The sequence below is a fragment of the Stegostoma tigrinum genome, chromosome 1 (assembly GCF_030684315.1).
Source record: "Stegostoma tigrinum isolate sSteTig4 chromosome 1, sSteTig4.hap1, whole genome shotgun sequence".
Taxonomy (NCBI): Eukaryota; Metazoa; Chordata; class Chondrichthyes; order Orectolobiformes; family Stegostomatidae; genus Stegostoma; species Stegostoma tigrinum.
This window is the reverse complement of record NC_081354.1, coordinates 117076887-117221065: the sequence shown is the minus strand read 5'-3', so window position 1 is coordinate 117221065 and position 144179 is coordinate 117076887. Positions and strand designations below refer to the sequence as shown.

General features: G+C 43.7%; 1 protein-coding gene across 1 annotated transcript; it reads right to left on the bottom strand.

Annotated features, from left to right (window-relative positions):
• Positions 1-81865: 81865 nt before the first annotated feature.
• Positions 81866-139231, bottom strand: LOC125455331 (melatonin receptor type 1A-like). The gene is made up of 2 exons (XM_048537108.2): positions 138831-139231; positions 81866-83235 (listed from the first exon to the last, which is right to left on the bottom strand). Exons 1-2 carry the CDS (start codon positions 139012-139014, stop codon positions 82367-82369), a joined length of 1053 nt encoding a protein of 350 aa, XP_048393065.1. The 5' UTR covers positions 139015-139231; the 3' UTR covers positions 81866-82366.
• Between the last annotated feature and the right edge of the window lie 4948 nt (positions 139232-144179).

Here is a 144179-nt window from a genome sequence, read left to right as displayed (position 1 = left end):
TTGGAACATTGATTGAAACTCATCGAATCCCTAAAGTGTGGAAGCAGGCTATTTGGGCCATTGAATCCACATTGACCCTCCGACAAACATCCTGTCCAGACCCATTCTACTGAACCTAGGTCCCAGGAATTGAACCCAGGTCCCTGGTGCTGTGAGGCAGTGGTGCTAACTTCTCACAGAGCATTGGAGATTGTTAATCTCCATCCTGGACTGAATCTAGGTCCTTTTTTGATTGGGCCACTGGTGCTGACCTGTGCTGCGACCTCATTCCTGGTTGCCTGGGTCTTGACAGCAGGACTTCCTGGAGCAAGTTGTCGCTGAACCATGAGACCAATTTTCACTTGGTGAGAGGCAAGGGAGGGTCAAGATGACCAAGAAAGTCTGCAGGAAAATGCAGACTTGCACTGAGTGAACTGCAGCTTGGATAGCCTTTAAATATCACACTTGAATCTTTGACTCTTTTGGAGTGGGAGGGGGCGAGATCAGTTTTACCCGGGTTAAGCATTGATTGGACTGAGACATACATGAAGATCAGGGCACAAGAATCGCCTATATGTTATTGGAACTATTGTACTTCCTTTGTGTTCATTTTAACATGAAAAGACCATACAGTTCTGCTGTCAGTGCGCAATCAATTTTAATTTCTGTAGTCTACCTGGCACCTTGCAAGAGTTAATATTTCAATGCTAATCTATGTTTTTTCTTTTGATTTTTCATGAAATGCAGCCATTGCTTTGCTCGCTTATTTGTGAAATAACTCCACAATAGCTGGTTTCATGTCATTAAATCACCATTTATTTACATGTGTATAGTATATGACACAGACCCAGCTGGATCAGAGCCAGCTCCTAGAGTGAGCAGAGCCCCTGACATTCTTGGTATTATCTGTCAGCCTGGGCATCCCATTTGGACAAGGTTAACATCCCCAATTAGGGAACTCATATTATATGAGATCCATTCTGACTGACCTCATAAGGTTTTATTGACCATCCTTATTGAGCAACTGGTGCACATTTATAAATTGGCAGTCATTTATTAGCAATATAACTAGTTCAGGCACACATTTACAAGGTTAAAACAAAAATATTTGCAGTGTATAAATCTTTGGGTCTATGCACACCAAAAGTGCTTTTAATTCCTCTGCACTTCAAATAAAGAGGAAAATACAATTTTTGATTGTTACAGCATTTTGCCAGTTTTCTGATATTCATTATTTATTCTTTAACATAGCAAGTCTTTTCCATTAAATCAGCCAGCAGTCAGGCCTGAGGTAAAGTGCTAGGGGGAGTTGTAACTTACCAAGAAGAGTTAGTTTGTGAGTGGACAGCAGGCAATGCATCCTAAACTGTTGGCATGTCAGGAAGCCAGAAATAACTCATTAAAGCCTGCCTTTAACCTGAGCATGACCTGCAGTGGATTGGAAATTCCCATGGGAAAGGTGCATCTAATATTGGAATATGTAAACTAACTGTTTTTGTAAACTAAGCTGCTTCTGTAACTTTGCATTTTGTAGTTAACCCTGGGTGCACAGATTTCATGGGCTTTCTTGAAAACAAGAGGAGAAGACGATTGGATTTGACAAGGCTGAAAAATGGACAGGCAAGCAATGTTGTAAGAACAGAGATCTAGCACTTTTCTTCCTTACCTGCGGGTCAGGCTTCACTCACAGGACTTATAGTAAGAGTAGGCATTCTGATCTTTGTGATTGATTTCTCTGGAGATCATTTCTAGCACCTTGGAGAGTTTTGCCTTTGATTTGTACTTTCTAGCAGTCAGCTTTTAGAACGGCCCTCTCTTCTGTTCCACAGGCCCTGGGCAGCAGGAACAGCAATCTCTGCAGTGCCCTATTACTCTACAGGATTGAGGGAACCAACACAGAAATCTAACTCACAGGAGGTGAAATAGCTCCACGTTAGCTGGTATCTTGTCATTAAATCATCCTTTATTTACATGTGCACAGTATATGGCACAGACCCAGCTGGACCAGAGCCAGCTCCTAGAGTAAGCAGGACCCCTGACACCCCTGATTTTATCTGTCAGCCAGGGCACCCCGTTTGGACTAGGTTAACAGCCCCAATTAGGGAACTCATATTATGTGAGATCCTCCCTGACTGACCTCATTCCAATCACTATAATAACCACCAGCACAGTGTTTACAGATAGGGGGCAAGCTTCTGAAGTGTGAATGCACTGTGAGAGTTTTGCTCAATTTTCCATTGCACTGTTAATTTAAGAATGTTTCATGTCTGTTTTGTAATCATTGTGCCATATTTCTCTCATCCAGCATGAGCCTGGAGATAAAAAATGATTTTCCCAACCTTGGCTAACAATTTGTCCAAGTGTCAGAGTTTACAGTTGTGGTATGCTTGCACTTGAGTTCAGAAAGTTGAAGGTTAATGTCTAACTTCAAAGACTTGAGCATAAAGGCCGTGAATCTCCACTTGACAGTGTAAGTGTGGGCTGGAGAGGTTCAGTTGTGACTCACAAGCTAACCAGTTTGTTAAGATCAACAAACCTCTTAGCCTTTTGAAGACATCAAGAGTGGCGTCCCACCTCATCAGAAGCTATTGACCAATGAAACTTCATTTCTTAAAGGCAACATAATGGGTTCTTGTGGTGCAGTGATAGTGCCCTTCCTCTAACCTAGGAGGAGTGGTTTCATGTCCTACTTCATGTCCAGAGGTATATAATGAGATCTCTGAACAAGTTTATTCGAAAATATCCAAAGGGAAAATACTGGCAGATGCTGGAAACCTAAAACAACCACCGAGAATGCTGAAGAAATTCAGCAGATCCGGCAACATCTATGGGTAGAGAAACAGAGGTCACATTTTGAGCCTGATATGATTCTTCTTCAGAATCTTAATTGGTTGAAAATTAACAAAGTCCCAATGGATCTTCTGACCTGATCCTCAATCGATGACATGTCAAGAAGGGGGCAACTCACTCAATTGTTTTCCTTTCTTGTTACGTCTTTCCCCACCAGCAGGGAGGAAGGTATTCTAATCAGTAGTGTTGAATCAGTGAGATTCTTGGCTGTCGGGGAAAGTGAAAGTGTGGATGTTGTAAAATATGGCATATGTAAATCTTTGTATCAACAAGGCTAATTGGATAATTGAGTTGCTGTTCTGAGAGCACATTTTACCTTATGAAACAAATTATTCAGTTGTCCAAACATATGACCAACTACCAAATTACTTTTTCTGCACATTACGGTTCAGTAACAAGTTGGTGGAAAAGGAAATTATTAATTCAACAGCCAGTGGCAAAGAAAAGATGTGAAGACTCATAGGGATAGAATGTTTTGCAAAGTAACACTTGTTATGTTGGCATTCTTCACACAGAGTGGCATAACTGCCAACTTGCCATTAGTTTTGAAGACCAGAGATGATATTCTTATGCTTGCAAGTGGCCATAACTCTACACATATTGCTGCATGGTTCAACAAATATTCCACTTCTCTAAAGCAGCCTGTGGATCTTTACCACACATAAAACTATAGAAAATTAGATGACCCAGCCAGAAGCAATCTTTCATGCGATTAGAATGCAAAACATTCTGTAGCTGTTGTGGCAATTTCTTACTGAAGCACTATGAAATTCCACGAGACTGAATCAATTACCCCAAAGAGCTTTAATGTAACCTGACCAAAAATAACCACAAGAATTCACATTAGGTCCTCATTTTATGCTCTGCTTGATTTTAGCCTCAATGGAAATCAATGGAACATAAAATTTAGCAGATGTGAAAGTGCATGTCTGAACTGAACCAAACCTTTTCCAATGGGGCAGGTTAAATTCTAACTGGAGTTATTACGTTTTTTCAGTGTTCAAATCATTAATTGTATCAAAAACATTGAATATTATTCAGAGATGAGTATACTTCTACAGCAATTAAAAAGTAAAGTTACAATAGCCCCATCTCTCATTAGAGGTGGTGGTTTAACCTGATCATCACCAAGCATCAAGCAAGGGCAAAGGTTTTGAAACAGGCTCTTTCATGATAATTACAGGCAAAGAGAGAATCAAAATCAGCTGTTAGCAGCACTCAAACTCTGAGGTTATGCATTTTGGTACGAAAGATAGAGATGTAAACTATTTCCAAATGGGGAAAGGCTTCAGAAATTGGAAGCACATAGGGACTTCTGAGTCCTAGTTTGGGATTCGCTTAGGATTAACATGCAGGTTCACTTGGCAGTTCGGAAGGTAAATGCAATGCTGGCACTCATTTCCAGAGAGCTAGGAAATAAGGGCGGGCATGTAATACTGAGGTTGAATAAGGCTTTTGTCAGACCGCATTTGGAGTACTGCGAGCAGTTTTGGGTTCCATATCTCAGGAGGAGAGGGTGGTTTATGAGAATGATCACAAGGATGAAGTTCTTGTCATATGTGGAAACATTGAGGACTGGTATTTGATGGAGTTTATGTGGATAAGGGGGAATTCAACTGAAACTTACAAAATACTGAGAGGCTTGGATACAGTGGATGTGAAGAAATTGTTTCCACTAGTAGGAGAGTTTCAGATATGAGGACACAGCCTCAGAGTGAAGGATTGACCCAATCGAGTTCAGATGTGGAGGAATTTCTTCAGCCACAGGCTGGTGAATCTGTGGAATTCATTGTCACAGAGGGCTGTGGAGGCCAAGTCATTGAGTGTAATTAAGACAGAGGTAGATAGGTTCTTGGTGAATAATGGGATCAAGAGTTATGAGTAGAAGACAGGAGACTATGTTTGAGAAACATATGAGCCATGGTCAAATGGCAGAGCAGAGCCAACGCACCGAATGGCCTAGTTCCCCTCCCATACCTTATTGCTCTGTGGTCTTTTTCAATGCACCATGAAAATGTACCTTGGAAAAGCTCATAACCACAAGACATTAAGCTACAGAGTTTAATGTAAGATCAACTATAAATTACGCTAATTATAAATTAAACTAATTTATATTAGCAAAACTTAAAAATGTTGACACTTTCTTACCTAACAAATGCATGCACTCAGTCTAAGCCTGAACCACTCTATGCCATTCGCTCTCAAGTTAACAGTGACTATGAACTTTCTAGCGTTTGGCTTGTTTCAAGTGTTTGCAGCACACCTCTGACATTTGAACTTTCATTTCTCATTTAGAAGCCCATAGCAGCATTCCTCGTGTGACAGATGCATTTTTCCAAGCCCAGCCAATCTCATTGTCTTCAGTCAGACACATAAAGTCTTCAAGCTTACAGCAGCTTGAGGCTGTCCAAGGTGTACAGTGTGATGAACTGCACTCATGATGTGAAACAGATTAATTTACCTCCTCCTGCTGGAAATGCAGTGACAGCTAAACAGTGGGAGTGTGGCATTTCGGAACTTTGACACCATTCCAAACCACAACCTAAGAGCTGAGTTCCAAGGATGAGGACATAGTGACAACCTTTGACATGAAGGCTACATTTAATCAAGTGTGGCATCAAGCCGTGCTCGCAAAATTGGAGGCAATGGGGATCGGGAGAAATGTCTCTAGTAGTTGGAGTTATACCTGGCACAACAGTAGTGGTTGTTGGAGGCCAATCATCTCAGCTCTAGGACATCTCTGCAGGAGTTTCTCAGGGTAGTTTCATGGGCGCGACCATCTTCAGCTGCTTCGTCAATGACCTTTCCTCCAACATTGGTGGGAAATGGGGATATTCGCCAATGATTGCACAATATATAGGACCATTTATGACTCCTCAGATACTGAAAATGTCTATGCTTAACTGTAGTGAGACCTGGGCAATATTCAAGCTTGGATTGATAAGTGCAAAAAACATTTATGACATACTAATGCCAGGCAATGATCACCTCCAATAAGAGACATTCTCAACATCGTTCCTGGACATTCAATGATGTTGCCATCACTGAATCAACAGCCTGGGGATATCATTGACCAGAAACTAAACTGGACTATCCATAGAAATTCAGTGGCTACAAGAGCAGGCCAGAGTCTAGGAATACTGCAGTAAGCATCTCACCTCCTGATTCCCCAGAAACTATCCATCATTTACAAGGCACAAATATGATGTGTGGAGTGGAATAATATTCTGATCTTGTCTGGATGCCAACTTCAACTACATTCAGGAAGCTTGACACCATTCAAAACAACCTTCATGATTGGTATCACATCACAAACATCCATTCCATCTACTACTCATCTTCAGTAGCAGCATTACAAGCCATCTACAAGATATACTTTAAAAATTCATCGAGAATCCATTCACAATCACTTCCATCTGGAAGGATAATGACAGCCAATAAGGGGAATGCCACCAACTATGAGATCCCCCCAAGCTACTCACCATTCTGACATGGAAATATGTCATCATACCTTCATTGTTCCTGGGTCAAAATCTTAGAATTCCCTCCCAAACTGGATTGTGGGTTTACCTACAGCACAAGGACTATACCAATTCAAGAAGGCAACTCACCACAACCTTTAGCAGAGGAACTAGGGGATAGGCTATATATACCAGCCCAGGCAGCAATGTTCAAGTCTCAGAGATAGTAAGAACTGTTGATGCTGGTGCCAGAGATAACACAAAGTTGTGCTGGACGAACACAGCAGGTCAGGCAGCTTCAGAGGAGTAGGAAAGTTGATGTTTTAGGTCGGGACCCTTCTGAAGATCCATTTCTGAAGAAGGATCCTAACCCGAAACATCAACTTTCCTGCTTATCTGATGCTGCCTCACCTACTGTGTTCCTCCAGCTCCACACTGTGTTATATCTAATGCTCAAGTCTCGTAAGTGAATTGTTTAAAAAAAGGAGCTTACGTTAAAAAGGTTCAAGGACAGCCTTCCAAATTCACTGTCAACTGAAGTTCTGAATGTTCTCATTCTGAGAAGACCGACACCCCTCTCTCGCTATCAGCTGGATCACTTGCCCATCTCATGTGCTTCATGTGGGGTAATATATCTTAGGAGATGGCAGCTGGTCCTGCAGCTGTTGATCCTCCTCCTGTTCTTGCTGCAGTTGATATTGGTGTTGTTTTTCTTTTCGGTTCTCATGCCATATTGAAGGTCAGCAGGAAGCACAGGCAAAGGTGAGTGAAGTGCTAGACAGGTAAACTGACGGCAAAAAATTAGCCAAGTAGAGAAAACATGCTGTGAGATAAGAAGCGCTTCAAAAAGCAGTATTTCAATAGTAAAAACAAAATACCATGGATTCTGGAAATCCCCCAAGCACAGAGAATGCTGGAAACTCTTAGCAGTCTGGCAGCAACTGTAGGAGAGAAAAGTTCTGAAGGAGAGTCATACTGGACTCAAAACATTAACTCTGTTTCTTTCTTCATAGATGCCACCTGACCTGCTGAGTTTCTTCAGCATTCTCTGTATTAGTTTCAGTCTCTCAATGGCCTTGGCCAGAGTTCAACTTCTTCCCAGCTTCTAAATTTCACTGAAGAATTTCTTTCTACAGCATAGTCACCTCAGTGAACCCGGTGAGTTGCTGGCACCTCTGTGAGAAATCGAAAATTGAGAGTTCAAACAGCTGTTATTTGCCTTCTCAACTACCTCAAATACTCTTTTTAACTGATAGGTTGAAGGGATACCTTGTTCACTTTCAATGTCACACTGCAGAAGTCCCTAGGTGCTTTGGATGTGTGATCCAAGATGCTGACAATTTCAGAGGATTATTCTTTGCAAACACACAAACCCACCTCCCCTTAATAACAAAGTGTGGAGCTGGATGAACACAAGCAGGCCAAGCAGCGTCTTAGGAGCACGAAAGCTGATGTTTCAGGCCTAGACTCTAGGCCCGAAATGTCAGCTTTTGTGCTCCTGAGATGCTGCTTGGCCTGCTGTGTTCATCCAGCTCCACACTTTTTTATCTCGGATTCTCCAGCATCTGCAGTTCCCATTATCTCTAACCCACCTCCGCTTGTCTGGGAAAGTCTTCTGTCCCTATTAACTCGATGTCTCTTTTCACAAATGTTACCAGGCTTGCTGAGTATTCCCAGCAGTTTCTCTTTTTATTTCAAACTTCCAATATCAACAGAATGTTGTTTTCCCTTATGTCACTGAAGACAATTTAAGTATGCGTTCAGATCACATTTGATGTTAGAATGCTTTTGATTTGTGGCAAATTAATTGGTTTAAGCCACAAAAATAATATTTTTCAGTTTAGTGAGTGGTAGCAAGTATTTCCCGAAGGCTAATGACTTCACTGCCAGTTGTGTAGTTACAGTCCCACTGTTGATTAGCCATCCAAGACTCCAGTCTCAGAGACATTAACTGGAGTTGAATAGAACCTTAAAGAGATGTATCCTGTTACTTTCATTAACAAAAATTACATGTGGATCAAATTATTTTATATTCCCACAAATGCTAAACTAAAATGAGGTAATTTTTATAACTAAAATTATCTTGTAATGTATAACAAGTAGAAAATATATGCTGTTTATACATATGTTTTAACTGTTATTTTTCTCCAGTGACATTTTTTTTGTTGTCCTTCTTTGGTTTGAAATATTTCAGATACACAGATCTATAATGGCTTTATTCAAAGAAAGAGGGGTCAGGTAACTTTCTTTTTTCATCAGATACTGAGAGCATACTGAAAGAAATTTTATTTGCATTTTTCATTAATGCTAATAGATTACATGGAAGGAACAGGACTGTATGTCTGCTGCCTTATGTAGATTTTTAGTAAACTTAATTCCAGGGTCTCATTACGCCATGCACTGTTTGATTTTCTAAACGAAGTTTTGCCTCAACATCAGCTGAATGGAGGCTGTTATATACAAACTGCTTAAAGCAATGTCAAGATCACTAACAGTTTGGTGCCAACAGGTGGTCTGACAGCTGAAGCATGAACTGAATCTGTCACATAAAATTAGCTTAATGTGGGCAAATTACAGTTGTTTTAACCATTTGTGCACAAAGACCAAAACGAGATAATTTACGATCCAACTCGATCTGTTTTTCAATGTGATAGTTCTGAAATGTTTGGCCAAACTACTTGTATCAAACACATTAGCAGTATGAGCATAAATATTTCATTTTGGTGTTCAACAACATTATCAGAATGCTACCATGTGCATTTTTGATGACTATTCTCTAAAATGTGGATTTGCACAAAAAAGTCTTTCATGAAACGAGAGTAGGAATGAAAGGAAACTGCATTTTAAAATTGTTCCATAATTCTTTATTATCTGTTGTAAGTTGTAAATAAGGCTTACATTACAATAAATATGTGAAATCAACAATGTATAATTCTCTGTCACGCATATCAATTTGGATCCAGATAAACTGGACGTATATAGGTTTGAGGCATTATTGACTGTTTAAGCGTCAGTTTTGACTGAAGTATGGATTTTCTTTGAAGATGGAATCTGCCAGTACATTGGCTAAGAATTCTGGTAGACAAAGTTAAGATATAGCTGCATTGTGATGTAACTTAATGGTGGAAACAACTCAGGGGGATGAATGGCTTGCTCTTGTTCCTAGGGGCTGGAATGTGAATTTCCTGACAAGTGCATCAGAGCTGATAAACTCCAGTCCAAATGCCCCAGACCATGATCTTTCTGATGTTTTAGGGGACATAGGGAGGCTTTGGGCTGCCCATCTGCCCACCTGGCCTATTGAGGATCTTAAATGACTCATTAAAGGCTATGTAACAGTCCCATTCTCCCCACCACTGACATTATTTCACCCACATTGGGATATGGGGGTGATGGTAGAAAGAACCACATCACAATCGGGGTAAACCTCGTTTTGATGCCCCAAAATCATGGAAGAGCATGGGGTGGCGTGGTGGCTCAGTGGTTGGCACTGCTGCCTCACAGTGCCAAGGAACGGATTCAATTCCACCCTTGGGTGACTGACTGTGTGGAGTTTGCACATTTCCCCCGTGTCTGCATAGGTTTTCTCTGTGTGCTCCAGTTTCCTCTTACAGCCCACAGTGGGCTGGCCGTGCTAAATTTTCCCATAGTGTCCATGGATGTGCCGGTTAGGTGGATTAACCATGGTAAACAGCGAATTACAGGGCCCGTGTGAGATGATTTTCGGAGAGTCAATACAGGCTTTTTTAAAATTTAATCCTTTTGTGGGACATGTGCATCATTGCCTGGCCAGCATTTATTGCCCATCCCTAGATGCCCTTGAGAAGGTGGTGGTGAGCTGCCTTCTTGAAACTGCTGCAGTCCACCAGCTGTGGGTTGACCCACGATGCCGTTGGGAAGGGAATACCAGGATTTTGATCCAGCAAAGTGAAGGAATGGTAACATATTTCCAGGTCAGTTGGAGGGAAACTTGGAGGTGGTGGTGTTCCCATATGTCTGCTGCCCTTGTCCTTCTAGATGGATGTGGTTGTGGGTTTCAAAGGTGCTGTCTAAGGACCTTTGGCATATTTCTGCAGTGCATCTTGTAGATAGTACACACTGCTGCTACTGAGCGTTGGTGGTGGAGGGAGTGAATACTCGTGTATATAATGCCAATCAAGCGGGTTGCTTAGTCCTGGATGGTGTCAAGCTGCTTGAGTGTTGTTGGGGTTGCAATCATCCAGGCAAGTGGGGAGTATTCCATTACTTGTGCCTTGTAGATAGCGGACAGGCTTTGAGGAGTCAGGAGATGAGTTACTCACTGCGGTATTCCTAGATTCTGACCTGCTCTTGTAGCCACTGTGTCTATGTGGTGAGCCCAGCTGAGGTTCTAGTCAATGATAGCCCCCAGGATAGTGATAGTGGGGGATTCAGTGATGGTAACACCATTGAATGTCATGAGGTGGTGGGTAGATCGGCCCTTGTTGGTGATGGTCATAGCCTGGCATTTGTGTGGCACGTTTGTTAGCTGCCAGTTGTCAACCCAAGCCTGGATAATATCTAGATTTTGTTGAATTTGAACATGCACTGCTTTAGTGTCTGAGGAATCACAAATGGTGCTGAACGTTGTGCGATCATCAGAAAACATCCCCAGTCTTCACCTTATGATGGAGGGAAGGCCATTGACGTAGCAGCTGAATTTGGTTGAATCTAGGACATTACCCTGAGGAACTCCTACAAAGATGTCCTGGAGCTGAGATGACTGACCTCTGATGACCATGATCATCTTTCCATGTGTCAGGCATGACTGCAACAACCGGGCAGTTTGTCCCCCGATTCCTGTGGATTCCAGTTTTTCTCAGGCCCCTGTTGTTACACTGAGTCGAATGTAGCCTTGATGTCAGGGACTGTCACTCTCACTTCACCTTATAGAATAGTCATAGAACATTACAGCACAGTACAGGCCCTTCGGCCCTCGATGTTGTGCCGACCTGTCATACCAATCTCAAGCTCATCTAACCTACACTATTCCATGTACGTCCATATGCTTGTCCAATGACGACTTAAATGTACCTAAAGTTGGCGAATCTACTACTACCTCTGGAATTCAGCTGTGTTGCCACGTTTGAAACACAGATGTAATGAGATCAGGATTAGCCCTGGCTGAACCCAAACTGGGCATCACTGCTGGTAATTGCTGAGCATGTCTCATTGGAGAGAAGAAGGCTAAGAGGGGATTTAATAAAAACATAAAAGATGATCAGAGGATTAGATAGGGTGGACAGTGAAAGTCTTTTTCCTAGGTTGATGATGTCGGCTTGTACAAGGGGGCATAGCTACAAATTGAGGGGTGATAGATTTAAGACAGATGTCAGAGGCAGGTTCTTTACTCAGAGAGTGGTAAGGGCATGGAACGCCCTGCCTGCCAATGTAGTTAACTCAGCCACATTAGGGGCATTTAAACAGCCCTTGGATAAGCATATGGATAATGATGGGATAGTGTAGGGGGATGGGCTTAGCTTAGTTCACAGGTCGGTGCAACATTGAGGGCCGAAGGGCCTGTTCTGCGCTGTATTGTTCTATGTTCTGTGTTCTATGTGCTGCTTGATAGCACAGTTGATGACACCTTCCATCACTTTACTGATGATCGAGAGTGGGCTGATGGGGCAGTAATTGTCCAGGTTGGATTTGTCCTGCTTTTTATGTACAGGACATACTTGGACAATTTTCCACATTGTCAGGTAGATACCTGTGTTATAAATGTACTGGAACAGCTTAGCCAGGGGAGCAGCAAGTTCTGGATCACAAGTCTTCAGTACTATCGCCGGAATGTTGTCAGGCTCTGTAGCCTTTGCGGTATCCAGTGTCTCCAACCGTTTTGTGATATCACGTGGAGTGAATTGAATTGGCTGAAGACTGGTGTCTGTAATGCTGTGGATCACTGGAGGAGGCCAAGATGGATCATCCACTCGGCACTTCTGACTGAAGATTGCTGTGAATGCTTCAGCCTTATCTGTTGCACTGATGTGCTGGGCTCTTCCATGATTGAGGATGGGAATGTTTGTGGAGTCTCCCCCTCTGAGGAGTTATTTAATTATCTGCCACCATTCACGACTGAATATGGCAGGACTGTAAAGCTTAGATCTGACCCATTGGTTGTGGGATTGCTTAGCTCTGTCTATTACTTGCTGCTTTTGCTGTTTGATGTACAAGTAGTCCTGTTTGATGGCTTCACCAGGTTGATACCTCTTCTTCTGATATGCCTGTTGCTGCTCCTGGCATGCCCTCCTGTAATCGCCATTGATGGTAATGGTGGAGTGGGGGATATGCCGGGCCATGAGGCTACAGATAATGCTGGGTTACCATTCTGCCTCTATTGATGCCCCACAGTGCCTAATGCATGCCCAGTCTTGAGTCGCTAGATCTGTGTGAAGTCTGTCCCATTTAGCACAGTGACTATGCCACATGACATGATGGACGTTATTTTCAATGTGAAGTCTCCACAAGGACTGTGAGGTGGTTGCTGTTAACAATACAGTCATGGAGAGATGCATCTGCAGCTAGAAAATTGTAAGGAAGAGGTCAAGTACACTTTTTCCTCTTGTTGGTTCCCTCACCACGTGCCACAGACCCAGTCTAGCAGCTATGTCCTTTAGCACCTGACCAGCTCGATCAGTAGTACTGCTGCTGAGCCACTCTTGGTGGTGGACATTGAAATCCCCCACCCAGGTACATTTTCTGCCCTAGCCACCCTCAGTGCTTCCCCTAAGTGTTGTTTAACATGGGGAGTACTGATTCATCAGCTGAGGGAGGACGCTACGAGGTAATCAGCGCGAGATTTAACCTGAAACCGTGAGACTTCATGGGGTCCGGAGTCAACATTGATGACTCCTCGAGCACCTCCCTCCTGACTGTATACCACTGTGCCACCACCTCTGCTGGGTCTGTCCTGCCGGTCGGACAGGGCATACCCAGGGATGGTGATCGTCGTGTCTGGGACATTGTCTGTAAGTAATGATTCTGTGAGTATGGCTAGGTCAGGCTGTTGCTTAACTAGTCTGTGAGGCAGTTCTCCCAATTTTGGCACTAACCCCTAGATATATCAGGGCAGGGATGGCCTAGTGGTATTATCAGTGGACTGTTAATCAAGAGACACAGGTCATATTCCGGGGACCTGGGTTCAAATCCCATCATGGCAGATGGTGGAATTTGAATTCAATAAATATCTGGAATTAAGGGTCTAATGATGACGGTGAACACATTGTCAATTGTTGGGGAAAAACCTGTCTAGTTCACTAATGTCCTTTAGTGAAAGAAGCTGCCCTCCTAACCTGGTCTGTCCTACATGTGACTCCGGATCCACAGCAATGTGGTTGACTCTTAACAGCCCTCTGGGCAATTAGGGATGGACAATAAATGCTGCCTAGCCGGTGACACCGTCATGCCATGAATGAATTTTAAAAAAAATTAGTGAGAAACACTTTGCAGAGTTGACAGGGCGGTTTCTGCCGTTGTCTTTCCCGGTGCCTAGGTCAATGTTTTGTGATCTGTCTGGGGTTTCATTTCTTTGAGACTTTGTACTGATTGGTACAACTGAATGGCTTGCTAGGTCATTTCAGAGGGCAGTTGAAAGTCAATCACATTGCTGTGGGTCTGGAGACACATGTAGGCCAGACCAGGTGAAGATGGCAGATTTCCTTCTCTGAAGGACATAGCGAACCCGATGGATGTTTCCTGACAATTGACAATGATTTCACGGTTATTTCACTCCAATTTTTTTCTTTATTGACTTCAAATTCCACCACCTGCCTTGGCAGGATTCAAACCTGGGTCTTCAGAACATTATCTGTGTATCTGGACTAATAGTCTAATGATAATACCACTAGGCCTTATTCCTTGATGGGCTGAGTGGCTGCTCTCTGCATTGTAGCTGCTCCTACCTCCCCAAGATCATCACCTCCTTAGCCTCTTAAACCCAGTGCCCCACCTCTCTGAAACCCCTCACTGAGGTCCTGACCCAGAGTTAGCTGCACTCCCCTCTTTTCTGATGGAGGGCCTAGGCCCAGAACGTCAGCTTTTGTGCTCCTAAGATGCTGCTTGGCCTGCTGCGTTCATCCAGCCCCACACCTTTTTTTATCTTGGATTCTCCAGCATCTGCATTTCCCATTATCTTTCTCAGCCCTACACCAATTGCTCACCTGAACCAAAGACCCACTACCCACTATGGACAGGACCAGTGTCATATACAAGATTCCCTGCAAAGACTGTGACAAACACGACATCGGGCAAACAGGAAGGAAATTAACCACAAAGGTACATAAGCATCAATTGGCAACAAAAAGACACCACCAATACTCACTCATCTCCATCCACATGGATAAGGAAAACCGCCAGTTCAATTGGGACAACACCAGGATCCTGGGACAGGCAAAACTGAGGCAAGCAGTGGAATTCCTAGAGGCCTGGCTCTCCACTAAGAAAGCCATCAATAAACACATAGAGTTAGACCCCATATACACTCCATTGCGAAGGAAAACTGAAAAAGAAATGTGAGGTAATCCAGCTCAACGGACAGTAAAGTTTAAGTAACAGACGGGAAAACACAATGGTGCTTCATTGGAGGCTGCCCTGATGATGCTACCCAGCAGGGTAATGAAACATCAGCGGAGCAACGAACCAGCTCGGCGAGACACCCAAACACAACGCCCACAACCCCAGCTACAAATCTACTCTAAAGACATTTGCTGTTCTTGGAAATAAAGCTAAGAAAATATAAAAGCAAAGCACTGCAACTGAAACAGATAGATTAAGAGAGAATCAGAGTAATTCGAGTACATGAAGTAATTGGAGATTGGAAAAAATGTTACAAATGATCAGGAAGATAGAGAACATTAATGTGTGTGTTGAGGGAGTACAGAGGGATGTGTATGGAACACAAAGCTGGAAAAACATTACAAGTCTGGCAGCATCTGTGAAGTGAAAGCAGAGTTAACATTTCAGGTCCAGTGACCCTTTTTCAGAATTGATTGTAGCTAGGAAAAGGTTAGTGTAGATGCTAAAGATATGGTGGGAGTGGAGATGGAGCCCAGCGAGAGAGAAAATCAGTTGGACAGACAAAGGAATGAGTAAAAGTTAGTGTAGGAGATTCAATAGCTGCTAATTGTGGCCATAGTGGCTGACAATGAGTTGTTTGTGGTAGCAGCTCATGTGATGAGAAGGCTCGGCGTGTGGGGTTGGGGTATGGACATGGGAGAAGGTGCTTAGACCCTAAAATTATTGAACTCAATTTTGAGTCCACAAGGTTGCACTGTTTCCAAGTGGAAATCTAGAAACGTAGAAGATAAGACCCCTTTGAGCCTGCTCCACTATTCACCACAGCCGTGGTTGATCATCCAACTCAATAGCCTAATCCTGTTTTCTCCCCATAACTTTTCATCCTGTTTACCCTAAGTGCAATATCTAGTTGCCTCTTGAATACATTCATTGTTTTGGGATCAACTACTTCCTGTGGTAATGAATTTCACAGGCTCACCACTCTTTGGGTGAAGAAGTGTCTCCTCATCTCCGTCCTAAATGGTCTATCCCTATTCCTCATACTGTGATCCCTGGTTCTGGACACACCCACCATTGGGAACACCCTCCCTGCATCTACCCTGAGTAGTCCTGTAGAATTTTATGAGTCTCGATGAGATCCCACCTCATTCATCCAAACTCCAGCAAAAACAATCCTAACCTAGTCAATCTCTCCTCATATATCACACCTGCCATCCCCGGAATCAGCCTGGTAAACCTCCGCTGCACTTCCTCACGAGTAAGAGCATCCCTCCTCAGATACCAAAACTGCACACAATATTCTAGGCAGGGCCTCACCAAAGCCCTATACAGCTGCAATAACACATCCCTGCTCATGCACTCGAAACCTCTCACAATGAAGGCCAATATACCATTTGCTTTAATAATAATCAAAAGAACTTTGGATGCTGTAAATCAGCAACAAAGACAGAAGTTGCTGGAAAAGCTCAGCAGGTCTGGCAGCATCTGTGAAAAAAAATTCAGATTTCACGTTTCAGGTCCGGTGACCCTTCCTCAGAACTGTTGATGCCAGACCTGCTGGGCTTTTCAGCAACTTCTGTTTTTATACCATTTGCCTTCTTTACCACCTGCTGTATCCGCATGCTTACCTTCAGTGACTCGTGCACAAGGACACCCAGGTTACGCTGCACACTTCGCTCTCCTAAATTACATCCATTCAGGTAGTAATCTGCCTTGATGTTTTTGCTTTCAAAGTGAATAAGCTCACATTTATCCCAATTGTACTGCATATGCCATTGATTTGCCCACTCACCCAACCTGCCCAGATCATGCTGAAGGATCTCTGCATCCTCGTCACAGTTCGCTATTCTACCCTTCATGGTATCATCTGAAAATTTTAAAATAATATATTTTGTTCCCTCATCCAAATAATTAAAATAGATTGTGAATAGCTGGGGTCCCAGCACTGATCCCTGTGGCACCCCACTAATTACTGCCTGTCAATTTGAAAAGGCCCCATAATTCCTACTCCTTGTTTCCTCTCTGCCAAACAGTTTTCTATCCATCTCAATATATTTCTAACAATCCCATGTACTTTAAACTTGCACAATAATCTCTTATACAAGATTTTGTCAAATTCTTTCTGAAAGTCCAAATATACCACATCGACTGGCTCCCCTTTGTCAACTCTACCAATTACATCTTCATAGAATTCCAACAGCTTTGTCAAGCATGATTTCCCCTTCTTAAATCCATGCTGACTGTATCTGATCCTCCACTATAAAGTCTTGATAATGGATTTGAGGATTTTCCCCACTACTGATGTTGGACTGACTGGTAGAAGAGACCCCATTGTCCGGAGTGAACGCAGCAGACCAGATTAAGTGAAGTACACATAATTTGCTGCTTCACTTGAAACATGTGTCGAGAGCTAATGTCTAGTGTCTAAATAGTGTGGAGGGAGGAAGTGAATGGGTAAATGTTACACCTTCTGCAATTGCATGGAACAGTGCCATCAGTTTGTGGGGTCATTTTGGCAATGAACTGGAGAAGTGGACCAGGGTGCCCCAGAGGCAACGGTTCCTGTGGAAGGTGGACAAGGGAGGAGAGGGGAATTTACGTCTGGTGGTGGCATCTTGCTGGAGGTGTCAGAAATGGAAACTAATGATTCTTTGAATGAGCATGCTGATGGACTGGTAATTATGGACAAGGAGGACTCTCATAGTTTTCAGAGGGAAGAGGGGGATGAGGACTGAAGTGTGGGAAATAGGTCAGACACAACTGAGACTCATGTCAGCTATGGTGCTAGAGAGGGTGGGGGTCTATATGAGATGGTTGGGATGAGCAGGCATGAGAAAATTTGAAGGAGTTGAAGAAGGTGGAATTTGCCAATTTCTTTTCTATTCATTTTGTGATGTGGGCGTTGCTGGCTGGCCAGCATTTCTTGCCCGTCCCTGGTTGCCCTTGAGAAGCTGGTGGTGAGCTGCCTTTTTGAATCACTGCAGTCCACTTGGTGATGATAATTTGAGAGTCTTGCGTTGATATGTTCAGGGCTGAGCCCACGTAAGTTACAAATCATCACAGAAGCTTATTCGGTTCTCACAAATTCTGAAAGAACACAAAATGAGATTTTGGGAATTGTGTTGCATATGCATGTGGCACCCAAATAGCATGTACCACCAAGCATAACTCAGTAGCACCATTATTGATTGAGCTGGTCGGGTCTTAAAGGTCATTACTGCTGGACTGGGTCTGTAGAAAGTGGTGAGGGAACCTACGAGAGGGAAAATCATACTTGACCTCAATCCTTAGCAACCTGCTGCCTGGGAATGCATCTATTCATCACAATGTCAGTAACAGTGACCACCACACAGTCTGTGTGGAGACAAAATCCCACTTTCACGTCACAAATACATTACATTATGCTGTGATGCACCTTGCTAAATAGGTTCAACTTCAAACAAATCTAACAACTCAAAACTGGGCATCCATGTGGCACTGTGGGCCATCAACAGAGAAGAATCATACCCCAACATAATCTGCAACCTCATGGCCTGATATAACCCCAACTCAACAATTGGCATCAAGCCAGGGGATCGACCCTTGTTCAATGAAGAATGCCAGAGGCCATGCCAGGAGCAGCACCAGGCATAACTGAAGATGAGGTGTCAACCTGGTGAAGCTACAAAACAGGGGTATTTGCGTGCCAAACAGCATAAGTAGCAAGTGAAGGACAGAGCTAAGTATTGAAGACTTGGGCTTCGGAACTAGCCAAACTCCTAGCCAAGCATATTCCAGTACAGCTACAACACTGACATCTATCCAACAATGTGGGAAATTGCCTGTATATGTACTGTGCATAAGAACAGGACAAATCCAACCTGGCCAGCTACTGTCCCATTGGTCTACTCTTGATCATCAATGAAGTTATGGGACATGTCATTAACAGCGCTAGCAAGCATCACCTGCTCTGCCATAACCTGCTCAGTGATGCCCCAGTTAGGGTTCCGCCAGGCTCACTCAGCTCCTAACCTCATTACAATCTTGGTTCCAACATGGACAAAACAGCCAAATTGCATAGGTGAGGTGAGAGTGACAGCCCTTGACTGTGTTTTTTCAAGTGTGACCTCGAAGTCCCTAGCAAAACTGGAATCAATGGGTACCGGGGGGCAAACTCTCAGGTGGTTGAAGTTGTGTCTGATACATAGCAAAGATAACAAAGTGTGGAGCTGGATGAACACAGCAGGCCAAGCAGCATCTTAGGAGCACAAAAGCTGATGTTTCGGGCCTAGACCGTTTTTCTGATGAAGGGCCTAGGCCCGAAACGTCAGCTTTTGTGCTCCTGAGATGCTGCTTGGCCTGCTGTGTTCATCCAGCTCCACACTTTGTTATCTCGGATTCTCCAGCATCTGCAGTTCCCATTATCTCTGATACATAGCAAGATGGTTGTGGTTGCATTGTCGACCTATTGTGTAAAAATATTTCTCGTCATGTCTTTGTCAGTTACCTTGTATAAGTACAAATGCAGACTGAAGTATACCAAACTAGGTTAGGCTTCACCAAACCTCAACAGTATGGGCTTTAAAACACCGCACAAAAATCAAGATAATATTTTGTTTCCAACATTTTACAAAGCCTTCAAATGAAATAATGGCTTGATTCTGTTGTTTCGAGCGAAGGAACTTTGATGCAGTACTTGGCAACGATTTTGCTGTCAGTGCCTAAGGGGATGTTTCTGAAGGGCTTTGACGCTGACCTTGCACACTTCAGTCAATCTATTAGTCAGTCAGGCTGATATCCTCTGCTTATCTTTGTGATGTGCTGGGAGAGTGAGTGTTTGCCAGTCAGGGAGATCTCCAGAGTAAGTGAATCTCATTGGTCAATGGGTTTTAATCCAGGAACTGCATTAATATATCGTTTTGGGTGGTTCTGACTAGTTAGGTCAAGCAGGTGTGATGATGGCTTGTGTGAGATGATTCTCTAGTATAAGGGGATTTTGTGAATATAAGTGTGGAAAGATTTTGGAGTTGGGAGCAGAACACATAGAAGTCAAAAAATATTATGCTCATGCTCAAAGGTTGTGCTTAGCTTCAGACATGTCTCTATTAATATGATTCTGAGGGCTGTAAGGTCCTGCAGGAAAGTACTGTTTCCTACTGATGGGAGGAAGAAAATTACTGGTAAAGCCAAAAAGCCTAACCAGAGGTAGCTGAGAAGGTCAGTGGCAGGAGTACAGAGATGCTCTTTGACTCAATGCTGAAAGCAATTTAATTAACTATGTTGAAGAATGGCACATTTAACTACATCCTAATACGTGCATCATGACAATCCTTACTTTGCCTTCTCAATTTTCTCCAGCATATCACATGAACTGGTCATACCACTGTTCCTGGCATGTGCAGTCATCCCTCTCTATCCATGCCCTTTATCTCTATTTCTCACTGGTACTAAACCTCAAGACTACACGATGTAAGAAGAGAAGCAGAATTAGGCCACATGGTCTTTTAGGTCTGCTGTGCTCTTTGATAACATTGTGGGTGATTTTCTCTGGATACTGATGATAAGTCAACATCAGTGAGTGTTGTAAACTATGTGGTTGTCTAATACTTAATTTTATTATCAGATAACTGGAAGAGCTCCTGCCCTGAATCCACCATCTCACCATTGTCTCCATCCAAGAATATTGAGACTCTGCTGATGCCAACTACTTCCTCCTCTGCAGTTGTCCATATGGAGGTGATTGAAGGGCCTTCCTTTCTCTGCCTGACCTGATGTTTGATCGTCCTCTTCTACAAAGAGATAAACAGGAGATCTCTGGGTGTGAGTCATGGGATGTGTTGAATAAACGGATGGCGAACATTTGTTGAGGGTGACACATTATCCATGCCTAGTTTCTTAAGCTATCAAGGGTAATATAAGCATTGTTGAAATAGGTAACATATCCTACTGGAGGTGAAACCCACATCAGTGATTGGTGTACCTGACTCAGTTGGCAGTGGAGTGGCAAGGACAACCATGGGTCTTTCTGCATACAACTTCATTCTGGCGTAGGTGAGGAAGCGGGGGTATTGGTTACACCATGACACCAGGTAATTTTGAGTGCTACTCATCTCCATGCTTGCCATCTCTGGAACAGAAAATTCCACTCTATCAGTCTCATATCATGCATTCAAGCATCCTGAAGGAAGTGATCCAGGAGGACTAGGATTCCTCAGGGAAAACCAATCCTCTAGCGCTGACACGGAGTGCTAGGTTCTGAGGTGGTAAGGCCATGGGTGAGAGAAGCAGAGTACAGAGTCTGACTGGACCTTGGGAACCAGGTGTTTGCACAATTTGGATAGTCCTAGACATTATGGCTGATGCACTTTTAGAGATCAAGCAGAAAAAACATAACGAAAAAAAAATTAATTTGTGTGCGCTAGCACCAGAAGCTACTCAATGTTCACAAAACTAAGAGGCAGATAGATCATTTGTTTCTGTGGGGAGAATCATGTGGCATCTAAATGAAAAGATTAATAAAAGGAACAATCAAGGATTCATGGCATTCAAGGAGCTTACAAAATTGTTGGGTGTTTCAATGCAAAGAAGCATTTGTCTTCTGAAGTGAGGAAAAATCATTCATTTATTCCTCTCCAGCCGACTCTCATTCAGACATCCTTAGTCTACATCTCTTGTCATAATCATACCTGGCACGTTCCTCAGAGTTGTGTGTGAATGCTGAATTTGTATAGTATATTTGTAGCTGTCTTGTAGTTTTTTGATCACTTCAATTTTTTAAAAAAGAACCAGCAGCGAATTTTCAATTTTTACAAAACATCTATTTACTACACAATAATGCACAATAAATTATAGAGATGATAGTAGGACCAGTCTCCAAGATTGTGATTATTTAAAAATTCCTCTTTGAAAGTGTAAAGGTTGAAAACTTGGAGTCAGATTCAGCAGCTGCAGCAGTTCTGTAGTTGAATAGTTAGAGGTCCTGGAAAAGGATGAAAGCTACTTTATTTTATGGCAGTACAGGTCGTGGCCCTTGGTAGAATACAACAGTCTTCCAGCTATTTTCCTTCTTCCCCCTCCTTGTTGAGTAGATGCCTATCTCTACACAAAATGGTTGTTCATAGCCCGAATCTTAGGCATGTCTAAACTTAAAATGGTGTCACTCTTAACACTGGTACATCATTCTTCTATGTTAAGTATGGAAAGAGACTAAGCCTCAAGTACACATGTATGCATTATTTTTCAGTTAATGTAATTAAGTTGCAACTGCTTCAGACATTAGCTTAGTTTACTATAACTTATTTTCAGGCTGTGGTGAGCTATGAAGAGTTATTTGTTTTTCCAGGAGGGCCATTGCCAAGGAGTTTCTATTTATACTTAGAAGCATGCACCGAATTTTGCTAAGTATATTGAGAATTTTTTTCGGAGATAGGACTGCCTAATCCAAAGATCCTGAAGGGTCTTGGCTAAGTAGAGGAGCTTCCACTCACAGGACTCCAGGACAATGGACTGCTTTTTAAAAATCAGGGATGAGGTTGAGATTTCTTTTCTCAGTATGTGGTGAGTCTTTGAAACCCTCTTCCTGTAAAGGTGGTGGAAGCAGAGTCCTTGAATATTTTTTGGGGAGAGAAAGTTAGATTCTTGTTAAGCAAGGGATGAAAGGTTACCACAGGAAGACAGGAATGCAAATTTGAAATTATAATCAGATCAGTCGTGATCGTATTTAATGGTTTAGTGGGCTCAAGGCTCGAGTGACCTTTGCTGACTTCTAATTTGTAAATTCATGTGTGCATAGGTTAATTTGCAATATTAGCTAATATCTCGACTAGCTGACTTCTAGGAACAATTTTGTAAGATTCATTATCCATTTTACACACTATTTGACTTTCCTTTCAAACTAATTAATTTTAAAATGACATATTTGTGACAGTCTTAACATGACTTCAAGATAGGAATCATAAAAACATTGGAATAGGAATCATGAGAACTTTGGAACAGGAATAGGCCATTCAGCCCCTCAAGCCAAATGTGCCAGTCAATGTGACCATGGCCTAACAACATATGCCTTCCTTGGGCCCATATCCATTGATACAAGATCTCAGGTCAGGGAGAAGAACGTGGAAAGAGAGACATGCTGAGGTTCTCTTGCCTTATACAACAGATTGAAAGTAGCAAAGGTCGCTCTGGCAAAAAATAATCACTGAAACAATAACATATTTTACAGTCAGAGGCCCTATTCTCAGATACTACCTTGAAAACTGAGATGGATGAACGGTCTAGGCCCGAAACGTCAGCTTTTGTGCTCCTGAGATGCTGCTGGGCCTGCTGTGTTCATCCAGCCTCACACTTTATTGTCATGGATTGACCCTACCCAGTTTTTGTTATTGTGTATAACGCAGTTTGTACATGAAAGGGTTAACGTGTGCGCGCGTGAGTGTGTGTGTTTGTGTGTGTGCTTTCATATCTATTTCCATTTCTGCCCTCCACTTCTCTTGTACAATTTCCCCTGTTAATGGCGATAGTCTTGTTTCCCTCACATCCTGCTCTGTTCTTCTTTAAGGTCTCCCTCTGAATATTGGCTTTTTTGCTATCTCCTTCACATTTGTGCTGTCTTTCTTGATCCCGCTCTCGTAGAGATCCCCATGCTCGCACTCATGCTTACATAATTCCATTCCCCTCACCAATCTATTCAGTACCACCTTTTGTGCTCCTGAGATGCTGCTTGGCCTGCTGTGTTCATCCAGCCTCACATTTTATTATCTTGGAATTCTCCAGCATCTGCAGTTCCCATTATCTCTGATACTATTCAGTACCACCGCTTGTTTTCCCTCCACAGACACTAAACAACTATCAATGTGGTACACTGTATCCATTGTACCCGGTGTGGCTTTCTCTACATTGGCGAAACCAAGTGGAGGCTTGGGGACCACTTTGCAGAACACCTCTGCTCGGTTCGCAATAAACAACTGCACCTCCCAGTCGCAAATCATTTCAACTCCCCCTCCCATTCTTTAGATGACATGTCCATCATGGGCCTCCTGCAGTGCCACAATGATGCCACCCGAAGGTTGTAGGAACAGCAACTCATATTCCGCCTGGGAACCCTGCAGTCCAATGGTATCAATGTGGATTTCACCAGCTTCAAAATCTCCCCTTCCCCCACCGCATCCCTAAACCAGCCCAGCCTGTCTCTGCCTCCCTAACCTGTTCTTCCTCTCACCCATCCCTTCCTCCCACCCCAAGCCGCACCTCCATTTCCTACCTACTAACCTCATCCCACCTCCTTGACGTGTCCGTCTTCCCTGGACTGTCGTATCCCCTCCCTACCTCCCCACCTATACTATCCTCGCCACCTATCTTCTTTTCTCTTCATCTTCGGTCCGCCTCCCCCTCTCTCCCTATTTATTCCAGAACCCTCACCCCATCCCCCTCTCTGATGAAGGGTCTAGGCCCGAAACATCAGCTTTTGTGCTCCTGAGATGCTGCTTGGCCTGCTGTGTTCATCCAGCTCCACACTTTATTATCTTACATCCTATATACCAGCTCTTGACCTTTATTGTCTCTGCTGTCCCAACGACTTTGACTGTCAAACCCCTTTTGCAGCTTCCTTTGTCAGAATTATTAGTTCATCATTCCCCTTAGTTTCCCCTTAGTTGAAGGGTCGGTCACGAGGGGACACAGGTTCAGGTGAAGGTGTTGGGGTGTGGAGGTTTAGGGGGATGAGAGGAAAAATATTCTTACCCAGAGAATGACAGCCATCTGGAATGGGCTGCCTGGAAGTATGGCAGAGGCAAATTGCCTCACATCCTTTAGAAAGAACCTAGATGTGCACTTGGCAGATCATCAGATTCAAGGCAGTAGATCAAGTGCCAGTAAATGGGATTAGGTTGAAGATCTGGTGCTTCTCACTTGTTAGTGTAGACTCAATGGGCCGAAGGGAGTCTTCTGCACCGTATTCTTCTGTGATACTTTCAAAGCCCCTGACCAACAATACCCTTTAAGTTGCTTTCCCTTCCTTAACCTTGCACCTGGTCCCACCTTTCTGTAAACCTTTTTTTTAATGCCCTTTTTAGGTTACAACCCACTTATAGGATAATTAATGTTCATCCCCTTTTGCAAGTTAAGGCATGCTTGCTTCCCCAGCTAGTGATTACCAGTAACTTATTACAATAAACTGTTGGCCTATGTGTGTGCCTACTCATAAGATGCTGAACTTTTTATCTTATTCACTAACAGGATTAGGATATCACTTTTAGGCAGCATTTATTGCTCATCCCTAATTACCCAGAGGACAGTTAAGAGTCAACCAAATTGCTGTGGGCCTGGAGTCACATGTAGGCCAGACCAGATAAGGATGGCAGTTTCCTTCCCTAAAGGACATTAGTGAACCAGGGAGGATTTTTCAATAATCGACATTAGAATCATGGTCATCATTAGAATCTTAATTCCAGTTGTTTTTATTGAATTCAAATTTCACCATCTACCATGGGGGGATTCAAATGTTATCTGGGTCTCTGGATTAACAGTCCAGCGATTATACGGCTAGGCCATCGTCTCCCCAAGTGCAAGGAGAGACTTTACCACAAACACTGTAGACATTTAAATGCGAGAAGTCTGACCATTTTAGAAAGTGCCTTCTCATGTCCAGCTGAACATTGAGAGTTTACAGCCCTACGATTGGAAGCATTTATGCAATGAAACAGTTTGTTTCTGAAGGATCCATCTAATAGATTAATAGTTTGCTCAACAATTCTGAGAGGAACAGGGTGCTTGGTTTGTATGCATAATTAGATATGTGAACGTGCATCATGCCCATTTTTGGCTAACAAACTCACACTTACAAACATAACTCCAGTGGCCTGAGGTATCGATGAGTATTTGTGATAAGCCATTGAGTTCAACACATGTTCCTGACCACGAAGGTCAAGAATCCCTGTTGCATTTATTATAACATCGGATTTTGCACATGTTATTATTTTAAAAGTGTGACTAGGATTAGTTTCATAGTATTAACATTGATGAAACCTATAATTACTGAAATTTTACTAACATTCTGCAATGAAACCGAATTACTCTATTTTGGTGTTCCCCATTTATAAGTCAGTTCATTTTGGTTGTACTTCAAACAGAGTTTAATGCATTTGTCATCTTATTGTGTTCAATGTCTGCCTTTACTAATAACGTTAATGAGCAATTTAAAAATTATATGCTAAGCACATTTTATAAATCAACCAGTTCTTCAATACAATCAATGATGATATTTCCACATGAATTCTATTATTTTTTTCTAATTTAATGCTTTATTGCTTTTCCAGTATGTGCTCCTAGCCATTTGGGAGGGCTTGAAAGTACAATGAGACAAAAGCAAAAATATGTAGAGACAAATACATTAGTGACACAAAACCCAAGCGTTACTGTGATAGATTTTTATCATTTGTCCTCAGAAGTAAATAATTCTTGGAAAAGATTGCCAGATGCAGGAACAGCAACGTGTAAAAGCATTGGGTGGTATATTGGGCTCTTGTTTCCTGAGCACCACCCTGCTCCACTGACAAGCTCATTCGCACTGACAACTTTGGTCATGGTAGCCAGGGAAGGAATAGCGAATAAAATTTCCATTGAGGCATCTGAGCTTTCATGCTGATTGTCTCCCAGTTATCTCAACTACTCTTCCTTGCACCTTGCTTCTGATGATGCTGCTTTCCACTGGACTGCCTCCAACATGACTATTTTTTTCCACATTAGAAGATTTCACTTGCCCCACCACAAATGTGGTTGACAGGGCTTTCAGCCGTGTCCAAATCATCTCCTGCACTTTTGTCTTCATCCTTTCCCTTTTTCCCCAAACCAATGTTAGAGTTCCCCTTGACCTCACTTTCCACTCTATGCGTTCCACATTCAAAGGATCATCTTTCACCATTTCTGCCACCTCCAGGAGGATGCTGCTGCCAAACACATCTTCCCTTCCCCTCCACTCTCAGGATTTCACAGGGATCATTCCCTCTAGAACACACTTGTCCATTCCCCCATCATTCCTAACATTCCTCACTACCCCATAACTCCTTCTCATGTACTTGCAAAAGTTGTAACAATTTCCCATTCACCTCTTCCCTCTTCATTGTCCAAAGCCCCAAGCTTACCTTCCAGGTGAAACAATTTTTAACTTGTATTTCTTTCACTCTTGTCTACTGCATTTGCCTCCTCACACTCTGGTGTTTTTTACATTCGTGAGACCAAACACATACCGGATGTCCACTTTGCAAAATCCTTCACTCTGTCCATAGTAATGACCCTGGCCTTCCAGTACCTTGCTCCCATAATAACATGTCTGCCCTGAACCTGCTGCAGTGTTCCAAAGAATAACAATGCAAGCTCAATGAGTAACACCAGATTTTCCATTTAGGTACTTCACAGCCTTGAAATTGTAATATTGAATCCTGTAACTTCAGAAGCTGACAACATTACGTCTGTTATCCTTTTCTTCACATTTGCTCTCCTTCTCCCCATCAGCGTTCTCTTATGTATTGTTTACCTTGCTCTCAAGAGAGAGGATCCATTCTCTCTCTCACTTCCGCATCTTAATTTATGCCCAGATTTACATCTCTTTTTCTTCCCGCAACATTAAAAACCCCTTTTGTCTTGTGCATTGGGCCTCTATACCTTCAATCTTTTGAGAGTTATCTGGTAAGTGGTAAATTGTTTCAGGAATGGCATGTGGTAAGATGGGGCTGGAATCTGACTGACGGATATCATAAAGGCAGGGTAAGTAGTTCACAAGACATGTTTAGTTTGGGAAGAGATCTCACTCAGCCTCGCAGTGAAAAACCCTCTAGAAACGTTGATCTACCTCACACTCAGTCAAAGAAACATAGATTCTGCCCATAGTTTCTTTTCAATGCTACTTGTTGACTAGGTCACCAGGAGAAATTCAACCTGCTCTTTTTTTTAACTGAGCTTTGAAATCTTTATTCAATCATGAGACATCAACATTTACACAAGCTTACACATCAAAACTGACTAGTGCTGATATCGGAATCTAAGTACAAACTTTGCTATGTTTTGAAGGGTTTAGACACCAGAACTTTAATGCTTTGCTGAGCCAACGGAAGAAGTAGAGTAACTGATATTATCTTACATGCAGCTGTTCTGTTGTTTTTTAGCTCCAAAAATTCATTTGGCAAGATTGAATGAAAATATGAAGATCAAGAAGAACACTATACATTTATATGGTGCCTGTCATTTTCATGATATCAAAGTTTCAAAACATAACCGATGTTGAAATTTGTGCAAAGAAGGTAGTCAGCTTGCAAAGATTATAATTCCACAAGTAGCAATTGAACAAATGACTGTAAAGATTTTTCATGAACTTGGTTGATCTGTTGGGTAGGACACCGGAGAGCTCACCTCCTCTTTTTCAGAAATGGCCGTAAGATCATCCACTTGCATCTGAGAAGGAAGAAAGGCGTCATGTCTTGGTGAGCTCTCCCTGCATATTTATCACAGCATCAGTCCTCATTGTGAGCCCCTAAAGGCAAAAATGCTCACACTGAACCAAGGCTGGCACCTATAAGTTAATTGATAAGTTTAAAACTCTGGGGATTCTAGATAAACCATCAGTGTGGATTAGAAAAGGTTGAAGGTTACAGAATAATCTGAGATGGAATGTTGGGTGGCTTCGAAGGCTCAGTATTGGGTACATTCCTGCTTCAGATTGACACTGTCAACAATGGCTGATGACATGCCAGAAACGTCTTCAAAGGTTTTTATTTTCCAGCCAGATGCTACAAATTTGCAGAAAGCTCAAAGTAGAATATGCTGACACATTGTGATGGAACAGGCAGTCATTACACTGATGGGAAGCAGTTAATCATTTGACTGTTTGTTGGTGTTGCCAAATGCTGTTTAACTTTTCACTGATTTCAAATGCTTGTGTCAGACTAATCACGATTATGAATAGAAAGGAATTTGTATTTGCAACAAAAATAGAGCTAATTAATTTAAAATCAATGTGAAATAAAGGCCAGCTTTGGATAACTGTATCAGTATAAAGTTTCTCTTTGTCAGAGAGTAAACAACACAAACTGTTCATGATTCATCCACAATTTCAATGAAAGAAAAGGCATCTTTACCTAGAAAGCTTTAAGGTAGTGACAAAAGCCGAGCAGTTTTGCAAGAAGTTGCAGGAAGCTTTGTTTTTAGATGGTTGTAGATAAGACATTTTGGCTTAACAGGTAACCAAGTTATTATGACATGGCTGGGAAATTGGTTGAGTGGCAGGTGACAGAAAGAAGGCATACTAAGTAAGTACCCAAATTGCCAGGATATAACCAGTGGTGTCCCAAAATGATCTGTGTTATGCCCTCAATTATTCACATTATTTATTACCAACTTGGATAATGGCATGGAAGTTCATATATCCACATTTGCTGATGACACAAAGTTAGGCAACATTGTAGACTGTGCAGATGATAACATAAATTACAAAGGGATAGTGATCGACTAAGTGAATGAGTAAAACTGTGGCAGATGGATTTCAATGTCAGCAAGTGTGAAATTAGCTATTTTGAACTGGAAAAAGAATGATCAGGATACTTTCTAGATCAGTTAAAATTAAATCCAGTGGTTAAGCAAAGAGGCCTGTGAATCAGTTGCATGGATCTTTAAAATGCCATGACCAGATGCAGAACATAATCAAGAACTAGATCTCTCCGCACATCCACACTACCAAGAATCTCACCACTTGCCCAGTACTCTGTATTCCTGTTACTCCTTCCAAAGTGAATCACCTCACACATTTCCACATTAAACTCCATTTGCCACCTCTCAGCCCAGCTCTGCAGCTTATCTATGTCCCTCTGTAACCTGCAACATCCTTCCGCACTATCCACAACTCCACTGACTTTAATGTCATCTGCAAATTTACTGAACCATCCTTCTACGCCCTCATACAAGTAATTTATAAAAATGACAAACAACAGTGGCCGCAGAATAGATAGAACATCGAATAATACAGTGCAGAACAGGCCCTTTAGCCCTCAATGTTGCGCTGACCTGTAAACTAATCTAAGCCCATCTCTCTACATTATCCCATCATCATCCATATGCTTATCCAAGGACTGTTTAAATGCCCCTAACGTGGCTGCGAGATCTTTGCATTTTATGTACAGAACATATCTGTGCAATTTTCCATATTGTCAGGTAGATGCCTTTGTTGTAACTGTACTGGAAGAGCTTGGGAGTGACAAGTTCTGGAGCACAAGTCTTGAGTACTATTTCGAAAATGTTGTCAGGACCCATAGCCTTTGCAGTATCCAGTGTCTCCATCAATGGATAAATGTGAGGTATTGAATTTGCTAAAAATGAACAAAGCAGGACTTATACAGTTAATGGTTGGGCCCTGGGTAGTGTTGTCAAGCAGAAAGTGCAAGGGGTTCAGGTACTTAGTTCTTTGACGGTTGTGTCCCTGGTAGACAAAGCAGATAAGAAGGTACTTACTACACTTGCCTTTATTGCTCAGATCATTGAGTATAGGTGTTGGAATGTTATGTTGCTGTCGTACAGGATGTTGCAAGGCCCCTTTTGGAGTACTGTGTACAGTTCTGGTTGCCCTGGTCAGTGTGTTTACTCAATATTTGGGTCCAGCATGATGGATCAGTGATTAGCTTGCTGCCTCACAGCACTCGGCACCCGGTTCAATTCTGCCCTTGGGCAACTATCTGTGTGGAATTTGCATTATCCCTGTGTCTGTGTGGGTTTCCTCTGGGTCCTCTGGTTTCCTTCCACAGTCCAAAGATGTGCAGGTTAAGTGGACTGGTTATGGTAAATTGCCCATAGCATCCAGGGATGTACAGACTAGGTGGGTTAGTCATGAGAAATAAAAACTGAAAGAACTGCGGATGCTGTAAATCCCAAACATAAATTGGAATTGCTGGAAAAGCTCGGCAGGTCTGGCATCAACTGTGAAGAGAAATCAGCGTTAATGTTTTGAATCTGGTGACCCTTCCCCAGGATGAATGGTAGCCAGGAAAATGTTGGTTTATAGGCATATAAACTCTGATTTCCCTTCACAGATGATAACAGACTTGCTAGCCATGGGAAATACAGGGTTATCGGGTTAGGGTGTGTATTTGGGAGGCATGCTCTTTATAGGGTCACTATGGACTCAATGGGCCAAATTGCCTGTTTCCACACTCTAAGGATTCGACGATTTGAGGCCCAAATGTATCTCTGCTAAGGAAATATTGCTTCTCCTGTGGCTGCAACTAAAGACCGGTAAAGGAGAGCGGTGTTACTGGTGCCAACTGATTCTTCCTTTTAGCTGGTTAATTACATTTTTCTCTATCCACAAGTGCTGTCCGACCTTCTGAAAATGTCCAACAGATCATTCTTTTATTTTAAAGATGCCATTCAGTCCTAAGTGATCAGAACCTGAGGTTAATCTATTCTTCTAAATTTTTTGATCTCTTCAATGCTGTCTCAGCCTCTGTCTACCTGCTTCTCTGTCAGCATCAGGAACAATAAGTGCCAAACAGCAACAAGAAGTGAGCAAGCCGTTAGTATTCTATAACAACGCTTCCACTGTCTGGACAGCTCAAGAGGAATCTTTCAGAAAAGCTCAGAGCAAGTGTCAAGATTCATTACCATTTTCTCTGTGTTCCATAATCTTCCTACACAAAGAGCTGCCTTGAAGCTGCACGAGTCGAGGGCATAGAGCAGGAAGATGGTGAATGTGTTGAGGAGCTGGATACAGAAGAAAAGTACAAATAAGCAGTACAGTGAACTGTCAAAGCTGAATGACAGCAAATTTGTGTGAGAAGATACTTCTGTTCACTCTCTTCCCTTCTCAGAATATCACTATTTCCTCTATCCATTTCTGACATCCACCATTTCAGCACTGTCAAAGAACATAATTTCTGTATCCCTGTCACATCACTAAGATCCTGAACATCAAAAGCCAAACTAAAATACATATTTCAACTTTGACAGATTCCTTTCTTGATTTCACAAATGGAAGCTACATGGCTGCTATATTTCTGCTACTCGCCTTTAGGCTGGGGCATGAAAACAGCCTTCTGTGTTCTTTTTAGATATAACATAGAACATATAGAGCATAGAACATTACAACACAGTACAGGCCCTTCGGCCCTCGATGTTGTGCCTACCTGTCATACCAATAATGTGAACTGCAGATGCTGGAGAATCCAAGATAACAAAGTGTGAAGCTGGATGAACACAGCAGGCCAAGCAGCATCTTCGGAGCACAACAGCTAACATCTCGGGTTCTTTTGTCTGTTCTAGCTTTTACAACACTTTCCCTAGATGCAGGTGGAGGTGGCTACTTTTTATTGAGGCTGTAATCAAATCATCATATTTTTCTTACTTGTTTATTTTTCATCAGTGACTTTACACAATGGTAAGGGAAATTGTGTTAGTGGTAGGAGCAAAAGTAAGCATGTTATCTGTCTCTCACCACTTTTAGTTCTCTCATCTTTGTTTAGTAATTTAACACGCAGCATTAAATATATTTGTTGATGGTTTACACTTTGTTCACTTCCTTGAACTTGACAAACACAAGTAAAATCTGCGTTAGTCATGCAAATTCAGAAGCACCAGCGGTGATATCCTTTGAGGTGCACAATATGTACAAGGCAAGATGTAATGAACCACTAATGAATGTTCAGTCACAAAAGATCAGAGCTGTCACATCACATACAATGTAAGTCCAGTGAAGGCATCCAGAGACTATTAAATTGGCTGACATGTACATTTCCTACTGGGCCCTAGAAACTCTCAAATGGCGAATAATATGGGCAATGGGATACAAGTTAATAACCTTTGGGAGACAGATGAAATGTAAGGAAAAAGTATGATTTACCACAGTTTTAACTTAAGGTTAACACCTTTATAAGAAGGTTACTATTTTCAAAATGAAGTATACATTTTCTCAGATAATAAAATGTGAGGCTGGATGAACACAGCAGGCCAAGCAGCATCTCAGGAGCGCAAAAGCTGACGTTTCGAGCCTAGACCCTTCATCAGAAAGGGGGATGGGGTGAGGGTTCTGGAATAAATAGGGAGAGAGGGGGAGGCGGACCGAAAATGGAGAGTAAAGAAGATAGGTGGAGAGAGTATAGGTGGGGAGGGAGGGAGGGGATAGGTCAGTCCAGGGAAGACGGACAGGTCAAGGAGGTGGGATGAGGTTAGTACGTAGATGGGGATGCGGTTTGGGGTGGGAGGAAGGGATGGGTGAGAGGAAGAACAGGTTAGGCAGGCAGAGACAGGTTGGACTGGTTTTGGGATGCAGTGGGTGGAGGGGAAGAACTGGGCTGGTTGTGTGGTGCAGTGGGGGGAGGGGACGAACTGGGCTGGTTTTGGGATGCAGTAGGGGAAGGGGAGATTTTGAAGCTTGTGAAGTCCGCATTGATACCATTGGGCTGCAGGGTTCCCAAGCGGAATATGAGTTGCTGTTCCTGCAACCTTCAGGTGGCATCATTGTGGCACTGCAGGAGGCCCATGATGGACATGTCATCTAAAGAATGGGAGGGGGAGTTGAAATGGTTTGCGACTGGGAGGAGCAGTTGTTTGTTGCGAACTGAGCGGAGGTGTTCTGCAAAGCGGTCCCCAAGCCTCCGCTTGGTTTCCCCAATGTAGAGGAAGCCACACTGGGTACAGTGGATGCAGTATACCACATTGGCAGATGTGCAGGTGAACCTCTGCTTAATGTGGAACGTCATCTTGGGGCCTGGGATAGGGGTGAGGGAGGAGGTGTGGGGGCAAGTGTAGCATTTCCTGCGGATGCAGGGGAAGGTGCCGGGTATGGTGGGGTTGGAGGGCAGCGTGGAGCGACCAAGGGAGTCACGGAGAGAGTAGTCTCTCCGGAAAGCAGACAGGGGTGGGGATGGAAAAATGTCTTGGGTGGTGGGGTCAGATTGTAGATGGCGGAAGTGTTGGAGGATGATGCATTGTATCCGGAGGTTGGTGGGGTGGTGTGTGAGAACGAGGGGGATCCTCTGAGGGCGGTTGTGGTGGGGGCGGGGTGTGAGGGATGTGTTGTGGGAAATACGGGAGACGCAGTCAAGGGCGTTCTCGATCACTGTGGGGGGAAAGTTGCGGTCCTTGAAGAACTTGGACATCTGGGATGTGCGGGAGTGGAATGTCTTATCGTGTGAGCAGATGCGGCGGATGCGGACGAATTGGGAATAGTGGATGGAATTTTTGCAGGAGGGTGGGTGGGAGGAGGTGTATTCTAGGTAGCTGTGGGAGTCGGTGGGCTTGAAATGGACATCAGTTACAAGCTGGTTGCCTGAGATGGCGACTGAGAGGTCCAGGAAGGTGAGGGATGTGCTGGAGATGGCCCAGGTGAACTGAAGGTTGGGGTGGAAGGTGTTGGTGAAGTGGATGAACTATTCAAGCTCCTCGAATGAACAAGAGGCGGCGCCGATACATTCATCAATGTCACGGAGGAAGAGGTGGGGTTTGGGGTCTGTGTAGGTGTGGAAGAGGGACTGTTCCATGTAGCCTACAAAGAGGCAGGCGTAGCTTGGGCCCATGCGGGTGCCCATGGCCACCCCCTTAGTCTGTAGGAAGTGGGAGGAGTCAAAAGAGAAGTTGTTGAGGGTGAGGACGCGTTCGGCTAGGCGGATGAGGGTGTTGGTGGAGGGGGACTGGTCGGGCCTGTGGGACAGGAAGAAGCGGAGGGCCTTGAGGCCATCTGCATGCGGAATGCTGGTGTATAGGGACTGGACGTCCATGGTGAAGATGAGGTGTTGGGGGCCAGGGAATTGGAAGTCCTGGAGGAGGTGGAGGGCGTGGGTGGTGTCACGGACGTAGGTAGGGAGTTCCTGGACCAAAGGGGAGAAAATGGAGTCCAGATATGTGGAGATGAGTTCGGTGGGGAAGGAGCAGGCTGAGACGATGTGTCGACCAGGGCAGGCAGGTTTGTGGATTTTGTGAAGGAGATAGAAACGGGCCGTGCGGGGTTGGGGAAGAATGAGGTTGGAGGCTGTGGGTGGGAGGTCCCCTAAGGTGATGAGGTCAACCGCAGGAAATGCTACTCTTGCCCCCACACCTCCTCCCTCACCCCTATCCCAGGCCCCAAGATAACATTCTACATTAAGCAGAGGTTCACCTGCACATCTGCCAATGTGGTATACTGCATCCACTGTACCCAGTGTGGCTTCCTCTACATTGGGGAAACCAAGCGGAGGCTTGGGGGCCGCTTTGCAGAACACCTCCGCTCAGTTCGCAACAAACAACTGCTCCTCCCAGTCGCAAACCATTTCCACTCCCCCTCCCATTCTTTAGATGACATGTCCATCATGGGCCTCCTGCAATGCCACAATGATGCCACCCGAAGGTTGCAGGAACAGCAACTCATATTCCGCCTGGGAACCCTGCAGCCTAATGGTATCAATGTGGGCTTCACCAGTTTCAAAATCTCCCTTTCCCCCACCGCATCCCTAAACCAGTCCAACCTGTCTCTGCCTCCCTAACCTATTCTTCCTCTCACCCATCCCTTCCTCCCACCCCAAGCCGCACCCCCATCTACGTACTAACCTCATCCCACCTCCTTGACCTGTCCGTCTTCCCTGGACTGACCTATCCCCTCCCTACCTCCCCACCTATACTCTCTCCACCTATCTTCTTTTCCCTCCATCTTCGGTCCACCTCCCCCTCTCTCCCTATTTATTCCCGAACCCTCATCCCATCCCCCTCTCTGATGAAGGTCCTAGGCCCGAAACGTCAACTTTTGCGCTCCTGAGATGCTGCTTGGCCTGCTGTGTTCATCCAGCCTCACATTTTATTATCTCGGATTCTCCAGCATCTGCAGTTCCCATTATCTCTTATACAATTTCTCATGTGTTTGTAAATGCCCTGACAGCAGTAAATGTGTCCTCAGAGTGGTCCTTGAACTAAGGTTTTGTATAAGCTTATATGTTGCTTCCCTTTTAGTTTTTGAGTGATTTAATGTTTAACAGGATAAATCGGAGTTTATTGCAAAACTACGATTGTTAATTGCTCAAGTAAAAGTGAAATGAATAATTACTAAAAGTTTATATAAATGTTCAAAAGTAGGTGTGTGTACAAGACACTTATAAAGATGAAAATAAGATAAAGTTCTAAAATGATTGCAGGACTGTTACTTCTTGAAGTTTTTCTTTCTGAAAAAAAATTACTGAAAATTACTGAATTACTGAAATTTGCCATCAGATATAGCAGTTGTGATGGCTTCTGTGGTTGAATCGTTCATGAGTGTACGCGTAGACTCAGGAGATCAGCCGGTTTCTTTTCACTTATTAGTCCTGCAGCTTTAACCCTTACAAATTGCCTCAAACCTTTCAGCAGAGCATTGGACACCTCTGTCTTTGCATTTGCTTCAGCCGAGAACCTTATCTCCTGATGTCTTTCAAGAGTTCTTCCTTGGGAATCTGCATACAATTGTACCAACTGTCTTTGTAAATCTGAAGCAAAACAGTTGCTAAATTAATTGCAAATGAACCATAGTTTCATCGAGAAAAGAATTTAATTAGGTTGATGTCCTTTGAGCTTTTTGCCCTTCTAGAATCTTTGAATTCTCATATCTTGAAAGAAACAAATTTTGTATTGTTGACGGGTTAATTGAATTCAAGTATCTGCATCTGTAACTGCAGCTGAGATAGCAGATTTTAATAGGTTTTGAACCAGCCCTTTGAAGCAGGCAACTTTCACTTCTCATAAACATTTATAACTTGGATGTTTTATTTTTAAAGTAATTGATTTTGAAGCAAAACTATTTAGTGTGTGTCTGGAACAAGCTGCCAGAGGAAGTGGTGCAGGCAGGTACAATTACAACATTTAAAATGCACCTTGAAGGGTATATTAATATGAAGGGTTTGGAGGGATATGGGGCAAATGCTGGCAAATGGGACTAGATCAGTTTAGGAGATCTGGTCAGTGCAGGTGAGTTGAACCAAAGGGTTTGTTTCCACACTGTACGACTCTGTGACTGTTCTTTTGGCAGCTTTTTCTTAAAAATTTGCAATATTGGGACTGCACGATCATATAGCAGTAAACATGATATTGTATTTCAATGGAGGAGTGAATCATAGAGTCACAGATTATTACAGCATTGAAACACGCCCTTCGGCCCAAACTGGCCCAAACTAATCATGGTGCAAACTCAGCTGGTTCCAATTGCCTGCATTTGGTCCATATGCCTTTAAACCTTTCCCATCAATGTATCCATCCAAATGTTTTTTTAAAAGTTACTACAGTACCTGCCTTAACCACTTTCCCTGTCAGCCCATTCCATATATGCACCACTCTCTGTGTGAAGTAGTTGCACCTCAGGTCCTTCTTAAATCTATTCCCTCTCACCTTAAACCTATGCGCTCTAGTTTTCAATTCCCCATCCCTGGGAAAAAGACCATATGCATTCATCCTATCTATGCCTTTTGTGATTATATATACCTCAGTAAGGTCACCTGTCACTCTCCAATATTCCAAGGAATAAAGTCCTTCCTGGCCAACCTCCCAGTATAAGTCAGGCCAATCAGTCCTGGCAACATCCTCATAAATCTTCTTTGCACACTTCCCAGTTTAACTATGTCTTTTACATAACAGGATGGCCAAAACTGTAACAATACTCCAAGTGTGGCCTCACAAATGACTTATACAACAGTAACATAACATCCCAACACCTACACTCAATACCTCAACTGACGAAGACCAGCATGCTAAATGCTTTCTTCACCACCTTGTCCACCTGTGATGCCGCTTTCAATGAACTGTGTACTTGTACTCTAAGGTTCCTCTGCTCCGCAGGGGAAGAGACAGGAGATTTTGTGGTCATAGACGGGAATCCAGGATTGTTCGCTCTTTCCCGGGTGCCAGGGTCCAGGATGTCTCGGAGCGGCTGCAGAACATTTTCATGGGGATAGGATGATCAGCCAGAAGTCATTGTGCACGTGGGCACAAATGACATTGTTAGAAATAGGGATGAGGTCCTGCGGAGTGATTATAGTGAGCTAGGAAAAAAGTTAAAAACCAGGACCTTGATGATGATAAACTCCAGCTTACTTCCAGTGCCACATGCTGGCAAGCGTCAGAGCAGGAGGATATGGCAGATGAATGTGTGGCTAAAGAATCGGTGCAGATTGTACGGATTCAGATTCCTGGATCCTTGGGATCTTTTCTGGGGCAAAGGTGACCTGTTCAGGAGAGACAGGTTGCACCTAAACTAGGGGGGCCTAATATCCTTGCAGGCAAATTTGCAGAACAGGCTGGGCTGGTTTTGGGATGCAGTGGGGGGAGGGGAGATTTTGAAGCTGGTGAAGTCCACATTGATACCATTGGCTGCAGGGTTCTCAAGCGGAATCTGAGTTGCTGTTCCTGCAACCTTTGGGTGGCATCATTGTGGCACTGCAGGAGGCCCATGATGGACATGTCATCTAAAGAATGGGTGGGGGAGTTGAAATTCTTTAGACGACATGTCCATCATGGGTCTCCTGCAGTGCCACAATGATGCCACCCGAAGGTTGCAGGAACAGCAAATCAGATTCCGCTTGGGAATCCTGCAGCCCAATGGTATCAATGTGGACTTCACCAGCTTCAAAATCTCCACTTCCCCCTCCGCATCACAAAACCAGCCCAGTTCATCCCCTCCCCCCACTGCATCCCAAAACCAGCCCAGCCTGTCTGTGCCTCCCTAACCTGTTCTTCCTCTCACCCATCCCTTCCTCCCACCCCAAGCCGCACCTCCATTTCCTACCTACTAACCTCATCCTACCTCCTTGACCTGTCCGTCTTCCCTGGACTGACCTATCCCCTCCCTACCTCCCCACCTATACTCTCCTCTCCACCTATCTTGTTTTCTCTCTATCTTCGGTCCGCCTCCCCCTCGCTCCCTATTTATTCCAGAACCCTCACCCCATACCCCTCTCTGATGAAGGGTCTAGGCCCAAAACGTCAGCTTTTGTGCTTCTGAGATGCTGCTTGGCCTGCTGTGTTCATCCAGCTTCACATTTATTCCCATTATCTCTAACGAGGTATTAGATGTTTTCATAATGTAAAGATGCATAAGTCCTCAAGTCCTGGTGAGATATATCCCAGGATATTGTGGGAGACAAGCGACGACATTGCTGGGGCCCTGGTGAAGATCTTTAATACTTCACTGGCCACAGGAAAAGTGTCAGATGACTGGAGGAGAGCGAAGGGCTTGGTTTGTTTGTCTTGGAGCAGAGGAGGTTGGGGGGGCATGAGACTGAAGTATACAAAATATAAGAGATATAAACAGCATAGAATGCAAGAATCTTTTCTCTATGGCAGACATATCTAAGACCGGAGGACTCAAGTTTAAAGTGAGGAGTATTTTGTTTAGGGGAGATCTGAAGGATTTTCTTTTTTACCCAGAAGATAGCAGCTATATAGAACATGCTGCCTGAGAGAGTGGTGGAGGCTGGTACACTCTCAGAAGCATTTTAGAAGCATCTGGATGAAAACTTAAAAGGCCAGGGCATTGTAAGCAATGGATCAAGTGCAGGCAGATTGGAATAGTGTAGTTTGGTGTTTGTTGGTCAGCATAGACATGGTGAGCTGAAGGGCTTGTTTCTATGCTATATGACTAACATTTAACAACAAGCAGAATTTCAATACATAATATTTACAATAATCACCATTGACTTGTGGGTGAAATGCTGATTTATTTCTAATGACTCTGTTTTAAAGTTTGTGGAGGTGTTGGATTGTTTGAAGACTGTTTAAAGTTGGTGAGATTGACAGAGAGTGACACTGCTTAATGAGAAGGCCCTAGAGGGACCTGCAAGTTTTCTGAGCAAACCACATATTCCAAGTCATGGGTCCAGTTGTATTTCCTGTTTGGGCTGCAACATGTCACGGAAATGGAACAGAGGCAGCAACAAAGGGGGCATACTGCTCACAGATCAGGACAGAACAGCATTCAATGCTTCTGCTGATTTGTGTCTGCTTATGTTAGTCTGTTCTCTGATCTATGTAGCTGTACTTGATTTCTTAAGTCTGTGTGTACAGCTGAAGAACTAATTATAAAGAGAAGCTTCCAGAGAAAGAAGCGTTGGTTCCAGCTGAGATCTTGTGTGTGAAAATTCGGCGTTCTGAGAAGATTCAAATATTGTAAGTAAACCTATAGTAGATTTGAAACTAGAATCACTGCTGAGAGAAAAGTGATATATTCTGTTTTGTGATATGCTCTCTTGCACCCTCTTCCATCAGGTAGAAGACACAGAAGTTTGAAAACACGTACCAACAAATTTAAGAACAGCTTCTTCCTCACTGTTATCAGACTTATGAATGGATCTCTCATTTATTAGAGGTGATCTTTCTGTGCACCTTCTCTGTAGCTGTAACACTATGTTCTGCATTCTGTTCTATTAGCCTGATGTACTTATGTTAGGTATGATCTGCCTGGAAAGCATGCAAAACAATACTTTTCACTGTATCTTGTTATGTGTGACAATAATAAATCAAGATTCAAAAAAATAAAATTATATAAGTAACCAGTGAATACATAAAGTGGAAGCTTTGGAAAGGGTGCAGAGGAGGTTTACTAGGATGTTGCCTGGTATGGAGGGAAGGTCTTACGAGGAAAGGCTGAGGGACTTGAGGCTGCTTTCGTTAGAGAGGAAAAGGTTGAGAGGTGACTCAGTTGAGACATATAAAATAATCAGAAGGTTAGATAGGGTGGATAGGGAGAGCCTTTTTTCTAGGATGGTGATGGCGAGCCCGAGGGGGCATAGCTTTAAATTGAGGGGTGAAAGATATTGGACAGATGTCAGAGGTACTTTCTTTACTCAGAGAGTAGTAAGGGAATGGAACGCTTTGCCTGCAACGGTAGTAGATTTGCCAACTTTAAGTACATTTAAGTCGTCATTGGACGAGCATATGGACGTACATGGAATAGTGTAGGTTAGATGGGCTTCAGATTGGTATGACAGGTTGGCACAACATCGAGGGCTGAAGGACCTGTACTGTGCTGTAATGTTCTATGTTCTGTGTTCTATAACACAGGGGAGGAAGGGCTTTCAGCAGGAGTTCTTATTCGCCTAGAGTTTTCTGTCAGCATTTCTCTTATTCTAATCCTGAAACAACGTGTCCAACATCTGTTCTTTACAGAACTTTGCCACTTCTTGCAACCAGAACCACAATGCCAAAGTAAGTTCTACCAAAGGTAACCATGGCTTTGCCATCTTCATGTTGTGATTTTTCCAGGCCAAAAATGGTAACATTTGTTGTAACTGCCATTAAGGGTGGTAGAGATAGAAACACTTTTAACATTTAAGGTGTATTTAATGCATACTTGTACTGCCAAAACATAGAAGGCCATGGGCCAAGTGCTGGAAAATGGGATTAGAACAATTAGCTGGTTGTTTTTGACTAGTGTAGATTTGCTTGGCTGAAGGGTTTTCTACTGTGCTGGACATGTCTATGATCTAGTATTGAGTCATGGAATCATAAGGGGGTAGACAAGAGAAGGAATCCGTTTGTTCCTTCATGCCTACATTGGTTCTCTGCAAAAACAACTCAGTTAGTCATGCTGCCACGCATATTCTGTTCAGATAGTAATCTGAGATAACAAGGTGTAGAGCTAGATGAACACACCAGGCCAAACAGCATCAGAGGAGCAGGAAAGCTGACATTTCAGGTCTGGACCCTTCTTTCTTCAGAAGCACACCTCGCTACCCATTTCTTTCTCCATATTTATTCTTTCCAGATCCATTGCAATTTTGTACATCTTGATCAAATCTCCTCTCAACATTCTCTTCTTTAGTTTTATCATGCATTGCTACATCAGAAAGGTGGCCAGGCATTGTAAACCAAGAATGTAGACTCTGTTGTCTTTTCTGTAAGTAGAAAGAGGCAGGTAGAGTGTGTTGGAATGACAGGATTTGCCATGATGCTATGTGCTACTGGTCACAGAATCACAGAGAGTCATACAATTTTTACTTTAAGGCTTTAACCAAGATTTATAGCTCGGGTTGTGGATGAGGTTGTTGACTTGCTCGCTGAGCTGGCTTGTTTTTGTTCAGACATTTCGTCACCATGCTAGGTGACATCATCAGCGAGGCCTTTGATGAACCACAATTGTGGCGGGGAAGAAGGAGGCCATTCGGCTCAACGTGCTCTTCAAATGATTAGACAAGTGGCTTTGTGAACGCCGTATCACTGAGCTGATATCTGTTTTCCACCCTTTAAAATGAGGATGCTGTTGTTTATCATCTTGACTGATTGATACAGATCCTGTGAGTATCTAAGGTTAATGTTATGCCTGGAAGTTTCTAATAAAAATGGAGCAGGATAACTTACAATTGAGTTTTAGATTAGGTGCTGGTTCAGAATTTTGTCTCCATGTATTTTCTCTCTGCCTCTGATTCATGTTTACTTTTTAAGGAGGGCAAGATTGTGCCAAGTACAGTGATCCGAGACAAGTTTCTCCCTTGACTTTGAGTCAATATCAAAACTTTTATGTGAAAGAGGACTTGTAGCACTTCCTTTGATTATCCTGAGAGCGCATCACAGACACAACCTCTCCATAGAAGATACATTATGGCGAGGGAGTGTTTGACATTCTGGCTGCATGAACAGCCCAACTCAGGTGTGACTGTTAGATATAACCTCTCAAGAGAGTGTGGTTATTTGGTGTGCTGGCTCAGAAAAACACCTCTGCAGCTAGTATTTCATCTGACTACCTGACCTCCAGATGCTTCCAAAGGCTGTACAAGTGAAAATAGTTGGCAGAGACCAAATCTCGCATGTATAGAGCAGAGTTGACAGGATTACAATTCTGTAGCCTTTCATTTTAATAGGCAACCTTACACTTCTCCATCGCCAAATTAATGCTTACAGTGGTAAAATCTACACTGCTTCTTGCATTCATCTTGCCAATGATATAGACAAATTTGTGGAGTATACTGCCAATTTTTGTTCTGGTCTGTAGTTTGAGGATGTCACTGACTTGGCCAGGACTTATCGCTCATCCCAAATTGCCTTAGAGAAGGTTGTGGTGGGCTGCCTTCTTGAATTTCTGCAATCCTTGGAGTGTTGCTCAAAATAGAACACCATTATTATAACCTAGCAAAAGTAAAGGATATAATTTCAAGTCAATATGGGGCTTGGCTGGGAGGGAAACTCATAGTCGGCCATGTTCCTATGCACTGACTGCCCTTGTCCATTGTGGTGATCGAGGATATTTGTTTGGAAGGTGCAATATTAGGAGACTTGGTGAGTTTGTGCAGTGCACACGTATGCCATTATGCATTGGTGGAGAAGTCAATGTTGAATGTGGTGGATTCAATGCGAGTAAAGTGTGTTCCATAAGATGTTAATTTCTCATGTTGTTGGAGCTCCCCTACCTCAGGCAAGTGAAGATTATTGAAGAAGACTGCTAACCTGTTCCTTGTTAATGGGGCAACTCCCTGCAGACCAGCACTATGGATGCACTAACACCTTGTGGCCCACAGTTCTTCAAAATTTCAACCTATCACCTTCTGAAGGGTAATTAAAGCATAGAATGTAGAACATAGAATAATACAGCGCAGGAATGACCCCTTCAGCCATGATGTTATGCTGAACATGATGCCAAATGAAACTAATCCCTTCTCCCTGCCCTAAGTCCATATTCCTCCATTCCTTGCATATTCATGAATTTATCTAAAAGTCCCTTAAATGCCCCTGTTGTATTTGTCCCCACCACAATCCATGGCAGGACGATCCAGACTCCTACCACTCTCTATGTAAAAAATTTGCCCCTCGCGTTTCTTTTGAACTTTCACCTTAAATGCACGCCCCCTAGTATTAGACATTTCAAGTCTAGGAAAAAGATTCTGATCGTCAGCCCTATCTATACATCTCATAATTTTATAGATTTCTACAAAGCATCCCCTCACCTCCGCTGCTCCAGAGGAAGCAACCTGAGTTTTTCTAGCCTTTCATGGTAGATCATACCCTCTAATTAAGGCAGCGACCCAGTAAACCTCTTCTGCACCCTCTTCAAAGCCTCTACATCCTTTTTGTAATATGGCGGCCTGAATTGAATGCAATATTATAAGTGCAGCCGAACCAAAGTCTTGTAAAGCTGCAATATGATATCCTGACTCTTGTATTCAGTTCCCTGACCAATAAAGGCAAGCACACCATTCACCTTCTTTACCACCCTATCTACTTGAGAGGGCACTTTCAGAGAGCTATGGACTTGAGCCTCAAGATCCTTCTGTACATCAATGCTGTTCAGGGTCCTACCATTAACTGTATTCTTTTCCTTAACATTAGATCTCCCAAAGTTCAGCACCTCACACTTACCCGGAGTAAACTCTCTCTGCCATTTCTCCACCCATATTTGCAACTGATTGATATCCCACTCTATCTTTTAACAACCTTCGACACTAACCATAACTCCACTGATCTTTGTATTGTCTGCAAACTTACTAATTCATCCACCTACATTTTCATCTAAGCCATTTATGTACATCAAAACAGCAGAGGTCCCAGTACAGATTCCTACAGAACACCATCAGTCATGGACAATGAACCTGAAAAGCACCGAATCTCCCCTCCCCCTACAGCAACCCAAAACCAACCCAGCTCATGCCCTTCCCTAACTTGCTCTTCCTCCCACTTATCACCTCTTCCCACCTCAAGCCCCACCCCCATCTCCTACTTACTAACCTCGTCCCACCCCCTGTTGACCTGCCCATCCTCTCTGGACTGACGTATCTCCTCCCCACCTCCCCACCTATATGCACCTTTACTGGCTCCATCCCTGCATTTTTGCCCAGTCTGTCTCCTCTCCACCTATCTTCTCTTTTATCCATCTTCCATCCGCCTCACCTCCTGCCCTATTTATTTCAGAAGCCCCTGCCGGCCCCCATTTCTGAAAGAGGGTCTAGGCCCAAAACGTCAGCTTTCCTGCTCCTATGATGCTGCTTGGCCTGCTGTGTTCATTCAGCTCTACACCTTGTTATCTCAGATCTACCACTACCCTCTGTCTTCTATGGGCAAGCCAATTCTGAATCCACTTGGTCAAGTCACTGTAGATCCCACGCATCTTAATTTTCTGGATGATGGACTTCATCAAAAACCTTGCTTAAATCCACATAAACAACATCCACTGCTCTACCCTCTGTACCTTTGTCAATTCCTCAAAATATTCAATCAAGTTAGTAAGACATGACCTGCCATGATTTTCCTAATGTTTGTAAATCCGATCTCCAAGAATTCTTGCCAATAGCTTCTCAACCAGTGATGTAAGAATTACCAGTCTATAATTTCTTGCATTATCTCTGTTTTCCTTCTTCAGAGGAATAGCATTAGCTACTCACCAATCCTCTGGGAGCTCTCCATAGACTAGTGAGGATACAAAGATCTTGGTCAAGGCCTAATCGCCTCTCTTGCCACTCACAATCACTTGGGGTAGGTACTATTGGACTGTGGGGACTTTTCCACCTTAATGCTCTTCAAGAAATCCAACACCAATTCTTTCTTGATCTCCAAGGTGAATAATAGATAGAAATGGGTAACAAATGCTTCTGATATCCATATCCTACAAACAAACAAGCGAATAAACAAAATGAATAAAAGCCAAAAGTACTACAGATGCTGTTAATTAGGAACAAAAACCAAGTTGCTGGAAAAGCTCAGCAGGTCTGGCAACATCTGTGGAGACGAAAACAGAGATAACATTTTGGGTTAAGTGACCCTTCCTCAGAATTGATGAACTCAAAACAAAATGATTTAATTTCTCCTGGAGTTGTCTACCAACAAACATGATCTCAGTGGTTCCTCGATCTTTACTGAATCATCACTGATTGTCTTGCAGTGGATCCTGATCAAGATGTCACATTAAGTGATTCAGACTTATTCCGGCAAAGATTTAACCAGTGATGAAGAAACGTGAGGGCCCCGTGTGATTGCCTCAAGACTGTTGAGAGTGCAAGTGGAATTGAAGGGTCTCGAGGGATAGTTTCTTGTTGTTACAAAGACTGGAAAAGTTGATTGAGCTTCTGAGCTCACTCCTAGCCTCTAGCCTCGGAGTCCTCAGCTGGAACAGTTTCAACACCTTGAGTTTTGACATTAGACAAATGTTCGGTGGCTTTCATTATTCCAATAATGTCAGAGAGTCAACACAACAGCAATTGATGACAAATTGTGTAGTCTAATGCATGGTCAATTCTTCTTCATTGATGGATGAAGTCTGATTGAGGATGTGATAAAAGTGGCCTGCATATCTTCTACTTGTTTATGGGGATTTTTGTGAGGAATGTTGACCTGTTGTTATTGAGATTGGCAATGAATGAGTAGTTGGGCCTATTAAGAGATTTTGTAGCATTATAGAATCCATTCCAGTCTTTGTGATCAGCTTGCAGATAAGGCATTTCTGAACATGAGACCTACTGCAACCACAAAATTTGTCACTCAAAAATGTGCTGTTATTGTGCAACTATATTCGTACATCATGCTGATGAATGTCCACTATCTTGGCAGCAACAAGATATTAAAATGTGAGGTTGGATGAACGCAGCAGGCCAAGCAGCATCTCAGGAGCACAAAAGCTGACGTTTGGGGCCTAGACCCTTCATCAGAAGACCCTCTGATGAAGGGTCTAGGCCCGAAGCGTCAGCTTTTGTGCTCCTGAGATGCTGCTTGGCCTGCTGTGTTCATCCAGCCTCACATTTTATTATCTTGGATTCTCCAGCATCTGCAGTTCCCATTATCTCTGATACTATCTTGGCAGCACTATCCTGCTTTAATTCTGTGCCAGCCCACTGTATCCTCAGCCAGTTTGCAGAGTTGGGTAGGCTATATGTAGATTGGGAGGCAGGATGTTAGAAATTGGTATAGTTGTTGTTGCTTGTAAAATGCTAGGCAAGGCGATGTGGGGTGGGGAAGCAATGTGCAGTCCCTTTAAAAGGCTGTGCCTTTTCAATGCTTACAGATGCCTGTGAGCAGTTTGAAAGTTTGCTAGAACAGGCAGTCCCCAAGTTGAATCATCTGCATCAAAAATCTGTCCATTCGCAGGCCAAGCAGCATTTGTACCTTAACAGCAGGTTTTTAAGTTTAGCCAATCAACTTGAACCAGGCAGTTAGATATCAAAAACCTACCACATTTGAATCTAATAGTTTTGACAACCTAAGACCAATCTGATTATAATAAATTCATATGTCATTGGGGGTATAAAAGAAGAGGGCGGTTAGAAAATTGTCAGAGATAATTGTCATCTGTTATAGGTAACAGTTCTCAGCTCTGAGAAAAAGCTCCATCTATTCACCACAGCACCATGGCACTCTGAATTAAGATTCCTGACAGAAGAATTGACAGAGTATTCCAGAATATTCCTGAAGACATAACCTGGCTGTAATTTTGAGAGGCTTAATTATATTGCTTTGTTATATAAATAGGACTTATATTTATTGGTATAGCATGTCATTAGAATCTTGCATTATTTGGGAATAGCTAGTACTTAGAAAGTATTTGTTCAGTTTGTTGTCAGTTTTGTAAATTTTTTCACTGTTAGAGTTAGATAAATAAATTGTTGCTTGTTGTTTGTAAAAGTGAATGTCAGGGATCCATTACTAGAAGTTGCTATAGTTCAGGTTATACACCTTTTCACACTCCTTTTAACAGGTTATGGGGTGAGGCGCTCCTCTTTGGGCATTTCAGTTTTGGCACTCAGAGTTGGTGGGGGAGACAGTCTCCACTTTATAACAGTTATGGGCAACAAGGGTAATTTATTTTATACCTGGCTCATGACTCTACTGTGTAATGCTTGTCACTGGTTGATGAACAACATTTTTTTTGTAATTGATTATAAGTCATCCCTTCATTTGCTATTCAGCTGTTGACACTTTACTCACGCTGTCTGACATTTTTGATCACCTGCAGAGACCTATTATTCAGCCTGCCAGCTCTCCATTCGCACCACTTATACGATCTTATGATCTCTCTGCCTATAAATTCTGTGCCTGTGTGATTCTCTTTACTTCACCTGACTAAAGAGAGCCATGCTTAGAAAACTTGTGATTTCAGATAAATCTGTTGGACTATAACCTGGTGTTGTGTGACTTCTGACCAGGAACAATAAGAGCCATGCTGTCAATGGATGCTCAAACAAAGGCCCCTCTCCCTGCTCTGAATGAGACCCACAGTATTTGTTTGGAATGTCATTCCTATGCAAGATCATTTTAGTTCATGACAGTTTTTGGAAATATGATCCCCCAAACCCATTATCAGATAAGAGTGAATTGGTCCCTGATCCAGCAACACTTCCCACCCTCAAATCTATTGAAACCAAAAGTTATATCTTTAAAGTGGGTTTGAGTTACATCTGAATTTTTTTCAAATTTTGCCCTATCCAACCAAAAGCTACACCAACTGGGGAGTTAAAATCATCTCCACGGTGAGGATGAAATTCCAAAGAGCAAGAGCATGTTAAAAAAAATGAATATCATTCCTTAAATAGGTAAAATTTGCAAAGAGCTTACTTTGTAATTAGAAACAGTTACACTTTCACTGAAGTATTTAGTAATACTCAAAGGCAGATCAAACAACACAGCAAGAAACATTTTAAGTACACCTGACATTCTTGGATGCTTAAACATTTTCCCAGGCCAAGAATTACACAATTTAACACAGTGTAGAGCTTGGTCAATTGCCAATAATTTATCAACACTTAACCAGCACATTGTGCAATGATAGGACATAACTTTAGCTAAATGGCTTAGAGAACGAAAGGGAAGAGATTACTAAATTGAACTGGGTGAACAAATCGTAAATGATGCATTTGATTTTCAACTGGTCCTTAAATGTTCAAAGTTGAATCAACCAGGATTGAAATATGAAACATTAAGTAGTGCCCTCATCTGCTGCTTCTGTCCCAGAGGTGTGCATAATGCCATTTTGGATCTAGCCCATGGTTGAGCCATCAGAGGTATCAACTGGTCTCTGTTAAAATTGCTCTTAGGTCTGCCTGAACCTTATGGGTGTCCCAGTGAAGAGAGTTTATGTTGACAGAATGCTGCAGACTGGCACATTCCACATCCAGGGCTATGTGCTAAGGGATGTGCTAAGGCTTGGGGCAGCTGCTGCCAAGGGCACAGTGGGGAAGGATCATGGTGTAAAGTCTTTCTGTCAAAGTTTAACAAGACCCTGTTTAGTTATCTGAACCTCTCATTACCTTAATGTGTGTAAATAATGTTCTACATGAATAAGAAATGCCTTTGGTTATTGCAAATGCAGGGAATATCAAATTCTAATGTTTGTCTTTCTTGATACAAAAAAACTGCACACAACTACTTTAGTACATGTGAACATATATAAAGATTTTTTTATAATAAACATTTTTATTTGAAAATAGAAAATATTACAGAGCAACTTTTTTTATTCACTTGGGAGACTTGGGTGTGGCTGGTCAGTCAGCATTTATTGACCATGCCCTTGAGAAGGTGATGGTGAGTTGCCTTCTTGAACTGATGCAGTCCATGTTCTGCAGTTTGACCCACAGTACTGTTTGGGAGGGAATTCCAGGATTTTGATGTAATCACAGTGAAGGAACAGTGATATGTTTCCAAGTCAGGAAGGAGAATGACTTGGTAGGGAACTTAAAGGTGGTGGTGTTCCCATGTATTTGCTGCCCTTGTCCTGTGGTCATGAGTTTGAAAGGTGCCGTTTAATGATCTTTGGCAAATTCCAACAGTGCATTTTGTTGATGGTACACACTGCTGCTACTGAGCATCAGTGGTAGAGGGAGAGGATGTTTGTGGCGTGGTGTCAAACAGATGAGCAATTATTTGAGCTGCACTCATCCGGGCAAGTTGGGAATATTCCATCATACTCCTGTCTTGACTGTTGTAAATAATGGGATTCTGGAGGTGAGTTACTTACTGCAGTATTCCTAGCCCCTGACACACTTTTATAAACACAGTATTTCTATGCTTGTCCAGTTCAGTTTCTGGTCAATGGTAGCCTCCAGGATGTTGATAACGAGAGATTCAATGATGAGTAATGACCTTGAATGTCATGGGTAAATGGTCAGGCTGTCGCTTATTGGAGGTAGTCATTGATTGGCATTTGTATGGCCTAAATGTGATATGCCACATTCCATCACCTTACTCATGATTTCTGGTGGATTTGTCTTACTTTATGTATGCAGGACATACCTGAAACCAGTGTTGTAACTGTACTCGAACAGCCTGGTGAGTGATGCAACAGGTTCTGAAGCACAAATCTTAAGTATGATTGTAGGGAATGCTATTATGGCTATAGTTTTGTGGTATTCAATGTCTTCAGCCATTTTTTTGATATCACATTGAGTGAATTCAATTGGCTGAAGATTAGCATCTGTGATGTTGGGGAAAGATTTTGGAAATTTGAAGCACAAAGTGACTTAGGATGATTCTAGGTCAGTATTCTCTTTGTGTTAACATTCAGGTTCAGTTGGCCATTAGGAAGGCAAATGCAATGTTAGCATTCATTTTGAGAGAGTAGTATGATGGAGGAGAGCTGTACTGCCAAGGCTGTAAAAGGCTCTGGTCAGACCACTTTTGGAATATTGTGAATAGTTTTGGGCCTTACATCTAGGAAGGACTTGTTTGTTTTATAAGGGGTCCAGAGGAGGTTCACAGGAATGACCCTGATGACGAAAGGCTTGTCAAATGAGGAGCAGTTGAGGTCTGTGAGTCTTTACTCAATGGATTTTAGAGAAACAAGGGGAGGTCTGATTGAAAGTTACAGACTACAGCTTTCTGGATACAGTGGATGTGGAGAAGATGTTTCTAATAGCAGGAGAGACAAGCACCCAAGGGGCCAGCCTCAGAGTAAAGAGGCAACCCTTTAGAATTGAGATGAGGAGGAATTTCTTCAGCGGAGGGTGATAAATCTGTGAAATTCATTACTGCAGAAGGCTGTGGACACCAAGTTACTGAGTATGTTTAAGCCGGAGGCAGATAAGTTCTTGATTAATAAGGGGACTGAGGGTTATGGGAGAAGGGAGGAGAGTGGAGTTGAGCAACATTTAGCCATAATCGAATTGTGAATCAGACTCAATGTGCCAAATGGCCTAATTCTGTCCCCGTATGTTATGGTCTTTAGGCTGAGATTGTTTCAAATGCTTCAGATATAATCTTTTGCACTGAGTTCCCCTATAGTTGAAGTATACGATATCTGCGAAGCTTTCGCCTGCAATGGAATCATTTAGCCCTGCCTCTCAATTGCTGCTTATGCTATACAGTGTGAAATTTGACTCATATTGTAGCTTGATCAGATTGACATCTCATTTTTAGTTATATTTGATGCTGCTCCTGGCATGCCATCCTTCATTCTTGATTGACACAATTGATCGCCAGTTTAATGGTAATGGAGGAGTTGAGGGTATGCCAGTTTGGCGTATGAGGTTACAAATTGTATTTAAGTACAATGTTGCTGTCGCTCTGTCAGTGGCCCATAGCACCTCAAGGATGCCCAGTTTTGAGTGGCTAGATCTGTTCAAAATCTATCACATTTAACATAGTGGAGGCTGTCATCGTGTGAAGGTGGGACTTATCCTCCACGAGGACTGTGCGGTGGTCACTCTTACTGATAACATCATTGACAGATGAATCTGCACCAGACACATTGGTAAGAATGAAGTGGGCAGCATGGTGGCTCAGTGGTTAGCACTGCTGCCTCACAGCGCCAGGGGCCCTGGTTTGATTTTACCCTCAGGCAACTTTCTGTGTGATGCTTGCATGCTCTCCCTGTGTCTGTGTGGGTTTCCTCCGGGTGCTCTGGTTTCCCCCCACAGTCCAAGTTTTTCAGGTTAGATGGATTGGCCATGCTAAATTGTCCATAGTGTTCAGGGATGTGTAGATTAGGGGGACAAATCTGGGTGGGATACTCTTTGTGTCGGTGTGGACTTGTTGGGCTGAAGGGCCTGTTTCCACACTGTAGTGATTCTATGAACACTAAGTCATGTATGTTTCTCTTTTTTGTGGTTCCCTCACAATTTTTTGCAGACCTAGTCTAGTAGCAATGTCCATTAGGAACTGACCAGCTTGATTGGTAAGGTGGTTGCTGAGGAATTCTTGGTGATGGAAATTGAAGCCCCCATTCTGAGACTTCCCGGCCCGATTCTGTGTTGTTGTGTTGTTACCTCTGCTGGATTTGTCCTGCTGGTGGGACAGGGTACACCTGTGTTGGTGATAATCTGGGACAGTGATGGTAATGTTCAATTTTGCGAATATGATTTTGTCAAGCTGTTGCTTGACTAGTCAGTGAGGCAGCTCTCCCAATTTTAGCACTAATCCCTAGATGTTAGTAAGGAGGACTTTACAAGGACAATAGGGCCGGTGCCTAGTTTTATGCCAAGTGATGCATCCAATTTCATTCCTTCGTTGAAAAATTTTTAGCAGTTTGAGTCCACTGACCCTGTTTTTTAGATAATGTCAGATGCAGTTAAAAGCCCAACACGTTGTGGGTCTGCAATCACATGTATGCCAGTCCCAGCAAATTTCCTTCCCTAAAGGAAAAGACAGGGCGATAGTGAACTGGATGGATTTCATGATCATCATTAGAAATTTTTATTTCAAATTCAATTATCTGACAAGGTGGGATTCAAACACAGCAATGGACAAAGAAGGTGGTTCACCATGACCTTCTTGAATGTGTTTCATGGTTGGGCAATAAATATTGGCCTTGCCAGTGGTGCCCATATCTCATTAATAATTAATAAAAGAATATCCTGTTCCTTCAAGATTCAACGCTGTTCTGCTTCTTCTATTCCAATTTATATCACACTTTCAGACACTCCTCAATTGTTTCTGTCTTTATCTGCATGGCAACATCCAGAGCCAGACTTCAATACTGTAAGTAGCTTCAGCATGCGAAGTTGGGTTTGAGGACCCTCAGAGCAGCCATGTGATTGTGCAGCATGGATGGAATGCTGCTCCTCAGTATTAACTCCTTCGAAACCCTATACTTTTACAAAAAAACTCCCGGATACATCATACAGTGCAGCTCATCGTGATAATTCTGGAGACCCTTCCAGGAGAATATTGTACAGCTCTTCCAGATTGAGCAAGGCAAGCATGGAAAATCTACAACAGCCAATGGTCAGTTTTATTGTATTTTGGGTCTGTGAGTGGCACTTGTTGTAGTGCCTTTCAGGTTTCATTTTCAACAGCTTAAAAGTGGTCATAGAGTTATAGGGGTCGTAGATATATGCAGCACGGAAAAAGACCCTTTGGTCCATGCTGAACAGATATCCAAAATAAATCTAGTCCCATTTTCCAGCATTTGGCTCCCTCTCGATCCTTCCTATTCATATATCCATCCAGATACCTTTTAAATGTTGTAATTGTGCCAGCCCCTACCATTTGCTCTGGCAGCTCATTCCAGACATGGACCACCCTCTGCATGAAAAAGTTGCCTCTTTGGTCCTTTTAAAATCTTTCCCCTCTCATCGAAAAATTATGTCTCATAGTTGTAGACTCCCCCAGCCCAGGGAAAAAAACCTTGTTTATTTACCGTATCCATGGCCCTCATGATTTTATAAACCTTTATAAGGTCACCCTTTAGCCTCCTTCACTACAGGGAAAATAGCCCCAGTCTATTCAGCCTCTCCCTGTAGCTCAAACTCTCCAACCCCAGCAACATCCTTGTCAATCTTTTCTGAACCCTTTTCAAGTTTCACAACATCCTTCCTCATAGCGGGGAAGCTAGAATTGTATGCTGTATTGCAATAGTGACCTCACCAACGTCCTGTACAGCCGCAACATGACCTCCCGACTCCCATAAACTCCCTGACGAATAAAGGCAAACATTCAAAAAGCCTTCTTCACTATCCTATCTATCTGTGACTGCACTTTCAAGGAACTATGAACGTGTACTCCAAGGTTTCTTTGTTCAGCAACAGTCCCCAGTACCTCACCATGAAGTGTATAAGTACTACCCTGATTTCCTTTCCAAAATGCAGCATCTCACATTTATCTAAATTAAACTCCATCTGCTAGGCCCATTGTCCCATCTGATCAAAATCCCTTTGTGCTCAAAGGTAACCTTCTTTACTGTCCACTACACCTCCAGTTTTGGTGTCATCTGCAAGCTTACTAACCATATCTCTTGTGTTCACATCCAAATCATTTATACAAATGATGAAAAGCAGTGGACCCAGCACTGATCCTTGTAGCACACTGCTGGTCCCTAGCCACCAGTCTGAAAAGCAACCCTCCACCACCACCCACTGTCTTATACTTTCAAGCCAGTTCTGAATCCAAATAGTTAGTTCCCCCTCTATTCTGTGAGCTCTAACCTTGTCTACCATGAGGAATCTTGTTGAACATTTTACTGAAGTATATGTAGATCACATCCACCACTCTGCCCTCATGAATCCTCTCAGTTACTTCTTCAAAAAACTCAATCAAGTTTGTGAAACATGATTTCCCACTCACAAAGCCATATTGGTTATCCTTAATCAGTCCTTGCCTTTCCAAATACATATAAATCCTGTTTCTCTGGATCCCCTCCAACAACCTGCCCATCACTGTTGTCAGGCTCAATGGCTTATAGTTCCCTTGCTGTTCCTTACCACATTTCTTCAATCGTGGCACCACGTTAGCCAACCTCCAGTCTTCCAGCACCTTACCTGTGGCTATCAATGATACAAATATATCAGCAAGAGGCCCAGCAATTACTTCTCTAGCTTCCCACAGAGTTCTAGGGTACACCTGATCAGGTCCCTGGGACTTATCTACCTTTATGCATTTTAAGATGTCCAGAACCTTCTCCTCTGTAATATGGATACCTCCTTGAAAGTTACTCCTTCTTCTACTAAGGCAAATAGAAGACCTATTTTACAGCTGGACAGCATGATGCCTCAGTGGTTATCACTGCTGCCTCACAAGCACCAGGGACCTGGGTTCAATTCCACCCTCAGGCGACTGTCTGTGTGGAGTTTGCACGTTCTCCACGAGTCTGTGTGGGTTTCCTCCCACAGTCCAAAGTTGAGTGGATAGGCCATGCTAAATTGCCCTGTATTGTCCTGCGATGGATAGGCTGGAAGTGTTAGCAATGGGAAATTGGTCTATGTGTGATGGTCTTCAGAAGATCTGCAGACTTGTAGGGATGAATGGCCTGTTTCCACACCTAGAGACTCTATGAAACTGGTAGTCACAAAATAGATCCTACAGCCAGATTTGAAAAAAAAAGCTTTTGTTTTTCCCAATGGAGGATACTAGTTCTCATCTGGGACTGGATGCCAGATTAGCAGTCTGGTAATTTTGCCGTGATGTGTAGGTGCCGGTGTTGGACCAGGGTGGACAAAGTAATAAGTCACTTGAAGCCAGGTCATAGTCCAACAGGTTTATTTGAAATTGTAAGTTTTTGAAGTGTAATCCCTTCTTCAGGTGAAGTGAGAGAGAAGCACACAGAATACAGAATTTATGGACAACACTTTCACTTCACTTTCACTTTATCAGAAGAAAGCTCTGGAGGTTTATGATTTCAAATAAACCTGATGGACTAGAACTTGGTGTCATGCCCCTTCTGACTTGGTAATTTTGCAATACTGACAGAGTCAGGAAGAGGTGCTGATAAAGTGTTGTTGGAAGAGGTGCTGATAAAGTGTTGTTGCACTTTGCAACCTGAATAAAACCTACTTTCAGATGATGCTATGGAGGGCAATACAAAGGTGAGTATATTGTTATCTACACCTTGTAGCTGAGTATGTTGGCATTTGACTTAAAAATGGCAGTGTTTGAAGTATTTTCTGTTTTCTTGAAGAAGATGACAGATGTTTGCGGGACCATAGAGTTAACAGTGTGGGAACAAGAGGAGAAATCATTGGCTGTATTAGATTGGTGAGAATGGATGCAGTGAGAGCAATTTGTCAGTACCTAGCTGAATGATAGTGGTGAGGCTTTGGAAGAGGATTGTGTGAGTAACTGAATTAAAGCCCTGTCGAATTTTCACCATCCCCCCCAGGCCTATCCCTGACGGAGGGCGAACGGTCAGTCCTCAGCAAGGGGCTCACTTTTGTCCCCCTCCACCCACACAGCAACGAATGCCAGCCACGTTTGGACATTGAGCAGTTTTTCCACTGCCTTCGCCTCCATGCTTACTTCGCTAACCGTGAGCCTAACCCTCCCTCCACTGACACCTTCACCCATCTCCAACACAAGTCCTCCTCCGGGACACCACCCCAAGGCCTCCTACCCTCCCTCGACCTCTTCATCCCCAACTGCAGTCGAGATATCAATCACCTCAACCTCTCCACACCTCTCACCCACTCCAACCTCTCCCCTGCAGAACGTACAGCCCTCTGCTCCAATCCCAACCTCACCATCAAACCCACAAACAAGGGAGATGCAGTTGTAGTACGGCACACTGACCTACTCTCCGACACCTCCTCCTACCACCCCCTGGATCATGACCCCATCCCCGAGCACCAAACCATCATCTCCCAAACCATTCAGCACCTCATCACCTCAGGTGACCTCCTACCCACAGCCTCCAACCTTATTGTTCCCCAACCCCGCACTGTCCGCTTCTATCTCCTTCCCAAAATCCACAAACCCCCCTGCCCTGGTTGACCCATTGTCTCCACCTGCTCCTGCCCCACCGAACTCATCTCCACTTATCTGGACTCCATTTTCTTCCTCTTGGTCCAGGAATTCCCTACCTACGTCCATGACACCACCCACACCCACCACCTCCTCCAGAACTTCCAATTCCACGGTCCTCAACACCTCATTTTCACCATTGATGTCCAGTCCCTATACACCTGTATTCCACATGCAGATGGCCTAAAGGCGCTCTGCTTCTTCCTGTCACGTAGGCCCGACCAGTCCCCCTCCACCGACACCCTCATCCGCCTAGCTGAACTCGTCCTCACCCTCAACAATTTCTCTTTCAATTCCTCCCATTTCCGACAGACAAAGTGGGGGCGGGGGGGCATGGGTACCCACATGGGCCCCAGCTATGCCTGCCTCTTTGTAGGTTACGTGGAACAGTCCCTCTTCCGCACCTACACTGGCCCTAAACCCCAGCTCTTCCTCCGTTACATTGATGACTGTATTGGCGCCGCTGCTTGCTCCCCAGAGGAGCTTGAACAGTTCATCCACTTCACCAACACCTTCCACTCCAACCTCAAATTCACCTGGACCATCTCCAACACATCCCTCACCTTCCTGGACCTGCCTGTCTCCATCTCAGGCAACCACCTAGAAACCAATGTCCATTTCAAGCCCAGCGACTCCCACAGCTACCGAGAATACACCTCCTCCCACTCACCTTCCTGCAAAAATTCCATCCCCTATTCCCAATTCCTTTGCCTCTGCCGCATCTGCTCCCAGGATGAGACATTCCACTCCTGTACATCCCAGATGTCCTCGTTCTTCAAGGACCGCAACATCCCCACTGCAGTGGTCCAGAACACCCTCGACCATGTCTCCAGCATTTCCCGCAAATCATCCCGCCCCCGCAGTAACCGCCTAAAGAGAATCCCCCTCCCCGTCCTCACATACCACCCCACCAACCTCCGGATACAACGCATCATCCTCCGACACTTCCGCCATCTACAATCCGACCCCACCACCAAAGATATTTTTCCATCCCCACCCTTGTCTGCCTTCCGGAGAGACCACTATCTCTGGGGATCCCTTGTTTGCTCCACACTTCTCTCCAACCCCACCACACCCAGCACCTTCCCCTGCAACCGCAGGAAGTGCTACACTTGCCCCCACACCTCCTCCCTCACCCCTTTCCCAGGCCCCAAGATGACTTTCCATATTAAGCAGATGTTCACCTGCACATCCGCCAATGTGGTATATTGCATCTGTTGTCCCCGTTGTGGCTTCCTCTACATTGGCGAAACCAAGCGGAGTCTTGGGGACCGCTTTGCAGAACATCAACGTTCGGTTCGCAATAAACAACTGCACCTCCCAGTTGCGAACTATTTCAACTCCCCCTCCCATTCTTTAGACGACATGTCCATCCTGGGCCTCCTGCAGTGCCATAATAATGCCATCCGAAGGTTGCAGGAACAGCAACTCATATTCCGCTTGGGAACCCTGCAGCCCAATGGTATCAATGTGGACTTCACCAGCTTCAAAATCTCCCCTTCCCCCACTGCATCCCAAAACCAGCCCAGCCCGTCCCCGCCTCCCTAACCTGTTCTTCCTCTGACCTATCCTCTCCTCCCACCTCAAGCCGCACCTCTATTTCCTACCTACTAACCTCATCCCGCCCCCTTGTCCTGTCCGTCCGCCCCGGGCTGACCTATCCCCTCCCCACCTCCCCACCCATACCCTCCTCTCCACCTATATTCTCCACTATCCGTCTTCGGTCTGCTTCCCCCTCTCTGCCTATTTATTTCAGAACCGTCTCCCCATCCCCCTTTTCTGATGAAGGGTCTAGGCCTGAAATGTCAGCTTTTGTGCTCCTCTGATGCTGCTTGGCCTGCTGTGTTCATCCAGCTCCACACTTTGTTATAAAGGCTTTAGGCAGGCTGAGAAGAAAATGAAAGGAAAATGTACTTTGTCACATTCACAAAGACTGTAATTTTGAAATAATCATTTCTCCTTTGGTATGGCAGTGAGGTCAAGGGCTAGCCTTTGAGGGGCAGGATAATGATGTCAGCTTTAAAGGAGCAGAGGACAGTATGTGTAAAGGAGGAATCATTGATAATCTTGACTAACAAGGGTATCAGGAACAGAAGTTTAGTGGGAAAACTAAAGGTTGGTCTCATGCATAACCTGAGATCTGAGAGGATATGAGGAGAGATCAGGGAGAAACAAGAGAGAGATGTGAGCCCAGGGAGAAACAAGAGAGAGATGTGAGCCCAGGTGTGGGGATAGAGTGTGGAAGATGACTAATCAGTTTTTTTCTGTTCATTTTATTTTTCAGCACACTGTGATTCAAGGTTGTGAGGAAGGGTCACTCGATCCTAAACATTAACTCTGATTTCTCGCCACACATGCTGCTAGACCTGCTGATCTTTTGCAGAAATTTCTATTTTTATCTCTGACTTACAGCATCCAGAGTTCTTTCAGTGATTTAATCTTTATTGGGGGCTGCATTTACATCATACTGCATTTGTTTTTACACCTTGTTACAGTCTGTATGACTATTGTGTAATTGTCAACAGTGTACCATGAAGTTGGCATGACTCTTCAATATTGCAATATTGTCTGCTTTAAAGGTGCAGGGTTTTCCTTTAGGAATAAGATAGAGGTTTGATTCCCTGAGACCACTGAAGGCCTAGAATATACCCTCCAGAATCGATTACTTCAGGAGAATGCCTTTAAAATCAGGGTTTTTTTTGCAGCATCTGCAGCTCTTTTGGTGTTTATTGAGAATTAGATTCTTGGTTCAAAAGCTGTATAGTGAGGCTTTCTCATACACAGAGATTATGACCTTTGTGGGTTGAATTGTGTATAACTTTGCTATGGAGCGTTGCACAGAGAGCCAAACAAGCTGAGGGAGACGATCCTGGTGACATAAGACGAAGGTGGATGGAGTCCAATAGTTAACTGCCAATGGAATTGTTCAGCGGCAGTTAAGAGGAGGGAAACTTCACTTGTGCAAAATATTTGTTTTGTTAATTTCATCCCATCAGTAACAAAATCTGGCCATTGACGCAGTATGTTCCATCTTGTTAAGAGGGATCTCAACATAATATTGCCCTGTCCCAACATATTAAATATCCGTGATGCAGGAAAATGGGTTGTGAAGCAGTGGGCACCTGCTCAATAAGTAATATTTATTTTGAATATTCATATGATTAGCAAGATGAGATGAAAAGATCAAACGGGACAGTCCCCAGGACACCCATCATTTAGTCTGCTCACGATTTTGCCAGAGGAAAAACCTAACGAAATACTCCAGCTCCAGCAAAATTCATGCGTCAACAAGAAAAGTGTATAATGTCAACATTAACATCTGTCCTTTTCTTTGCTTATTGCTTCAAAGATAGGGGAATGTAAATTGATCATTAAACCTGAAGCTAAACCTGAGCAGAAGGCTGGTACATGCTGATATGATGAATAAGAAGCTGAGTGAATTTTTAATTATGTGTATATAGTTATATCTGATATTGCAAGCATGTTGCATGGCATTGGCTGCCAGCACAGGGTCGTACATATTCATAGCATCCTTCTCAAACCAATCCAATACATCCTCATCTCAGGAGGAGTTAACAAGGTGTAGAGCTGGATGAACACAGCAGGCCAAGCAGCATCAGAGGAGCAGGAAAGCTGACGTTTTGGGCTTAGACCCTTCTTCAGAAATGGGGGAGGGGGAGATGGTTATGAAATAAATTGGGAGGGAGAGGGAAGCAGATAGATGGATAGAGGAGAAGGTAGGTGAAGAGGAGACAGACAGGTCAAGGAGGCGGGGATGGAGCCAGTAAAGGTGAGTGTAAGTGGGGAGTTAGGGTGGAGATAGGTCAGTCCAGGGAGGACAGACAGGTCAAGGGGGTGGGATGAGGTTAGTAGGTAGGAGATGGGGGTGGGGCTTGATGTGGGAGGAGGGGGTAAATGGGAGCAAGGACAGGTTAGGGAGACGGGGACGAGTTGGGCTGGTTTTGGGATGCGGTAGGAGGAGAGGAGATTTTGAAGCTTGTGAAGTTCACATTGATACCATTGGGCTGCAGGATTCCCAGGTGGAATATAAGTTGCTGTACCTGCAACTTTGGGTGACATCATTGTGGCACTGCAGGAGGCCCAGGATGGACATGTCGCCTGAGGAGTGGGACGGAGAGTTGAAATGGTTTGCGACTGGGAGGTGCAGTTGTTTAGTGTGAACTGAGGGTGGGTGTTCTGCAAAGTTGTCCCCAGGCGTCTGCTTAGTTTCCCCGATGTAGAGGAGGCCCCAATGAGCACAGCGAATGCAGCGTACCACATTAGCAGATGTGCAGGTGAACCTCTGCCTGATGTGAAAAGTCTTCATGGGGCCTGGGATGAGGGTGAGGGGGGAGGTGTGGGGGCAGGTGTAGACTGCCCTTCCTGTAGTTGCAGGGAAAAGTGCCAGGGGTTGCTTGGGCTGGTGGGGAGTGTGGAACGGACAAGGGAGTCACGGAGAGAGTGGTCCCTCCGCAAAGCAGACAAGGGTGGGGAGGGAAAAGTGTCTTTGGTGGTGGGGTCGGATTGTAGATGACGGAAGTGTTGGAGGATGATGCGTTGTGTCCGGAGGTTGGTGGGGTGGTACATGAGGATGAGGGGGATTCTGTTTTGGTTGTTATTGCAGGGGCGGGGTATGAGGGATGAGTTGCGGGAAATGTGGGAGACTTGGTCAAGGGTATTCTTGACCCTTGGGGAGGGGATGTTGCAGTCCTTGATAAACAAGGACATCTGAGATGTATGGGACTGGAATGCCTCACCTTGGGAGCAGATGCAGCAGAAGGAATTGGGAATAAGGGATGGCATTTTTGCAGGAAGGTGGGTGGGTGAAGGAGTGCTCTGGGTAGCTGTGGGAGTAGGTGGGCTTGAAATGGATATCAGTTTCCAGGTGGTTGCCAGAGATGGAGACAGTGAGGTCCGGGAAGGAGAGAGAGGTGTTAGAGATGGTCCAGGTGAACTTAAGGAGGAGTTGTTCTCTTTCTGCTCATCCCGTTGTAACAGATTTCTGTTAATTGCCAGCACAATACACAGCAACCAATGACTATTTATGATGTACTTTGTAGAGTGTACTTTAGAGCCCCCTTTGAAACACTGAGGCAGTCGAAGTGAATTTCGAGCACGACAGTGGTCTGCTTTGTAATGGCCCTGCTGGAGGCATTAGCTGATTTGACCATTACTCTGCTCATGTGCTTTCTAGCCTCACTCCAGAGACCAGTGTGCATAACCCAGGCTTACACTGCATGGGAAGTACTGAATGAATGCTGTGACATCAGAGGTGTTATAGTATCAAACTAACATTCTGTTCTCTCAAGGATACGTAAAAGATCCCATCGCATTCTTGAGGAATAGCAGGGACGTTTCCTGGTGTCCAGGTCTTGTTACCTAACACCTAAAACAAATGACCTGGTTAATTATGTGACTGCTGCTCGTGGGAGTTTCCTGTGTTTGCCTCGGTTTCTACATTACAACTGTGACTATCCTCCAATGTATTTGATTGGCTGTGAAGTGTTGGGGTTGAAGGCTAGTTTATGAATGCAAGTTTTTGCGTTCCTGTTGACTCCTCCTCCCTCACAGTCAATACATTCTGCTTATCGCAGTTGAACCCATGAATCACATCTGACTGACTCTCTTCTCTACTTCCTGGGAGGCCTGTAGTAAATTGAGCTACTTTTTCATCAATGACAATACAAAAATTTGCACCTCTTGATGGTCTGGTGAAATAATTTAAAAGATAGGTTCTTGGGCCAGCTCATTTACATGTTGATTAGGGGATTCCTTGGTATTATTCTCGTGCAAAACATATAAAATTTACAGAATAATGTATCTGGGATGACCATTGCCATCTTTGGTTATCTCCTGTCCCACTAACAGGATAGAGGTGGAGGCCCAGTGGGATACAGTTGGGAGGGAGTTGCCCCGGGAGCCCTCAACATTGACTTTGGATTCCATGAAGTTTCATGGCTTCAGGTTAAACATGGGCAAAGAAACCTCCTGCTGATTACCAGATACCGTCCTTCCTCAGCAAGTGAATCAGTGCTCGTCCATGTTGAACAATACTTGAAGAAAGCACTGAGGGAGGCAAGGGTGCAAAATGCACTCTGGTGAGGGATTTCAATATCTACCATCAAGAGTGGCTCAGCAGCAGTACTACTGATTGAACTGATTGGGTCCTAAAGGGCAGTGCTGTTAGACTGGATCTGCAGCAGATGGGGAGGGAAACAACAAGAGGGAAAAACATACTTGGCATCATCCTTACCAATCTGCTGGCTACAGATACATCTGTCCATAAGAGTATTGGTAAGTGGAGACAAAATCCCACCTTCACCTTGCAGATACCCTCCATCGTGTTGTGTGGCACTGCCACTGTGCTGAATGGCACAGATTTTGACCAGATCTAACAACTCAAGGCTGGGCATCCTTGAGGCTCTGTGGGCCATCAACGGCAGCAGAATTGTACTGTAGCAGAATCTATAACCTCATGGCCTGGCATATCCCCCACTCAACCATTACCAGCAAGCTAAGAGACCAACCCTGGTTCAATGGAGACTGCAGGAGAGCATGCCAGGCGCAGCACCAGGCATACCTGAAAATGAGGTGTCATCCTGCTGAAGCTACAGTACACGAGTACATGCATGCCAAACAGCACAAGCAGCAAGTGATAGACAGCACTAAGCGATCCCACATAACTGGATCAAATCTTAGCCCTGCAGATCTGCCACACCTACTCATGCATGGTGGTGGAGACATAACCCTCTGAAAGATGAAGCTGCACAAACATTCCCATCCTCAATGATGGAAGAGCCCAGCACATCAGTGAGAAAGGTGATGATGAAGCATTTACAGCGTTCTTCAGCAGAAGTATTGATTGGATGATCCAACTCGGCCCCCTCCAGTTGTTCCCAGCATTACACATACCAGTATTCAATTCAATTCGCTCCATGTAATATCAAGAATAGTTGGAGGCAGCGTGTGCTGCAAAGACTCTGAGTCCTGACAACATCCCAGCAATTCTACTGAAAACTTCGGCCCCAGAACTTACCGCTCCCATAACCAAGCTGCTTCAGTACAGTTACAATACTGGCATTTTTCCAACAATGTGTAATATTGCCCAAGTATGTCCTGTGCACAAAAAGCAGGATAAATCCAACCTGGCTGATTACTGCCCCATCAGACTCCTCTTGATCATCAGTAAAGTGGTGGAAGGTGTCATCAACTGTGCTATCAAGCAGCACCTTCTCAGCAATAACCTGCTCAGTGACGCCCTGTTTGGGTTCCACCAGGGCCACTCGGTTCCTGACCTCATTTTGGCCTTAGTTTAAACATCGACAAAAACGTTAAATTCCAGAGATGAGGCGAGAGTCACAGCCCTTGATATCAGGACAGCATTTGACTGAGTGTGGTACTGAGGAGCCCTCGCAAAACTGTAATCAATGGGAATCATGGGGGCAAACTCTCTGCTGGTTGGAACCATAGCTCATACCTGGAAAGATGGCTGTCGTTGTTGGAGGTCAGTCATCTGAGCTCCAGGGCATTAGGCAGGTGTTCCTTAGGGTAGTGTCCTAGGCCTAACCATCTTCAGCCGCTTCATCAATGATCTTTCCTGCATAATATGTCAAAAGTGGGGATGTTCGCCAATGATTGCACAACGTTCAGCACCATTTATGACTCCTTAGATACTGAAACAGTCCATGTTCAAATGCAAAAAGATCTGGACAATATCCAGCCTTGGGATGACAAGTGATAAGGAACATTTGCGCCAAACAAATGCCAGGCAATGATCATCTGCAACTAGAGCCAATCTAATCACCATCCCTTGACATTCAATGGTGTCACCGACAACAAATTCCCCGACTACCAGACATAGTAAGAACTGCTGATGCTGGAGTCAGAGATAACAGTGAGGAGCTGGAGGAACACAGCAGGTCAGGTAAGAAATGTGATGTTCCTGGTCAGGACCTTTCTTCAGAAATAGGAGGAGGGGATGAAGGCAGCTCAGAAATTAGTAGAGAGAGAATGGGGTGAAGCTGGGGAAGGTAGGTAGGATGGTGATAGGTGAGTGCAGGTAGGGAGTGATGGGCTTTGCTCAGTGAGGTGGGGGGAGCAGATGGGTGGGAGAGAAGATGGACAGTTTGTGTCAGGTCAAGGATGAGAGAGAGGGCTGGTCCTAGGATAAGGCTGGGAGTGGGGAGATTTTGAAACTGGTAAAATCCACATTGAGATCATTGGGTTGTAGGCTGCTGAAGCAATATATGAGGTGCTGCTCCTCCAGCTTCGGGTTGTGTCATTGTGACACTGGAGGAGGCTCAGGGTGGACAAGTTGCCCAGGGAGTGGGAGGGGGAGTTCAAAGAGTTCACGGGTGGAAGGTGTTGTTTGTCATGAACAGAGTGCAGGTGCTCTACAAAACGGTTTACACATTGACGAATGTGCAGGTGAACCTCTGTCTAATGTGGAACGTTCATCAATGTGGTCTATTGCATTCCCTGCTCCCGATGCTCTATCATTAGATAACTTCAAAGTTGTATTTGACTAATTTATGTTCAACAAATGAGACCAAGATTATGGGAGGTAGGCAGGGAAGTTGAGCTGAGGCCACAATTCAGATCAATTATGCTCTTAATGAATAATGGAATCATGCTCAATGGCTCAATGAGTTAAATGGCAGTCCCTATTTCTTACACTGTTCTGTGAGTACAATGTGAGTCATAATATACAGTTGCTGAAGGCAAACAGAAAGGATTATATCTTCAGAAGACATTTTTCACTGAGTCAACTGTTACTGAATTAACAGAGACGTAATCATTGAATATTTCAGTATTTTATTATGATACTCATACATTCAATAAGTGAAATATTTCAACCCGATATATGCATTATTTACAGCTTTACTGACTAGATAAATTTATCTTTAGTCAGTCTATAACTATGCATTTGGTTCTGTAGGCTTTACTTGCATCACATCAGTTAGTTCAATGGCATTGTTTTAGGGCCAGTGATGTACAGATCTCAGCTCTTATTGCTGAAAGTAATTTTTTCTTAATACCATAACATCGAAGGGTCCATAACACAAATATTTTATACATGCAAACAGTCCGTGCAAAAGAGATTGGTGTAAATCTCAAATTATAAATGCTTTCTGTTTTTAAAAGAAACAAAGAAGAAGATAGAAGATAGGAGCGGGAGCGGGCCATTTGGCCTAACGGATATGCTCCAAAAGAAAGAAAACAAGCTTAATACGTGGGGTAAACAAAATTTTATCATAACAGGCAATTGATGGAAAACAAACCACATATGGTCGCATTAACTCTGCATTCCTCAGGTTTATTTTGCACAATTAAACAACTGTAATCATACTTTCTTAATATAAAGATAATACATTCTAAAACTGTTACAGCTCTCTGCAAAATTCATCTTCAGAAGGTGAAATTCAAATTCAAGATAGCACAGAATAAAGCTCAGTATATTTGCAGTCAATTTTACAGCCATTGATCAGATAATCTGATTTGAAGTAAAATAATCAACTGAGTTCTAGTAAAAGATCAGCAATATGAAATGATATTGGTTTCTCACTCCATAGCTATGACCTGACCTGCTGTGAATTTCCAGCACTTGCTGAATTGAGTTCAGATTCCCAGCAGTTACAGTATTCTGTCTTTCTGCGTGTAAACTAACCTGCTGATTAACTATTCACTGACTTCCATCACCACCAAAGTTCAATATCCACCCAGCATCCTCCCACAAAATTTTTGTCATACTGACTGCATTGTGCGGTTTATCACGTTACCCTGAGAAACAGGCTTTGTACCATGCAGAGAGTAAATTAGTTCAACACATATTAAGTTATAAGGTGCTTTGTAAGAACAGAAACAGGGTCTCTGGCCCACCAAGCCTGAGCTGATACTCTCTAAAGTAAAAACCTTTTGCATCTAAACTGTCCATGTCCCTCATATTGTGAAGACAACATTTGGTATGCTTGCCTTCATTGGTTAGTGCATTGAGAACAGGAGTTGGGATGTCATGTGCAGCTGTCTAGGGCATTGGTTAGGCCACTTTTGGAGTACTGTCTTTATTCTGGTCTCCTGCTATAGGAAAGATATTGTTAAACTTGAAAGAGTTCAGAAAAGATTTACAAAAATGTTGCCAGGATTGGAGTGTTTGAGCTTTAGGGAAAGGTTAAATAGACTGGTGCTTTTTCTCTCTCCTTGGAACGTAGGAGGCTGGTGGGTGACCATATAGAGGTTTATAAATCATGAGGGGCATGGATAGAGTGAATAGCCAAGGTGTTCGCCCAGGGTAGGGGGTATAAAACTGGAGGGCATTGGTTTAAAGTAAGAATGGGAAGATTTAAAAGGGACCTGATGGTAGAATATGAATAGACCGAGCTGCCAGATGGCATGGTGGAGGTTGGTACAATTACAACATTTAAAGGGCATCTGGATGGTACATGAATAGGAAGGATTTAAAGGAATATGGGCAAAATGCTGACAAATGGGACTAGATCATTATAGGATATCTGGTCAGCATGTATAAGTTGGGCCAAAGGGTCTGCTTCTGTGCTGTACATCTCTGACTCTATAAAAAGTGATACTGATATAATTATTTTTGATAAAACTCTGAATTATTATGTCATGATAGAATGCATCAAAAGACTATGCAGTATAAGAATAATAAGTTTGAAATTCTAAAAGTGAAACATTCTCTGTTCAAACCGGGATTGCCTGCTCCGTTCAACATCCAATTCTGCCACCTATAAATGTGTTTTGTGCTCTGAGACTTAACTGGGTAACAAAAGCACAATAATTAATTAAAATTCATTGATTGACACAACTAAACAACATATTTCTTTGTCATAATGAATTCTTGTTTTAACAGAGTTACATTAATCAAATAACTGACTTATATTTATCTGATGAGCTTCATTTAAGGCCTAATAGGTCTATATCTGAATATAGCATGTTATTTGAGGTTGAATCTGAAGCAGTGTAAACCCAGATTTTAAGCAGAGGTGAGAAGTAGGGCTGGAACAAGGGATAAAGCAAATGTTGGGGCTTCCATGCAGCGTAATCTGATTGTAAAAGGTGGGGGAATTTAACTCCAGCCCTACTGAAAAGTTCAGACACTGAGACTGGTAGGAATGTTGCCAACACCAATGAATGGGCATGGTATTCACAAGGTGAGATCAGTATTGTGAGAATTAATTTAGTTTGTGATTGAGGGGAGAATGGAAATCTCTTCCAAGGAAGAGCAGCCCAGAATGTTACTGCAGCATTGGAAAAAGAAGAAACTTATATAATATCAAAAATAAAACTTGTTATATGGGTCTTCTGTGCCTCAGTTGTGACTTGTTCTTTGCTTGCACAGGCCTGACTAGTTCTTATTCAGTTGACTGGCATAGGAATTCCAGTGATATCATCCAGAGAGGGCTTTGTCATTTAAATTTTGTCCCTGCACTTCATGGATGGGTGACCTTCCTATACTTGTTTTCAGATATAATAAAATGGTGGGAAGCTGAAATCAAATTCTTCAGGAAAACACATCATCCATCTTTAGGTTAGATACCCTATGAAACTTTTCAGTAAAAAGCTATTTAATTTTTTTTCATGAAGTAAGATGCTGTTTAGAAACAGAATGTCAGCATTGACTACAACTGTTTCTGTTTACATAATTGGCTCAATATTTCAGCAATAAAAAAATCTATTAAATATGAACTGCAGAATATACAAAGGGGACTAACATTTTCTTTCCTCTAGCCTTAAGAGAAACCACAGGAAAAATTTCACTAATCCTGGTTCTAAATTATTAAATAATTTTAAGTTATTTAACACTCCAGTTACTCATAGGAATTACAATAAACTTTCCCTCTTTTGATTTCCTATGGTTCCATGTTTATTTGCAACCCTACATTAGCATCATATGCATTGGTTAAAGTTAGCAGTTATTTTCATGTAAAATGCCATTAGGATAGAAAAAGACTTGCCTAACAGCTATTCAAGTTAATTACAGTTTCTGAGTTAATTGGATAAATACTTAACTACAAAAACAGATTACAGTGTGTAAAGAAAGATGAATAAAATAGCTCCATGTAGGTTAGTGTAATGAGTCCAGAAAGGGTACAGGCATGATTGGCTAAAAGTCTTATTTTAGACATTTGTGCACTTTTTTTAGTTCATGAAGTTCCATTTGCAACAATTTTTCTTCCCAAGCCAGCATGATTACTTTAACTCAAGAAACCATTCTATACCACCTATTTTCATATGCGCGTATATGATATTCTGTGCTGACACCAATACCTCTTTTAATTCTTCTTTTTTAATTTGTTTAGACTGCATTGTTGGATCAGCAGGAATGTCTCCCCTGTTCCAGTTCTGTTAACATGTCATCGACCTGAAACGTTAATTTTTTTTTCATTCTCCAAAGATGTTGTCTGGCCTCTTGTGTACTTCCAATACTTTCTGCTATTACTTCAGAATCCCAAATTCACAATAACAAGGTGTAGAGCTGGATGAACACAGCAGGCCAAGCAGCATCTTAGGAGCACCATAGCTGATGTTTCGGGCCTAGGCCCTTCATCAGGAATGGGGGAGGGGAAGGGGTTTCTGAAATAAATAGGGAGAGAGGGGGAGGTGGATCGAAGATGGATAGAGGAGAAGATAGGTGGAGAGGAGAGGGCCTCCTGCAGTGCCCCAACGATCCCACCCGAAGGTTGCAGGGACAGCCACTCATATTCCACTTGGGAACCTTGCAGCCCAATGGTATCAATGTGGATTTAATTAGCTTCAAAATCTCCCCTCCCCCTACCGCATCCCAAAATCAGCCCAGCTCAACTCCGCCTCCCTAACCTATTCTTCCTCTCACCTGTCCCCTCCTCCCACCTCAAGCTGCACTCCCATCTCCTACCTACTAACCTCATCCTGCCCCCTTGATCTGTCCGTCTTCCCTACCTCCTCCCCACCTCCCCACTTACACTCACTCACCTTTACTGGCTCCATCCCCGCGTCTTTAACTTGTCTGTCTCCTTTTCACCTATCTTCTCCTCTATCCATCTTAGATCCACCTCCCTCTCTCCCTATTTATTTCAGAACCCTCTTCCCCTTCCCCACATCTGATGGAGGGTCTAGGCCTGAAACATCAGCTTTCCGGCTCCTGAGATGCTGCTTGGCCTGCTGTGTTCATCCAGCTCCACACCCTGTTATCTCGGATTCTCCAGCATGTGCAGTTCCTATTATCTCTGATACAACATTCACAATATATTGCTTTTCCATGTTAATATCTGTTTAATGGGGAATCTACATAAGAACTGTAGAATGGTAAAGTGAGTGCAATTAAAGTGTCATAACTTGACGTTTTTTCTGTCAGAAGTGGCTTATGTTATGAAACAATGAAAAATGAGTAAAGGATACGTTGAGTTTTCAATGATTAATCTTTTCATATTGTGTAAATGCTGACTGAAATATCAAAAAAGATACATCTTAGACTTTTGTACTTCATTTACAAGAAAAAAGACAAATGTTGGCATTTTTATTCTTTAAATTTTGATAAGGATCCAACAATGATAGCCCAGATTTTGTGGGCTTATGTTGGCATTATGCCATAGAAGTTGATGACAATTTCTGGCAGCAAACCTCATGTGCAGGGAAACATGAAAGTTCAGAGGTTGCTGTCAGTGATTTCATATTCCTTTATTGAATACACTGTTCTAATCCCCCACCCAGCCTAGAAACCATTATCAGTCAATGGGCCAATAAGGACTTGTATTCGGCATGCTGCAAGAACCTTTGAAAATGCTGCACATAAATGAATGCAGAATAACTTTTTTCTTTGCCAGTATAATAGCTTCATGCTGTAATTACTATTAAACATGTTTAATGGCCCTGATAATCTCATTTTATGCTTATGTAATGCCAATTATTTTCCATAATTGTTAACAATTGCCACACCTTTTAAAATGCTTTCCAACACAAATCTGTTAATTTTCAGTTTTGTTTCTATTTTGATCTCATCAAAATAATTTATTTGGCCATCTAAATGGCTCAGATGGGAATAGCAGGGGATTTAACATCTTGGTTCTTGTGTGAATGTGGCTGGGGCTGTTTACCTGCTTGTTGATGTCACTGCTGCTGTGCTTCTAAGATATCTCCTCGATTTGGCATCAGATTTAAACTGCTGTTGGGAAAGGGTCACAGGGATTGTTAGATATTTATGAAAACCTTTCTTTGAGATCAGGATTGAGTGCCATTATTTCACTGCTGATCATGAAATTGGGGCCAAAATATATTTTCAAGCATTCAGTGAATAAGTCAAGTTCAATCACTTTGTGCATTTGGCTCTGAAATCACATGAGCATAGCCCACTGAGAATGCTATGCACTCATCTTGTGTGTAAGCTGTCAAACAACTCAGCTATAAGGAAAATATGAAAACCTCAATTTATCAAACACCATGCAAATATTCTTTTATCTTTGAACATATTATAATTATAAGCTTTGACAGCCAGGGAAAAAGCAAGGACTTTATTTTAATTCCCTTATGGGATGTGAACATCACTGGCAAGCATTTCATACTTATTCTTAATTGCACTTGAGAAGGAAGAACATTTTATTAACAAAAGGTGTCATAAGAAAAGAGCCATAGAGATTTGTAGATTTATATTGACAAAATTGTAATGGCAAACAAATTTAAAAATCTGTGTAGCTTTATGTCCAATAATCTATCAGTCTTATTTTTATTTTCAAAAGAGCACCCAATTCTATTTTTATTTTCAAATTCATTGCTTTATTCATAAAATCAACTCATCTGCCAAGGGCTTTGAAGAATGTACTGTCACACTGGAGAGAAATCTAAATTACAGCAAATACCTGGAGGACATTGCCTTTCCAGTGCATTCTGGGTGAAGTGACATTCTGTGCTGAAAGTCTTTTCATCTGTCAGCATCAATGATGCATTGGAGATTAGTATATGAAGTGGCACCAAAGAGCAACATTAATGTTTGGTAATTTGTGCAGAGGTATTTTGTCTGTTTCTAGGCTCCTACTACAGTGATGTGCTAGAGTTTCATTGGAATATCAATCTGAAAGTGCTTTTAATGAAGCTTACAGAGATGAAAAAAAATCTATTATTAATGATAAAAGGTAGAGATTTTGCAGGGGTGGGTGCTGTCAGGGAAAGAAGTTTCTGTCAATCAGCATTAAGGAAAGCAAGGTTTATTTTGAAACAAAAACAGAAATTGATGGAAAAGCTTGTCAATGTGTGTATGGAATGAGGTGCCAAAGGAAGTGGTGGAGATTGGTACAATTACAACATTTAAAAGGCATTTGGATGGATATATGAAAAGGAAGAGTTTAGAGACAGATGAGCTAAATGCTGTCAAATGGGAATAGTTTTATTCAGGATATCTGGTGGGCATAGACGAGCTGGACCAAGGAGTCTGTTTCCATGCTGTATAAATGTATGACTCTATGAATGGGCGTTTAAAAACTGAGATGTGTTGCCCTGTGTGCCCTATTTTATTTAGATCTGGGCCTGCACAACATGGATTAGCTACAACAGCCAGTTCTGAATGATTTCTTCATTTTCATGAAGGCTGTACAGGCATATTGTTAGCCACACTGTGCGTATGTGCTGTGTCAACAATGTCCAGTCACTATCGTGCCATCCGAGGAAGCAGCAGACATGTTCACGAAGTCACCATGTCATGGTCATTAGATGCGTCACTATTTTCTGAATATGTAATCATTGACCTTATGAATTTAACAACTTGCACAGCTGAATTCACCTTACATGACACATTGCATGCCAAAATAGATTATATTACTACTGGATCTCTTCTGGGCCCAACTCTCATGACTATTTCCATCAGAGTTCGTGAGAAATGTGCTTGAGTTGGAAAGATAACTCGTATCGAACACTTGTATATTTTTGATGTGTAGATGATATTTGATGCTATATTTGAATCTGTCGCCTCACAGGAGGATTTCATTAAATGCCATAATGGGCATTCAAATTCACCTCTAAAATGAAACAGTCTAACAAGCACCTTGTCAATTTCCTTCATATCTTTCCTAAAGTGTGGTAAACAAAAACGGACACAATATCTTAGTTGAGACTTAACCAAAACTTTATATAACTTGCCTGTTTTTTGTACTCAATGCCTCTATTTATGCAATCCAATGTCTCATTTACATTGTTAATCACTCCCTCAATGGCCTAGAAATTCTGACCAGGTTCAGAAACCCTGGCTGGAATCTTTCTGGCTTGTCTAGTACTTTTAGAAGGGCAGGAATGGGAACTTAATTGATGTCAGTTTCCCAGAGGCTAGATAAACTTCTTTTGTTAAATTCTCGAGGTTTTTAGGCAAAACATTTTTCCTGACTAATCAGTAGGAATCTTTTTCTTGTATCTGTTAATATGTCATGAATGCTCATTAACAATCCAGCCAACTGAAATTACATTCCCTGGGCACAAAATTGTTACCTAAAAAAACATATCAGGTACGTACCTGACATAGTAGGAACTGCAGATGCTGGAGAATCTGAGATAACAAAGTGTAGAGCTGGATGAACACAGCAGCCAAGCAGCATCAGAGGAGCAGGAAAGCTGACATTTTGGGCCCAGGCCCTTCTTCAGAAATTTATGAAGAAGGGTCTAGGCCCAAAACATCAGCCTTCCTGCTCCTCTGAGGCTGCTTGGCCTGCTGTGTTTATCCAGGTCTACACTTTGTTACCTCAGGTATGTACCTGACAGGATCAATTGCTTTCTCTAACCATAGGGAGTATAAACCTTTTCACTAACTTGGCTCCCTCAGAAAATAATGTCATTTTTCTGTGTAAAGGCTTACAGAACTAGGGCTGAAGTCTCTTCAAGTCTCTTTCATGTTCACAGTATGCCAACTTGTGTTTAAACTCTGATAGCGTTGGAATGAAGACTCAAAGGACACACTAGCACTCCAAACAGCCAAACTGACTGATTTCAGCAAACATGACCAAGCCAAGCAAGTGGAGCACAACCTAAAAGGGCGAGTAACTTAAATGGTAGAATAATCCAAAGGAGGATCAAGCTAGATAGAAAGATAGGCTGGGTACAAATTAAAGTATGGAATAGAAACTAAGGAGATGAATTTTCAGGGACTAGAGGGAATCTGAGGAGTGGAGGGAGTGAACCAGCATGCAGAGGGCAGAGTTACTGTCGCAGGGGAAAAATCGATGATGAAAGGTTGGAGTCGGATATTAAGGGTGGATACATGATGGGGTGATGAAAGTTGAATGAGCTGGTGGCATGAGAGCTGCTGAGGACCTTAAGTCCCTTTATGTTGGCATGTGAACAACAGATCTGCAAGATGCAACACTGTGTTGCTCTTATTGCAACTGGATGCATGCAACGAAGTGAGAAACACTGATTAGATAATGGAGATGTCTGTCATCGAAGGGTATATAGGACAATCCTGTGTGGTGGCAGGCTGACTATGGTAGGACACAGTCCCAGAGTGACAAGGGATTCAGTAGGCAGTGGCTGATCGCAACAGATTATTCATTCTCACGGTGCTGCCACTGGGTTGTTGAACATTGGCTGCTTTGGACATTTCCGTAGATGGTGCCTTCAGCTGGTAGGATGGGCTTTGGTAGACAGGATGTCCCTGAGTTCATACACACCTACAGGGTCAACTTGAGGGATTGATCACAAAGCTGTTGGCCTGAGTTCTGTCCTTTCCAGGTATGCATGAGGGAAAGATACAAATTGCTTCAATGGCTACACACTGTAGCAAGTGAAGTGCTGCCCAATGCCTTTTAAATGTGATGCTTAGAAGTTGGATTATGAAAGATTCTAGCAGGAGCCTGAACATCCTACTCACCCACCACTTAAACTTGGTGCTTTGCCCACGCATGTACTCAACAAGTTTTAAGGAACATAATTGTGCCAGAAAATTTGAGTTGCTCTGAAGTGAAAGTCCATCTCACATTTTAGGCCAGAAATGATCTCAGAAGGGGAAGAAAATGCACCCTTACAGTGTTACAGAAAAGGTAATTGGCACCATCAGTACCATGTTCCCAGGTTGGATTAAAGCACAGACAATAGCATTAATTCAAGGAAGTTATTTCAAAACCCTGTTTGACGTTGGAACACTGTCTGTCTGCAGTTTTGGTTGGCAGATTTTGAAATGGCATTCAAAGGAGTTACAAAGATGGGCTAGTTAATTGATCTCAGAAACAAAGGGATTAAAACTTGACAAAAACAACTTTTATGACAGGGTATGCGACAAAATGTTCAAAGTTTGGAGACATTTGGACAAGTTCATCGAGGTCAGCTTTTCTGCTGTGTACAGAACTTAAAAACGATATGATTAGCTAAATACCACAGAAGAAAATATGAAAAAGAGGAAATTTATTTGCTTATAGAATGGATGTTGCATGTGTGGGATAGATTATTGATACTGATGGTGCAATAACATACCTTTGTGAGGGGTAGGTCATGCCTTACAAACCTTATCGAGTTTTTTGAGGATGTGACTAGAAAAGTTGATGAGGGTCGAGCTGTGGATGTGGTGTATATGGACTTCAGTAAGGCATTTGATAAGGTTCCCCATGGCAGGCTCATTCAGAAGGTCAGGAGGAATGGGATACAGGGGAACTTAGCTGCTTGGATACAGAATTGGCTGGCCAACAGAAGACAGCGAGTGGTTGTAGAAGGAAAATATTCTGCCTGGAAGTCAGTGGTGAGTGGAGTTCCACAGGGCTCTGTCCTTGGGCCTCTGCTGTTTGTAATTTTTATTAATGACTTGGACGAGGGGATTGAAGGATGGGTCAGCAAGTTTGCAGACGACACAAAGGTCGGAGGTGTCGTTGACAGTGTAGTGGGCTGTTGTAGGCTGCAACGGGACATTGACAGGATGCAGAGATGGGCTGAGAGGTGGCAGATGGAGTTCAACCTGGATAAATGCGAGGTGATGCATTTTGGAAGGTCGAATTTGAAAGCTGAGTACAGGATTAAGGATAGGATTCTTGGCGGCGTGGAGGAACAGAGGGATCTTGGTGTGCAGATACATAGATCCCTTAAAATGGCCACCCAAGTGGACAGGGTTGTTAAGAAAGCATATGGTGTTTTGGCTTTCATTAACAGGGGGATTGAGTTTAAGAGTCGTGAGATCTTGTTGCAGCTCTATAAAACTTTGGTTAGACCGCACTTGGAATACTGCGTCCAGTTCTGGGCGCCCTATTATAGGAAAGATGTGGATGCTTTGGAGAGGGTTCAGAGGAGGTTTACCAGGATGCTGCCTGGACTGGAGGGCTTATCTTATGAAGAGAGGTTGACTGAGCTCGGTCTCTTTTCATTGGAGAAAAGGAGGAGGAGAGGGGACCTAATTGAGGTATACAAGATAATGAGAGGCATAGATAGAGTTGATAGCCAGAGACTATTTCCCAGGGCAGAAATGGCTAGCACGAGGGGTCATAGTTTTAAGCTGGTTGGTGGAAAGTATAGAGGGGATGTCAGAGGCAGGTTCTTTACGCAGAGAGTTGTGAGAGCATGGAATGCGTTGCCAGCAGCAGTTGTGGAAGCAAGGTCATTGGGGTCATTTAAGAGACTGCTGGACATGTATATGGTCACAGAAATTTGAGGGTGCATACATGAGGATCAATGGTCGGCACAACATTGTGGGCTGAAGGGCCTGTTCTGTGCTGTACTGTTCTATGTTCTATGTTCTATACCATAATGATTTGAAGGGAAAATTGAATTATAGACCAGTTAGCCTGACAAGAATAGTTGAGATAATTATAGTGTCCATTATAAAAAGATTTAACAGCAGGGCACTTGGGAAAACAATTACAGGATCAGACAAAGTCAGCATCATTTGCAAATGGGGAGTATGTTTACAATTTTATTGGAATTTTTCAATGATGTAACGGATAGAGTTGATAAGGGGAGTACAGGCCCTTCGGCCTTTGACGTTGTGCCGACCTGTCATACCAATCTGAAGCCCCTCTCACTTACACTATTCCATGTACATCCATATGCTTGTCCAATGATGTTCCATATAACCAGTGAATCCAGAATCATGGGTCACAGTCTAAGGATATGGGTTAAGTCATGTAGGACTAAATCAAGGAGAAATTTTACCTAGAGAGTAGTGAACTTGTGGAATTCCTTGCCAGAGAAATCAGTTGAGGCCAAAACATGGAATGTTTTCAAGGAGTTAGATATAGTTCTTAGGATTAAAGGATCAAAGGGCATGGGAGAGAAAGTGTGAACAGAGTACTGAGTTAGATGAACAGCAATATTGAATGAAGGAGAAGGCTCAAAGAACTAAATGGTCTACTCCAGGTCTTATTTTCTGTGTCAATGTAGAAGGAATTAGACAGTTTCGCATCAACAAGCAGCAATAAGAGTAATTAGAGATGCTAAAAATAAGTAATTTTATGAAGGCTAGATTGTGCAAAAGTCTTGTCCTGTCTGACGCTGTTACTATGACAGTTGTTTTAATACATTAGAGATCGATTTTAATTCCATTGGACTGGAAGAAACAGGACACTGACAGTAAAACACTTTAGGGATGCTTATCCACACTGCTACTGCTAGCTGCCCACAGGTATCAATTTTAAACATGCTTTTCTCAACAAACAGAGGATCACTCAACAGACGACAGCAAAGTTCTTCCATAAAGGCACTGTATTCAGATTATGAGTTCCACCAAAGCTATTGAGGCTTGTCTACAATTTTGATCGGACACCTGTGTGAAATGGCAAGAAGTTGAGGGTGGAACATGCTCGACAAGTTAAGGAAAGTTTCTTGTTATAACTCCAGGAGCAGCTTGAAATGGCCAACTTTCTCTCAAGTAAGCTTTCCCCTAATTCTTGACAATAAAGCCATCCTGAATCTCCTCCTAACATTGTTCCTGAGAGCCGGGGGCCATTTCCTTAAACATCTGGTGAGATTCCATTCCCCATATTTCACATGCCCCTAACAACCTGTCACTTCCCTCTGGACTCAGGTGGGAAACTAATGGCACTAATGCAGATGAGAACTAGGAGTTAGAATTGACAGGGTTTAAGTTGCCAACCACAAGATACTTTGTTGCCTATCCCAGCTCCTGTGGGCATGAATCTTATCCTGAATTGAAGTCATGGCAATTATCTTATTTACTCAAAACAAGAAGAGGGCAACAAGTCCAAGCAGATATAACGTACTTCATATTGGACATAGCTCATGTCAGCATAACCTGGGATAGCATAAAACACAGTGGCTCAGTGGTTAGCACTGCTGCCTCACAGCACCAGGGTCTTGGGTTCAATTCCATCCTCGGGTGACTCTATGTGGAGTTTGCACGTTCTCCCTGTGTCTGCATGGGTTCCCTTCAGGTGCTCTGGTTTCTTCCCACAGTCCAAAAATGTGCAGGTTAGGTGGATTGGCCATGCTAAATTGCTTGTAGTGCTAAGGGATGTGAAGATTAGGTGGGTTATAGGGGGGAAGGGTCTGGGTGGGATGCTCCAAGGGTTGTTGTAGGCTTATTGGGCCAAAGGGCCTGTTTCCACACTGTACGGATTCTATGTGTTCTAGAACCATTTTTTAAAAAAGGACCTCCATTTGTCAATGGAGTTATCTTGTGGGTGGGCCATCAAACTTTAAAGGGAAAGATGAAGTTTATAAAGTAAATCACAAAACAGTAATGTTGCAACTCTCAGACAATAACTGGATGAAAAAGACTCAATCCCATAATGGCAAGCTTTGATTTTAAGATCTGCATGGACGTAGTTTGCATCTTACTTAGTGTTGTGAATGCTTAAGAACAGAAGGTGCAAGTAACCACCTCCATTATACATTTGCTTATAAAAAGGACAAAAATGAATCACTAAGCCTCAATCCCCAAAGGTGTAGAATAGGTATTATTTATATTTTTGCCTTAAATTATGTGATTGATCTTTCAGAATGTCTAATTTTTATACTTTTCCAGGTTCTCAGGATACTGGATGAAAGAAAAACAACAGAGATTGGGCAAGTTCTGGTCAAGGTGACCTTTCATTTTCATCAGTGTCATAAAACTCACTGTATACTACATTTAAAATAAAAAATACCATTCAAATTACCTCTTCAACTTCAAACCATTGCAGTAGATTTTGCCATTTGATATGTTAAGTCACCTTATGCCTGGGATTCATACTCTGTTCTAAAGTGCATATGAGGGTTGGAAATCAGACACGTCTTCCTCCACTTGAATTACTTGTTGCATAATCATTCTTATATTCAATTCTGTTCGACTGGATTTTGTAGGTGGCAATAAATTCCTGTCACTTGGACTGAGAATGAGAGGGGATCCAGTTTCGGCTTGCAGTGCCACCCAGTTTTACTGGTAATCACCAACGAAGGGTAATCCCCCACCTGCTGCTGCCATCAGAGGACCAGGGAGCACAGAATTGTGTGAAATGATTTGTAACTTTTATTTTATCATTTGCTTTTAGTCCAGATGTCATACAATCTATTGTGAGTAGGTAGACTGGATAATTACCAAGGGAAAAATATTCACAGAAACAGTTTCCATAAGTACAAATAAAATCCCCAGGGTGTTTGAAGTAGAAAGGGTGTTTTGGGCATTGAAATTGTCCATAGATTTCCAAATTGTCATCGAGTCATAGAGATGTATGTCAATGAAACAAACCATTCAGTCCAACTTGTCCATGCTGGCCAGGTATCCTAAATTAATCTAGTTACATTTGCCAGCACTTAGCCCATATCCCTTTAAATCCTGCCTATTCATAGGCCCATCCAGAAGCCTCTTAAATGCTGTAATTGTACCAGCCTCCATCACTTCCTCTGGCAGCTAATTTCATATACGTACCACCTCCTGCATGGAAATGTTGCCCCTTAAGCCCCAATTATATGTTCCCTTCTCAACTTGAACCTATGCCCTCTAGTTTTGAACCCTTGGAAAAAGACCTTGTCTATTTGCCCATTCTATGCCCCGCATGATTTTATAACTCTCTGTAAGGTCACCCCTCAGTGTCCGTTGCTCCAGGGAAAATTGCCCTAGCCTATTCAGGCTCTCCCTGTATCTCAAACCCTCCAACCCCAGCAACATCCTTGTGAATCTTTTCTGAACCCTTTCAAGTTTAACAACACTTTTCCTATAACATGGAGACCAGAATTGAATGCAGTGTTCCAAAAGTGGCCTTACAAATGTCCTGCATTGCCACAAAAACAAGACATCCCAACTCCTATTCTCAGTGCACTGGCCAACTAAGGCAAGTGTATCAAACTCCTCCTTTACTATTGAGTCTAACTTTATCTCCACTTACAAGGAAGTATAAACCTGTACCCCTAGATCTTTTTTGTTTGTCAACACTCCACAGAACCCTACTGCTAAGTCCTGCCCTGATTTGCCTGACCAAAATGCAACACCTCACATTTATTTAAATTAACCTTCATCTGCCACTCCTCAACCCTTCAGCCCATCTGATCAATGTCTTATTGTAGTATGAGATAACATTCATTGCTATCCACTACACCACTAATTTTGGTGTCATCTGCAAACTTGCTAACCATTCCTCTTATACTCACATCTGATTCATTTATATAAATGATTTAAAGAAATGACCCAGCACCGATCCTTGTGGCACACTGCTGATCACAGGCCTCCGGTCCGAAAAACAACCTCCATCGTCACCCACTGTCTCCTATCTTCAAGCCTATTTTGGGTCCATTTGATTGGTTCCCCCTGGATTCCCTGCAATCCAACTTTGCTAACCAACCTGTTGTGCAGACCCTTGTCAAACATCTTGCTGAAGCCCATACAGTCAACATCCACTGCTCTGCCTTCATCAATCCGCTTTGTCATTTCTTTACAAATCTGCAGCGTGCACTGAATTGATCAATGAAGCATATCAGATGTAAAATTTGTGTCGATTTTAGTGAATGTCAAACAGCAGACCAATCAGCTTCAGCCCTTTTGTCTTTGTCAACTTACGAAATGCAGCTTGATGAGAAGCAGATTTTAGGGCTGTTATGGTGTAGTTGTAGTGTGCCTACCTCTAAAACAGGACTAGGTAGGAACTGCTGATGCTGGAGAATCTGAGATAACACGGTGTGAAGTTGAATGAACACAGCAGGCCAAGCAGCATCAGAGGAGCAGGAAAGTTTGACATTTCGGGTCGGGACCCTTCTTCAGAAATTCAATTGCAATTGTGTTCATTCAGCTTCCCACCGTGTTATCTCTAAAACAGGTAACCCAGTTTCAAATTCCACTTGCTCCATAAGTGTGGAATAACATTTCCTAACACGTTTATTTAGAAAAATATCTTGCCATATGTAGCATTGAACCCTAATCTATCCTTTAAATGGACACTACTGCTACCTACTGCATTTTGATTGGAATTGGCAGGTCTCCTTCCCATTGCACACACAGAAAATCTCCTTTCCTGCCCACCTCCTCCAACAACACTTCCACTACTGCATCTGGAAACCTCAGAGCTGACTCACTTCCCTATTGAGCCATTCGTCACTCCTACTCCAGATTAATTACATGCATCGTGATCTGATCCAAACACAACACACTGCTTCTTTAAAACCTGATGGAAAAGCTTAGGGCCAAACAATCATTGCTAACCCTGACAGAGTCCTGCCAATTAGCTGTGTGGCTAACACTGGCTGGATCCAGAGATTATTCTTTTTTTAATTTAACATTTTTCCTACTCAGCCTTTTCAGAGGTGTTCTTGCACAGCTCTGGAGCAGGTAAGTCTTAATCCTAGGCCTCTAGGCCCAAGAGTCGGGACACTGCTCCTGAGCCACAAGATGGCCCACGTAGAGATTATTCAAGGGAGCAGGCAACATGAAGCTGGTGTGCTGGCACCTAGTAATTACAAATTGCAATCCTTAAGGTTTTTTTGCAGAGGTTTCCCAATTTAGGTCCCAATGGGATTCACTCCCATCTGACACAATGCACTTAGCCTATCAACTGATCAATTATCAATATAGTTGAATTGAATTGAACTGAATACTTTTGCCACAAAAGTTATGCGCAGGATATGTTAGCCTGTGAAGCAATTATGCACTCTTGACCTTCAAAACCAGTTACATTACGGAAACACTTCAAATAAGTTTTTTCAAAACACTGAAGCCAAAACTGTCATATCAAACTTCATAAAAGCACTTTTGGTAAAACTAATATCATATTTATATACAAGAACAATGCACCCTAACCAAATTAAACATCTCATTTGATAATTGGCAACTCAGTTTTTTCATGTCTGTTCAAAAATATTTTGTATTTTGCTAATCAAAGCGAAGTTGGTAAACATGCTAAAATACTTTCTTTTATCACTTTCTGCTGTGATTGTGTTTTAAAATATAGTTTCAAATTTCACTGTGTACTTCAGACTCAATACTATTTACAACCTGAATGATTCTGATTTTAAAATCCACTTCTGTAAATATAATTTTTATTTAAAAAAATGTCTAATATGCTGCAATCACAATGTGATTTCAGCTGGCTGTTTGTTTCCAATCTTAGATATCCTGAAAGAGAAGATAGGTCACTGGACCTGAAATGTTAACACTGAATTCTCTCAGATGCTGCCAGATCTGCTGAGTTTTTCCAGCAAGTTCTGTTTTGTTTGTGAATCTGTAACAGAATTTCAACTTATAGATTTGAGTCTAAGTTAAGATACTTGTGTTCAAGTGTTCGATTTTAATTATGGGTTTTCCTATTCTCATTTCTGTAAGAGTTTATCAATTATTTTAAAATAAATATTCTCTCTCCATACATATTTTAACATAGATATCATTATAGTCTAATGAAATTTGCTGCTTCCTAAAATATCTGTAGCTGCTGTATAATAGAATTGTACTGTTTTCATTAATTTGTAAAATAACATATGTATTAAATTCAAATATAAGTTTAACAATCATTGACTATATGTTTTGCTTTCCATCGATTCTATATTATGTGCTTTTTGTTTAAGATTCATTGGCTGGCACGTGAAGTGAATGCATGAACCATTTAGACAGAATCTACCTTCACTTGATTATTGTTTGTCATCAAAGGAGAAGGTTTACTTTTATTTCTGTCAGGCACATCATTTGAACTCTCTGGGAAGAAAATCCTTGCAGTGCACAGAGAGATTATAATTCTCTTGTACTCTCTTCTGAAATTCTGATTCAAAAGTCCATAGATAATTGCATTAAGGCAGCTATTGAAATATGCCATGAAGTAACTCGCCACAAAGAGCCACTCTGGAATTCTTGGGGCAATTGTATCTGGGTTGACAGCCACAGCAAGACCAATAAAATTAAGGGGTGCCCAACAAACAGCGAAGAGTACAAAGACCACAAACATTGTCACAAAGTTCCGCAACTCGTGGGGCTTCAGCTTGAGTTTCATGACTGGCTTCACACGTCTTCTAACCTGGATGACAAGCACCCATATTCTCAAGTAGCAAAAGGTAACAATGGCAATGGGGAGGATGAAGTGAAAGAACACCACCGAGACAGTGTAGGCAGAGCTCACTGACTGCACAAATGTACAAGAGTAGACTCGCTGGTCATATTGCAAAGATCCCACAAACAGGTTTGGTATGATAGCGATAAATGTCAGGATCCAAATGAGGATTACAAAACACAAGGAGTTCTTCTCACTGTAGAGCTTGTCGTACTTCAGACTATGGCAGATGTAACAATAACGATTGATGGCAATGCCGGTAATATTGAAAATTGATCCGATCACACTCACACCCATCAGGAAACCACTGATTTGACAATGCATGTAGCCCAGATTCCAGCCATTGTGAAATATGGATGTCAAGACCATGGGGTATGGGTAGATTGCCACTATTAGATCTGCAACAGCCAGGCTAACAACAAATATATTTCCTGTTTAAACAAAGAAAGAGAAAAAGGCAGTTAAATGCTTTTATTAATATGCAAAGCACCATGCTTAGTTAAGGCAAACAATTATGTATATCATATTTTCACAAACAAATATTTGTTGAAAATTAATTTGAAACGTTAATTGTGAACAGTGTTGCATTATAAAACACAATGTAAACAAGCAAAACCATTGATTTTTATTACTAAAACATATTTTAGTGATCAGCTTCCGGATGACTTAGCATGGCCAATCCACTAAACCTACACACCTTTGGACTGTGGGTGGAAACCCATGCAGACACGGGGAGAATGTGCAAACTCCACACAGACAGTTGCCCGAGAGTGGAATCAATCTTGGGTCACTGGCACTATGAGGCAGCAATGTTAACCACTGACCCATCGTACCATATGGGATTAACTCAGTTTAGGAAACCTAGTCAGTGCGGACGAGTTGGGCCAAAGGGTCTGTTTCCATGTTTTATAATTCTATGGCTCTATTAAAGCCATCCAGCTGCGTTGGTGTCTCCTATCTTTCAATCAGGTAATGGCTGATCTGATTCTCATCTTCATGTTTCCACATTTGCTCAATACCTCATGTTAGATTTAAATAACAAAATATTTCAAAATTAGTCTTTAAATTTTAACTTAGCCAGCATTCATGTTCTGTTGTGCAGGGTATGGCGATAGAGTTCCATTTTTGTATGGAAAAAATACTTTCTGATTTCACATTGAAGGGCCTTATTATTATAAGGACTTAGGGAAAAAGAATAATGACTAAATTGTTGCATTAACACTTTTCCTTTTTATGTGTCACCTGTCTTACTTCCTTTTACTTCTTACATCTTTGAGTCTGACTAAAGTGGAAACCATGCCTGACAAATTTATTAGAATTTTTTGAGGAAATTAGGTAAGAGGTATAGAGAGTGGACAAAATTTGGCAGATGGAATATAATGTGGGAAAATGCTAGGTAATGCACTTTGGCAGGAAGAATAGAGTAACTCAATATTATTTAAATGGAGAAAGACAACAGAAGAGGGGGATTTGGAAGTTCTTGTCGACTGAAAAGTAGAATCAAGTTCACCCAGCAATAGGAAAGGCAAATGGAATATTGGTCTTTATTTCAAAGAGAGAGGAATATTAAAGTAGGCAGGTTTTACTAAAACTATGCAGGTAGTTCTGCTGTAACATGTGTTTCGTTAACGTGAATTGACTGTAACGCAGATGAATAGTGGATGCTGTTTGGATAACAAAAACTTTCTGCTGTATAGGTATCGTGATTTTCCACAGCAATTTCCCTATAACATGATTTTCTATGATGATTTTCTATAGCATGAGGTCACATAAGAATGCAACTATCACGTTATAGGAGAACCTACCTGTTCAAGACACTATTCAGACTACACCTGGAAAACTGTGAACAGTTTTAGATTCCTTATCTAAGAAAAGATTTCCTTCTTTATTTACTCATTTTAGTGGGTTGTGGGCGTCACTGGCGGGCCAGCATTTATTGCCTGTCCCTAGTTGCCCTTGACATGGTGGTGGTGAGCTGTACTTGAACTGCCGCAGTCCACCTGCTATGGAGGAAGATATAGAAAGATATAATAAGTCCCATCAGAATATAGGGCTGCTTTCTCATTGGACAGAGATGACTGGTAGAGATTTAGCCTGAGGGTCACCACACCTCAGGAGAGGGGAAGGGCAGAGAAGGATTCTCCTTTATGGTAACCTCTACTGGTGTGAGGTTTGAATCCGTGCTGTTGGTACTACTTTAAATCACAAATCTTGGATGCCATCCAAAAAGGATGACAAGGCTGATTCCCAGGTATGAAGGTCCTGTCTTATGAGGAGAGGTTGAATAGGTTAGGCCTGTACTCATCAGAATTTAGAAGAATGAGAGATGACTTTATTGGCACAAGGATATTCGGGGACTTGACAAAGTAGATGCAGAAAGGTTGTTTCCACTTGTGTGAGAGTCAGGGTCCAGAGGACATAATCTCAGAATAAGGGTTCACAGCTTTAAGATTTAAGAGATTAGGGGGAATTTCATCTCTCAGAATGTAATGAATCTGTGGAATTTGTAACACAAAGGGCTTTTGAGGTTGGGCCATTAAGTATATTCAAGGCTGAGATAGACACATATTTTTTGTTAGAAAGGTGATCAAAGTGAAAGGGAAAAGACAAGAAAGTGGAGTTGATCAGAGATGATTCCATTGAATGCTGAAGCAGACTTGATGGACTGAATGGCTTACAAGTGTTTCTACATTTATGGTCTTTGGGTTCCTTTGGTATTCAAAACTTAATCAATCTCTGTCTTGTTTATTTACTATGATTGAACATCCATAGACCACTGGGGCACAGAATTGCAAAGACTCATAGTGAGTTGAGTGATGAAATTTCTCTTCATTTTATTCTTAAATATCTGACCAATTATTCTAAGATTTTGCTGTCTGGTTTTAAATTGTCCAGCGAAGGGTATCAGCCACTCAGCATCTACTCTTACAAGATTTCAACAGCTCTTTTGTATTTTAATGAGCTTGATTCGATCTTTATACAGAACAATAGCAGAGAGAGAAATAGCAACAACACACTGAGATGACTGTCTTAAACCACTGAAATTTATTTCGCAGCCTCTGCTCTTTTTATATCCGTTCATGGGTTGTGGGCATTACTGGCTGGGCCTACATTCATTGTCCATCCCTGGTCCATCTTGAGATGGTAGTGATGAGCTGCTACCTTAAACTTCTGAAGTCTATTTCATGTAGGTAGATACGCAATGCCATTAGGGAGGGAGTTCCAGGATTTAAATAGGAGTTCCAGGATTTATGACATTCTGATTTTTCTTTTGTGTTTGAGCGCTGTTTGGAGCAGTCAAAAATGATGGCCTGATGTCTTGATATGATCTCAGCCCTGATTTCCCACCCTCAATTTTTTTCAATTCCCAATACCTGACTCAACCTTTTGCAGGTCTCTAATTCCCTGCCCTCAGATTCCTGGTCCTTGGTTTCCTTTTCCCTATCTTCTGATTTTTCATGTTCAGTGTCCTGACTTCATCGGCCCAAAGGCAGCCTTCAAATTCTTACAGCAACTCAAACAACAATTGCTGGCACAAAATCACAAGTAAAATATTCAATTATGGTAAGCACAACCTTTGTAAAGTAAATGCAATACCATTTGTAGAAGCCATGCAATCTCATGTCGTGTGATAAGGCATGGCATGATTGGATGTCATATGGTTAGAATGCCATGTGATCAAACCTCCAGGAATGTTCCAAACAGAAATAAAAACAGAAAATGTTGGAAAAATGGTCGGCTTTTCTGGCAACATCTGTGGAAAGAAACAGCAACAGCATTTAACTTCGAAATATCAAAGCCTTGTAAAGTTAACCCTTGCTTTCTTTCGGCACAAATGCTGCAAAAACATATGAATAAAGGAGCAGGAGTAAGCCATGTGCCCTTCGAGTCTGCTCAGACATTTAATAAGATAATGCTGATCTGATTGGGAGCTTTCCATTTGGTCTTCTTTTGGAGATTGCTATTGCATCATGGCACTGTTAAAAGTCTATTGTGAAAAAGCAATACAGAATGTTTGGAATCTATACATTAGATTTTACAATATTCCAATACATAACTTCCCTGTACTTTTTCAAAATAGTACTACTAGATTTCTTTTTATTCCCAACGAGAGGGTGGCATGAGTGTCAGTTTCGTGGGTCATCCAAAAGACAGCACCTCCATTAATGCAGCCTCCCTCACAATTACACTGGAGAGCCAGCCTAGAATTTTTGTGATTAGTTTGGGAGAGGAGATTGCTATCAAGTGTGCCATAGCTGACAAAATGCAAAATCTTTTATCTGTTTCAAGAAACAACAGCTTTCATTCCATTAGTCAAAGTGCATTGGTCTACTGACATTCTGTTTTTACAATCTTCTAAGAAATCTAAGAGCTTTAAAAATGTAGACGACTTCCTTTATACTGAGAGATTCACTTGCTCGGTTCTATTTTAAGCTTTCAGTCATAGCTAACTGAAAATATTGGAACAGAGTATGCCATGCAGCACACTATACAGACCAGTTGCAGCACTATTTAAAAAGTAAAGTTATATTGGTACTGATTTGTATTTACAACTGCATATTCCTACATCTTTCATTGTACGCCAGGCCAAGCTATTCACCAGTCCTTAGAAATACATCATCTTTCAGCCCCCTCTAAATTAATGCTACTTTTTGCCTATACACCTATAGCCCAGCAACCTATCATTGTTCTATGTGGGGCCATCACATATAGGGAAGCCTTCAAACAATTCAAAATTGTAACACTCACTTATAAGTACCAAAAGTGGAGCAGGAGCTGCAGCGCAAACAAACTGCGTCCGTGTGAGAAATAAATATTTCACAATCAAAGAGTAATCACTGTACCTAGCTGTCATCTACTGGAACTGGGTGTCACTTAAGGCCTGTTTGGCTTGTACTACCCAGGACTGTGTGATGTATCATGCACGAGGTGATGATTCTGCAGCTCAATATCTTCATCTTCATTCTCCTCCTCCTCAGAAGTCTGGTACCTCAAAAGCAGAGGAAACATGTGAGTTCTCAAGGATGTAGGAATCATGGCAGCTCTAAGGTACGGGATGCAAACTTCTAAGACTTGATACCAGTGATCAGAAATCAACTGCACATTGAGAGAACAGAAATATGCTTCTTTTGGGCGGCATGGTGGCTCAGTAGCGAGCACTGCAGCCTCACAGTGCCAGGGACTTGGGTTCGATTCCAGTCTCAGGTGACTGTCTGTGTGGAATTTGCACATTCTTCCCGTGTCTGCATGGGTTTCCTCTGGGTGTGTGGGGTTGTGGGTGTGGGTGTGTGGGGGGTGTGGGTGTGGGTGTGGATGTAGAAAAAGACTCATTCATGTTTTCTCTGCTCCCTTTCAGCTAGCTAAACTTCTATCCATGTCAAAATATTATTCCCTGGATTATGAACATTTACTTTCCCAAACAGCTATTTATGTTACACTTTATCAATGCCTTCTGGAAATATAAGTACCAAATATCTATTAGTTCCAACTTATCCACAACACAAGTTCCATCCTTAAATAAATTGATTAAATATGATTTCCATTTCACAAAACCATGTTGACTCAGCCTGAATACCTTGAAATTTTCTAAAAGCATCGTCAGAATATCTTTGATAATATCTTTGATATCTCCATTGCATTGATACTTTCGCAGAATCAGGCTAGGTATGAGAATATGTTGAAGATACAATATAACAAATTAGTTGATCCATTATTTAAAGATGGCCCACACATCTTCTCAAAGCAAATATACACAACACAGGTTCAATAAGGATTTTTGAGAGCAGATGTTTACGAAGAAGGTGCACTTCAATGAAGAGGCAATAAGAAGCTGTGCCAGGGATTCTATGAAATTGACCTGCATATTTAGTCAATACCCGGGCTTCTTTGAAATGTTGAGGTAGTGGCGGTGTGGGCATTTGTTTGTCATGTGACTGACACTTCAGAAGAGTTCCGAGAATTTTACATCAAAGTTGCTGCTGCTGTTCTTGTTGTTTGTGTGAATTTGAAGGCTTGTCACAACTAAATTATGGCCTTTTCATATTATATTTTGTTGTTCTTCAACTATCCTGGTCACACCTTCTGATTAAAGGCCTTCAACAATTATGAGGCAAACAGCATAATGAGCCAAATGGCCTCCCCCGGGCCGTAACAATTCAGTGAGTCTATAATTCAATGTCACACATAAAAAACAGTCACTTTGGTAACTCAATAGCCAGGTGTGCATGACAAACTGCTATGGAAGCTTAACTTTATGTCATGGTTATAGTTTGAAGGGCTTCATTAATACAAGATAAAGTTGAGTAATTTGGAGATGAAAATGAGGCCAGCTCTGAGGTCTGCCTGCAGAAGAGTCAACATGACCTCCTCCCGGGTCTACTTAGCTACAATCCCATGTAGTTTACGTCCAATGAAGACAGAATGGTAAATTGAAACTTTTACAATGTTAGGTGCAAATTTTAAAATATTGACATAAAGGAAGAGGCAATGAGAAGCACACGTGATGAAACATAAGTTTAGTGAAAATGTTTTGATAAAAAAATCACCAGACTCAAAATGTTAACTCTGCTTTCTTCCCACAGATGCTGCCAGGCCTGCTGAGTTTCTCCAAGAATTTCTGCTTTTTATTCAGATGTCCAGTATCTGAAGTTTTTTGTTTTATTTGAGTTAGGGGAACTTTGTTTCAAAGGACACTGGAATGTTCACTCTAGTAAAGCAGAAAAAGGGCTCCTGTTAGAGAAGGGAGGAACATTTGACTTAAATCAAAGTCTACAAAGTCTACAGAGTGTTGCCTAATGCACAAATGTGGCACAAACTTTTCAGTTGTCGAGAAATTAACTAGGAACACCATTTCTGTGGTTTAATATGTCAGTTGTCTACGAAACAATATTAGTCTATGCTGGTTCTAATTTGTTTATTTTAGTAAAAGTCCCATAATATGAAATCTTGCACGGTTCTTTGAATCAGTCTCTTGAAATTCACATCTCTTTTTAACTTATTGATTGCAAATAGCAATTTTAACTAAACACTTATATTGTTCTATTAATTCTCCATTCTGTTGCTACACTTTAATATTCAAGCCCTTCTCCCTAAAATATTATTACTTTTAACACTGCAATTGTGTTAGAAAGCTGGAAGAGCAGATTGATATATGCTGACCCCATAACCCTAGAGAGATTCAATTCTGCAATAAATCTGTGAGTACAAATCTAGCTTCAGTGTTGCAAGACTTGTGGTATTTTGAGGCACACAGGAACATAGGAACAGGGTCAGCCTATCCGGCACCTTGAGTCTGTTCCAACATTTAGTGAGATCATGGCTGATCTGTGGCCTAATTCCATATACTTGCCTTTGGCCCGCATCCATTAATACCATGCTTCACAAAAAATTATCGTTCTCGGATATAAAGTTAATAACTGATCTAGCATCAACTGCCATTTATGGAAGAGACTTCCAAAGGTCCACCACTCTTTCTGTGGAGAAGTGCTCCTTAATATCTTTCCTAAACAGACTGGCCCTAATTCTCAGACTATGTCCCCTAGTTCTAGAATCCCCAAACAGTGGCAAGAGTTTATCTTTATCTATCCTGTCGTTTCCTGTTAATACCCTGAAAACTTCACTTAGACCATGCCTTAACCTTCTAAATTCTGGAGCAAACAGGTATAAATTTGTGTAATTTGTCCTCAGAACCTAATCCTTCCTGCAGTGTGCTACCCAGATCTGTTCATAATCCCCCAAGTGGGGTCTAATCTGGGTTTTATATAACTGCAGGATATTTTCTGTACACTTGTGCTTCAGTCCTCCAAATATAAACGCCAGCATTCCATGAGCATTTTTGATTACTGTCTGCACCTATTCATGACATTTTAAGGATCTATGCACATGAACTCACGTCCTTTTGACATCCATTGTATTTAACTTCACACAGATGATTTGGAGTTGGGGATGAAGTGTGGTGTGTCAATATTTGCAGATGACACTAAGGTGGGTGGTAGAGCAAAGTGTGCAGAAGACACTGAAAGTCTGCAGAGGGATATAGATAGTCTAAGTGAGTGGGCAAAGGTCTGGCAGATGGAGTACAATGTTGATAAGTGTGAGGTCATCCATTTTGGTAGGAACAACAGCAAAATGGGCCATGTTTTAAATGGTAAAAAATTGTAGCATGCTGCTGTGCACAGGGACTTGGGTGTCCTTGTGCATGAATCACTAAAAGTAGGATTGCAGGTGCAGCAGGTGATTAAAAAGACAAATGGAATTTTGTCTGCCATTGCTCGAGGGATGGAGTTTAAAAACAGGGAGGCTATACTGCAGCTGTATAGGGCCCTGGTGAGGCCACACCTGGAGTACTGTGTGCAGTTTTAGCCTCCTTACTTGAGAAGAGATATACTAGCACTGGAGGTGGGCAGGGGAGATTCACTCGGTTGATTCCAGAGTTGCGAGGGTTGGATTATGAGGAGAGACCGAGTAGACTGGGATTATACTCATTGGAATTCAGAAGAATGGGGGGAGATCTGATAGAAACATATAAGATTATGAAGGGAATAGATAAGGTGGAGGCAGGGCTGTTGTTTCCATTAGCAGGTGAAACTAGGGCCAGAGGGCATTGTCTCAAAATAATGGGATGCAGATGTAGGACTGAGGTCAGGAGGAACTTCTTCACCCAAAGGGTTGTGAATCTGTGGAATTCCCTGGCCAGTGAAGCTGTTGAAGCTACCTCGCTGAATGCTTTTAAGCCAAGGCTAGATAAATTTTTGAACAGTAAAGGAATTAAGAGTTATGGTGAATGAGTGGGTAAAGGGAGCTGAGTCTCAAAAAGATCAGCCATGATCTTATTAAATGGCGGGGCAGGCTCAAGGGGCTGGATGGCCTACTCCTGCTCTGAGTTCTTATGTTCTTATATCATCTCGAAAGTGCCCTGATCTATCCCTTTTTGGTTCAAAATGGATAACTTCATATTTGCTTACATTGAAGTCTATCTGCTGCAGTTTTGTCCTTTCACTTAGTCTTATCAATATCCTTTTATAACTTTGTGCTATTATGCACATTGTCTACAATGCTGCCTAACTTTCTGTTATCAGCAAAATTGGACACAGGGTTTTCTTTGCCATTAAGCAAGTTGTTAATAAATAGCGCGAATAATTGAGGCCTTAACACTGATCATTTTGGGACACACGATTACATCCTGCCAATTTCAGTACCAATCCATCATCCCTACTTTCTGCCAACTGCCACCCAGCCATGTCAGTAATTTGTCCTTAATTTCATGGTCTTCTCCCTTACTTAACAGTCTCTTATGTGGGTCATTATTAAAACCCTTCAGGAAGTCTATACAAACAACATCCAGAGACATTCCACTCTCCAATAACATTAGTTATATCTCTTCAAAAAATTCAATGAGTTTTCGCAGGCAAGGCCTACCTGTCATGAATCCATGTTGGCTCTCCCTGATTAACTGAGAACTTTCAAGATGTTCAGCTACCTCATTCTTGATTATGGACTCCAACAATTTTCCCACCGCAGATGTTAGACTAACTGATATGTAATTTCCTGATTTTCCTCTTATGCCCTTCTCAAAAAGTGGAGTAACATGAAAGATGATAGTTACAACATCTACAATGCGCTCCCCTATTTCTTTTAATACTCTTGGATGGAAACAGTTAGGTCCCAGTGATTTAAATCCATTAATTTATGAATTACCACATTTGGTCTTTGTTCCTGAACGGTCATTGATTTCTTTGGAACTTCCAGCAAACTATCTTCCTTTTCTACTGTAAATATTGAGGCAAAGTACTTGCTTAGTATGAATGCTATTTTTTGATAGTCATTAACAATGCCCCCAATTTCAGTCTTTAGTGTGCCTACATTGCTCCTGACTACCCACTTTCCCTTCATGTAACTATAACCTCTCCTCTTATTGATTTTGGTGTCCTTTGCAAGTTTCTTTTCATAACCCCTTTCAATATTTCTTGTAAGCCAGACAACGAGGAGTTTCTTTTCTCAGAGGATGTTGAATCTACGGAAGTATTTCCTATAGAAACCTGTCACTGTTGGGTTGTTAATATTCATGGTTGAGAGAGACAGATTTTTAATCAGTAATGGAATTAAGGTTTATGGGTAAAGGCCAGGAAAGTAGAGTCGAATGTTATCAGATAATCTACAATCTCATTGAATGGTGGAGTGACAATGATGGGCCAAATGGTGTACTTCTATTTCTATGTTTTACAGTGAAGCACTTTGAGACATCTGCTGGTCATCAAAGGCATTATATAAATGCAGGGTTTCTTCATTTTTTAAAAAATTCTGAGATATTGATAGCTATCTAGCAGCAAACAGTGGGTTTGGGAACAGGTGGCCTTAGAAATAGATCACAAATCTTTGAAATTAGTCCTATTAATAGGAGGGGGCCATCAAACAGTATATAATTCAGAAAGAGATAGAAGGCAAGTGGAATTGTGAAGCTTATCAAGATCAATGAATAAATTACAGACCAGGAATGCCACCGGGACCAAAAGGAATACTTTGGTAGCTACAAACAAATCAGATGACAAGTTAAATGATGGAAAGGTAATGGCCTAGTGGTATTATCACAGGACTGTTAACCCTTTTCTGATGAAGGGCCTAGGCCCGAAACGTCAACTTTTGTGCTCCTAATATGCTGCTTAGCCTGCTGTGTTCATCCAGCCCCACACTTTGTTATCTCTCGTGTTCTGGGGACCCAGGTTTGAATTTTGCCAAGGGATAGTGGAATTTGAATTACATAAATGCTTGGAATTAAGAATCTAATGAAGACCATGAATCCATTGCTGATTGTTGGAAAAACCCATCTGATTCACTAATGTCCTTTAAGGAAGGAGAATGACTCTTAACTGCCCTCTGGGCAATTAGGGACGGGCAATAAATGCTGCCTCACCAGCAACATCCTCATCCTGTGGATGAAAAAAAAATACAGATAACAAACAGCAAGAATTATAAAGCTGGAGAGAATTTGGAGTTTACAAGGGACTGCCAGATAACAGTCTGCCTTCTCACACAGATGGATATGCATGTAAAATTCTCTCACTTTTTCATTCATGGAGATGGTGGCTCAGTGGCTAGCACTGTTGCCTCAAAGCACCAGGGACCTGGTTTGATTCTAGCCTCAGGTGACTGTCTGCGGGAGTTTGCACATTCTCCCTGTACCTGCGTGAATTCCCGCTGGGTGCTCTTGTTTCCTCCCACAGTCCAAAGCCCTGCAGGTTAGGTGGATTGGCCATGCTAAATTGCCAACAGTGTCCAGGGATGTGCAGGCTAAGTGGATTAGCTACAGTAAATGTGGTGTTTACGGAGATAGGGCAGTCTCTTTGGCATGCTCTTCTGAAGGTAGGTGCAGACTTGATGGGCCAAATCGACTCTTTCTGTACTGTAGAGATTCTATCATTCTGAAAAATAGACCCTCAAAATGACTTTATAGGGTTGAAAGCCAGGCTTGTGGCATGGTGTTTTGAAGAATGAATCAAGATATAAGAATAGGTTTTCCCACAGCAGGAAAAACAATGCTAAAGATTTTCTTAGCATTTCTGCAGTGGCGCATTTGGAAGTTAAATAAACATGTATATGTCTTACATGATTCTTACAGAGCTTGGTATGTGTCAGTAAGTTCTCTTTTATAAAATTGCAGTTATGGTAGGCCTTCGCAACAAGATATTTCAGCTTCTGTCACAACTCTGATTGAAAAAGTGTACTGGAAATCAAGCCCTAATATTACCCAAGTTGTCATAAATGACAGAAATGTCTAATTTAATCACTAGGATGTTTAATATCTGATTGTGATTAAGATAAAATAAACTGACACCAGGTTTCATGAACAAAAAAGAAAACAAAAACTTGTGTACAAACAAATGAAACTATGTTTACTGTGTTAGGAACAATTAATTGCTAATGCAAATTTAAACTATAGAACATCTTAACCCATTCACAAATGGAATGAACAACACAGATGAGGCAGATTTTCTAGAATATTGTGGGTGGAGAACAGAGAAAGGAACAAAGTCTGTAGACCAAGAAAACAAATTAAAAAGGGTTGAGAGGGGTCACTTTCTCAGTTTTTTTTTGTCACTGGCAATGAAATATTATTGTTGACCATGGCAATGCTTAATTAGGTATCACGTCAATTTGACCTGGGTCTTGGCTTGAGGGAGAAGTTCTCTTTCTGTTGCAGTCTTTCTTAATATTTTGGTTTCATCCTGCTGACAAGAGGAAGGTGAGAGAGAGGAGTAAGAGACAGAAAAAAAAAGAGATCTTCCTTGCTTGCAGGCTTTGGAGGTCCAAGAGCTCAACAGCTCTCTCTTTTCTCAGTTCCATGATAAATTGCTACTTAGAAACTATTGAAATGCTTTTGCCAGTCAACTTCTTTTTTTAACCCAAAGATATCTGGTGCCAGTTCATTTCTCAAAGGTATCAAATCCAGATTCTCTGAAAAGGTACATACTCTGTGCAACAAATGAAGAGCTCCACACAGTTACACTTTGCATTGAATTATACAAAACATACCAGTAATCCAAAACTTCAATTTCCATTCCATATTTACAAGTAAATTCCTTGCACTTTTAAAAACTGAAGTAGAGGAATTGTGAAGACGAAATGGATAGCCGGTTTGGTTGGGCATCATACAAGGTCAGCTGGCAGTTTTAAGGCAAGTGCGATTATGAAAAATTCCAAAGTGGAAGATATTATTCAGACAAACAAAATAAACGTCCTTAAAACAAAACATTGTTGTTTCTAAATTTTTCTCATTAAGAGATGCCAGGAACATAAAATGTATTGTTTTTAACAACGTTTGTTCTCCAATCTCTGAGTTCTCAAGTGCATGAGGGTTCATAAACATTTCTTTTGGGAGATGGCAATAAATGTGTCTCTTTAGCCGAGAAAACTATAATGATTTATAGTGAAAAATACCTTAAGCAGCACAAACACTGAGTGGAGATATGATATTTTTCTTGGTAGGAATATTAGAAGAACTTCCAAAAAGGAATTTGGCAGCAATACCCATTGAGTACGACATCAATAATAAGTCGCTGTGGGATAAATGCTTTTGACAAAACGTGTGAATGGTAAAAGACTGATAATTGATATTGCAGTTTTAAAACTGGAGACAAGGGGAAATGTCAAATATGAAATCGGTGGATAGCAGCACTTGCTATCCAATTGTTTTACAAAGAAAGGAACCAGCTCTATGAAACTATTAGAGATATCTGGAAATCATTTTTGAACTTTATTGTCCATTAAAATACATCATGAATGTAATAATGCACAATATATTGTCACTTTACATTTTTTTTTCATTATTATTGCATATATATTAATTTGTTTAAAAAAGAAAAAGGGAAACGTGTTAGCATTTAGTCAGATCTGGCATACATACTTGAGACCAAATGCAGCTAGGAAACAGGTGATAATTATATCTCATTTAAGAGATTATTTGGTCAGTAATTGATTGGGTATATAGATGGGGAACAAGTAATAAGTGTTGGCATTTTGTAATCTTAAAGTGAAATAAAGCACTGAAAGAGAAAGATGGTGCTTCAATTTTGTCGAACTAAACTTAAACCTCCAATGTTCAACACTGAGGAATGTCGTAACAATAACCCACATGAAAATGTCATATGCATTGTGGTCAGAACAACGTGGGTTCGCTAAAGAGTAGGATCTAACATCTAGTTGTCTTCAAAGTCTTTGTAATAATGTTTACTGTATCAAAGTAACCTGTAGTGAGTTGCTAACATGCAAAACAATGTGGTTAGACCAGGATAATAAAATGTGAGGCTGGATGAGCACAGCAGGCCTAGCAGCATCTCAGGAGCACAAAAGCTGACGTTTTGGGCCTAGACCCTTCATCAGAGAGGAGGATGGGGAGAGGGAACTGGAATAAATAGGGAGAGAGGGGGAGGCGGACCGAAGATGGAGAGTAAAGAAGATAGGTGGAGAGAGTATAGGTGGGGAGGTAGGGAGGGGATAGGTCAGTCCAGGGAAGACGGACAAGTCAAGGAGATGGGATGAGGTTAGTAGGTAGATGGGGGTGTGGCTTGGGGTGGGAGGAAGGGATGGGTGAGAGGAAGAACCGGTTAGGGAGGCAGAGACAGGCTGGACTGGTTTTGGGATGCAGTGGGTGGGGGGGAAGAGCTGGGCTGGTTGTGTGGTGCAGTGGGGGGAGGGGACGAACTGGGCTGGTTTAGGGATGCAGTAGGGGAAGGGGAGATTTTGAAACTGGTGAAGTCCACATTGATACCATATGGCTGCAGGGTTCCCAGGCGGAATATGAGTTGCTGTTCCTGCAACCTTCGGGTGGCATCATTGTGGCAGTGCAGGAGGCCCATGATGGACATGTCGTCTAGAGAATGGGAGGGGGAGTGGAAATGGTTTGCGACAGGGAAGTGCAGTTGTTTGTTGCGAACTGAGCGGAGGTGTTCTGCAAAGCTAGAATACACCTCCTCCCACCCACCCTCCTGCAAAAATTCCATCCCCTATTCCCAATTCCTCCGCCGCATCTGCTCCCACGATAAGACATTCCACTCCCACACATCCCAGATGTCCAAGTTCTTTAAGGACCGCAACTTTCCCCCCACAGTGATCGAGAACACCCTTGACCGCGTCTCCCGTATTTCCCGCAACACATCACTCACACCCCGCCCCCGCCACAACCGCCCTAAGAGGATCCCCCTCGTTCTCACACACCACCCTACCAACCTCCGGACACAACGCATCATCCTTCGACACTTCCGCCATTTACAATCCGACCCCACCACCCAAGACATTTTTCCATCCCCACCCCTGTCTGCTTTCCGGAGAGACCACACTCTCCGTGACTCCCTTGTTCGCTCCACACTGCCCTCCAACCCCACCACACCCGGCACCTTCCCCTGCAACCGCAGGAAATGCTACACTTGTCCCCACACCTCCTCCCTCACCCCTATCCCAGGCCCCAAGATGACATTCCACATTAAGCAGAGGTTCACCTGCACATCTGCCAATGTGGTATACTGCATCCACTGTACCCAGTGCGGCTTCCTCTACATTGGGGAAACCAAGCGGAGGCTTGGGGACCGCTTTGCAGAACACCTCCGCTCAGTTCGCAACAAACAACTGCACCTCCCAGTCGCAAACCATTTCCACTCCCCCTCCCATTCTCTAGATGACATGTCCATCATGGGCCTCCTGCAGTGCCACAATGATGCCACCCGAAGGTTGCAGGAACAGCAACTCATATTCCGCCTGGGAACCCTGCAGCCATATGGTATCGATGTGGACTTCACCAGTTTCAAAATCTCCCCTTCCCCTACTGCATCCCTAAACCAGCCCAGTTCGTCCCCTCCCCCCACTGCACCACACAACCAGCCCAGCTCTTCCCCCCCACCCACTGCATCCCAAAACCAGTCCAGCCTGTCTCTGCCTCCCTAACCGGTTCTTCCTCTTACCCATCCCTTCCTCCCACCCCAAGCCACACCCCCATCTACCTACTAACCTCATCCCATCTCCTTGACTTGTCCGTCTTCCCTGGACTGACCTATCCCCTCCCTACCTCCCCACCTATACTCTCTCCACCTATCTTCTTTACTCTCCATCTTCGGTCCGCCTCCCCCTCTCTCCCTATTTATTCCAGTTCCCTCTCCCCATCCCCCTCTCTGATGAAGGGTCTAGGCCCGAAACGTCAGCTTTTGTGCTCCTGAGATGCTGCTTGGCCTGCTGAGTTCATCCAGCCTCACATTTTATTATCTTGGAATTCTCCAGCATCTGCAGTTCCCATTATCTCTGGTTAGACCAGGATGTGGTTTTCCTCTATGACATTGGAACAAGTAGGTCCTGATGTTGCCTGCACTTAAAGATGATAGAAGCAGCAACCTTCAACATATGCAGCAGTTCGTACAAAGCAATGAGCTGGCATGGCCAAAGAACTTGAATAACCTAGGTTTCTTGCTCCAACTTCTACTAGGAATATAATTGACGAACATAGAAGGGAAGAAGCTGAGCTGACATTGCATTTTTACAAAAACAGCCTGACACAGAAGTCAGTGTCCTGGAAGAGTGAAATGTTAATTAAAAACTCTCCTGGACATCTGACCTGATCAAAGTGCTTATTGAAAACATGATTAAAAAATATTGTGTCTGTAATTTATGGCATAAACTTGTTCAGTAATATTTACGGACAGATTTGTAAACTGTTTGTATGATGGTCCCTGGCAGCTGTGTAAAATGGTTTAATACCAAGTCGAAATAATGTAATGTAAAGGATTTATCCACTTGTGAAGATAATGGTAATATCTAGCCTTTGATCCGCTTGAAGAACTTAAGAAGTGCAGAAATTTTTGCTTGAGGAATATTCAAAGTTGAAAGAATTGAGGTTTAGAATATCCTTTGGAAATTTTATTGCTCATTGTACAGAAACCATTCTATGGAAACCATAGAGTGCAATATGTATGTACTTACTGTAATGTGGTCATGACAAGCACCTATCAGATAAATTTGCAGAATAGGTCAAACTGGTACAGATGCCCAATGATCACATCTCATGATTGGAAAGAAACACAATCACAATGGTAAGAGCTTCACTGGAACTATTTCATAAACAGAACTCTGCAATGATGTAGCCAGTGGCTAACTGCTCCCAATAACGGACAAGGGCATTGCCTGAGCTCACATGCAGCCAAACAACTGGAAAAGGCCCTAGAATTAATTCCTGAAACAAAAACAGAAATTGCTGGTGAAACCTACCAGGCCTGGTAGCATTTAGGGACAGAAAGCATTGTTAAAGTCTCAGCTCTGATGACTTCATTAGAAGTGAGGAGTTAAAGAAGAAATCTTTCAAAGGGGGAGGACGAGCTTGGTCTGGCGGGTGAGGGTCGTGCTGGAAGGGGATAGTTCAGGATATTTTTTCTGGGAAGAAGCTAATACCCCTGAGACCATCCTGATAGGGGATGGATATGTAAAGGGGTTACACTTTTATGGTGAAGAGGAGGCAGCTAGAGCACACAAACTGGAAATTTTGAAGCTGACGTAAACGACAGAAGAAATGCAGATAGAAGTACAAAGGAACTGGACAAGGACCGAATGCAATCGCGCTGAGGTAGGAAGAGATGAGTTCTGTGGGGTAGGAGCAGGCAGAAACAATAGTCTTCCCAGGCAGGCCAGTTTGCAGATTTTCAGATGGAGGTAGAAGCAAGCTGTGTGGGGTTGGGGTACGATGAGCTGGGAGGCAGAGATTCTTTGATGAGATGAGGTTGGTGACAGTCGTGAACACAACAGCCTGATGTTTGATGTTTGGCTAATGGTTCAGAGCATGGAAGGTCAGAAGGGATAATAAATACACAACAAGAGATGAGGTTGGGGGGGATGAAGTTAGTGGGTAGGGGAGGAAGGCGCCAGAGGGGTGTAGGTATCCCTGAATTATTGCATATTGTGTTCCTTAGTGCCTAAAGATAGGAGGATATGTCCAAGAGTTGGCACTCAGAACCTGGATTGCAGAGATAATGGGAACTGCAGATGCTGGAGAATCCAAGATAATAAAATGTGAGGCTGGATGAACACAGCAGGCCAAGCAGCATCTCAGGAGCACAAAAGCTCCTGAGATGCTGCTTGGCCTGCTGTGTTCATCCAGCCTCACATCTTATTAACCTGGATTGCAGAGATCAGTCCACCAGACAACAACAGCACCACCTTTGTCAGCAGGCTTAATTACAAAGCCAGTGTGGACACTGAGAGCATGGAGTGCAGTTAGTTCAGAGGGTGACAGGCTTGAATGGGTGATGGGTGGCTGAGAAATTAAGGTAACCAATGTCTCATCGACAGTTCTCGATGAACAGGTTGAGTGTAGGTAAAAGGCCAGAGGGATGATTCAAAGGTGGAGGGACAGTGTTGGAAGTGGGTGAAGGGGTCGGTCGGATAGGAAGAGGACTGTTGTCTAAAGAAGTAGGCACAGAGGTGAAGACAATGGAACAGTTCAGCATAATGTTGTGCCCAAAATTCGTTCAGGTGTGCGTACTTGATGATAAAATTAAGACCATTGCTGAGTACAGAGTGTTCCGCATCAGAGCATGGAAGGTCAGAAGGGATAATAAATACACAACAAGAGATGAGGTTAGGAGGGGGGATGAAGTTAGTGGGTAGGGGAGGAAGGCGCCAGAGGGGTGTAGGTATCCCTGAATTATTGCATATTGTGTTCCTTAGTGCCTAAAGAGAAAAGGATTTTTGTTAGCACATTGACTAAGCCAGTAGATGAAGCCGAATTTGGGGCAGGGCAGTTCTGAGCAAATGTGATATGGTGCTGTTGGAGAGGGAAGTCCAAGAGTGTGCATTTACTGATGCATAGTGCTGAGTGTGGATCTCATGATGTGGCAAGAACAGTTTCTGAGGAGCATTGTACATCACAGAGATACTTGTAATCCTGGGTGGATTCAAAACACGAAGGATGAAACTTGAGTTGGAATCCACATGGGGTGAATCTAAGCTGGAGATATTCAATGAGGAATGTGATGTTGCTGTGGAAATGAGGTTTGACAAAGACTTTGTCAGATACCAGGAGAGAAAACAAAAGTAATGATGGTGAACAAGAAGAAAGGTTAGAACGGCAATCTTATCAGAGAGAGGAGCAGAACTTCTTAACGGTAAACATATCTGGGAGAGGTGTGGCAGTGAATTAAATACTAAATTAGTACAAATAATTGCAAATACCGGAGATATGAAACAAAAACAGGATTTGCTGGCAAAACTCAGCAGGTTTGGCTGCATCTGTGGAGAGAAAGCAGATTTAAAATGTTGAGTCCAGTGACTCTTCATCAGAACTTTAATTCCTGATTTTGCTCAATGAACTGACCACAGCCTCAGTGGTAGTTACAATACAGCAGATAGGAATGACATCCAAGGCCTACTGAGGAGAAAATTCAGTAAGAATTCTCAGTCCCGTTCCAAATATGGATGCTTCTGCTACAAAGATTAGACTTGCTCATGATTCTGCCTAGTTTGAACAGACTGCCATCACGTGCTGTCTGACCTAACACGAAGGAAGAGCAGCGATAGTCAGAACTGCAGATGCTGGAGAATCCAAGATAACAAGGTGTGGAGCTGGATGAACACAGCAGGCCCAGCAGCATCAGAGGAGCAGGAAAGCTGATGTTTTGGGCCTAGACCCTTCACCAGAAATGATGATCTGATGAAGCGTCTAGGCCCGAAATGTCAGCTTTCCTGCTTCTGAGATGCTGCTTGGCCTGCTGTGTTCATCCAGCTCCACACTTTGTTATCTCATGAAGAAAGAACAGATGGCTAGGGGTAAGGGTAAGCTGCCATCTGTGAACACACATGGGCCACTACCTTTAGATCGTATGAAATCTGAGGACAAAGCGAATGGCGACACAATGACAGCACCAGCCCAATTCTCTTAACTGTACTTAGTACAAAAAGAATAAAAATGATCACATTACAAAAAGAAATCTTGTACTGTGATCTGCTGCAATATAATCTCACCCTATCCTCAGTGAGGATACCAATTTCCAGTTACATGTGCCAAGGTTGTATCTCCTCATTCCACACTCTCTGCGTCCCCATGACTCATAAATAACATTTTTATATGCAAGTTGGCATGTAAGGGCACTGAAACAAGGGTCAGGTGTTGCAATACTTCTACAAGAGGGACACAAAGTTATTTGCTTGGATTTTTATTCTGGCTCTGGATCTCTGACATCGGGAAAAGTTCTGGGTCCTGAGCCTGCACTTTGTGAGCACAGCAATTTTCAAACCATTGGCAAATTAAAGGCCAGAGAGCAGTCACACCATGCCATTGAGGATAGCAGCTTGACTCTTGAGGCATCAGGGTCAAATGGGAGAATGTGACACACCTCGTCTCACCCACCTACCTGCAAAAATGCCATCCCCATTCCTAATTCCTTCGCCTCTGCCACATCTGCTCCCGAGATGAAGCATTCCACTCCCGTACATCCCAGCTGTTCTTGTCTTGCAAGGACTGCAACTTCCCCTCCACAGTGGTCAAAAATTCCCTTGACCATGTCTCTCGCATTTCCCACAACTCATCCCTCACACCTCCTCCCCGAAACAACAAACAAATCAGAATTCCCCCCTCATCCTCACGTACCATCCCACAAACCTCTGGATCCAATCAATCATCCTCTGGCACTTCCGCCAGCTGCAATCTGACCCCACTACCAAAGACATTTTTCCTTCCCCACCCTTATCTGCTTTCCGGAGGGATCACTCTCTCCATGACTCCCTTGTCCATTCCACACTTCCCACCAGCCCCACCACCCCTGACACTTTTCCCTGCAACTGCAGGAAGTGCTACACCTGCCCCTATACCTCCTCCCTCACCCCCATCCCAGGCCCCAAGAAGACTTTCTACATCGAGCAGATGTTCACCTGCACATCTGCCAACGTGGTATACTGTGTCCGCTGTTCCCATTGTGACCTCCTCTACATTGGGGAAAACCAAGTGGAGGCTTGGAGACTGCTTTGTGGGACACCTATGTTCGGTTCGCAACAAATGACTGCACCTCCCAGTCGCAAACCATTTCAACTCTCCCTCCCACTCCTTGGATGACATGTCCATCCTGGGCCTCCTACAGTGTCACAACGATGCCACCTGAAGTTGCAGGAACAGCAACTCATATGCTGCTTGGGAACCCTGCAGCCCAATGGTATCAATGTGGACTTCACAGGCTTCAAAATCTCGCCTCCCCCCCCACATCACATCCCAATACCAGCCTAGCTCGTCCCCGCCTCCCTAACATGTCCATCCTTCCTCACACCTATCCACTCCTCCCACCTCAAGCCCCTCCCCCACTTCCTACCTACTAGCCTCATCCCACCTCCTTGACCTGTCCGTCCTCCCTGGACTGACCTATCCCCATCCTAACTCCCCACCAACACTCATCTTTACTGGCTCCAACCCCGCTTCTTTGACCTGTCTGTCTCCTCTCCACCTATCTGCTCCTTTATCCATCTTCCATCTACCTCCCCCACCCTCTCTATTTATTTCAGAATCCCCTTCCCCTCCCCCATTTCTGAAGAAGGGTCCAGACCGAAACATCAGCTTTCCTGCTCCTCTGATACTGGCTGGCCTGCTGTGTTCATCCAGCTCTGCACCTTGTTTACTCCAGGGTTGTGAGTCCTGCGGCAAGGAGCTAATCTCCAGACTCCCCTAAGGCTGTCAAACATCTACAAGGTACAAGTCAGGAATGTTAAAGAATTCTTGCCACGTGCCTGGGTTACTGCAGCTCCCACAATACTCCAGAGGCTCAACACCATAGCTCCCACAATGGTCCATAGGCTCAACACTAGACAGCCATCTCTTTTTTTATCCTTTCACAGGATACTGGCTAAGCTAGCATTTATTGCCCATCCCTAACTGCCTTGGAGATGGTGGTGGTGAGCATCTTCCTCAAACTGCTGCATGCCCATGCCCACTCCAGTCTGCCTCAGAGCTTGGCCCATGCCCACTCTAGTCTGCCTGAGGGCTTGGCCCATGCCCACTCCAGTCTGCCTCAGAGCTTGGCCCATGCCCACTCCAGTCTGCCTCAGGGCTTGGCCCATGCCCACTCCAGTCTGCCTCGGGACTCGGCCCATGCCTGCTCCAATCAGCCTTCGGACTCAGCCCAAGGTGACTCAAGTTGCAGATTTAGAAAGTTCTGTCAGATGACCCTTGACAAGTGAGTATATTTTATAGATGTTATACACTGCTGCCACTATGGGCCATTGGTGGGGTTAGTGAAAGTTTATCTTGGTGGATGCATTGCCAATCAAGCAGCCTACTTTGTCCTGAATGGTGTCAAAAGTTTATGTGATCACACATCTGATTATATCTTATGGACTGGCATTGAGGAGACAGGAGGAGAGCTACTTACCTTAGAATGTCAAACCTCTCACCCAGACTGATAGCTAATCATACGTCTGGTCTAGTGAGTTTCTGGTTAATTGAAATGCACAGGATGTTGAAAATGTGAAATTAAATAATGGCAATGCCATTGAAGATCAAGGAGAATGTCATGGTTAGATGTTGTCCTGTTGAAAATGGTGACTGCCTGTTTTTTATAAAACATGGATGTTATTTGCCAGTTGTCAGCCTAAGCCCTCTGTTGTCCTGGACTTGCTGTATATACACACAGTCTGCTTTAGTGTCTGAGAGAACACAAGAAATTATTTTTTAAAAAATAAGTTGCTGATGAAAATGAACGAAGATATTGAAGTCCAGTGGAAAGAGACGATTCCACATGTATCTGCAAGTGAAAGTTGAAAGGTTTTGCTGTGATTTAGCGCTAAAATTTAAACGAGAATAGAATTAAATCCTGACACAACTCAGATGACACTAAATCAGCCAGACATTTCTCCACAATCAGTTTGCCGCCTGGCATCGCTCTATTAACTTAGTGCAAGGTAGTTTAAATCGTCTTTGTAAAATCCGACCATATTTGCATCAAAGATAATGGGAACTACAGATGCTGGAGAATCCAAGATAACAAACTGTGGGGCTGGATGAACACAGCAGGCCAAGCAGCATCTTAAGAGCACAAAAGCTGATGCTTCAGGCCTAGACCCTTCACCAGAAAACAGGTTTGGGGAGAGGATTCTGAAATAAATAGGGAGAGAGGGGATGAGGACTGAAGATAAATAGAGGAGAAGATAGGTGGAGAGGAGAGTATAGGTGGGGAGTTAGGGAGGGTATAGGTGAGTCTGGGGAGGACGGACAGGTCAAGGGGGTGGGATGAGGTTAGTAGGTAGGAAATGGAGGTGCGACTTGAGGTGGGAGGAGAGGATAGGTGAGAGGAAGAACAGGTTAGGCAGGCCGGGATGTGCCCGTATTAGCATCAACCTTGCAATGCATTAAGCTGAATAATTGGGACTCAGTGCAATGCAAGCACAACTGAATATAATTTTAAAAGAAAACTAGACAAGAAAATTCAAACTCTTACCTCAGAGATAAAAAAAAATCAATGCACCATTCCACAGAACCACATGGTCTCAGATAAACTTCTTTTTCAGGTTTGAATTAAATGTGGTATAACTCTGAATTCTAGTCAAGCCGCCATCAAAAGATTGTCAAAAATGCAGAGTTTGATCCAAGTTATGATCCATATTTCTCAAGATAATCCTCTACATTTCCATTGCCTTTTTAAGTTGGAGTAAAGGAAACAAGTAGGTGGCCATTCATGCTGAGACAGTTTGGTGAACTAGCAAGCAGTGTTTTCACACAAATGCTAATTAATCCTTTCCAGTCAATTCCCCTTGCCTGTTTTGATGGCCAATCTGAGTTTCATGAACTACCTCAGCGAGGTATGCTCAGGTGCAGATATAGAAAATATGACACTGTCTCCTAACTAATGGTCTGATACTTCATTATTTACATTTTGTACCTTTTATTCCTGAAGCCTGCAACCAACCCTTCTCTATTATTACTTGATCATTATAAACCAAATACAGAGAGTTGCTTTGCCCAGATCTATGGTCATGAAGGGCAGCTTTGAGCAGAGTGTAAGTTGAGCAAGGGCAATGAGGGTAATGTGAGGCCCAACAGGAGCAGGGCATAAATGATTGGCCCTTGCTCTAACGTAGAGAGATTGAAGGTTAAATGGAGAATGCAGGGCAATGACGTCCTACTCCAGGGTCAATATGTAGGGACATAGCCACAACAGAGTACAAGATAGGTCAAGTGCACACAGTCCTTCTGCTAATAATGGCACATCTGCAGAGTCAGTCCAGGACGAATGCAACAATGGCCATTACCTCAACAAGGAATATCAGCAGACGGTCATGAAGCTGGTAAACAGTGCATTGTGCAACATTGAGCATCAGCATATAACTGAATGTGCTGCAGGTGGACTAACTACCCGTAATTGTCACTGTTGGGCAGGCTGGTGATCAATTGGTCATAGGGTGAAAACATAGCATAGTATTGTCTTTGTACATCTGTTGGTATTATACAAATATCTCAGAAAGGTCACCAATATTCTGCACAGGAGAGCCAATGACTTTGTTAGATTACCCCTGAGAAAAGGAAGCCTAGAATTTGCTGTCCTTATTGGACTTCCAGATACAAGGGGCAATTGATTGCATATGTATGGTGCTGGGCACAGCCTAGCATTGAGACAATGAAAGGACATTCGTGCCCTTGCAATGTAAGCGATGTGCAACCATTACAAGTGACTCCTTCAGGTGGGTACTAGCCAAGTAGCTCCCATGGTTCTTCCTGCCTCACTCTCAGATTCCACCAGGGTTTGCTCCCCCTCAGCATCTGCAAGGGTGACTTTGAAGTGACAGCAGATATCTTCAAGGCCTGGTTGTATGGGAACTCACAAGACCCAGCAGAAGAGATACAGCACTGTTAATGCCTCAACAAGGGCAGCAATAGAACAAAGCATTAAACTGCAGATGGTGAGGTTTCACTCAGGTGGGACACCGCAGTACGTAGCAAAGAGTGAGACTCCAGAATCATTGTCTGTACTGTATGATACGGTTGCTGTGGTTTGCTGTGCTCTGAACAAATCATGTACCAAAGGAGTGAGGAATTATGAAGTGGGAAGATAGAGGAGACAGAGCCTCCTCAATAATGAAGAAGGAGAAAAGCCTACTGATTCTGAGCGAAAGCATAGTGCAGCTGCAACTTCAGAGGCCACAGCACCAACAGGCCCAATGACACCTCACTGAAATCCAGCTGCTACAAGAGTGAGGCCCACTGTATGATCTTTTGATCACCTAAGTGTGGTGGAAATGTGAACAAAGGCAGCACTGTCCTTCCAGACCAACCTATGTTCCCATAACCTCTGGAACTTAACAAAAAAATGGCAGGATCAAGACCACATGCACGAGTACACAGGTAATCTCATGTGTCTCAGTATTTTTAAAAACTCATGCACTCATGGTATTGAAGCATTCCTGGCTGGGCCAGCATTTACTATCCGTCCCTAATTGCCCTTGAGAACGTGATGGTGAGTTACCTTCTTGAACCGCTGCAGTCCACCTGCTGTAAGTTGACCCATGATGCCTTTAGGGAGGAAGTTCCAGGATTTTGGCCCAGTCACACACTCCAAATGTAAGCAATACCTCGTTAAGAACTCTTTGTTCAGTTCTGAAGGAGGATCCCTGGACCTGAAACATGAACTTCCCGCCACAGAAGCTGTCAGGCCTGCCGAGATTTTCCAACAATCTCTGTTTTTGTTTCTGATTTACAACATCTGAAGTTCTTTTAGTTTTTTAAAGAACTGTATGGAATGTCTCAGGTAGAGATACTGCTCAAGCAGCTTCCGACAGACAATAAGATCACCTTGGCTTGTCAACCAGTCTCCAAACACCCAACTTTGCAAATACTCGCTAAATTGGAGTTTTGCACGCTCCAAGAGAAGCAGAAGTAGGCCCACTGTGTCTGTTCTACCATTTAATGAGATCATGGATGGTCCGATAATCCTCAACTTCACTTCCTTCTTTTAACCATAATACTTGATTTCCTTACTGATTAAAAATCTGTCTATCTCAACCTTGAATAATCTTAATGATCCAACCTTGACAACCCTCTGTGGGAAAGAACTCAAGATTCACTACCTTTTGAGTCAAGAAATTTGTTCTCATCTCTGAGGTTGTGCCGTCTGGTCCTAGACTCTGACAACAGACCTATTACTTAATGGTGGTTCTATTTTCCCAAAGCTCCTGTCCTTAATAGTCAATGAAGCAACACAATCTTAAATAAGTCAGTCAGTTTGCACAACTCCTACATGGTGATTATTAACATATATAAGTAGTGACCCAAATCATATACCATTTGTGTGTCAGTGTGTTCATATGTTTACACCTGATTCATAATACCCATAGTATGAATATACTCGGCATTCATGCCATCTTCGACAATTAGAATCTTTCAGCTTATGCTTCCTTACACTGTCCCTGGTACAACACCAACATCTGCAGCTAAGAATGAGGAAAGCTGTTTGTGCTATGCCCTGTTTCCAGACAGAACTTTCACTGCTGTCCAAGGCCCAGGAGGCTCCAGCCTGCTTGGACTGTCCTATAGGGATACAGGTTCGGCCACCTCAACCCGAGCAGAGAGGAGAAGGAGCAACAGTACACCTTGAGACATAGAGCCTATGACCAGTGACTAAATGTGGGTCTGAGTCCATATCTGGAATTATCAGAGTTCTGATAAATCTGGCCTTCCGTGGTGGTTTCCAATTCCTGTCACCATGGAGGAAGCTACATGCTGACATTCCAGAGCCATGGCAGAATTCAGGATGTGGATTTCACCCTCACATTTCCCTCAAGGCTGTGCACTGCTTCTGACATTGCCGCCAAATATTCTGCTGACTGCCCCTACACCTAAGGTTCTGATGGCCATTGCAAACGCATTTCAGCTGCATGGGATTCAGCAAGGTGCTGGCCTCCAATAGTACTCTGGTTGCCATATCCTCCACCCACTACAGGGTTGTGTTTGAGACCCTAAATCTAATTGTGAAAGTGTATCCATGGAAGTGAATATTTCTGCGATGCTGGTGGATGTAGAAGAATGATGTGACAGTTTATCCTCTGGCTGGTTCTGTTCAAGATCCTCAGATGTGGAGGTTAGGCTCATTTCAGGTTGTTTTTGCTGCCAGTCTATGACCCTGTTTACCTGTTGTGGTGAACACAGGCCATTAGTTGCCGTATATTGGTAGTCTGTCTTCTCAGGCCTGAATACAAGACTGGAGGCTTCCTCACTCTGATACCCTAAAACTCCAGCCTTTCTGTTGACATCAAATTGGCCATCACCCTCCCCTCCAGATCTGTGCCTCTTCTTCAGTGGTGATCGGGAATCTAATTTCTAAGACATCTCAAGCCCCTCTTCTCCATCATAACTTGCTGTTTTAAACATTTCCTTGATCCCTTGAGCGCAAAGAAATGGTGTTGTTTCATACACGCACAACATAAAAGACTACAACAGCTGCCATCACTCTCCGACAGTTGAGACAACCTTCCTAACATGAACTAGTTCTCATATTCCATTGGAATGGGCCTAGTTCCCAACGCTCTTTTTGCAACTCCAGCCTGACGCATTGACACTATTAAATGTCTGTATGAGTGTCACTTTGTAGGGACTAGACCATGCCTCTTTTCCAGGAAAATATTGATTCATATTCTTCACTGGGCAGAGTTTTGATTGAGGACGCCTTGGGTGTTAATCTCCACGGTGACTTCCATCCAGGCTGCCTTCCTCAGACGGACAGGTCTTGTATGGCAGTCACTGAGTTACAGGAGCTCCCACCATTCCTGGAAGAGAACATGCAGGAGGCATTGCTAAACCACAGAACCACTTGCATGTCCCAAGACATCACGCCAGAATGGTAGGTGGTAACAGCAATTGAGGCTATACAGCGGCCAAATATTAGAAGGTGCTAGCAGCAGCTGTAGCCTCAAAATATCCACTCACACAGTGAAATTGATGCTGCTGGATTGCGGGGGATGAATACCTGTCTGGGGCCTTTGAGCTCAGGAAGTAGCGGGTGGATTGTCATCCTGCCTACTTCCACCATGTGGTTGGCCAGGCCCATCATCTATGAATATCTAGTAGGTGGGCCACCGTATTATTGCACATGACTAGCTAATATGCATAAGTCCTCCTGTCGTGACAATTGCAATACAGCAAGATTCTCGCCCAAGTTTGTAACCACAACAGAGTGGATCATTCAGCTCAGTTTGGTTATTTCATTCTTAAACATCTGTAGATCCCCCAATTCTATCAACTCTTTATTTCTGGATTTCTGCTTTCTTGCTGACACTGAAGTAAGACTTCCTGGTATTAGTCGTAAATATTTCTTTCACTAGTTTGAGCCCGTTATCCTGGTTAATTTGTCAAGTACTGGTCCAGACTTAATGCTATTGTTTGCTGGGTTATTAACATCCAAAATGTCACCTCTTTGTTCTTTATTCTGCTATCAAAGCGGAATCATTGAAGTTACTGTATTCTTTCCTCCTAACTTGGTCCCGTTTACCAGTGATCTGTCTCAACACTCCTCTTTGAGTTGCCTCCAAACCTTGCACTGAATTTATAAGCCCCCTTTTGATCCTTGATCACTTTAAAGTATTGCACTGAAGTTTTCTCAGTGCAGTAACAGCAGCTCCAAATCAAAACCTGGCCTAAATCACACAGAAGCCACATCCCACAAATATATTATCTAATTCACCACAGCCTGTTAATTTCAGATAGCACTTCCATGTAAAATAAGAGCATGGTAGCATCAGCTTTTAAAAGACTGAAGTAGAATAATTATGATTCCTGTTCAAAAAATCTGTATCAAACAGGTTTCCTCTGAGCAAAGGGCAATTCAAACATAAATGTCTGGTACAGAGAATACACAGACAAACAAAACTAGAGCCAATGCAGAACTAAACTTGATTGAACTTAGAAATAATTAGGCAAGTATGAATTAAGTTGCAAAGAAACCTGGGAAAGGCAGTGGCCTGTTGATATTGTCACTGGGGTAGTAATCCTGGCCTCAAATCCCGCTGTAGCAAATTGTAAAATTTGCAATTAAATTTTGCTCTAATGGCAACCATGTAGCCGTTGTCGATTCTCATCAAATCCTAGAGATTTGGAGACAATAAGGACTGCAGATTCTGGAAACCAGAGTCTATAGCTGTGATGCTGAAAAAGCACAGCAGGTCAAACAGCATCAGAGAAGCAGGGAAGTCAATGTTTCAGGCTGAAACTCTTCATCAAGTCTGGGGAGGGGACCCCAGAAATAAATAGAGGGTGGGGCTGAGGGAAGGGTAGGAGAGATGGTGATAGGTGAATGCAGGTAGGGGGTATTGTAATTGGCCCGTGGGAAGGGTGGAGCAGATAGGTGGGTAGAAAGGTGGACAGGTTAGGTCAGGTCAGGGAAGTGATGGGGAGGGGGAGAGCGGGACTTGGGATAAGGCTGGGGGTGGGGGGGTTTTGAAGCTGGTCCACCTATCACCATCTCGCCTGTCCTTCCCCCAGGCACAGCGCACCCCCCCACGCCTCCACTATCACGCCCCCTCCCCCCATCCCCACTCCTCTCTATTTATTTCTGGTCTCCTCTCCCTGGTCCCCAGTCCTGATGAAGGATTTCTGCCCAAAACATTGACCATTGATTTTCCTGCTCCTCAGATGCTGTCTGGCCTATTGTGCTTTTCTGGCCTCACACCGTAGGACTCATAAAACCCTATCTGATTCATTAATATATTTTCATATTTATTGTTATCTGGTCTTCCCTATGTGTAATTCCAGTAAAGTAGTTAACTCTTAATGGCCCTCAGGGCAATTAAGGATGGACAATAAATGCTGGCCCTAGCCAACAATGCCAACATGCTATGAATGAATAATAAAAATTATCATCCATCTCAATGAAAGTCATTGATCTTTACTTTTATGTTTAGAGTGCTTGGGAGTTGAGTGGACACATGAGCCCAGCTCCAAGCAAAAGAACAAGCCAAGGGTTTTTAAATATGTAACATTATTATAAATGGGGTGCAGACCATGAGGCATAGTTTTTTTGGCTCACACATCATGGCATAAAAAAGTGAAATGAAAATGGAGAGTGATAACTTGAGTTTTGCTGTTCCACAAGTTTCGTATAACTAGTATGCAAAATTTTATAACTTTTTTCAGAACAAGTGAGGCCATAGGTTTTTGGGAGACATCAAGGCATTAATAATTACTGAATGTGATCATGAACAAACATTATTCTCTGAACAACATTCTCAACATACACAGCTACCACAACATTGACTGTCATACAGGTCACTTTCTAGTGTGCATTGACATTACAGTGCAATCTTTGAACTTTTTCAATTTAATTCTATCCTCATGTCAACATTAGTCATGCTGTCTAACTAGATAAGAACCAATGTTCCTCAAGCTGATAAAAAAAACACTCAACATATGGGAAGCAAGGTGACAAAAATATTTAATCTATTAAAGTGAATATCACTGTCTTGGAGGCTATCATTGAAGACAAGTGATCTACTTTCATTAATGACAAGAGAAATCGGAACAAAAAGACTGATGCACCAAAAGACACTCAAAATAAAGTTTAAGGAAATGCTAGGCAATGTATCATGGCCTCTGATCTCAAATTTATCAGAATATCTAGACATCTCTTGTGTAGGGGGAATATCAAGGTGATTAATAGGGGGATCAAAAAGACAACAAGTCCACCAGCAAAGAAAAGAATCCATTGAAAACATAGGTAAGGGTTGTCAATGCTTACTACAAAGGCAGGTGAAGATATGGATGTGAATTTGTTAGCTGAGCTGGAAGGTTAGTTTTCAGACGTTTCATCACTTTTTTTTAATTTGAAAAAATATACTTTATTCATAAGATGTACAAAAAAATATAAAACATATTTATACACCTACCCAGTCATGCAAGCCGCTCCGGGTTACCCAGGGGGTACGTACACCAACTAAAGAAAAAAAAACAAAGAAGAAAAAAACAAAGCAAAGAAAATACCCCGGCAGTCGTCTCCCCGCACAGTCCCCGTTGACACCTTGACCAGTTGGGGAAGGCGCCAGCTGGGCCCAGTTACCAGACAGGGCCCTTTTTCAAATTCTGAACGAGGGGTTTCATACGGTGGTCTTTCCTCACCGCGCCTTGGCGGCGGCTGCCCCAAGCTTTAGCGTGTCCCTCAACACGTAGTCCTGGACCATGGAGTGCGCCAGTCTGCAACACTCGGTCGGGGTCAGTTCTTTCAGCTGGCAGACCAGCAAGTTGCGGGCAGACCAAAGAGCGTCTTTCACCGCATTGATGATCCTCCAGTCGCAGTTGATGTTGGTCTCGGTGTACGTCCCGGGAAACAGCCCATAGAGCACGGAGTCCCGCGTCACGGAGCTGCTCGGGGCGAACCTCGACAAATACTACTGTATCCCCCTCCAGACTTCCTGCGCATAGGCACACTCCAGAAGGAGGTGATAGACAGTCTCGTTCCCCCCCGCAGCCACCTCGAGGGCAGCGGGCGGTGGCACAGAGATTCCGGGCGTGCATAAAAGGATCTCACAGGCAGAGCCCCTCTCACCGCCAGCCAAGCAATGTCCTTGCACTTGTTCGAAAGTTCTGGCGAAGAGGCATTCTGCCAAATGGCTTTGGCCGTCTGCGTGGGGAACCACACGACGGGATCCACTCTCTCCTTTTCCCGTAGGGTCTCGAGGATACTACGTGCTGATCACTGCCTGACGGCCTTGTGGTCAAAGGTGTTGCCCTTCAAAAATTTCTCCACGAAGGACAGGTGGTAGGGGATGGTCCAACTACTCGGAGCGTTCCGCGGCAACGAGGCCAGGTCCATCCTTCGCAACACCGGGGGCAGGTAGAATCTCAGTAAGTAGTGACACTTGGTGTTTGCGTACTGAGGATCTACGCACAGCTTGATGCAGCCGCACACAAAGGTAGCCGCCAGGTCGAGGGTGGCGTTCGGTACGCCCTTTCCCCCATTTTCCAGTTCTTTGTACATGGTGTCCCTGTGGATCCGGTCCATCCTCGACCCCCAAATGAAGTGGAAGATGGCCCGCGTGACCGCAGCGGCGCAGGTTCAGGGAATAGGCCAGGCCTGCGCCACATACAACAGTACCGAAAGCCCCTCGCAGCTGACAACCAGGTTCTTACCCGCGATGGAGAGGGACCGGAGCGTCCATCTGCCCAGCTTCTGCATCAGTTTGGTGATACGCTCCGCTAAAGTCTTAGTGCATGCCCCAGCTCCACTGAACCAAACACCCAGCACCTTCAGGTAGTCTGTCCTGATGGTGAAGGGGATGAAAGAGCGGCCATCCCAGTTCCCGAAGAACATGACCTCGCTCTTACCCCTATTGACTTTGGCACCCGAGGCCAGTTCAAACTGGCTGCAGATATCCAACAGCCTACTCACCGACCGACGATCAGTGCAGAAGACGGCGACATTGTCCATGTACAGGGAGATCTTGACCTGAAGGCCTCTGCTGCCTGGGATAGTCACGCCCTTCAGGCTCACGTCCTTCCTGATGGATGCGGCGAAGGGCTTCACACAGCACACGAACAAGGCAGGAGAGAGCAGGCAGCCCTGCCTGACTCCAGATCTGACAGGAAAAGTGTCCGATTCCCACCCGTTGATCGAGACTGCTCTAATGATGTTGGTGGAGAGCAGCCGGATCCAATCGCGGATGCCCTCCCCGAACCCCAATTTGGAGAGGACGTCCCTCATGTAAGCATGAGAGACCCTGTCGAAGGCCTTCTCCTGGTCAAGGCTGACGAGGCAGGTGTCCACTCGCCTGTCCTGCACGTAGGCGATCGTATCCCTGATGAGCGCGAGGCTCTCAGCGATCTTCCTGCCTGGCACAGCACAGGTTTGGTCAGGGTGAATCGCCGACTCCAGGGCAGATCTGACCCAGTTGGCTATGACCTTGGCCAAGATTTTGTAGTCCACGTTCAATAGTGAAATGGGACGCCAATTCTTAATTTCTTCCCTCTTAGCCTTCCTCTTGTAAATGAGGGTGATGATGCCCTTCCTCATGGACCTGCACACTTCCCCTGCCCGAAGCGCACTATCGTACACCTCCAGCAGGTCTTGGCTGACCAGGTCCCACAGAGCGGAATACAGCTCGACCGGTAAGCCGTCGCTCCCGGGAGTCGTATTCCTCTCCAAGGACTTGAGGGCTCTGGTCAGCTCGTCCAGGGATATTGGCCGGTCCAGCCACTCCCTTGTGCCGTCGTCTAAGACCTCCCTGATAGACGACAGGAACGACTCGGAGGCCGTGTTGTCTGTGGGCTTCGTGTCGTACAGTCCAGCATAGAAGGATCTGCTGATCCTCAAAATGTCGGGCCGAGACGACATCACTGAGCTGTCGTCCTCCTTCAGCCGGCGAAGCACAGAGCTCTCTTTGTGCACCTTCTGAAAGAAGAAACGCGAGCACGTCTCGTCCTGCTCCACGGAGCGGACCCTGGACCAGAAGATTATCTTGGAGGCCTCCGTGGCGAAGACCGAGGCTTGCTGGCCCCTCACCTCGCGGAGGTTCTCCGTGACATCGACCCCCATCAACTGCAGAAGGAGCAGGTTCTGCACCCTTTTCTGGAGTCGCGACAGCTTTCCCCGCCACTCTCTCGCCTTCCGAACACCCTTGAGGACAAAGAACCTCTTGATCTGCTCCTTAACCGTCTCCCACCAGTCGCCCACAGACTCAAAGAGGGGTTTCACGTTTCTCCAACCGGCGTACTCCCTCTTAAGCTCCTCGACGTTCTCTGTGGTCAACAGAGTCGTGTTGAGCTTCCACGTCCACTTGTCGGCCTGCTGAACATCCTGTAAGTGACAGTCGGCCAGCAATAGGCAGTGGTAGGAGAAGATCACCAGCTCAATGCCGGTGGGCCTGACCGAGAATGCCCGTGACACAAACAGGGAGTCTATCCTTGAGCGAATAGACCCGTCTGGCTGCGCCCAGGTGAATCTCCGCTGCGCTCCGTCTGCAGGGGTGCTGAAGATGTCGAGCAGCTTGGCGTCCTTCACCGTGCCCATCAGGAATCTGGACGTGATGTCCAGTTGACTCCCCCCGACCCGCTGTCCCCACGCCGGATCTTCCATCTGCATCGATGATGCAGCTGAAGTCTCCGCCTAGGATGACCGGCCTGGATGTAGCCAGCAGGGGTGGAAGCCGCTGCAGGACGGCCAACCGCTCACTCCGTACCGCTGGGGCGTACACGTTGATCAGCCTCAGGGGAGCATTCCTGTAGGCGACGTCAGCCACTAGGAGGCGCCACCCCACCACCTCCTGAATTTGAGAGATGGTGCAGTTGTGTCCCCGCAGCAGAATAGCCAGGCCCGAGGAGCGACAGTCATTACCATCCAACCAGATTGAAGGCCCACAGGTCCAGGCGCCCGACCATTTCCCGTACCTGCTGAGGTGTAGTATACCGCACTCCTGCAGAAACAGGAGGTCCGCCTTGACAGTGGTCAGGTAGGCCAACGTGGACACACATCTTGCGGTGGACTTGACACTGCGCACATTAATGCTCGCAACTCATACCCCCATTGTGGGCAGTGACCACAGTACCCTCCCCAAGTCCAAGGTCCAGCCCCTCCATCTGTCCCTTCATGCCCATTGCCCGGGCTAACTGCTGGACGCTGTCCGGGCTCAGGAAACCGTCTGTGCTGCCTTCTGGGTGGCATCCCCCCGTTGGGGGTACGGAGGCAGGAGAGTCCGGCTCTGGGTCAGGCTGGGGACGCCCTGTTTCCTCCTTCCCGCCTGGAAGTTCCGGGGGGCCCTCCAGGCGCACCTTCCTCCTCGTTTTCCAGACTGTTGTCCACTCCCCTGGGTCGCCTGTCGCCGCCTCCATCGACTCTGGGTTGTCGGGGGGGAGCGGAGCCTGGAGGGGCACTTTGCTGGCCTCGGGCCCATCCTGCGGGTCTGGGGCCTCCTGCACGACCTGGCCCTCCTGCACATTAGGGGGGTCCTTGCAGGGGCCTGGTGCCTTCCTCTCCTCCGGGGGGGCTTGCCCCGCATTGCCCCTGCCGACGACCTGGGCGTAGATGGTCCCCCGCAGTGGGCATGCCCTATAGAGTTGGCCTGCTTCCCTGCAAAGGTTGCAGCTTTTTTTCTTGTGGGCAATCCTTTGCAAGGTGTCCCTCCTCCCTGCAGTTCCTGCAGATGGTGGCTTTACAGTCGGCCACCACGTGACCTGACCCATCACAGGCATGGCAGACTTTAGGTTGCCCTGCGTAGGTCAGGTAGTCCTTGATCCCGCCGATTGCGAAGCTGGACGGTGGATGTACGATGTTCCCATCCGCGCCCATCTTCAGTGTCACCTTGATCTGCCTCTTACTGGTCCAGATGCCAAAGGTGTTCATAATGTCGGTTAGGTCCCCTTCCACCTTCACGTACCTTCCAAGGAAGGTCAGGACATCAACTGCTGGCACATGCGGGTTGTACATGTGTACAGTCACCATATGGCTCCTTTGCACCAGCATCATGAACAGCGGGACAGCGGTCAGTACAGAGAGGGGGCCCTCACCTCCTTTCTCCTTGAAAACCTCCAGGAAGCGCTCACAAAGCTTGGCGCTCCTGAAGGTTACATCATAAAAACCTCCTCCAGGGAAATCATGCAGGCAGTAAATGTCCGTAGCAGCGAACCCACAACAGTCCAACAAGACCCTCTTCACGAAGAAGGTGCGGTCCACAGGTGCACCTTCATTCACCTTCTTCACAGATACACGGATGGTGTTCCAGACCCCCTGACCTGGGGCACGAGCACTCGCTGCAGCCATCGTTGCAGGTTGGCTGCTCCCCTGAACCAGCGTTAGGCCGAAGCCAGCATTAAGATCCACTGGTTGCAAGGATGCACAGCCAACCCGACGTCTCCCTTCCACCTCCAACACAGCGCTCTCCTCCTCTCGGTCCACAAAAGAGTGGGTCTTTATTTTGTTCCGGATGTAAGCTGGTTCACTGAGCTGGAAGGTTCGTTCCCAGACAATCAGTCACCCTTCTAGGGAACATCATCAGTGAGCCTCCGATGAAGCACTGGTGTTATGTCCCGCTTTCTATTTATCTGTTTAGGTTTCCTTGGGTTGGTGATGTCATGTCCTGCATTGGTGATGTCATTTCCTATTCTTTTTCTCGGGGGATGGTAGATTGGCTCCAAATCAATGTGTTTGTTGATGGAGTTCCGGTTGGAATGCCATGCTTCTAGGAATTCTCGTGCGTGTCTCTGTTTGGCTTGTCCTAGGATGGATGTGTTGTCCCAATCAAAGTGGTGTCCTTCCTCATCTGTATGTAAGGATACTAGTGATAGTGGGTCATGTCGTTTTGTGGCTAGTTGATGTTCATGTATCCTGGTGGCTATCTTTCTGCCTGTTTGTCCAATGTAGTGTTTGTCACAGTTCTTGCAAGGTATTTTGTAGATGACGTTTGTTTTGCTTGTTGTCTCTATAGGGTCTTTTAAGTTCATTAGCTGCTGTTTTAGTGTGTTGGTGGGTTTATGGGCTACCCTGAGGCCAAGCGGTCCGAGTAGTCTGGCAGTCATTTCAGAAATCTCCCCTACATCAAAGACATTTCGAAATGACTGCTAGACTACTCGGACCGCTTGGCCTCAGGGTAGCACATAAACCCACCAACACACTAAAACAGTAGCTAATGAACTTAAAAGACCCTATACTGGCAACAAGCAAAATGAACGTCATCTAAAAAATACCTCGCAAGAATTGTGACAAACACTACATTGGACAAACAGGCAGAAAGATAGCCACCAGGATACATGAACATCAACTAGCCACAAAACAACATGACCCACTATCACTAGTATCCTTACACACAGATGAAGAAGGACACCACTTTGATTGGGACAACACATCCATCCTAGGACAAGCCAAACAGAGACACGCACGAGAATTCCTAGAAGCATGGCATTCCAACCGGAACTCCATCAACAAACACATTGATTTGGAGCCAATCTACCATCCTCTGAGAAAAAGAACAGGAAATGACATCACCAACACAGGAAATGACTTCACCAACCTAAGGAAACCTAAACAGATAAATAGAAAGCGGGACATAACACCAGTGCTTCATCGGAGGCTCACTGATGATGTTCCCTAGAAGGGTGACTGATTATCTGGGAACGAACCTTCCAGCTCAGTGAACCAGCTTACATCCAGCACAAAATAAAGACCCACTCTTCTGCGGACCGAGAGGAGGAGATCGCTGTGTTGGAGGTGGAAGGAAGATGTCGGGTTGGCTGTGCACCCTTGTAACCGATGGATCTTAATGCTGGCTTCGGCCTAACGCTGGTTCAGGGGAGCAGCCAACCTGCAACGATGGCTGCAGCGAGTGCATGTGCCCTGGGTCAGGGGGTCCAGAACAACATCTGCGTTTCTGTGAAGAAGGTGGATGAAGGTGCACCTGTGGACCGCACCTTCTTCGTGAAGAGGGTCTTGTTGGACTGTTGTGGGTTCGCTGCTGCGGACATTTACTGCCTGCAGGAATTCCGCGGAGGAGGTTTTTATGATGGAACCTTCAGGAGCGCCAAGCTTTGCGAGCACTTCCTGGAGGTTTTCAAGGAGAAAGGAGGTGAGGGCCCCCTCTCTGTACTGACCGCTGTCCTGCTGTTTGTGATGCCAGCACAGAGGAGCCGTTTGGTGACTGTACACATGTACAACCCGCATGTGCCAGCAGTTGATGTCCTGACCTTCCTCGGAAGGTACATGAAGGTGGAAGGGGACCTAACCAACATCATGGACTCCTTCGGGATCCGGACGAGTAAGAGGCAGGTCAGGGTGACGCTGAGGACAGGCACGGACGGGAATATTGTACACCCACTGCCCAGCTTCGCGATCGGCAGGAGCAAGGTCTACATGACCTACACAGGCCAACCTAAAGTCTGCCATGCCTGTGGAAGGTCAGCTCACGTGGCGGCCGACTGCAAAGCCATCATCTGCAGGGAGGAGGGACACCTTGCAAAGGATTGTCCAAAAGAAAAAAGCTGCAAGCTTTGTGGGGAAGCGAGCCAACTCTATGGGGAATGCCCACTGCGGGGGACCACCTATGCCCAGGTCGCCGGCAGGGGCAATGCGGGGCCAGCCCCCCCGGAGGAGAGGAAGGCACCAGGCCCCTGCAAGGACCCCCCTAATGTGCAGGAGGGCCAGGTCGTGCAGGAGGGCCCAGACCCGCAGGATGGGCCCGAGGCCAACAAAGTGCCCCTCCAGGCTCCGCTCCCCTCCGACAACCCGGAGTCGATGGAGGCGGCGACAGGCGACCCAGGGGAGTGGACGACAGTCTGGAAAACGAGGAGGAAGGCGTGCCGGCGGGCCCTGGCACCGCAAGCATCAGGCGGGAAGAGGCAGCTACAGCGAGGCTAAAAGAGCTCTTCTGACGATGGAGATTTGGAGGAGGTCCGCCCAAAGCAGAAGCTAAAGATCTCGAGGGAGAAGGAAAGCAGCACCACGATTCCAGGTGACGGGAGGAGTCCTGAGGCTCCCTCCGACACCCAGCCACGAGCCGCTGGGGCCCTGGAGGGCCCCCCGGAACCTTCAGGCGGGAAGCAGGAAACAGTGTGTCCCCAGCCTGACCCAGAGCCGGACTCTCCTGTCTCCGTACCCCCGACGGGGGGATGCCACCCGGAAGGCAGCACGGACGGTTTCCTGAGCCCGGAGAGTGTCTAGCAGTTAGCCCGGGCAATGGGCATGAAGGGACAGATGGAGGGGCTTGACCTTGGACTCGGGGTCCACTGCAAGATGTCGTTCCACTTTGGCCTACCTGACCACCGTCAAGGTGGACCTCCTGTTTCTGCTGGAGTGCGGGATACCGCAACTCAGCAGGTACGGGAAATGGTCGGGCGCCTGGACCTGTGGGCCTTCGATCTGGTTGGGGGATAACGACTGTCACTCCTCGGGCCTGGCTATTTTGCTGTGGGGGCGCAACTTCACCATCTCTCAAGTTCAGGAGGTGGTGGGGGGGCGCCTCCTATTGGCTGACATCACCTACAGGAATGCTCCCCTGAGGCTGATCAACGTGTACGCCCCAGCGGTACGGAGTGAGCGGTTGGCTGTCCTGCAGCGGCTTCCACCCCTGCTGGCTACGTCCAGGCCAGTCATCCTAGGCGGAGACATCAACTGCATCATCGATGCAGATGGAAGATCCGGCGTGGGGACAGCGGGTCGGGGGGAGTCAACTGGAAGTCACGTTCAGATTCCTGATGGGCACAGTGAAGGACGCCAAGCTGCTCGACGTCTTCAGCACCCCTGCAGATAGAGCGCAGCGGAGATACACCTGGTCGCAGCCACACGGGTCTATCCGCCTAAGGATACCCTTCCTGTTTGTGTCACGGGCATTCTCGGTCAGGCCCACTGGCATTGAGCCGGTGTTCTTCTCTGACCACTGCCTCATGCTGGCTGACTGTCACTTACAGGATGACCAGCAGGCCGGCAAGGGGACGTGGAAACTCAACACGACTCTGTTGACCCCAGAGAACGTCGAGGAGCTTAAGTGGGAGTGTGCTAGTTGGAGAACCGTGAAACCCATCTTTGAGTCTCTGGGCAACTGGTGGGAGACGGTGAAGGAGAACAGCAAGAGGTTCTTTGTCCTCAAGGGTGTTTGGAATGCAAGAGAGAGACGGGGAAAGCTGTCGCGACTCCAGAAAAGGGTGCAGAACCCGCTCCTTCTGCGGTTGATGGGCGTCGATGTCGCGGAGGACCTCCGCGAGGTGAGGGGCCAGCAAGACTCGCTCTTCGCCGCAGAGGCCTCCAGGATAAGCTTCCGGTCCAGGGTCCGCTCCATGGAGCAGGACGAGGCGTGTTCGCGTTTCTTCTTTCAGAAGGTGCACAAAAAGAGCTCTGTGCTTAGCCGGCTGAAGGAGGACGATGGCTCGGTGACGTCGTCTCAGTCCAACATTTTGAGGATCAGCAGATCCTTCTATGCCGGACTGTACGACGCGAAGCCCACGGACAGCACGGCCTCTGAGTCATTCCTGTCGTCTATCAGGGAGGTCTTAGACGACGGCACAAGGGAGTGGCTGGACCGGCCAATATCCCTGGTTGAGCTTACCAGATCCCTCAAGTCCTTGGAGAGGAATAAAGCTCCCGGGAGCGACGGCTTACCGGTCGAGCTGTATTCCGCTCTGTAGGACAAGGTCAGCCAGGACCTGCTGGAGGTGTACGATAGTGCGCTTCGGGCAGGGGAAATGTGCAGATCCATGAGGAAGGGCATCATTACCCTCATTTACAAGAGGAAGGCTGAGAGGGAAGAAATTAAGAATTGGCGTCCCATTTCACTATTGAACGTGGACTACAAAATCCTGGCCAAGGTCATAGCCAACTGGGTCAGGTCTGTCCTGGAGTCGGTGATTCACCCTGACCAAACCTGTGCTGTGCCGGGCAGGAAGATCGCTGAGAGCCTCGCGCTCATCAGGGATACGATCGCCTACGTGCAGGACAGGCGGGTGGACACCTGCCTCGTCAGCCTGGACCAGGAGAATGCCTTCGACAGGTTCTTTCATGCTTACATGAGGGATGTCCTCTCCAAATTGGGGTTCGGGGAGGGCATCTGCAATTGGATCCGGCTGCTCTACACCAACATCGTTAGTGCAGTCTCGATTAACAGGTGGGAATCGGACTCTTTTCCCGTCAAATCTGGAGTCAGGCAGGTCTGCCTGCTCTCTCCTGCCTTGTTCATGTGCTGTGTGGAGCCCTTCGCCGCATCCATCAGGAAGGACGTGAACCTGAAGGGCGTGACTATCCCAGGCAGCGGAGGCCTTCAGGTCAAGACCTCTCTGTACATGGACGATGTCGCTGTCTTCTGCACCGATCGTCGGTCGGTGAGTAGGCTGTTGGACATCTGCGGCCAGTTTGAACTGGCCTCGGGTGCCAAAGTCAACAGGGGTAACAGCGTGGCCATGTTCTTCGGGAACTGGGACGACGGCTCCTTCATCCCCTTCACCGTCAGGACAGACTCCCTGAAGGTGCTGGGTGTATGGTTCAGTGGAGCTGGGGCGTGCACTAAGAATTGGGAGGAGCGTATCACCAAACTGATGCAGAAGCTGGGCAGATGGACGCTCCGGTCCCTCTCCATTGCGGGTAAGAACCTGGTTGTCAGGTGCGAGGGGCTTTCGGTGCTGTTGTATGTGGCGCAGGCCTGGCCTATTCCCTGGACCCGCGCCGCTGCGGTCACCCGGGCCATCTTCCACTTCATTTGGGGGTCGAGGATGGACCGGGTCCACAGGGACACCATGTACAAAGACCTGGAAAATGGGGGAAAGGGCGTACCGAACGCCACCCTCGCCCTGACGGCTACCTTTGCGTGCGGCTGCATCGAGCTGTGCGTAGATCCTCAGTACGCAAACACCAAGTGTCACTACTTACTGAGGTTCTACCTGCTCCTGGTGTTGCGAAGGATGGGCCTGGCCTCGTTGCCGCGGAACGCTCCGAGTAGTTGGACCGTCCCGTACCACCTGTCCTTCGTGGAGAAACTTTTGAAAGGAAACACCTTTTGACCACAAGGCCATCGGCAGTGGTCAGCATGTAGTATTCTCGAGACCCTTCGGGAAAAGGAGAGGGTGGGTCCCGTCGTGTGGTTCCCCACGCAGACTGTCAAAGTCATTTGGCAGAATGCCTCATCGCCAGAACTTTCAAACAAGCACAAGGACATTGCTTGGCTGGCGGTGAGAGGGGGTCTGCCAGTGAGATCCTTTATGCATGCCCGGAATCTCTGCGCCACAGCACGTTGCCCTCGAGGTGGCTGCGGGGGGGACGAGACTGTTGATCACCTCCTTCTGGAGTGTGCCTATGCGCAGGAAGTCTGGAGGGGGATACAGTGGTATTTGTCGAGTTTCGTCCCGAGCAGCTCCGTGACGCGGGACTCCGTGCTCTGTGGGCTGTTTCCCGGGACGCACACCAAGACCAACATCAACTGCGCCTGGAGGACCATCAATGCGGTGAAAGACGCTCTTTGGTCTGCCCGCAACTTGCTGGCCTGCCAGCTGAAAGAACTGACCCCGACCAAGTGTTGCAGACTGGCGCATTCCAAGGTCCAGGACTACGTGCTGAGGGACACGCTAAAGCTTGGGGCAGCCGCCGCCAACGTGAGGTGGGGAAAGAACACCGTATGAAACCCCTCGTCCAGAATAGCAAAAAGAGCCCTATCTGGTAACTGGGCCCAGCTGGCGCCTTCCCCAACTGGTCAAGGTGTCAACGGGGACTGTGCGGGGTGACAACTGCCGGGCTATTTTCTTCACTTTGTTTTTTTTTCTTCTTTGTTTTGTTTTCACCTTTAGTTGGTGTACGTACCCCATGGGTAACCCGGAGCGGCTTGCATGACTGGGTAGGTGTATAAATGTTTTATTCTTTTGTACATTCTATGAATAAAGTATATTTTTTCAAATAAAAATAAGGTGACGAAATGTCTAAACACTAACCTTCCAGCTCAGCGAGCAAACTCACATCCAGAACCTCAACCTGAGCTACAAATCTTCTCAAAACTCGCCAGGTGAAGATATATTTGGAGCATTACTTAGTTTGTGCTCCAGAGAGAATACTGTCACGAGGAAACTCTAGACACCAATGGAGCCTGTCCATTACGATGCTGTTAGATAATGAAGCCACAGTGTAAATGATTAGCTATTGACTTGTTTGCTAAAGACAAAGCTCTGAGTGTTGATGATATACTAGATCAAGCATAGCAAAGAGGCACAACTTCAGCATCTGCACAAGGGGGAAAGGGCAGGGCATCAGGATATGTGTGGCAGAACTGGTATAATTTGGCAACCTGTGTTGATACATGGTTACACTGCGGGGTGCATGACTCTGACCTCTTGATCTACGTATTGTCGAGATAGTTCCGCACCTATATGTCTGTCAAACGCCATCTTCCTCCTTCCTTGTTTGTCAAGAAGCGCATCCTGCTTTTCAGGGAGTTTATAAAGATACTTCTCACATGCTTTACTAACATGATCTCTCCTGGTAACCACAGATCCAGAGGTGTAGCTGTGAACTGTAACCAAATGGCAGGAAAACCTTGTTTGATTGTCCTGCATTTCAAAATAAGTGTGAATCATTTGCTTGGCAGGGCCATTTTCCTGGCTTCACAAGAATGTTCAGTGGCATCACAAGAACTCTAAGCTGAAGCAGGTATAATGGGGGATGCACAGATTCACCACACAGCCTCCTGAACATGGCTATTGTCCACCTGATCTAGAACTACCTTGTGCTCACATTCTTCAGAGTGGGCAGGGTGTTCAAGAGAACCATATAGTTCAACTGTTCTCTGATGTGCCAGAATGGTCCAGAGTACAGCATACCACCACAGCACGGGACACCCTTGAAAATCCATATCTGAGGGAATCCACAAAGTGGTATAAATATCTGAAGTGCATTTGTCCAAATCCAATTTGTCGTCATGCGAACCTTCCAAAATGGCACTGGGACACTCCTGGGTTGTCAGTAAAGGGGCTTCAGAGCTAAGGGAAGGTATTTAAAAATAAGGTGACAGCCATTAAAAAAAAGTTAATAAGAACATCTTTCCCACAGAAGGATGGTGTCTTTGAAACTCTCTTCCTCAAAACGTAGCAGAGATGGTGCCCTTGAATATTTTTAAGACAGAGTTGGGCAAGTTCACAATAATAAAGGGGTTGAAAGGTTATTGGAATTGGCAGAAATATGGAGTCATCAGATCAGCTTATGATCTTACAGAACAGTGGAGCATGCTCAAGCAGCCACGTGGCCTATTTTGACTCTTGTATGTTTTTTATGTTCAGTAGACATCTTTGTTCACCTCAGATCCATCCATGAAGGCTTCCTGGTGCAGGAAACAATTGATGCACCTGGAATTGTATCAGAAATAAAGAATCATAGCAGCTTCCTAGGAATCCAGGAAGCATTTTCAGGATCCGTTTTTCGTCATTGAAGGCCATTTGAATATTAGTTGAGTAAAATCTGCTTCTTGCATATGAACATGCATGGCTGGTCTCAGTGAGTTGTACAGTCCTTAACACACCTGCACCTAAAGGATTGGCTGTTACTGCATTTCAGTTGACCAGCTTCTCAGCCTGACATGTATTACCAGTGCAGGACCCCGCCATCCTTGTGAACATGATGTCCAACACTTGCCTGACGCAATCAATAAAGATATTAAGCTAAGGACTGATTGGGATGGAAAAATGGATGCAAAATTACTGAAACCGGTGATCACAGCCCCACTGCTGGCCAAAGTCTCAGTAAATGACATTCTCAAAATGGTCAGCACCACCTCCTCCATGGGGATGAAGGTGTGCACACTATGCCCCACACCACTGCCTCACCCCATCACCCTCTCTTCCTGCAAGCGATGTTGCCTTTCCCTGCATGGAAGGGGGAACCATGACAGTGAGTGCCATGCGATCTGAGTCATGTGGGACACAGTTGAAGAGCTAGCAATGAAATCTGAGAGACGCGGGTATGAAACTGGCAGCAGAACTAAGTGTGGGCCAGATGAAATAAATCTGTTAAACAAGAAGCATGATGGATGGAGATTGTTGGATTGTAAGCGATGGGATTGCAATGAATTGAATAGAGGCGGACACTAGTTGAACAGTTGGAAAGCTATAGCCTTTGAAGATGCATTCCCTCACTCGTGATGTCACTGATGTTCTTGTGGCATTCCATCCAGGCCCTCAGGCCTTGGCTCCTGGCTTTAATCTTAAAAACTATCCATACAGACTCCCTGCTGAGTGTGTTTCTGGAAGTCCTACTCACCTACATGGAGATATATAACATCTCTCCTCGTTTCCAACTTCTTCAATAATACTTCTAGTGCAACATTTGGAAAACTTGGAGTCTGCAATCTTCTGTTTTGCAAATATTCAATTTTCCTACATCAAATTCACTTCTGCATGACTGCCATCCACCATTCTAGCCATAATGCTTCTCTCAAACATTAAAAACAGGCCAGCTCTAAGTGATGTTAAATTAACCCAAGATCACAATATTTATCAGAGATAATGGGAACTGCAGATGCTGGAGAATCCAAGATAACAAAGTGTGAAGCTGGATGAACACAGCAGGCCAAGCAGCATCTCAGGAGCACAAAAGCTGACGTTTCGGGCCTAGACCCTTCATCAGAGAGGGGGATGGAGAGACGGTTCTGAAATAAGTAGGGAGAGAGGGGGAGGCAGACCGAAGATGGATAGAGGAGAAGATAGGTGGAGATGAGAGTATAGGTGGGGAGGTGGGGAGGGGATAGGTCCGTCCAGGGAAGACGGACAGGTCAAGGAGGCGGGATGAGGTTTGTAGGTAGGAAATGGAGGTGCGGCTTGTGGTGAGAGGGTGGGATAGGTGAGAGGAAGAACAGGTTAGGGAGGTGGGGACGAGCTGGGCTGGTTTTGGGATGCAGTGGGGTGAGGGGGAGAGCTGGGCTGGCTTTGGGATGCAGTGGGGGACTCCCACAGCTACCTAGAATACACCTCCTCCCACCCACCCACACCCGCAAAAATTCCATCCCCTATTCCCATTTCCTTCGCCTCCACCACATCTGCTCCCAGGATGAAGCATTTCACTCCCGCACATCCCAGATGGCTATGCTCTTCAAGGACCGTAACGTCCCCCCGGCAGTGGTCGAGAACGCCCTTGACCGCGTTTCCCGCAACACATCCCTCACACCCCGCCCCCGCCACAACCGCCCCAAGAGGATCCCCCTCGTCCTCACATATCACCCCACCAACCTCCGGATACAACGCATCATCCTCCGACACTTCGGCCATCTACAATCCGACCCCACCACACAAGACATTTTTCCATCCCCACCCTTGTCTGTCTTCCGCAGAGACCACTCTCTCCGTGACTCCCTTGTTCGCTCCACACTCTCCTCCAACCCCACCACACCCGGCACCTTCCCCTGCAATCGCAGGAAGTGCTACACTTGCCCCCACACCTCCTCCCTCACCCCCATCCCAGGCCCCAAGATGACCTTCCATATTAAGCAGATGTTCACCTGCACATCTGCCAATGTATTATACTGTATCCACTGTACCCGGTGTGGCTTCCTCTACATTGGGGAAACCAAGCAGAGGCTTGGGGACCGCTTTGTAGAACACCTCCGCTCGGTTTGCAATAAACAACTGCACCTCCCAGTCGCGAACCATTTTAACTCCCCCTCCCATTCCTTAGACGACATGTCCATCCTGGGCCTCCTGCAGTGCCACAATGATGCCACCCGAAGGTTGCAGGAACAGCAACTCATATTCCACTTGGGAACCCTGCAGTCCAATGGTATCAATGTGGACTTCACAAGCTTCAAAATCTCCCCTTCCCCCTTCTGCATCCCAAAACCAGCCCAGCTCGTCCCCACCTCCCTAACCTATTCTTCCTCTTGCCTATCCCCTCCTCCCACCTCAAGCCGCACCTCCATTTCCTACCTATTAACCTCATCCCGCCTCCTTGACCTGTCCGTCCTCCCCGGACTGACCTATCCCCTCCCCACCTCCCCACCTCCCCACCTATACTCTCCTCTCCACCTATCTTCTCCTCTATCCATCTTCGGTCCGCCTCCCCCTCTCTCCCTACTTATTTCAGAACCCTCTCCCCATCCCCCCCTCTGATGAAGGGTCTAGGCCCGAAACGTCAGCTTTTGTGCTCCTGAGATGCTGCTTGACCTGCTGTGTTCATCCAGCTCCACACTTTGTTATCACAATATTTATGCCCATTTTTGAACGTTATCTAATTTAGCTTCCAGGAACTGAAGCTGGCTTTGTTTCATTTTATATTGAGTTTAGTGCATAAGGTATATTGAAGTCATAGAGTCATAAAGCTTAAATGGCAGGAGGCAGTCCCTTCCGCCATTATGTCCATGCTGGTCATCAAGCATCCATCCACTATAATCCCATTTACTGACATTTGGACAGTAGCCTTGCATGTTCTTGTGTTTCAAGTGCTAAACTAAATACTTCATAAATGTCTTGATGTCTTACGCCTCGAACACCCAATTAGGCAGTGTGTTCCAGATACCCAGCATTCTGGGTGTGAAAATATCTTTCCTCAAATCGCCTCTAAATCCCCTTCCCCATTACCTGTCACCAATTTTACTTTGGGTATACTAAGTGACAAGAGCGGAGAAAACACAAAATTAACAGATAACCATAAAAAAATGTCTTGGAGCTTTGGACACAACAGAACATCAGTTGGAGGGATGCATCGTCACCTCGTTGACGAGTTAATGAAGTCATTGGCTGCAATAAATAACCCTAAAGATGTCTTTTTTGCTTGCAGTGGTCATGGTTCAAGAACTAACATATCCAGATCAATGTGAACACACATAGTTTTTTTTATTACCACATGCCCGCCTCATCTGAATGATTGCTCCCATGCTTCTCTTCTCTTCCAAATGCTTCCTGAGGACTCTGCTCTTTGCATGGAGGGCCAGGCAGCACTGTATGTAATCCACCATTCTAGCAAGTTGTCCCTTCTTAAAGGCAGGCTAAAGGAACTTTTTCTATTAAAGAGAAACTTCTGTTGTGAGGGTTGCTAGGCAACTAACTGGAAATATTGCAGGAAAGCTGAATAGTACGGCATGCTCCCAGGCTTAATGCTACTAGCCTGGAGATTCTGCTAACTAAGATTGAGCCCATAATGGAGATTGTACTTTCGTGACAGTCAGGAAAGAACCTGACGAGTGCATGGGAGCACACTGCCAAGGAGAGCATTGCATAGGTTCTGTCACTGAAACAATATCATTACATCCCAGGCTAATGTTCTGGGCCATGGCCTTGATTCTAACATGGCAGACAGTGATATTTAAATTTAATAAAATATATAAAATTAAAAACTAGTTTAATGGTGAACATGTAACATTGTCATTTGGTGTAAAAATCTATCTGTCCTTTAGAAATTTTCCTTGTTAACTCTTAATTGCCCTCTGACATGGTCTAGAGTGTCAAGCAAATCGGGATGGGCAATAAATGTCTACCTTGTCAGTGGCACCACATCTTACACAAGAAATTTTTAAAAAATGTACCTTGCTTATGGTGCCTGTAAGTGAATGTATCATCACATTAAACCTCGTTCAGACTGTTTTATCATTGTGCTCAACACATCACACCCTTATCAGATACTGAACAGCTCTTCCAACACCCAGGACTCCCACTTTAACATCATGCATTCTGCCGCACCCAAACCTATCGGCCAATGCAGGCAACAATATAGCTACCATTGTCTATTTTCACAGGCCTCCAGTTTCTAAAATATGGCAAGCACACTGTCCAAGCATTGTATCACACAATCAGCAATGTTCACTCTTGAAGGAGAAGGTTATAACCAACATCAGAAAGTCCTAGAAAAACTGGAGGAGGGATTACCTGACTCCATGTCCCAAGCCCCATAAGGAAATGGAGCTCTGGACTATTTACCAAGAAGTGGTCCAGAGGATCTCCTGACTTGCTTCCCTCATGGTCACTTCCTCCTTTACCCTGTCTATTTACCAAACCACCTCCTGAATTAATGTGCTCTGATAATTTTTCCCACCCTTTTGTGTCACACTGCATGTAGTTTGGACTATAGCTCATAAACACTATGCTAAGAATACTTGAGTTGCAACCACTCCTGCATTTTTACTATGGATCACATTGGCATCCAGGAGACCTCACATTCCACTGCCACTTCACATCACCCACCCTGCCATCCTTAATGTGTTTCAGGTAGCCACTTAATAATTTTATTCAATTATTTATATTTTCTCTAAAAAAATGTTTTATCATCCTTACCTCCAACTCCTGTGCTATTTTGGGCAATGAATGCTGGTTTAATTGGTTGCACCCACATTCCATGAATAAATAAAAAAAAAGGTGAATCAGTTTCTTTTGCCACTTGGCACACTATGAACCATTTTATCTTTTTCAGATGCCATAGCATTGAGTTGTGTTTTAACAGTAAGGGTAGACAGTGACTAACATTTTATTGAAATTGAAAGTGGTGAAAGCCAACAGGCAAAGATGCAATTGGACTTTCTGATGAGGGTACACATTAAAAGCATGGGTCCCATTTTGAGAGTCTGAATGCAAGTTCGAAGTTGTAGTATCGTTACAAAGTAATTACTTTTCTAGTTACAAATCATCAAGCAAAATAGACACTATGATAGTTCTTTAGTGTGCTGTTTCATGCCTCTTCTCACCTCTCTCCTCATCATCATATTGATGTAGGGCATGATATGAAAGTTACATTATATAATTATGGGCCTGACCAACACGGCCTTCACGTCAGCACTTTCCTTCAGCTTATATGCTTTCAGATCTCTACAAGCTCCCACTTGGGCAGTCTCAGTAAATAGTCTCTGTGAACGCAGACACTAACAAATGGTATAGATCAGCACATGGTGAACTGACAGACAGACAGACCAGGAGGAAAGGATGGCTTGATTGCCAACTTCCCAGAGGGCAAGGTCAAAGATAATTCTATTTCAGGGTATTCAGATCTGACTTTGATGAAAAAAAATTTTTGATGGTGAGCACAAAGCTATTTTGTTCATTGACAAATTGGAGGTAGCCTCTCGTCACTAAAACGGAGCATGGACAAGTCTGGCTTTCCTACAGATTAAGGCATCAGGCAGGGTTTGGAGCACATCCTTTCTGGCATGGCAGCAACAGCCTTCATACAGCAACCACTGGTTAATGGTTTGACTCCCACTGAAGTACCAAAAGCTGTGTGCTGCAAAAGAAGCTCAGAATATTGCCATGTGATCCATGCAGTCACCACGGCTGCAGATCTGCGCTCAAAGTAGCACACAGACTGCTAGAATACTTCAGCAATCTGCACTCTAACAGATTACTGGAAAACTGAGCTACTGTCCTTGGGAACTGTCAATTCCTGCATGGAGAAAAAGCTGAGGGCCAACTATTGTCAGCGCCAGTTCAATCACCTTCCCGCCATCCTAAGGTCAGAGATTGCAATGTTAGCTGATGATTCCACAATGTTCAGCCTGATTTATGACCCATCAGTCTCTGATGCAGCCTGTGTCTAAAAGCAGCAAGATCTGAGCAACATTTAGACTGAGGCTGGTGAGTGGCAAGTTACATGCAGGTCAAGCACAGGTCAAGGAGGCGAGGATGAGGCTGGTAGGTAGGTAGTGGGGTAGGGGTTATTCAATGAAGTTGGAGGAGCGGATAGGTGGGAGAATGACGGGCAGGTCAAGGGGGCCGGGTGAGATGGGCTGATCATGGGATGAGGTTGGGGGTGGGTAGAGTTTGAAGCTTGTAAAGTCCACATTGAGACCATTGGGTTGCAGAGTTCCCAAGTGGAATATGAGGTGCTGTTCCTCCAGCCTTTGGTTAGTATCGTTGTGGCACTGAAGGAGCCCCAGGATGGACATGTCATCCAAGGAGTGGGAGGGGCAGTTGAAGTGGTTCGTGACTGGGAGGTGTTGTCATTTGTCACAACCCCAATGCCGAGGATATAGTTCCCTCACCACCCTAATCTGCCTTCCAGAGGTACCGCTCTCTTTACGACTCCCTCGTCCGCTCCACACTCCCCACTAGCCCCACCACCCCCGGCACTTCTCCCTGCAACCACAGGAGGTGCTACACCTGCCCCTACACCTCCCCCCTTACTCTCATCCCAGGCCCAAAGAAAACCTTCCACATTAATCAGATATTCACCTGCACATCCGCTAATGTGGTATATTGTATCCACTGTTTCCGTTGTGGCCTCCACTACTTTGGGGAAACCAAGTGGAGGCTTGGAGACTGCTTTGTGGAACATCTACACTCAGTTTGTGACAAACGATAACATCTCCCAGTCGCGAACCACTTCAACTCCCCCTCCCACTCCTTGGATGACATGTCCATCCTGGGTCTCCTCCAGTGCCACAATGACAGCTCCTGGAGGCTGGAGGAACAGCACCTCATATTCCACCTGGAAACCCTGCAACCCAAAGGTCTCAATGTGGACTTCACAAGCTTCAAAACCACCCCACACCCCAACCTCATCCCAAGTCCAGCCCATCTCATTCCTGCCTCCTTGACCTGTCCATCTTCCCTCCTCCCTACCTGACCTCCCTCCTCACTAACTAACCCTCAATCCAACTCCCTACCAACACTCACCCTTGCTGGCTTCATCCCTGCATCCTTGACCTGTCTGTCCTCTCTCCACCTATCTGCTCCCCTATCCACCTTCTATCATCACCTCCCACTTAAGCCAGATAAGGAGTTGATTTAAAGCCTTGTCCACCTATGGCAGATCAGGAGAGTAATTAATACAAAACACAAAAATAATTTGTTTCTTAGCTCAAATAGAGAGAATATTAATGCAAGTTAGATATCTAAAATATTCTTCAAAATTCTTTTTCATTCATTTAGCCAAAGAGAGTAGAAAGGAAAATTAAGATCCATCACATCACATGAGATGTTGTTCAACTACTTGGAAAATATGACTATTGATGCATTTACAGTCAACTTAATTTAGCATGCATGGCCATTAATGAGCTATTAACATATGTAATCAAAATTAAGTACACATTTTTCATAAATAAGATTATATAATGGCAAATAGAAAATACATCAAGTGTTAAACGGATCCTTAATAAATGAATTTGCATTGAGTAGGAAGTTCTGAGAATAAGGCAAATTAACTTCTTGAAATATATTAGCAATGTGTATACAAAGTGATCATGAGCCTGAGCACACCAGTTTTTTCCTTTTGCGCTAGTTATCTATGTTACACAATTTGTTCATTCATGCACTTTTCCAAATGCAATGCTACTTTGTAAATATCTTTGTAAATCTGTTATTACATTGTAGCCACATCCCACCTTCTTAGAGATGCTGAGTGGTTCCGGCTGCACATCAACACAAATATGCTGTGAAAATGAAAGTGTGGAGCTGGATGAACACAGCAGGCCAAGCGGCATCTTAGGAGCACAAAAGCTGACATTTCGGGCCTAGATACTCCATCAGAAAAGCCATGAAGCCAGGTTCAGTGTAAATATACTTGAGTGAATCTCCAAGACACCTTCTGAATGTACTATTGAGTGTCTTAAAATTATGAAGAAAATAACTCAGCCTTTTTTTAGATCCTTCAGCATCAAAACATAGCCTCTTCAAAAACAGAGCTCTTTCTTTATAATGGCAAGTGCTCTCTCCTTGTGATAGAACCTGTTGTATGACTGTAATGTTACAAGATGGGCTTCACACTCCACAGTATTGATTTCACAGCAGTAATGTGGCATAATTGTAAGTTTAGTGAACCAGCAAGCCCAACTAACCAACAATGGTTTTATTTCATACCTACTGTAAACTCACAAAGCAAAATTAGAAGATAATATGGGAGGAAATAATATGATTTGAGTATTAAGAACAGTGCTACAATTCATATTTGCAATAACAAATCAATGAGCTCTGGCTGAATTTGATCTTGTCACACTGAACTTGCTTTCTCGGTGTTGTCTTGAATATTGCTTTCTGTATATATAAGTTATTTTTGTTCAGAAAGGTTCATAGTTGTTTTTAAAACTCTGTAACTTATTTACTTGGAAAGAATAATTTAGTAAGGAGCTGCTCTGTGGAAAAACTTATTGGAGGTATTTCATCCATACTTGTTTAAAACATATCTTGTACGATTGCCAGGAAAAAACAAAATAAGTGCATGTTTATTGAAATTTAAGCTGTCATGCCGAAAGCTGAAATCATGAAGTATTTTGAACAAACAATATATCAAAAGTCTCTCTCATTTATAACAGGAAATTTAAACCAGTACTGAAGACAAATGAAAATAACTACACTATCAAACATTTTAATTGACCCACAATAACAAAAGACATATATTTCTGTAAATATTAAATGGTCCAGTAAATACTTTTCAGGTGAAAGGTAATCTTAAAACAAAGCATATATACTTAGCCTTATTGATTAGAATGTGTGGCTGAGGTAAAGCACAGAAAAGAGGACACTTCAAAATTGAATACCAAACAGTAACATAATCTGAACTCCATGGCTTTCTGGTACATCATAAAAGGGCCTATTACCTTTAGCAGCCTCACTGTGATACTCATAATGCAGTTGCTTTCTTGCTTATCAGAGAATGGTTACAACACACAAAGAAGCCTTCAATCAAAAATATCAATACTGGCTCTCTGAAGAATCAAATTCAACAAGTATCAAGCACAGCCATTCACGCAACAACCTTCTACATTATTTTTTCTTTTCAAGTAACAATCCAATTCACTCAATTGAACCTGTCCCCACCACACTTCGAGAAGTACATTTCAAATATCTATTGTTTGCTGCATGAAAAATCATCTCCTAATTATTATATTACTTCCAAAGTTTTGTTTTGTTGCTTTTTCTGTTACTGTGTTAATTCCAACTTGTTTGGACAAATTGTACTTTGAACCTATGTTTAGAAATGTTAGCAAACTGCTGTACTGAGTATGAGAAATAAACAAGAAACATGAAAATCGTGTTGATCATATTTTGGATGCATTGCAAAGAACATTAAACTCCAAATTGTAGAAGCATTAATCATTTGGCAATATCACAAATTTTCTGCATTTACCTTCTTTAAATACTCAGTAAGAAAAGGATAATGTTCCTTTTTGATGTAGCTGCCAATATTTAACTTTTAATCAGTTGTGTACTGTACCTTTATTAAAAAGGAATCTATTTATTTTACAAAAGTATTGCAGCTTTTACTGATGCCTTTGGAGAAGTTAGGATACTCTATCCAAACTGTCAGACTTGTACCAACAAGTAGATCCCAGAATGTAATGGATAGATTAATTACATTTGCACCTGGTAATTCTGGGGAGTTTCGAATCATTTTCTAGCACCCTATACCTATTGTATCAACACTGTTATGTCTATTTAGTGAAAAGGACCATGTTATTAGCACTCTTGGATGTGAATATGTCATAAGCTAACCCAAAGGTTACAGAACTGTCATGATTAGTACTGAATCAATCAATGAAAATCCAAAGTAATTTTTCTCCGTTTTGCTATTTCTCATGTAATCATACTACTGCCGGACGTTTTCCAGGAAAGCCAAATAAAGGTACTCCAACATATTTAATAAAATTCGAAACAGAGGGGCAAATGATAGACAATCTAAAATATATGGACGGATGCATCTACGTATGGAACAGATCTCGAACATCAACGAGAACACTTAAATACCAACTGGGACCGACTTAATCTTAGACCAGATTGTAAAGGGCAATGCAGTATTTACAAGGTAGTGCCATCTAACATTTGCCGGAGGGACTTTTATTTGAAAGCTGCGTTATTTTCCAACAATGAATTCTTCACTAACTTCAGCAGATATCAGCATCACCACAGGGAGAGTTAGACTAAAGAAATATATATAGCTGCGTCGAAAAAGTAAAAATAGCACTGAGTCAAAACTCATTTATTTATGAATGAAGGTTGAGCATGATTATCGAGTTAGAGAAATGATTGAAGCAGAAGGAGTTGTAAGGTCACGAGGAACGGGTAGAGATTGCGAAATCTATTAGGACTCGACCAAGTACCGATGCCGCGTTGCCACCTTCTCTGCTCGCTTACAGTATTCTAAAATGAACCAGGATAGAAAAAAAGTAATTCATCTTTCTCTTTCCAGCTGAATGAAACAAGTTTGTTAGTAGAGATGTATATTTTTAAGTTCTACAATATTAACCATCCGCTTGCATTTTTGGAAATCAATTCGATTTCATCTTTCAATTTGTCACGTGAGGACAATTAAAAACTTGTCATTGGAGATTCCCATTTATGGATGGATTCGCTATTAATTGCAAAAAATAATTACTGCATTCCTTCAGGTAATTCAACACGTGTTAACATCAGTTTGCAGGTGTCGGCACAATAAGTCGAATGGCCTGCAGCGCACAAATTCTCTAATTCCATGATTAACACTTAAGTTTCAACTGTAAGGACATCTCAGGATCATTAAAAGCATTAAATTAAAAAGAATTGTGGATGCTGAAAATCTGAAACAAAAACAGAATCTCCACATCATCTTCAGTGCTTCTGCTTGACCTGCTGAGTTTCTCCAGCAATTTCGATTTTTATTTCACTTCAAAACAGCTTGGACATTCTACAGTGATAATGGGAACTGCAGATGCTGGAGAATCCAAGATAACAAAGTGTGCAGCTGGATGAACACAGCAGGCCAAGCAGCATCTCAGGAGCACAAAAGCTGACGTTTCGGGCCTAGACCCTTCATCAGAAAAGGGGGATGGGGAGAGGGAACTGGAATAAATAGGGAGAGAGGGGGAGGCGGACCGAAGACGGATAGAGGAGAAGATACGTTCTTCGTGTCTCCCAAACACGCGTTAAGATGCAACGGGGACAAGTAAATCGTGGCTGGGCCTGATAGAATCAGCTAGTGTTATATTTGTTTGTTGCAAATAAATCATTTCAGTCTGGGATCACTGGGTTCCTGCAAGCGAATTGATCTCACTATTACAAGTGAAGTCAACATGCATGGGGTTCCGGACATAATACTGACACATTCAATGAACCTTTGGATTTCAGCCTCTTCCTTCTTGTAGTTACAACCCTGACTGAAATGCTCTGCAGTAAAAAGATAGATCCCACTAAATGAGTCATTTCATAGTCAGTTGAGTCTGTTTCGCCATGCAATGACGTTTTACACCTTGACTGTTGTGAAATCCAGTCGAAAGTGATCCCTTGTTAAAATCGATCTCTTCACGAGAGAATGCAAGATCAATGTCACAGTTATAAAACAGTGGAGGAAGGGTGGCTAAGAAGGCAAAAAACAGAGAACAAAACAGTTTCAACTTTTCGCTCTAATTATCAGAGCGAAAAACCCGTAAAACTGGACACGGTCATGTACCGGTAAAAAAAACTGAACGAACTGTGGATGCTGAAAATCAGAAACAAAGAAGGGACACTGAACCCGAAACATTAACACTGTTTCTCTCTCCACAGATGCTGCCAGACCTGCTGAGTTTCTCCAACAATTTCTCTTCATGCACCAGTAAAACCCTGTCGGAACTGGAGAGAGGCGGGACTCCAGGAGCACTGGGATCAGTATGGAATTGTAAATTAAAGCTGCCTTGAACTATGCTATTCCTGCACCATAAGCTGAAAGAAATTCCGTGTGAAGTTTAGAATAGGTTGTCTACTCCAAAAAAATAGAAAATATCTGTAGTACACTGTCTGAAAGGTTTTTGCAGAAGACGATTAAATTGTCACTTCGGAAGCGAATTGGAGGAGTGCAGGGCAAAAGGGAAAGAACGGAGTAGTGGGATGAACTGAGTGGTACATTCAAAGGGCCAAAACAGGAGCAATGGGCCGAACGGGCTCCACTGACTCTATCAGCAGCATCTTGTCCCAGCTGGATCCCCAAGTGACCAGCTGACCTACCAGACTGATTTTGATCTTTTGTCTGTTCGCTGTTTAGAAAATAATGTGTCTGACGGGACGCTGTCTGAGGGCCAACTCACCCCATCAGGAAGACTCTATTCGAATATCAAACACTTTAGACAACTCAAACAGAAGCTAACAAATGGCTGCATCATTTTGACTGAGCGAAACACGTTAAAAAGATCAAGAGGCTAACACTTCACACAGGGTACCGAAGATACGAGCTATCTCACTCACCGGCATTCCTCAATTTCTTATTCCTGTAAACTGACAAGATGACGAGTAGGTTCCCGAGGATATCGATCGCGATGGTAAATATGAGCAGTCCAGCCAGAGTGGTTGCCACCCAGGGTGGCCGATCCAAAATGAACGGCCCGGGCACCAGAATGGAACTGTTTAAACAGCTCGCATTCGTGTTCATTTTCCTTAGCTTTGACTTGGCGCCGTAAATGTAAATTCTAAGGAGGGATATAGTCAATCATTCGCTCCAAAGCCAGTGCAGTAACACTGGTCACTCGTGATGAAATTGACCAAGGCAATCTACATTTGGATCCGTCATGTTTAAAGTTTTACTTAGGGGCGAAAAGCAAAACCAGCCATCTAACTTTTCTGAAGCTGCTAATCTATCGGAGGCAGGACTTTTATATCTCGCAGTTTCTGGCTCACATTGCCAGTTTGTGGCTCTTCACGGCCCTTCTCCCATCATGTGACGGCGGTTTGCACTGAGCCATGTAAGAATACCGCCCCTGTGTGGCGATGAGGAGGAGCTTTCATTCATCACCGCGTTGCACCATTCAAACTGAGCAACATCTCCCTGTCTGTCCCCTTTAGATTAATTCGACAGTCCTTTCATTCATTCATCAACTGACACATCATTGCAAGCATCCTTACGTGTGCGGTTCATCCATCGCTGCTCCTAAAGTATCTATTAGTTTCTGTCTATTCATTTACCTAACTACTTCATCGTTCCATTCAGATATTCGTTGTTTTCGAGACTACGTTGTTAGTTTTATAATTTTTGAAGCTCCCAACTATATCTAATTAGAAAGCAAATATAAAAAAAACACATATTCTCCGTCTGGGAAATATTCTATCTGAGTTCCTAATATTTGTATGAGCAACAGCCACTGGGGATGTGCCCTAAGCTTGGAGGGTGACTAAAGTAGTGCCATTATTTAAGAAAGGTTGCAGGGAAATGCCTGGGAACTACAGAACCTGTGAGCTATTCTGAGAGAAGGGATGGACAGGCAGTTGGAGAGACAAAGACTCATTTGGGACAGTCAGCATGGTTTTGTGCATGGAAAATAATTTCTTACCAATTTGACTGAGTCTTTTGAAGGGGTGACTAAGAGAGTAGATGAGCGTAGTGCAGTAGTAGTGTACATGGAATTTAGCAAGGCTTTTGGCAAGGTACCACATGCTGGGTTGTTGAGTAAGGTTAAATCTCACATGATCCAGGGAGAGCTGGCCAATTGGATACAAAATCTGCTTGAAAATAGAAGATCGAGGTGGTGGTAGAGATAGGCAGAGTCCTGTGTTGGGTCCACTATTAATTGTCATTTGTATAGCTAGTTTGGATGAGAATTTAGGAGGTATGGTTAGTATGTTTGCAGATGACACCATGATTGGTGATATAACGGACAATGAAGGTTATCTGCAAATACAGTGAGATCTTAATCAAGTGGGCCAATAGGCTAAGAAATGGCAGGTAGAGTTTAACTTAGATAAATGTCGCATTTCGATAAGCCAAACTACAGCAGGACTTACACAGTCAATGTTAGAGCCCTGGGGAGTGTTATAGACAAGAGTCAAGGGGTACTGGTTCATAGTTATTTGAAGGCAATATTTTTGTGCACCTTCCAACTTAATAAATTGTAGTTGCAGCTCACAATAAATCTCCACAGTGAGATGACTAAATGCAGGCTGAGTGATTACTTTGCAGAACAATTCCACTCCATCCACAAGTGTAACCCTGTGTTTCCTTTCATTTTAAACTTTCTCTGCATTTTCATTGTGATTTCTTTGGCCCTGGCCTCCTACATTGTACCAATAAATCTGACTAGGGCTTCATCTTCCAGCTCGGCAATCTACAGCCTTCTGGAAGTAGCAGTGAGTTCACCCATTTCAGTCCAAGTTCTTTGAGACACTTCCATCAAACAACAGCTGTTGGTTATATCTATGCCATTGTCATTTCGATTCCTTACATAAAAATTCTTGTTTCTTTAATTGTCCTGCCACTATCAGTTTTGCTTCATAACTTGACTATTTTTGCGACTTAGTCACTCCTGTTCCACTCTTCCCTATTGTTCTTCGCTCCAAATTCTTCCACCTGCTGCCTAACCTAACATTTCCTGCCTCTGGATCTGTTTAAGGCTGATCACATGTCCAACTTCTTCTGGTTTTGATGAAAGGTCATTGACCTGAATCATTAATTATGTAATTCTTTCCACAGATATTGCCTGACTGAGTGAGTGTATGCTGTTTTCATGAATACATGGCATTATTTCTATGTTATTGCATGGGAAATGTTTTGTGGGATTGTTTGGTGCTGCTCATAGCATGACTCAAAGGATTAAAAGGCCAGATTGAGTGATAAGTTATTTATTTTCTATAATGGCCTATGTACAATAACTCTGAGTTTCGTCTGATCTGCAGATGCAAATAGAATGTGGGAACAAACAAGTTATTGTCACGTAAAAAAAGTTGTGGTATTTTTGGACTAAGTGAGGCATGAGGACAGTAAACCAAGGGAAAGAATTGATAAGTGCAGAATGTGTTCAGAAGTATCTCCTTGTTTCCAATAGGCCTTTTCTCACGTTCCAAGTCAGGGCCTACGCCTGGTGAAACACAAAAAATTCTAACACAATTGGACAGATTAGGTCTCCTGGTTGGGATTCTAAAGCCAGGAGTCACAATCTCAGGATCCAGGGTAGGCTAGGTAGGACTGAGATGAGGATTTTTTTTCACTCAAAGGGTAGTAAACCTGTGAAATTTTCTATCACAGAAAGCTGTGAAGGCCAATTCATGTGTAGTCCAGTTTTTGGTAATTTTCTACTTGCCATTCATCATGTATTCCTTTTATTCTCCTCTCTCTTTGAACATTCTGTACCTTGGAATAGTTAAACAATTGCTCGCTGGGCAAGGCCATTCAAATTTGCCTTCTAAATATAAGTTGTATAGGGAATGGTAATCCCTTTTACACGTTTGATGATGCATACCATATACTCTACTAGACCATATGGGCATAGATTGAATGGTGATAATGTGGTATTGGTGACTTTCTATTCAGCACATATGAAGCATTTTGCTAGTACATTGTGCTCTGTTGTCTGACACGATCTTTTCTGGTATACTTACTGACAAAATTGTAAGCAGCGCTAATCATTACAGTGATTATCATGTTTGTTGTGTTGCTATGTCATCAAATAGGGAATTTAGAGAAATAATCCATCATGAAGGTTTAATCTTCCTCATGCACTATGATTAGGTTTATTACTGCTTTTTTCCAAGGAGTGGATAGAACATTGTGTGGATGGAAAGGATCCCTCTGCTGCTGGAATTGTTTGGTTTGGCATGCCTCACAAGCATTAACAGTGCTGAATATCCTTAGACATCCCGGGCAGCGCGGATTCATGTTTGACATCTTGTGTGTTCGATATCCACCTCCCTGGTATAATATGAACATGTTATAGTAGTTTAACACTCTCAGTATTAAGGCTTATTTCCCCTTGAAAATAACTTGTCATCATATAACAACATATATCTCTGGAATATCAAAATGAGCAAAATCTTCTCTGGTATTTCTTTAATACTGTCAGACCATCTCTGGATAATGTTCTTCCATGGAGAGACTGGGTGTATTAATTCTGAAAAATCCCTCCTTATCAATGGCATGTAAAATTTTTAGAGTTCTTTCCTTTGTATTATCTATCACTTAATCTGTATAATACAACTGCATATTTGTTTGAAGAATTGCAATTAAGTAAGGATGTCACTGAATGCTGCCCCATTCATAATCAGGTCTCTGGAATCCATGATTCTGCTTTAAAAATATTGTATTGGATCACCTTAAGCTGCATGTCCCTGACGTTATGTCAGTATAAATTTTAAACTGTTCCTTTTTTGAGAACATTTACTCTACAGCTGGTATTATGAGAACTTGGCTACTTATACATCAACTATTGGGAGTAGAGATTTCTTTGTGATTTCTGTACACGGGATTTGTTTCCCAGCTCAAAAATTCACTGCAGCCAGTTATTTTTTCTGTTTTTTTTATAATCTAAGGTAGCCTTTGTAATTTCTTTTGCCTTGAAATATCTTCATATCACTCTGGCATCCTTCCTACTTATCTTCCTGCCTACTTTTGTATCATCAGTAAACTTGGTGATAGCTCTTTCACTTCTCTCATTCAAATCTTGAATATGCAATGTCAATAATTGTGGTCCCAGCACTAATCCCGTAGCATTCTGTGATTACCCCCTTTATCCCAACTCTCTGTCCCTATTAGGTAGCTAATTTACTATCTATGCCTATATACTGCCCTCTATCACGATGGGCTCTCCTCTTATGAAGTTGACTTATGCACAGCTGCTTGACAATTTTATTTTGGAAATTGAATTATGTGACATCGACTGGATCCCCTTTATCTGTTCTGTTTGTTAGCTCCTTGAAGAACTGTAATAAATTGGCCGGATATGACTTACACTTCATTAAGCTATGCTGGCTCTGTTTAGTCATTTTATGTACTTCTAACTAGTGAGTTATTAAATCCTTTGTAGTAGATGCCAACATTTTCCCACTGACAGATGTTAAGTTACCTGGTGTTTAATAACAGTTTTGTTTTTGCATCCATCCCTTTTTGAATAAGAATGTTACATTGGTAGCTTTTCAATCCTCTGGAACTTTTCCAGAGTCTAAGGACTTTTGGATGATTCCTAACGGTCCGCTCACTGTCTATATATGTACTCCTTTAAAATCCTAGGATGCAGTCTCTCAGGTCCAGGGTCATATTGGCCTCTAGGTTCATTAGTTTCTGTAGTAGATTTTCTCTAGTGACAGTTATTGAGTTTATTTTTTGATTCCTCTGCCACTATCTAAGTCTGTATTATTATTTCCCAGCCTTGTTCTCTGAGGGGGCTATGTCTGCTTTGGCTTATCATACAACTGTACAGCTGATATTTAATGCTGTTGTTTGGTTTTCTTTTAGTTTCCCAAATATCTCCCATCACTTTATTGTGTTTTCTTTGGATATACTCATTACCGCAAGCATGATGTGAGACTATCTCCAACAGTGTGTTTTACCTGGTATGGCAATGCTTATGTTATCTCCTGTAACATAAGAAACTGAGTGCAGATATTGTGGTATTGAACATTTATATAACTAACTATTCTTTACAAACATTACATTTCTCAGACACCTAAGTATCTGGGCCAATTTTAAGCAATTACAATACAAAAATGTAACATGCTTCCAGTAGATTGTGACATTGAAGAGACCTGAAAGAAGGTGGACCTTTATACACTTAGATCACATGCTATGATACAGTGATGATTATCCTGATTATGTCTCTTAAAGGTGTACTGACA

What these genes read in the sequence shown, in the direction of transcription:
- LOC125455331 (XM_048537108.2), bottom strand. Translation starts at nt 139,014, where the DNA reads ATGAACACGAATGCGAGCTGTTTAAACAGTTCCATTCTGGTGCCCGGG. An exon ending in TAAGAAATTGAGGAATGCCG is followed by an intron (nt 83,236 to 138,830) that starts GTGAGTGAGATA and finishes TTGTTTAAACAG; the next exon opens with GAAATATATTTGTTGTTAGC.